This window comes from Salvelinus namaycush, chromosome 38, assembly GCF_016432855.1.
Source record: "Salvelinus namaycush isolate Seneca chromosome 38, SaNama_1.0, whole genome shotgun sequence".
Lineage (NCBI taxonomy): Eukaryota > Metazoa > Chordata > Actinopteri > Salmoniformes > Salmonidae > Salvelinus > Salvelinus namaycush.
The window spans coordinates 9,606,686-9,750,864 of NC_052344.1; the positions used below are offsets into that span (position 1 = coordinate 9,606,686).

Consider the following 144,179-nt stretch of genomic DNA (forward strand, 5'->3'; position numbering starts at 1 on the left):
TACTGCGTAACACGGTGTCTGCCCGTACTCTCGCTCTCCACGGTAAGCCCGGGAAGTTGGCGCAGGTCTCCTACCTGACTTCGCCACACTACCCTTTAGCCCCCCCCCAATACATTTTTGGGTTGTACTTGCGGGCTTCCAGCCTTGCTTCCGTGTTGCCTCCTCATATTGTCGCCTCTCCGCTTTAGATGCCTCCAGCTCCGCCTTGGGACGGCGACACTCCTCTGGCTCTGCCCAGGGTCCTTCTCCGTCCAGAATCTCTTCCCATGTCCAATCCTCCTTGACCCACTGCTGCTGTCGTTGCTGTCCGTTAACCCGCTGCTTGATCTGGGTTTGGTGGGTGATTCTGTAACGACATTCCTCCTCCTCTTCATACGAAGAGGAGGAGTAGTGATTCGACCAAAGTGCAGCGGGGTGTGAATTCATAATGATTTATTAGACAAGACAAAAAACGAACTAACTTGAATAACTAACAAAATAACAAAACGGAGTAGACAGACCTGGACATGCGAACTTACACAAAACGAAGAACTCACGAACAGGAAAATGACTACACAAAAGAACGAACGTACAAACAAACCGAGACAGTCCCGTGTGGCGCGACAAACACAGACACAGGAGACAATCACCCACAAACAAACAGTGTAAAAACACCTACCTTAATATGGCTCTCAATCAGAGGAAATGAAAACCACCTGCCTCTAATTGAGAGCCATATCAGGTCACCCTAAACCAACATAGAAACAGAAAACATAGACTGCCCACCCAAACTCACGTCCTGACCAACTAACACATACAAAAACTAACAGAAAACAGGTCAGGAACGTGACAGTCTGGCTTGCCGTTCCAAATAAAATTGAATATTTTTTGCCCATATAACTTTAAAAACAAGTTGCTATGTGTACAGTAGTCAAGGCCATAAGCAAATAGGTAAACTGGGATATGACTAGAGTTAATGAGGGTGATTTTTCCACAATAGACAGGTATTTTCCTTTCCACAGTATCAAGATCTTATCTATTTTGCTAACTTTCTATTAAAATGCATTGTAATGAGATAATTTCTTTCTTTCGGGATATGAATACCAAGTATGTCCACTTCACCATCAGACCATTTTATTGGTAAATTACACGGTAATGTAAAAGTTTTATTTTTTTGTGATCCAATGCATAATATGGTACACATTATAATTTGGTTGTAATCCAGAGAGGTTAAAAAAAGTATCGAGATCATCTTTGTGGCTGTGGAGGGATCCAAATTGTGGATTTAAAAGAAAACATGAATCATCAGCGTACAATGACACCTTTGTTTTTAAGCCCTGGATTTCTAGGCCATTGATATTATTGTTGGATCTGATTTTAATATCTAACGTTTCGATGGTCATTGTTTTACTCCTCTTGACAGTTTAAAACTTTCTGAGAAGTAGACATTATTTACTATTTTACACCTAGGGTTGAAAATTGAAATATTCCAGGCATTTATATATAAATTCCAGTCGTACTTTATTAAAAGCTTTATTTCAAAGTCAGCTATGAATATCAGGCATGGTTTTCTATTGTTTCCAGTTTCCAGTACTTGTCTTATATTATCTCCAATTTATCGTCCATAAAAAACCTGTTGGATTAGGATGAATAATATCTGACAATACCTTTTTAATTCTAAGCGCTATGCACTTTGCTAGAATCTTTGCATCACAACACTGAAGTAAAATAAAATGCTTCTTAGCAAAATGCAATTTCTCAAGCAAGAATTTAGCTAGGACTGTCTGGGAGTGATCTGAAAGAGGGGCCTAATTGGAGGAGCCTAATGGGAGGGATGTGTAACCTGAAAACTAGCTGTTATAGGCAGAGATGAGTGCAAACTCTCTTCGTTATTGGTCTATTAACTTATATCGCCAGGCAGTCCAAAAACCCCACCCAGAAAAACAAGCTGAAATTTCAGGCAGACTTTTCAAACAGCTCTTTCACTAACAGTACATTATCATAATATTCACAATTTCACAGAATTATTCCAACCTCATAGTGTGGAAATATATATAAAACACAGGATATTCACATTTTTGTCCACACTGCCCCTTTAAAACGCAGTGTATGGCTATGTGTGTGTTATTACGTATAGTGATATGGACAGGTAGAGAAGTATTATACTGTAGCACAGATGTGTATAGAGTTGTTTGTGTGTTGTTATTGTCACCTATGGTGATGTGATCTGGTAGGGGCCTCTCGGCGTGGCTAGGGGGGGCAGGGGTGGTTATCTGGACCCAGGGGGGGATGCTGTGAACCATCTGCACTGGAGTCCTTCCTCCGAGAGCAGCCATACCAGATCCTCCTACACACACACACACACACACACACACACACACACACACACACACACACACACACACACACACACACACACACACACACGCACACACACACACAGCGAGTTTAGGATAGCTTCATTCACTCTCTTGCACTCATGTACATTTACAAGACCCAAAAAGGAGGGACTCAGGTGATTTTGATCAGGCACCTGCACAGCAGCCCTGTTTGGGGTCCTTAGGGGAGTCAGCGAGCAGCCTCTCCTTGGCATCCTCACTCTCCACCAGTAGGGCAGTGAGGGGCGTGACAAACTGGTGCTCCACAGCCAGGGTCAGGATCCTCTGGGTGATCTTCCTCTTCTTACCAGCAGTGGGGGCCAGGGACCTGCAGGGAACAGGGATATAACATTCACAAAATGTTACTCTGTGTGTTTATTCATGCTCTGTATTCTGTATCGAAGGTCTGGCAAATTATAGCACAAGCTTTGTATTCACTCCTTAGATTGAAAATAACGATGTGTTAAACTCTCTCTCTCTTTCTCCCTCTCTCTCACCTCTCGGCCAGTAGCTGGTTGACAGTGATGTAGGCCCACATCTGTCTGGCAAAGCCAGTGAAGGCATGCTGCTGCTGGGCCAGCGCAGCGTCTAGCTCCAGGTAGTCTGCTTCAGTCTGTAGGGACAGGTCCAGACGATCCTGGGAGGAAGAGGGGGACAGAGAGAGGGTAGGACACAGGTGAGTGTGTGTACCTGTGCATGTGTGTGTATACAGTGGTGTAAAGTACTTAAGTAAAACTATTTGAAAGTACTACTTAAGTCGTTTTTGGGGGGTATCTGTACTTTACTTTACTATTTATATTTTTAACAACTTTTACATTTACTTCACTACATTCCTAAATAAAAGTATGTACTTTTTACTCCATACATTTTCCCTGACACCCAAAAGTACTTTTTAAATTTGCAGGACAGGAAAATTGAAAATTCCCCCACTTATCAAGAGAACATCCCTGATCATCCCTACTAAGTCTTATCTGGAGGACTCACTAAACAAAAATGTTTCGTTTGTTAATTATGTCTGATTGTTGGAGTGTGCCCCTGGCTATCTGGTTTGGTTAATATAAGCCATTTCAAATGATTTATACTTTTCCTTTTACTTTTGAAACTTAAGTACATTTTTGCAATTAGATTTACTTTTGATACTTAAGTATATTTAAAACCAAATACTTTTAGACTTTTACTCCAGTAGTATTTTACTGGGTGACTCACTTTTACTCGAGTCATTTTCTATTAAGGTATCTTTACTTTTACTCAAGTATGACTTTTGGGTACTTCTTCCACCACTGTGTGTATGAGTGTGCATGCGTGCATGTGCATGTATGACTCACAGCGAATGCGGTGGTGAAGCTGTTTAGAGTAGTGGACTCAGAGGGCAGCACCTTCCCAGCCACCACCAGCTCTGAGCCACTGAAGTATTTGTCAAAGTGGTTCTGGGTGACGTCAGAGACAGAGTCCTCTGAGAACTGAACCGTGATCTTCCTCAGGAGGGGAGACGAGACCTGGCTGTAGAACCGCTGCAGGGGGAGATCGGAGGAGGGAGGTCAGAGATGGTGGTGAGAGAGGCAGTGAAGATAGAGTGTTTACACAAGAATAGGAGGAGAATTCAGAGGAGAGGTAGTCATACAAAGGGGGATGAGCAGAGGGAGGGGATGGAGGAGGAGTAGGGATGCAACTGGATGCAGGATTAGGGAGAGAAGGATGAATGGAGTTTTAGGGAGAGGGGTCTATTGTACCCGTATCTGATCTGAGGCGTCGTGGCTGGTGTAGATCCTCTGGGCCACGCCCCTATTCTCCATGGCGATGCGTTCCAGGAAGTCGTAGTCGACATCGAAGCCGATGCCCAATGAGAAGAGAGAGAACTCCTCCCTCATGACCTTCTTCACATTCTTCTGGATGGCGCTGAGCTTGATCTCTCCTACACAGAGAGGGAGAGATGGTGGATGATGGTAGCACAACAGTATGAAGGGCAGTACATCACTAGAGGTTATTAGATGCGGCGTGAGGGTGAAAATGAAGGGGGGTAAAGTGGTATTAGGTGGGTGGTGAAAAGTCAGTCAGTGTCAGTTTTGGGATCAGCAGCGGTGTGATGTCTCACCGACAGTAGGGTCTCCATCAGACACCAGCATGATCATGGAGACAGAGCGTGGGTCGATCATGCCCTGATTGGACGCCTTCACCAGCATCTGCACCGCCCTCATCAATGCCTCGTTGATATTGGTGCCTGGATTGGATCAAAGGGCAGTGAGAGCCAATCAGATACACATCCAGACAACCTTTCGTTATCCACCACTCTGTACTCTCTTCCTCTTTCCTCTGTCTCTCCCTCCATCTAACCTTCTACTTCCTTATACTCCTCCACATTGCTCTCTTTCTCTGTCACTCTCTTTCTTTCATCCCTCCCTTCTCTCTCCCTCCTTCTCTCACCTCCGTTGGGTTTGATGTTCTGGATGTATTTCTTGGCCTCAGCCACCTGTATGGTGCTGCCTGGAACCAGCTCCTCACTCCAGCAGCGCACGTTGTGGTTGAAGTCAACAATGCTGAAGTAGTCATCCATGGTCAGGTCATCCAATATGGTCTGCATAGCCTCCACAGTCTGAGAGAGAGTTATAGAGCAAGAGCGAGAGAGATAAAGTCATAAATGAGATTGGACAGTCATTTCAGTGCAGTTTTACAGAATACCCACATGAGGGCAGTGTTGCATTTGTCAGGCAGGCTCTGCCGGTTGTGAGAGAAGAGAGACTGATGGGGCACATATTGACCCCTGTGAGTTTTTCTATGGTTATATCACACACCTGCTTCATCTTGACTCCCCACATAGATCCACTGACGTCAATGACGAACACAATGTTTTTCGGAAGGGGGGAGAGATTGGCCGGGGCGAAGAAATGCACAAAATGCCCGTCAGAAACCTAGGAGAAACAGTGAAATAACAGTGACCAATACTTCCTGTATTACATTTCTGTTACAAAGTAAAGTAACACAAAGAGTGTGTTACTGCGTGTGTTTCTGTCAGTGTGTGTACCCACATGTAGTTCCCCGGCGTTACTGTCTCTCAGGACGTCGTATTTGACGGTAAAGACGCCATCGATAGCGCTGGTGGTGCAGTTCTCACACTTCCTCTGCTGCTGGAGCGAAGGCTTGAACACCACGTGAGCCTTGTCCTTCGAGGAGGTGAGTTTGGACATGCCACTGAAATGCTCTCCCAAGGTGTTCGGTGTCTCCACAGAGGCGATGCCGTTGGGCTCATAGATATACACATCCACCTGCAGAGAGACAGGGAGAAGGCTCAAATATGCTGACACAGAGGCACTGACCTATCAAGTCGTTAAATACCACACACATGCACGCACGCACACACCACACACACACACACACACACACACACACACACACACACACACACACACACACACACACACACACACACACACACACACACACACACACACACACACACACACACACACACACACACACACACACACACAGGTAAGCTCTCTCACCTGGAACTGGGGCACCAGTCGTCCAGGCTGCAGGTATAGTGAGTGTTCATAGAAGCCCAGCTTCCTCTGCATCATTTCCTGGTAGTGCAACTCAAACTCTATCTTACTGCCGGGAGGCACGTGGACCTCCGTCTTAAAGGTCTCCATGTCCTGGGAGTTAGCCCTGTGGTGTAGGATTACCAGCTCTAAAGTCAGTCACAGGACACTAGAAAGGTCTTACGCAACAACAATGTTTGTTACACACAGCATAGACCATTATGAATGGCATAGGATTCATAATGGTCAAAAAATGGATGGGAATCCATTTCCCTGTATTGTCCAAGATGTCGTTCTTCAGTATAGCTACACTAGATACCATAGCCATGGTGCATTGTGGGTTGTACGGTACCTGACGAGGCCTGCGGCCTTCCCTCTGGCTCTAGCCTGAGCGTAGAGGTTCCTAGCCACAGTCTTCTCCTTCACTGAGCCCACAAACATGATCCCATTCACATTCCTAAAAACAGCACACAACATAGTCTCCAGCTCTTTCCATTAAGTCGAGGATTGTATTTCAGTGTGATTGTGATTGAGAATTGAGATTGTGATTTTTATTGTGATTGAGACGGTTGGCTCACATGGTGAAGTTGGTGATGAAGGCTCGTTTGGGGATCTGGACGTTGAAGCCAATGCTCTGGGCATTTGGACCAGAGTTGACCACAGAGCTCTTGACCGTGGTGTGGCAGAACCGCGACGTGATGCGGCTCTCCACCTTGTAGCTCTTAACTGTGATGTCATCACCCCGGATGGCCTACAGAGAGAGGTGGAGTATGTGAGACTGACTTTGGCTGTGATGTCATCGACTAGGGACAAGTGCCGTTGCATAGGAATTGTGAGTCAAGCTCTCTACATCTTTACATCTAAACCACATAAAACAACTGGTTTAGGGACACAGCATTTTTTTTTCATCTACAAATCTGAATATCTGACTGAAAAATGGATAGGAAACATGTTTCTCTGGAGTATCTACTTATACACTGAGTATAAATAACCTTAAGAAAATCTGCTCTTTCCATGACACAGACTGACCAGGTGAATCCAGATGAAATCCTTATTGATGTTACTTGTTAAATACATTTCAATCAGTGTAGATGAAGGGGAGGAGACAGGCTAAAGGATTTTTAAGCCTTGAGACAATTGAGATATGGATTGTGTATGTGTACCATTCAGGGGGTGAACGGACAAAGCAAAATATTTAAGTGCCTTTGAACGGAGTATGGTAGTAGATGCCAGGCGCAGCGGTTTGTGTCAAGAACTGCAACGCTGCTGGGTTATTAACACTCAACAGTTTCCTGTGTGTATCAAGAATGGTCCACAACCCGAAGGACATCCAGGCAAATTGACACACCACCGTGGGAACCATTGGAGTCAACATAGGCCAGCATCCCTGTGGAATGCTTTCGACACCTTGTAGAGTCCATGCCACGATGAATTGAGTCTGTTCTGAGGATAAAAGGGCAACTCAGTATTAGGAAGGTGTTCCTAATGTTTGGTATACTCAGTGTATAACAGGCTGAGAATTCTGAGAAAGAAAGTGACACATTTTACCACAGAAACGTTAAATGGATGTAGCAACTGCAGAGTGAAGTCAATAACCTGTCTGTCAGCGGATTCTCTTCAAACAGGACCATTGATTAGTAGATAAGAGGACTAAACTCTGTCACAGTGGACAGAGGGGTCGAACATCAAGCAGAGACCGGAGAGAGAAACCTACCTCAAAGTCTTCCTGCTCCTCACTGGTCAATATCGCCCTCTGGAAACACACAGAAACAATCAGCTCTGTACCAATCAATCAAGTATTTTATCAATCTCTTTTTACATCAGCAGTTGTCACAAAGTCCTTTACAGATACCCATTCTAAAACCCCAAATAGCAAGCAATGCAGATGCAGAAGTATCTGTACCGTCCCATTCTGCCCTCAGAAAGAAGTTTCATATGTAACAGTAACTATAGGTAGGTGGTAATGGCATAACAATTCTATAGACATTCTAAATAAAAATGCTGAATTGTCAGTAAGCCTATATTGACCTTATAAGACTGTCATTGGGTTCAATCCATTGACCTCTCCATAACCCCTTTATCAATAGTTCAGAGGTCAATGAAGCAGACTGCTTGCTTTTACATGTTGTTGGTATTCTATTTCTGTAACTGGGCAAAACCAAAAACCCACCTCAAGACAGGATAATTTCCCTCATAATATGTTGCATTATTGAATCAATGTCATGTTGAATATAAGAAATGCAGATTATTAACGATTGTGAATAGCAAACTATGACATTATATAACATTAGTTCAGACAAACTGTTTGAAAAAAGAAAAGAAGAGTTTCATCTCACCTTAAATCGTCCATGTTGTTCCTCTAATGACTGGTAGAACAAAAGGGCCGTTTGTAAAATAGAGAATAAAAGTTGTGCATTAATCAGTCACATGGACGTCATATAAAATATAGTTCTGTTAAAGGAACGTTATCAAAGAACACGTTTGATAGAGAGAAGGCTGTATCTACACACATTTGTATTTGTATTTTTAAGGGTCCCCATTAGCTGCAGCTATTCTTCCTGGGGACCATCAGCATTATGGCAATTAAGACACATCTATAAAACAAATCTCGTTATCGTATAACAGTTGATATTGAAAAATATGAACTCACCGTTTCCGTCTCCCACTCTCCCTCGACCACAAACTCAAAGCAGTGGGTTTGGTGTAGGGCCAGCAGGCCTACGAGGAGAGCCAGGCGTCTCATGGTTCCAGGCCTGTATGTGGTGCCTGAGGTTTAGCACTCCCAGATATAGTTCTTCAGCCGGGACCCAAGAGGCAGCAGAGAGATCCCAAAATGAGGGTTAAAAATCCACTGAGTGCTGATAGAAGCTTGGCCCCAGTCAATATTTGTTGTGTTTCACGTAACCCGGAGAGGGAAACTTTGAAACTTGACCTGCCGGGTAGGAGGGTAAATACAGCATATTTGGGATCATACAGGTTCGGTTTACGGCTGGATTTCTCGTTGATTTATGTAGGCCTGAAGCCTGCAACACGCACAGACAATCAGAACTGGGTTTCCAATGCTGGTATGTACAGATTTAAACGCTGGCATGCTGTAGCAGTAGTTTCCTCTCTCTATGTGATCATAATAATACCTGTGGATTGGCCACGTGCAGTGGAGCTAACGTTTGGACTTTAGACAAAGTTCAAACATTCCATTTGGCGCCACTTTTGGCCATTTTGCATGGCAATCACTGTGAGGTCACGTCAATTCCCTTTTTTCTGTGCAATAACAATAGAACAAAAACAGAAATAGAGGGAAAAAATTTACCTTTGGCACCATTAAAGGAATAATCCACAAAAAAATATATTTTGGTTTTTGTAGTCTACTGTTGATGCAGTCCCAAATTGTTTTGCATGTGAGCAATCAGGTTTTCAAGATATGGGTCATTCAAAAAGCACATTGTAACTTGCCACATGATCATGATAATGCAAATCACTTGATTGCTTGACTGCTGACATGCAAAACACTTTGGGACTGTATCAACAGCGGACTAATGCATTTAAAAAAAATCATTTTTGAGTGGATTATTCCTTGAAGGTGGAAACACTGTTCCTGAATGATTAATTGACCAATCATAGGGAGTCTCTCGGAAGCTCTCTGGGGGAATCATGCGACTGGGTTTAGTTTTTGAGGGAGTGTGGTGCTGAGACTACTACATCTGAGAGGACACACCTTACTATCCAGACCTCTGTCTCTGACATGCACCACTGTCACATAGCAATATCAAATGCTACTATATTATATATTTTTATTTTCCCAGTATTATACAGTACACAAATGTTTGAAAATGTACATATACATTAGTATTTTCCATAAAGAAATCTCAATTTAAAAAACACACACCACAATTTTAGAATTATATTTAAATGTGAATTAAAATAGTAATCTGATCTTATCGTTTGGTTTAATTATGAGCAGTATAGGCACCGGTGTTGTGGTCAATTCCTTTTAAATTCAGTCAACTTTCCTTCTGTGAGATAAATTGAAGTCGGAATTGGAATTTCAGTTAACTCCCTGAATCAACTGATTTAAAATGGAATTGACCCCAACCCTGGTAGGCACAGTTCAATCACATTATCAATCAGAAAGACACAGGATGGCCATGGCTGCTGCCAACTGGTCTTCTGAGGTCAAATGTCACCTGCTCCGTGGGGGTGCCTTCACATGCTCCAATTCCTGGCCTCTTCCATGTTTTACGGGGCTCCCTGACCATGGGGGGCTTTTGCTTGTCTGACAGTTTAATGAAAATCAGAGCTCTGGGCCTGACTCCCCTCTGTATACCAGAGTGGACTACTCCTCCCCTGCCTGGTGCTGGCTGACTGTACTGGGAGATGAACCGCTCTATCTGACGTGACCAGTTCTTCAGTCACGACTCCTGTCTTCATTCTCGGAGTGGAATGTTGTTAGCAAAATTCACAACCTGCTACACTTGTGAGAAACAGGTTTTGGTTTCTTTCATAGCTTAGGGATCCCGAGTGGCACAGCGGTCTAAGGCACTACATCTCAGTGCTAGAGGTGTCATTACTGACCCTGGTTTGATTCCAGGCTGTATCACAACCAGCTGTGATTGGGAGTCTCATAGGGCGGTGGACAATTGGCCCAGCATCTTCTGGGTTAGGTCAAAACTGTCATTGTAAATAGGAATTTGTTCTTAACTGACTTGCCTAGTTAAATAAATACAAATAAAAATAACCAACAGAGAATGTTTTTTTACCCAAACTGAACCATTTTAATGTAAACCACCATATCTTGAACAAATGTTCTATAAATCTCTCCTGCAGAGTGTGCTGTCCTTTGGTGTGATATGCGTGTTTGGAAACGATTCAGCACTTGATTAAGAAGGCAGGAATAATTGGTATAATGTAGATCAACATTCAGCTTCCACCCTGTACACAAAACTTGAAAGCATTTAACAGGACAGTACTCATCCCCTTCACTCAAAACTCAGTCACAGCAGCAGCCGGACAAGCGGAAAGAAAATTAAAACAGATAGATATGGGGACTCTTTTATTCCAACAGCCATTAGGTCATATAATAGATAGTCTGTTGGTCCCTCGAGTATACAGTATGTTGCACTTTCACTTTAAATAGCACTTTGAATTAATTCTATTGTGTAGTTTCTGTGTTTTCATGTTTTATGTACCGTCTTTTTAAGCACATGACCAAATGAATTTCCCCCTGGTGGGATAATAAAGTTGATCTGAATCATCTAGGAGTTTTGTCCATTTTTGTTTTTCTGTCCTAATAACATTGAGGGAGTGCGACCTAAGCACACCAACATTCTGAGTTGATACAATGTTGCACTTCACTAGCTCAAGTCAAGACATTTAACTAGGCAAGTTAGTTAAGAACAAATTCTTATTTATGACGACGGCCTAGGAACAGTGGGTTAACTGCCTTTCTCAGGGGCAGAGCAACAGATTTTTTTACCTTGTCAGCTCAGGGATTTGATCTAGCAATCTTTCGGTTACTTGCCCAACGCTCTAACCACTAGGCTACCAGCAGCCCCATAGACTTTAGGCCTATGTATTTTACTTAGTTGATGATGGAAATTAAAGGCCTACTACTGCATTGGCCGATAGTCTATCTCTGAGTTCCATGTGCTAATTTCTGGTGCTCTTGCATAAACGTAATTTATCTTTTAGATTTATATGATTTTAATTAAGATTTTTAAGAGTAACCACATGACAATAATTTTGAAAAACAAAACATTATTATTGAAATGAAACTGGTCCATTCACAAGCTGCCTATGGTCTTTATTATAACACCCATTAGCCAAATTTGTGCAAGCACAAGCGTGTGCACACAGGAGGTCCCGTGAAAAAAATGGGCCCACCTTTAGAAATCAAATGCCTTTCCAACTGATTCGTTCTGGCACCGGTACTGTTGTGCGTAGACTACTAGCCCATATTTTGGAGTAAAATCTGGGGCGGCTCCATATCTATATCTTTCCAGGGTACATTAATTTACCTATGTGCCAACTTTGCTGCTTCTTTCACAAAGTGCCCTATTGAGTCTACATTTTCATCTTAGCCACACCACTAGTATAAAGTCGTGGCCAAAAGTTTTGGAATGACACAAATATTAATTTTCACAAAGTCTGCTGCCTCAGTTTGTATGATGGCAATTTGCATATACTCCAGAATGTTATGAAGAGTGATCAGATGAATTGCAATTAATTGCAAAGTCCCTCTTTGCCATGCAAATGAACTGAATCCCAAAAAAAACATTTCCACTGCATTTTAGCCCTGCCACAAAAGGACCAGCTGACATCATGTCAGTGGTTCTCTCGTTAACACAGGTGTGAGTGTTGACGAGGACAAGGCTGGAGATCACTCTGTCATGTTGATTGAGTTTGAATAACAGACTGGAAGCTTCAAAAGGAAGGTGGTGCTTGGAATCATTGTTCTTCCTCTGTCAACCATGGTTACCTGCAAGGAAACACGTGCCGTCATCATTTCTTTGCACAAAAAGGGCTTCACAGGCAAGGATATTGCTGCCAGTAAGATTGCACCTAAATCAACCATTTATCGGATCATCAAGAACTTCAAGGAGAGCGGTTCAATTGTTGTGAAGAAGGCTTCAGGGCGCCCAAGAAAGTCCAGCAAGCGCCAGGACTGTCTCCTAAAGTTGATTCAGCTGTGGGATCGGGGCACCACCAGTACAGAGCTTGCTCAGGAATGGCAGCAGGCAGGTGTGAGTGCATCTGCACACACAGTGAGGCGAAGACTTTTGGAGGAAGGCCTGGTGTCAAGAAGGGCAGCAAAGAAGCCACTTCTCTCCAGGAAAAACATCAGGGACAGACTGATATTCTGCAAAAGGTACAGGAATTGGACTGCTGAGGACTGGGGTAAAGTCATTTTCTCTGATGAATCCCCTTCCCGATTGTTTGGTGCATCTGGAAAAAAGCTTGTCCGGAGAAGACAAGGTGAGCGCTACCATCAGTCCTGTGTCATGCCAACAGTAAAGCATCCTGAGACCATTCATGTGTGGGGTTGCTTCTCAGCCAAGGGAGTGGGCTCACTCACAATGTTGCCTAAGAACACAGCCATGAATAAAGAATGGTACCAACACATCCTCCGAGAGCAACTTCTCCCAACCATCCAGGAACAGTTTGGTGACGAACAATGCCTTTTCCAGCATGATGGAGCACCTTGCCATAAGGCAAAAGTGATAACTAAGTGGCTCAGGGAACAAAACATTGATATTTTGGGTCCATGGCCAGGAAACTCCCCAGACCTTTATCTTCATATGGCTGCAATCCCGCAGGGCGCCAAATTAAAAAAGCAGAAATCTCATAATTAAAATTCCTCAAACATACATGTGTCTTATATCATTTTAAAGGTAATCTTGTTGTTAATCCCACCAAAGTGTCCGATTTCAAATATGCTTTTCAGCGAAAGCACTACAAACGAGTATGTTAGGTCACCACCAAACCACAATAAGCACAGCCATTTTTCCAGCGAAAGATAGCTTTCACAAAAAGCAGAAATAGAGATAAAATGAATCACTAACCTTTGATGATCTTCATCAGATGACACTCATAGGACTTCATGTTACACAATACATGCATGTTTTGTTTGATAAAGTTCATATTTATATCAAAAAATCTGAGTTTACATTGGCGCGTTACATTCACTAGTTCCAAAAACATCAAGTGATTTTGCATAGCCACATCGTTTCAACAGAAATACTCATTATAAATGTAGATGATAATACAAGTAATACACATGGAATTATAGATATACCTCTCCTTAATGCAACCGCTGTGTCAGATTTCAAAAAAACTTTACGGACAAAGCAAACCATGCAATAATCTGAGATGGCGCTCAGAACAATAGCCAAATTAGCCGCCATGTTGGAGTCAACAGAAACCAGAAAATACATGATAAATGTTTCCTTACCGTTGATGATATTCATCAGAATGCATTTCCAGGAATCCCAGGTCCACAATAAATGCTTGATTTGTTCGATAATGTCCGTTATTTATGTCCAATTAGCTACTTTGGTTAGCGCGTTTGGTAAACAATTCCAAAGTCACAAAGTGCGTCCACTATAACGTGACGAAATGTCCAAAAGTTCCATAACAGTCAGTAGAAACATGTCAAACAATGTACTGAATCAATATTTAGAATGTTGTTATTAACATACATCTTGAATAACGTTCCAACCGGAGAATTACATTGACTTCAGTTGAGAGATGGAACGGAGCTGCCTATCACGTGAATGCGCGTGGTCAAAGCATGGTCAGCTTGTGGCAGTGGTGACTAATTCCTGTCTCCTTCGGCCCCCCTTCACATTAGAGTCATCAGACAAAGTTCTATTGACTGTTGACATCTAGTGGAAGCCGTAGGAAGTGAAAACTCATCCATATCTCGCTGTAATTTCAATGAGAGCTTGGTTGAAAATCTGCCACCCTCAGAAAAAATCCAAACAGGACGTGGAACTTCTCAGGTTTTTGCCTGCCATATGAGTTCTGTTATATTCACAGACATAATTCAAACAGTTTTAGAAACTTCAGAGTGTTTTCTATCCAATACTAATAATAATATGCAAATATTAGCAACTATGACTGAGGAGCAGGCCGTTTACTCTGGTCACCTCTGTGCACCTTTCATCCAAGCTACTCAATACTGCCCCTGCAGCCATAAGAAGTTATCCCATTGAGAACTTGTGGTCAATCCTCAAGAGGCAGGTGGACAAAAAAATAAACAATTCTGACAAACTTCAAGCATTGATTATGCAAGAATGGGCTTCCATCAGTCAGGATGTGGTCCAGAAGTTAATTGACTGCATGCCAGGGTGGATTGCAGAGATTTTGAAAAAAAAAGTAAACACTGCAAATATTGACTCTTTGCATCAACATTCATGTAATTGTCAATAAAAGCCTTTGACACTTATGAAATGCTTGTAATTATACTTCAGTATTCCATAGTAACATCTGACAAAAATATCTAAAGACACTGAAGCAACAAACTTTGTGGAAATTAATATTTGTGTCATTCTCAAAACTTTTGGCCATGACTGTACATTCCTCCATTCTTCCATATTAACACCGAAATCATAGTAAATAGTGTTTTTTTCTGTAAATAGTTGCTTGACAAAGTCATACAATTTCAGAAGGATAACAAAACGGTTTCGAAATTATGAAGTTTTGCTCAATTTACCCCAGTTTGCCCTTTTAAGGTTAAATCATTTTGCCTTTGTGTCATACTGCATAAGTGTACGCAATTTGTGTTTATAAATGCAGTTTATAAGCAAAACTATGAACTGTCTTGAGAGTTCAAACGTGACAGTGACACATGGCTAAATGAACCACATTGCCCTTGAAGTCCAAGTGATTTGTTGGGGTGGAAGTGGAAGTGGGGTCAACTTCAAAACGAGTAGTGAACGAAGACTATAGCGGTAATTGATGGGGTTTGGATTGGCGTACACATTGTAATAGCTGTGTGCCTGTGTGTGTGACCCGGGTCAGGCGCTTTTTCCCTCAGCCCCGGCCCCCGAGCCCCGACGCGACTAATCCAGTCGAGGTCGAAGACTCTGCGGGTGGGCGTGCCGCTGCGAGTCAAGTGTCCTCAGTCATCCATCGTCTCACAATTCGGTCACTCTGATCCGAACGACCCGCAGGCTCTTGTTCGTTAATACTGTAAATGGATTTGGACGTAAACATGCTGTTTTTGACGTTACTGATGTGTTACAATTCGTATGTTTTTGGACTGTTTGAGGATATTAATATTGAGGAGGATCTTTCTCCCGACTTTGATTTGGATATTGTGAGTGTCATTTCAACTCTGAACTATTTAATTTAGCAACATTGATATATATTTTGAGAGCTTCATTGGAGCCCTATTTAACAAATCTATTTTGTTTCCCATTTCAGTCTCCCCGTAGAGTGCCTCGCCAGGTGAAATCCATGCGTACTAAGGTAAAGATTACAAAGTTGAATGTCTTGACATTTCTGCCCGTATGCATCATTTGCGCTCTTGTGTGTCATTATGTGTGTAGCCTAGGCTACTGTAGACTAAATATCATCCACATTAATTCTCAAAGAGATCAGCTAGTTGCATACTGTTGTTCATTGATAACAATTGAAGAATATGTCACAAAAAGTATTTCGTGTAAGCAGAGTAGAGGGATGGGTAGTTCAGCACTGCAGTTTGTCATCCTCGAAAACTCTCCTTGGGTGTGATACGCAGAGACATGCCAAGCGCACCGGGCTGTACTGCAGATACGTGGAAATCGCTGGACATCCTATCCAGAAATACAATCCAAAATATTAAAGATATCCCGCCAACGTGGTGATAAGGAGTTTGGAACGATATACCACTGGAAATTAACGGAATAGAACAGTGGCCACAGCGCGCAGCATGTGTGTGCGTGAACGCAGTGCTGTGCTGTCCCATCGACGAGACATGAAAAACATCCATCACTGACAGATTTAAATTAACCAAATGTATTACAAACCAATCACACCTAAGGTATAAGCATTAAACATGAACCTAACATGTTGATGTCCAACCGTGTAGGAGACCAAACCGCATATCCAGGAGCTGTCGGTGAAGACCACCATTATCTCCCGATACGCCTTCACGGCGGTGTCGTGCACCATGCTCAACCGGCACTCCGCCGCCGCCGAGGGCGTCTTCCAGTTCCTGATTCCCAAGAACGCCTATGTCTCGAACTTTACCATGTAAGCGCCAAAACGCAACAGATGCGTAATTGCGCATTGGTATTTTTATTGTAGCCTAGATAGATGCTTAATAGATCATGTCATTCTGAGTCTAATGTGGTTCAGACTGTGTACACTGGTTGGAAGTTAACTACAATGGATCTTTTCCCTCTCAATTTATTTAAGATTTCTCATTTATTTTCTCACTTTATTGTTGTGTGATTGCTGCTCCTCTTTGCCATATTCTCCCTCTTCCCATGGCATGCCATTGTGGCCAGTCAATCATTGTATGGGTTTATGAGGGCTCTGTTACTATGGGAGAGGTTAGTGTGGGGCCTGTGGCTGTTCAATGGTGCAGAGGTAATTTACTGTGTTGTGGTCACAAGCCTTCATTCATCTACATTTACTGGATTGTTCACTGGACCATGAGAGACATAGTCCAGAAGCCTCGGAAGAAGCCTGTGAAATGCTTGCCTGTTTACTTTTATGTATCACAGTAATATAGGCCCAACACAATGAAATGAGGGTTTCCCCAATGATTCTTGGACGGAGTTTTGCACTGTAAGGTTTACTTACTAGGGTGATCCTTATCATCATCTCCACTCTTAACCCCTGACCTCTACCCTGAACACAGGATCATTGGGGGGCGTGTCTACCCCAGTGAGATCAGGCCCAAGGAGAAGAAGGTCAAACAGGGGAAGGGGGGTGAGGCCAAACCCAAAAACAAGGAGAAAGGTGAACAGAGGTAAAGTGTGTGTGCTTGTGTGTGTGAGTGTGTTCTTGTGTGTGTGTGTGGCCAGTCACCAGTGTCTAACCTTGTCTGCCAGTACAACCTCTAGAGTCCTCTAGAGTCACTAGATACTGCCAGTAGAAACAGGTTCATATCCCATATAAAAGCCTATTTTAAAGACGCACTACGGCTATTTTTGAACTTTTCATGTTGAAATACAAAAATCCACATATAAATACAGTAATCTACACACACTTATGGTAAAAAATAGTTTTTTTTTTGTCACAAGTGAAAACTATATGGAGTAAGGCCATTCAATGAGTTGATCTGATGATGCCCTCTGTTGTCTTTGGCCTCCACCTTGTTTTTGGGAACAATAGAGGAGCAATGGAGAACCAAAGAGGAAAGGCTTCTGTGCCTTTTGTTAAGTAAATCAGGTGTTAAACAAGGTGAAAAGGAGACTGGAGTGCGACTTCAAACACCAGCCTGACCACAGAACATTGGTTTCTGACCTGCCTGGAGTTGAGCAGCAGGGCTGGATCATAGCTCCAGAGACTGGAAATGAAGAACTATTGTCACATAAATCTGTGACCAATCTCTGACAGGAAGAAATTACATCATGCTTCTACTTGCCAGTCCATAAAATGACACTTTTAAAATGAAATCAGATTTACATAGAGGGTATTACATTTTCACAGAGAGGGGAGAGAAGGAGAGTGATAGAAAGCATAAAGGAGAATGGGAGGGAGAAAATAAAGAAGGAGAGAGAGATATAGATAGATAGAGGAATGGAAATGTTTATTGGTTAGTCCAGTGCTGAGTTCAGTGCTGAGTCCAGTGCTGAGTCCTGTGCTAAGTCTCGTGTTGAGTCCAGTGTTGAGTCCCGTACTGAGTCTCGTGTTGAGTCCAGTGTTGAGTCCCGTGCTGAGTCTCGTGCTGAGTCCAGTGCTGAGCCCCGTGCTGAGTCCAGTGCTGAGTCACGTGCTGAGTCCCGTGTTGAGTCCAGTGCTGAGTCCCGTGCTGAGTCCCGTGCTGAGTCCCGTGTTGAGTCCAGTGCTGAGTCCCATGCTGAGTCCCGTGCTGAGTCCCGTGCTGAGTCTCGTGCTGAGTCCCGTGCTGAGTCCCGTGCTGAGTCCCGTGCTGAGTCCAGTGCTGAGTCCCGTGCTGAGTCCCGTGCTGAGTCCCGTGCTGAGCCCAGTGCTGAGTCCAGTGCTGAGTCCCGTGCTGAGTCCCGTGTTGAGTCCAGTGCTGAGTCCAGTGCTGAGTCCCGTGCTGAGTCCCGTGTTGAGTCCCGTGTTGAGTCCCGTGCTGAGTCCCGTGCTGAGTCCCGTGCTGAGTCCCGTGCTGAGTCCCGTGCTGAGTCCCGTGTTGAGTCCCGTGCTGAGTCCAGTGCTGAGCCCAGTGCTGAGTCCCGTGCTGAGTCCCGTGCTGAGTCCCGTGCTGAGTCTCGTGCTGAGTCCCGTGTTGAGTCCCGTGCTGAGTCCAGTGCTGAGTCCCGTGCTGAGTCCAGTGCTGAGTCCCGTGCTGAGTCCAGTGCTGAGTCCCATGAGGAGAGCTCCTGTCAGTCACTGCCCTTCCACACTGATGATGTCACTACTTGGAATGACTCATTCCCTACTCCTCCTCTTTCCCCAACTATTTCTCTCCCTTTTTCTTTCCTCTATATTCTTCTTATTTTCTTCCTCCATTCCTCCTCCTCTCTCTCCTTCGCTCTTCTCCTCTCCTCCACCTCTCTCTCCTTCTCCCCTCTCTCCACCTCTCTCTCCTTCTCCCCTCTCCTCATCTCTCTCTCCTTCTCCCCTCTCTCCTCCTCTCTCTCCTTCTCCCCTCTCTCCTCCTCTCTCTCCTTCTCCCCTCTCTCCTCCTCCTCTCTCTCCTTCTCCCCTCTCTCTCTCCTTCTCCCCTCTCTCCTCCTCTCTTCTCCTTCAGTAGCGAACCAGAGGTGGAGGTGTTCAGGATGGGGGCCAGTATCCCAGGTCGTAACCGGGCCATGTTTATGCTGACCTATGAGGAGCTGCTCCAGCGGAGGCTGGGGAGGTATGAGCATGTTACCAGCCTGAGACCCCTGCAGCTGGTCAGCCGTCTCAGTGTGGACGTCACCATTGTGGATCACTCCACCATCACCCACCTGGAGGTGCTGCCACTGCGCAACGGCAAGAGCAACACGGCAGTAGCCAGTGGTGCCAATGCAGCGAAGACACCTGGTACAGTTTGAGTGTGGGATGTGTTGAGTCTGTGCTTTGTCCATACAAGGTGTGTAATATACAGTGCATTCGGAAAGTATTCAGAACCCTTTATTTTTTCCACATTTTGTTACGTTACAGCTTTATTCTAAAATGTATTAAATACTTATTTTTCCTCCTCAATCTACACACAATACCCCATAATGACAAAGTGAAAACAGTTTTTTTTTTAAATTACAAATACCTTATTTACATATGTATTCAGACCGTTTGCTATGAAGCTGAGCTCAGGTACATCCTGTTTCCATTGATCATCCTTGAGATGTTTCTACAATTTGATTGGAGTCCACATGTGGTGAATTCCATTGATTGGACATGATTTGGAAAGGCACACACCTGTCTATATAAGGTCCCACAGTTGACAGTGCATGTCAGAGCAAAAACCAAGAGGAGCTCAGGAGTTCCTCTGTGGAGATGGGAGAATCTTCCAGAAGGACAACCATCTCTGCAGCACGACAGAAGCCACTCCTCAGTAAAAGGCACATAACATCCCGCTTGGACTTTGCCAAAAGACACCTAAAGGACTCTCAGACCATGAGAAAATAGATAATTCTGGTTTGATGAATCCAAGATTGAACTCTTTGGCCTGAAAGCAAAGCGTCACGTCTGGAGGAAACCTGGCACCATCCCTAAAGTGAAGCATGGTGGTGGAGGCATCATGCTGTGAAATGTTTTTCAGAGGCAGGGATTGGGAGACTAGTCAGGATCGAGGGAAGATGAATGGCGCAAAGTACAGAGAGATTCTTGATGAAAACCTGCTCTAGAGTGCTGAGGACCTCAGACTGGGGCAAATGTTCACCTTCCAACAGGAATATGACCCTAAGCACACAGCCAAGATAAAGCAGGAGTGGCTTTGGGACATGTCTCTGAATGTCCTTGAGTGGCCCAGCCAGAGCCCGGACTTGAACCCGATCAAACATCTCTGGAGAGACCTGAAAATAGCTGTGCAGCGACGCTCCCCATCCAACCTGACAGAGCTTGAGAGGATCTGCAGAGAAGAATGGGAGAAACTCCCTAAATACAGGTGTGCCAAGCTTGTAACGTCATACCCAAGAAGACTCAAGACTACAATTGCTGCCAAAGGTGCTTCAACAAAGTACTGAGTAAAGGGTCTGAATACTAATGTAAATGTGATAATTCAGCTTTTTATTTTTTAGAACTTTACAAACATCTCTAAAAAAACAGTTTTTGCTTTGTCATTATGGGGTATTGTGTGTAGATTGATGAGGGAAAAAACTATTTAATAAATGTTAGAATAAGGCTGTAATGTAACAAAATGTGGAAAAAGTCAAGGGGTCTGAATACTTTCCGAATGCACTGTATCTAACATTAGAAATAGTTCTGCAGCGATATTGGCACCTCTGAAAATGCTTGGCCAATGCTCAAATTTTCAGATTCCAACAGATTCCAATCTATTTAACCTTCCTATGGGCAATGTTGAGCATCTCTAGTTCAGCACACCCTTCCCCCCACACACACACATGTGCACACACACACACACACACTTCCCAGCTTTTTCTCACACACACTTTATGTTTCCCTACCACCAGCCAAGCCTGCTCTTCCCGTTTCCACGGTGATCAAACAAAATAAGACGTTCTGTAGGATCACCTTCAGCCCCAACATCGTTCAGCAGGCTAAGATCACCACCAGCGGCATGCTGGGAGAGTTTGTGGTGCACTATGACGTGGAGAGAGAGCTGGGGATAGGAGACATACAGGTCAGATTTCACACACCAAAAACACACACACACACCCAACGCTCCCGCGATTAGTATAAATGTGTCATGCCGTGACCAGGCCTGTCCAGACATGGTAGATATGAACATGTTAAACTATGTATCTCCGCTTCACAGTGTGCATGAAAACTGCATGCATTAATCAAGGATCAAACAGGACAAATGCACATCTCTCTCATTCTCACGCACACTCTCACACATCCTGGTCCCATAGCCTTCATCCACCGTCAACACATTCATTTCCCAGCACCATATCCACCCCCTCCCGGGTCACTCTACAACCACACCGTCAGTCCAGCAGCCCTGTGGACACTGTGTTGATGGGCTCGGTTTTACTGCTCATGGCTACTGAGAACTGTCTAACTTTTCTCTGGTTCTCTCTCAGGTTCTGAACGGCCATTTTGTGCACTACTTCGCCCCAAAGGATCTGCCGGTGGTGCCCAAGAACGTGGTGTTCGTGATCGACACCAGCGCCTCTATGCTGGGGACCAAGATCAGACAGGTAACCGGTTACGGTCAAACCCTTCTCATCACACCAGTGTCCAATGCTTAGATAGGGTCAAGACATCTTGTTCTCTCGTTCTCCTTTTGCTGTTGTTAAACATTGTTTCCTTCTGAATACAATGATGAAAAATATATACTGTATAGCTTATGGGGAATCTGTGAGTTTGAATAAATTACAGGTGGAGTCAACTTTAGTTTTACTTTAGTCCTTCACATTTCTGTGATCAAGCTGTTAAGATCCTGAGAGATCCTGAGTTAGTGAAGCAGCGGATGATGAATACGACCCCCAGTCCGCCCCCTCTCCGGTCTCTGGCGCAATACTCCCACACTAGTCTGGTAATATCAAAATCAGATCCTTCCTTCTGGGAGATTGCGTTATAATCCCTCTGGTATCATCTGATACTTCATCTGAGCAGCTGCTCCACTGCAGATCCAGAAACCCAAAGACTTAGAGTGGCAAAAACAGAAAAGAGAAACTGATTGATGCATACTCTGAAATGCTGGAAACATGCTCAAAGTTCACTATTGTAGTCGTATTGAATTGAATGCTATGGAGGAGAGATGTCATTGTCTCTGGCGCAATGTAAACACTCCAGATGGCAGCATCATCACCCCTTGATCCCTCCCCTGTTCCCATCCACCCCCAGTGGACCACTCTGTAGTGAACAAGTGGGCTTTGATCTCTCCCTAAAATAGAGCACTCAGTCTGTCTATGGCTCTGACCCTTGCCCCCTACAGTCTATAGGCATCTGGTAACCCCTCTAACTCTATCATACCCACTCGACTCCAGATTTCATATTCACTATTCATTTAGGAGGCTTTTCGTTCTGTGCAACTTCTAAACCCCAGTACAGTCGAGAAACAAGCTGTAGCATGGATACGGTAAATAGCTGTGGTGTGTGTGTTTACGTGCATTTGTGTGTTTGAGGGGGTGAGAGAAACAGAGTTTCTGGACCAAGGAAATGGAATCTTACAGCTGTTCCAAAGGGCTGGGTCTTTGAGTGGCAGCGTCAGGTTAAGTCCAACCATTACAGAGTCAGCATGACAACAATACTGCTCCCAAAAACCATGACTAAAACATTACATCTTGGTGATTACCACAGTATTGGTGCTAACAGAAACCATGACCATGGGTGTTATTATAGCCTTTTGTGTGACAAGGTGTCTCTTCCCGTTGGGGCAAAGTTTTCCAGGCCTGTTTGGTTCGCTCGTCTGAACACAACTGAATAGAATGATTTTGCACGAAGGCAAAGGTATTACAATGATAGCATTTGATTTATTGATGAAAGCAAAACAAAAATGCTCTCTCTCTGTCTCTCGCCCCTCTCCCTCCCTCTCTCTCAGACTAAGGATGCCCTGTTCACTATCCTGAGGGACCTGCGTCCAGGTGACCAGTTTAACTTTGTCAGCTTCTCCAACCGTATCAAGGTGTGGCAGCCCAACCGCCTGGTCCCCGTCACGCCTCTCAACATCCGAGACGCCAAGAAGTTCATCTACATGCTCCAACCCACTGGAGGTGAGAGAGATAGAGACACAGCAGTGCATTCTGGGATAGAGGAAGATGAGTTATTTCACTGATAGGCCTAATCAGAATAATTTAGGGGTGCTTATATTTGTCCTGTTACACACTTCTACAAGGGTGTAATGGAAATGTGTTTCTTCGGTTTCCAACTCCCCCTGTGACAGCCCTAGGGAGTGGGGTCACGGTCAGGGTCACCATTAAATGCCTTGCTCAAAGGCATAGTTACATATATATCTGTTACTAATCACTATTTCCCAAGATCAATCTCACTCTCCATCCCTCCTCTACCAGGCACCGACATCAACGGTGGCATACAGACGGGCTCCTCATTGCTAAGTGGCTACCTGAACGCCGATCCGGACGCCAACCACAACAGTGTGTCTCTCATCATCTTCCTGACAGACGGGCGGCCCACGGTGGGTGAGCTGCAGTCTCCCAGCATCCTCAGCAACGCACGGACGGCGGTAAAGGAGCAGTTCTGCGTGTTCACCATCGGGATGGGGAACGATGTGGACTACAGGCTTCTGGAACGCATGGCCCTGGAAAACTGTGGGATGATGAGGAGGATACATGAGGATTCAGACGCCAGCACCATGCTCAAAGGGTGTGTGTGTGTGTGTGTGTGTGTGTGTGTGTGTGTGTGTGTGTGTGTGTGTGTGTGTGTGTGTGTGTGTGTGTGTGTGTGTGTGTGTGTGTGTGTGTGTGTGTGTGAGAGAAGTGTTCAGTAGACAGCTAGTACAGAGAAGAAGGCAGAAGTGGTTAGAATTGATTCATTATAATCCATTATATTCAAATGGTATAGAGAAGGTCAGGGGGTGAGATAAAGGAATAGGAATGAGTGAAAGAATAACTAATGATACACATACTGAGAAAAGGCTCTTCAGAGTCTTGAACTGCAATCTTTCAAACCAAACCAAACACACACACATTGGGTGACAGTCTTACCGGCCCCTTTTCTGAAGTGTTTGTTTAGGAGTGAGGGGAGGAATGTGTGTGACTGTGTGTTGTGAAAGGGCCGTCTGGGTATGTCTGAGGGGTTAATTGATAGCGTCCTGAGATAATAACAGAGGAGAGACCTAGTGGAGTCAGCACACAGTTAAAGAGGTGAGGAGGTTTACTGTGCTACGGTTCAAGGCCTGGCTGGAAAACCAACACATTACAAACACACACAGGTTGTGTCCAAAATGGCACCCCATTCCCTAATCCCTACATAGTGCACTCCGTTTGACCAGGAACCACAGGGTGACATTTGGGACGAAGGCATACTCTCCTTAATACATCACCGTCCCTAACCGAATCTCTGGGGGGGTGAGTGTGTGTACACAGTCACACAGACACTTGAGGCCCCGAGAGCATATCAGAGAGTAGTACACACAATGTCTTGATTCTTGTGTCCATGATACAGTGAAGTAGCTGAGGTATAGAACTCTACTGGGCGCTAGATTCTCAACATGTTATAACATGGTAACACATATTATAACATTGGATGTTACTTCTATTCCCTCTTTCACTCTTCCATATCTCTCTCTCTCTCCCTCCATGTCCCTCCCTCCCTCTCTCTTCCTCTAGGTTTTATGATGAGATAGGCACTCCACTGCTCTCTGATATCAGGGTGAATTACACAGAGGACTCGGTCCAGTACGTCACCCAGCACCTCTTCACCAACTATTTCAACGGCTCAGAGATTGTAATCGCCGGCAAATTGACCAATCAAAGTGCAGACTCCCTGCACGTCCAGGTCACCGCCAGCAACAGCGACAAGAGCATCGTCCTGGAGACAGACTTGGCGTTACGGCAAAGGGAGGTGGAGACGGAGAGGCACGTGAAGGAGGCGGCGGCCGGGGTGGGGTCAGGAGTCACAGGGGCGGGCACGACAGGGTCAGTGGCGGATGATTTCGTGGAGCGCGTATGGGGTTTCCTGAGTGTGAAGGAGGGGCTGAGGTCCAGGCTGACGAGCCAGACCAGCAGGGAGAGAGAGGGACATACCCAGCAGGCAACTGACCTCTCCCTGACCTATCACTTCCTCACGCCCCTCACCTCCCTGGTGGTGGAAAAACCTCAGGTGCTGGCCGACGGAACCATGGCCGAGGACACACCCACCCCCACCCCTGTAACCACAGAGACAAATAAGAAGGCTGCTTCAGCCAATGAGCTGTCGGATGAGACGGAAGGGGAGGAAGACACGGCCCAGAGCCTGCACTTGAAGAAAGACCAGCCGGGCGGACAGAGTTCCAGAATTACCAAGACAACGGGTTAGCAGGCTTGATTGAGGCTTTTGTTTCTGACTTAATCCGTTTGATCAAATGCTTCCTGTTATCGATGCCAACGCCAACAAATAGAAAATGAGAGGAAGTATTGGACTACTGAAAACCTGTAAAAATCTAAGTCTGTTTTGTCTGTAGGTAAAGTTGTGAAGATGCCAGTCCAAAAATCTATAACCATCTCCAAAACATCAGGTTAGTGGTTCTGAGGCTCTGTTAGAGGGAGGGGGACTGGAGAAAGGTACTGTAGACAAACACACATACACACACACACACACACACACACACACACACACACACACACACACACACACACACACACACACACACACACACACACACACACACACACACACACACACACACACACACACACTGAGACAGAGAGAGAGGTCAGTAGACTAAAGAAGACACGTGAGATGACATCAATGACCCTGTCATTTCTGCTGCTTTCTCATCTCCTGAATCTTTACTTAGCTCAGCTCTCACAGGCCCACTCAAAGCGGGAAACAACTAACTGCCGATAACTAACTCAAATCAAATCAAATTTTATTGGTCACATACACATGGTTAGCAGATGTTAATGTGAGTGTAGTGAAATGCTTGTGCTTCTAGTGCCGACCGTGCAGTAATATCTAACAAGTAATCTAACAATTTCACAACAACTACCTTATACACACAAGTGTAAAGGAATGAATAAGAATATGTACATATAAATATATGGATGAGCGATGGCCGAACGGCATAGGAAAGATGCAGTAGATGGTATAGTGTACAGTATATACATATGAGATGAATAATGTAGGGTACGTAAACATTATATAAAGTGGCATTGTTTAAACTGACTAGTGATACATTTATTACATCCAATTTTTAATTATTAAAGTGGCTAGAGATTTGAGTCAGTATGTTGGCAGCAGCCACTCAATTTTAGTGATGGCTGTTTAACAGTCTGATGGCCTTGAGATAGAAGCTGTTTTTTAATCTCTCTGTCCCAGCTTTGATGCACTTGTACTGACCTCGCCTTCTGGATGATAGCGGGGTGAACAGGCAGTGGCTCGGGTGGTTGTTGTCCTTGATTATCTTTATGGCCTTCCTGTGACATCGGGTGGTGTAGGTGTCCTGGCGGGCAGGTAGTTTGCCCCCGGTGATCCGTTGTGCAGACCTCACTACCCTCTGGAGAGCCTTACGGTTGTGGGCGGAGCAGTTGCCGTACGAGACGGTGATACAGCCCGACAGGATGCTCTTGATTGTGCATCTGTAAAAGTTTAAGTGTTTTTGGTGACAAGCCAAATTTCTTCAGCCTCCTGAGGCTGAAGGAACTTAACTTTCCACCTTCTCCACTACTGTCCCATCGATGTGGATAGGGGGGTGCTCCCTCTGCTGTTTCCTGAAGTCCACGATCATCTCCTTTGTTTTGTTGACGTTGAGTGTGACGTTATTTTCCTGACACCACACTCCGAGGGCCCTCACCTCCTCCCTGTAGGTCGTCTCATCGTTGTTGGTTAACAAGCCTACCACTGTTGTGTCGTCTACAAACTTGATGATTGAGTTGGAGGCGTGCATGGCCACGCAGTTATGGGTGAACAGGGAGTACAGGAGAGGGCTGAGAAAGCACCCTTGTGGGGCCCCAGTGTTGAGGATCAGTGGGGTGGAGATGTTGTTTCCTATCCTCACCACCTGGGGACGGCCCGTCAGAAAGTCCAGGACTCAGTTGCACTGGGCGCGATCGAGACCCAGGGTCTCGAGCTTAATGAGGGTACTATGGTATTAAACGCTGAGCTGTAATCGATGAACTGCATTCTTACATAGGTATTCCTCTTGTCCAGACTGCCGACAGCTAACTGCCGACAGCTAACTGCCGACAACTAACTGCCTACAACAACAAACTGCCGACAGCTAACTGCCGATAACTAACTGCTTACAACTAACTGCCTACACTGGTATCTGGTGATATCTGATTATACATAGTGTAGTCGTTTGTGCTTCACACCCACAGAAATATACAGACACTTGTATTTAACAGACCTGGGTTCAAATACTATTTCATGTATTTCATCTACTTTTCAATACATCTCCACACAAGTATTCAGATACTGAAATACACTGGCTCAAACATATTCCCATGCATTTAACCCAGGTATTTGAAAATAGCATTTAAATAAGTATTTCAAAATACTTTCAAATACAATTTGGTCGACTATTTGGTTTTAATAGCCATTCAGATACTCAAATAAAAGTACTTGTTATGGCTGTGTATTTGAAAATACTCAAATACACAGAAAAAAGTATTTAAATAACAAACACTTCAATACACATGTATTTGAATCCAGGTATGCATAGATGCACTATTTCCTCATACTCAATACAAGTGTCTCTCTAACCCGTCTCTCTCACACCAACCCCCTTGACACAGCGGACGGCGATCCCCACTTTGTGGTGGAGTTCCCCCTCAGTAAACTGACTGTGTGTTTCAACATCAACGGAGAGCCAGGACACATTCTCAGAATGGTATCTGACCACAAGCACTCTGGTAAGACTGTCCTCTCAAGAGATTCTGACTTTATGTTAGATGTTCGGTTATGTGTTTTCATATGATTCATGTGGTCTATTTGTGTGTGCGATCGTGCGTGTGTATGTGAGTCTAGGTGTGACAGTAAACGGTAAGCTGATAGGTGCCCCGGCGCCAGCGGGCAGCCACAAACAGCAGAGGACATACTTCAGCACTATTACCATCGTGGTGAACCAACCCAAACGTTCCTACATCGAGGTCACCCCCAAGAAGGTCATCCTGGACGGACAGGACCGCCTGGTACTGTCCTGCGACACCACAGTCTCCGTGGAGAGTGGCGGGCTTGCGGTGACGATAGTGGGGAAGTCCAACGTGACCGTAACCATTGGAGGAACCATTAGTTTCGTCATACTGGTGCATCAGTACAAGAACCCTGCTCCCTATCAGAGAAACCACCTGGGATTTTATATCTCCAACAGCAAAGGGCTGTCACATGACTGTCATGGACTACTGGGTAGGTATCAGAAACTACTAGTTGGAGGTAGGATTTGGGGGAAGGGGGCTTGAGCCGAAATGGAATTAGGCCCTAGTGAGGATTACCATTGGTTTGCCTATAGCTCTGTGGTTCTGTTCTATTCTGACCCTCTGTGATTCTACTTCCAGGTCAGTTCCTGTATGAGGAAGTGGGACTCGCAGAGCTTTCTGGCAATGCTACAGCAACAGGAGACCACAGCACGTCTTCACCGTCACCCATCCTGAAGGTCAAAGGGCGTTCAGTGCCGGTGGTCCAGAAGACCCGGCGTATCTACAGCGGACGTCAGAGCGTGGACTGCTGGTTCGCCAGGAACAACGCAGCCAAGCTGATCGACGGACACTATGAGGACTATGTGGTGTCACACCTGTTCGACACGGGCGATTGGCCCCACTTAAGTAACGGAGCCTGAGACAGGAGCCAATAAGGAGCCAGCAATGTACATGTCCCGCCCACACTGGAACAATAACCCAGGTACAGCTATAGTAGCCAACAGGCTCTTTTCATACCCTCTGACACTAAACTTCTAAATCAGCTTTCTTTTTGCCCCACATACTCACACTCCAAACACTACTCTACTACCCATAGAGTTAGATAGAGGACTCATCTTTGTAACTGTGCCATATAGCGTCTGTGACATCATGGGCAGTGTCATTGAGGTTATCTCCATTTTAAAGTAGTCAATTTTCTTCTTCACAATTGGCTGATCCCTCCTGCTGACCTAGTAAGACATGACTCCAACTGGGTCACCAGGAGAGATCAGCCAATAAAGTTGGAAGTCCCACCCAGTTGACTACATTAAAATGGTTGAAGCCCTCAATAGCACAGCCCATGCTAATACGGCCTTTTGGCCACTAGAGGCCTCTATCATTCTCTATGCTACTACCCCAGCCACCCATCCCCCTCCAACCATGTCTTTCAACCCACTTCGTGTTGCCTACTTCCTGTTCTTCTTCAGTTTTTTCCTCAGGTGCACCTGCTCTGAATAACCAACCATCAATATTCTTCAATATATTTTTTTACTATTTTTAATATAAATGTAATAAGGACATTGCTTGACTTGCATCATTTTATACTGATATTTTGTACTTGTAAATATAACCTTTATTGAACCGGATGAACTTTTTGTGTGTAAAGGAAGTAAAACATAAAAACAAGATTCATTGGTAAAGATCAACTTTTTTCTGAACAGCTCTAGATTGTGAGAACACTTGAAACATAATAATAACAAAGTAAACAGCTCTATGAAAGTAACTAACAGTTAACACAAACATTTAGTATAAAGTATGTGCTATATGTGGCCGAAGCAGGAATCACACCCAAAACTAGTACTGTGCTCCATCCTACTGAGTCAATCCCATCAAGGGCTTTAAAGACAATGTCCTCATGTTCACAGGGCTCACATTCACAGTAAACGCTGCTCAATCGGAAATTGCGTTTAACGGCCGCATTGTCTACAACTCGTATTAGGACTGAATCCAGGCCTTAGTCATTGCAGGAAGGCAGGCTCTTTACATGCTAGGTTTAGGTGCTAACTGGGAAAGCAAACAGGTGAACCCGGTCAAGCTCATGTGGTGACACTGCTTAGGATCACACCTGGTCACACCAGACACACCCCTAACTAACCCTCTCCTCTACCTGTCCCAATGACTAGCTCCCTCTCTAACCACCCCCCTAACCAACCCCCTCATCCCTCCTATCATCAGTTTGGGGTCACAGAGGTGTACTACTCCACGTCCCGCTCAGGTGTCTGTCATCGAGCTCAGGGGCCACCGGGCTGACCTAAGCTACCAAAGGAATTTAACACCTGTTTTTTAAATTTTTTAATATACAATTTTACTTTAATTTAAATTATGATAATACAAAAACAGTGACAACAGTTAAGACAAAGACATTTTTCGCGTATCATAAATGAATCATGAATATATAGCAACATGGCACTTTCAAGTGGATATCCATTAAACATTCAAACTATTTCAGTCACAATTAAAAATTGTTTCCACAAACACATACATGATGGACTAGAGCAACGCTAAATAAAAAATATAGATCTTCTTTTCTTTTTTTTACAGTGAATAACTAGCATAAATGCAAACAGTGTAGTGGTGCAGGTCCTCACAGTAGCTGTTGTACACATTTGAGGTCACGTGAAATGACAGTCTCACAACCAGAATCTTTCACATCACTAAGACATTAAATGGTTCCAGGAACATAATTCAATTAATACAAAAATGGCAGTAGTGTATTTTCATGTTAGAGTTAACAGCTCAATGATTGAGGAATGTGATCTATAAGAATGAACATACAATTGTAAACTGAACACTATTTTGGTATCTCGGGTAATCTCCGAATTGACCGCGATCATTTCTGGGATACCACTTGGAAATCTCCCATTACATGTCATTACCACAGGTTTAACCCCAAGTATTATGAATACAGTAAAATATGTCAAATAGACTAAAGAAATAAGAAAATACATTAGAATGTTCAAAATCCCAAAGCTCTTTAGTTCATATTAGAAACATTGCAAATATTTGGATAAATCCAGATCAATCCCAAATGGACATCCATGAGGAATATAAAATGATCTGGTCCATTTTCCACATAGAATACCATTTTCCACCTTGTTAAACATCCTCTGGAGATAGTGTGAAGAACTGTTCCAGACCAGACTACTACAGTCCAACTCAGAGATAAAACATTTCCAACTTTAAGGTCCAACCGGCTGAGTTACAATAGTCTGACAACTGATCTGAGTGGACGTGATAGGTGAAATCCATATGATTGAAACTATCCAGCCCTTCCACTTGTTAGTGGCGAAGGAGGAAAGGACACTAGTAGTGGATTCTACAGGTCCAAAACGTATTTAATTACAGACCAGTAGATGCTGTATGTCGAGGTTTGAACAAAGCAGTTATCTGTATGATGAAGGAAAACAGAGGAGATTGTACCGACACCTTACCGCTACTCTTTAGAAGTCGATACGGTATGTCAAGGAGCTCGTTGGAGATCAACAAACACCCTTTTCACAAAATCCCCGTGAGAGAGGACAGATTTACTCTTTCATCATCACTGCGCTCTCTAATTATCTCCATTACGAGACACTTTATAGCCCCCACCAAGCTTGTTGTTTCAGTAATCAGGGACTGCAAGGGTGAAGGGAGGTGACCAAGAACCCAATGGTCACTCTGACATAGCTCCTCTGTGGAGATGGGAGAACCTTCCAGAAGGACAACCATCTCTGCAGCACTCCACCAATCAGGCCTTTATGGTAGAGTGGCCAGATGGAAACCACTCCTCAGTAAAAGGCACATGACAGCCCGCTTGGACTTTGCCAAAAGGCCCCTAAAGGACTCTCAGACCATGAGAAACAAGATTCTCTGGTCTGATGAAACCAAGACTGAACTCTTTGGCCTGAATGCCAAGTGTCACATCTGGAGGAAACCTGGCACCATCTCTACGGTGAAGCATGGTGGTGGCAGCATCATGCTGTGGGGATGTTTTTCAGAGGCAGGGATTGGGAGACTAGTCAGGGTCGAGGGAAAGATGAACGGAGCAAAGTACAGAGAGATCCTTGATGAAAACCAGCTCCAGAGCGTTCAGGACTGGGGCGAAGGTTCACCTTCCAACAGGACAACGACCCTAAGCACACTGCGAAGACAATGCAGGAGTGGCTTCGGGACAAGTCTCTGAATGTCCTTGAATGGCCCAGCCAGAGCCCAGACTTTAACCCAATGGAACATCTCTGGAGAGACCTGAAAATAACTGTGCAGTGATGCGCCCCATCCAACCTGACAGAGCTTGAGAGGATCTGTGGAGAAATGGGAGAAACCTCCTAAATACAGGTGTGCCAAGCTTGTAGCGTCATACCCAAGAAGACTCGACGCTGTAATCACATCAAAAGGTGCTTCAAAAAAAGTACTGAGCAAAGAGTCTGAATATTTCAGTTATTTTATTTTTAATACATTTGCAAAAAATGTAAACTTCTTTGCTTTGTCATTATGGGGTATTGTGTGTAGATTGATTTTAAAAAATTCCGACATCAATTTTAGAATAAGGCTGTAATTTAACAAAATGTGGAAAAAGTCAAGCTATCTGAATACTTTTTGAATGCTGGCTACAGAGACATCTTGGATGAGATTATGGTAGTGTGTGCATGCACGCAATGCAGACATCTTGGATGAGATTATTGTAATGGAAGAAGCAGAGGCAGAAAGGGGGCTTGCCCAGCCTTCCTCTCTCACCGATATGAGGCCAATCCCAAATCAATCATCTTCATTCAGATACTGTACACTCAGACCAAGATGTCAATCGATGTTTGTCTGTGCGTTTCATCCCATAAGGAAACAGGTCGGAGATGTTAGGGCATTTAACTAGTCAGTTTGACAGCATACACCAGAAAGGCCATAACTAACAACAGCTCTAAAATAACTAAATGTTTGGCTGTTTATGATAAAAGTAAACAGCCTTCTCTGAACACCATATGGCCACAGCTGACCATGGATGAAATCATTCCCCAACACTATCCTACAGCCCATGTCGGGAACTGAAATCAAACTCATTGCACACAGACTATTGACCAACCAAACTCCAACAGCTCTCCCTAATCAATGCCCTCCTCTCTCCCATGGACATAGTTCTCTCCCTCTTTCTTCTCCTCCTCCACTCCGCTCTGCTTTCCATAACATCACTGAATGGAAATTAATTCCAAATGTCACTTTTATTCCTGGGATGAAGGGATGATTTGTTGCTGCTTGGCAGAGTACCAGGGACGAGGAGGGAGAGAGAGAGAGCAACACTGCCAGTCTGTCATAATCATTGTGACTCCAGAGAGAGGGTGAGAAAGAGAGAGAGGACAGAGCGAGAGAGAGGAGAGTGTACAGTAACACATTGACTGCTGTGTAGGAGGTCAATTCTCTCTGATTGTCGACAGAGGCTTCCTGTGTTGGGGAGTCTCACTACTCCAATACACACTACATGATTTCCCACTCAAATGGACCAACACTATACACCCACTGGAAACAGTTAACTAATATCATAAAGACATCACTATTCACCACATACTGTTCTCTCACCAAATACAATTCTCACAATGGATCCATTGAAACAAGGTGATCACACCCTTACGGTAAACTACAATCTCAACAGATTAAGAGCAACTCTACAACATGAAACACAGAAGACACTTGACTCAACGACGTGACAACTGGCAGGCCGATCTAGCGCCATACATCCATCACTCGTGTCTTGCCAAACAAGGAATGTCAATAACATTGCTATGATACTCATTTTCCAGAACAACCGGGACAAGTAAGACATTGACTCAATTCCACAGAACAACCGGGACAAAGTAAGACATTGACTCAATTCCACACAGCACAATCCAACTCGGGTAACTGACCCACAGAGAAACAACTCCACAAATTGACGGGCGAAAACGGAGAGAGAAACAAAAATGGAGAGAAAGGGGGAGAGGAGGAGAAAGGACGATTTTCCATGACTTAGTCTTTCCTTGACAGTAACTGTGGGCCAGTTGCCCTTTAGACCGACCCAGAGAGCAGTGTGTGTGTGTGTGTGTGTGGGGGGCACATAAAACAGGTGCAGACAGGCTAAATCACTGTGACAAACCTCTATCATAACTCTCACACACACTCCGTTTCTTTTCTTTCTCAACAAACACACGTCTTTAGCCAGTGTCCCATGGGGATGTGGAGTGTTACGGGGATGTTTGGTGGGAAAGTCTCTCTTACACCCATGGGCTTTAATGTTGTATCATCAAATGGTGTCCCTTCATGATCCCACAGAGCAGTAGCACTCAGAGATCTGCAGTTCCCTCTTATGGTTAACTGTAGGGCTGACCCCAATTATTTGACTGGTTGATTGGTCAACTAAGATATTTTAGTCGAGCAGTAGCAAATATACACTACATGACCAAAAGGATGTGGACACCTGCTAGTCAAACATCTCATTTCAAAATCGCGGCCATTATTATGGAGTTGGTCCCCCCTTTGCTGCTGGGAAGACTTTCCACTAGATGTTGGAACATTGTTGCGGGGACTTGCTTCCATTCAGTCACAAGAACATTAGTGAGGTCGGGCACTGACGTTGGGCGATTAGGCCTGGCTCGCAGTCTGCCTTCCAATTCATCCCAAAGGTGTTCGAAGTAGTTGAGGCAAGGGCTCTGTGCAGGTCAGTCAAGTTCTTCCACACCGATCTCGAAAAACCATTTCTGTATGGACCTCGCTTTGTGCACGGGGGCATTGTCATGGTGAAACAGGAAAGTGCATTCCCCAAACTGTTGGCACAAAGTTGGAAGCACAGAATCATCTAGAATATCATTGTATGCTGTAGCATTAAGATTTCCTTTCACTAGAACTAAGGGGCCCAGCCAGAACCATGAAAAACAGCCCCAGACCATTATTCCTCCTCTACCAAACTTTACATTTGACACTATGCATTGGGGCAGGTAGCTATCTCCTTGCATCCGCCAAACCCAGATTCATCCATCGGACTGCAAGATGGAATCCAATGGCAGCGAGCTTTACACCACTCCAGCCGACGCTTGGCATTGCGCAACGTGATCTCAGGCTTGTGTGCGGCTGCTCTGCCATGGAAACCCATTTCATGAAGCTCCCGACGAACAGTTCTTGTGCTGACATTGCTTCCAAAGGCTGTTTGGAACTTGGTAGTGATTGTTGCAACAGAGGACAGACGACTTTTACGTGCTATGCGCTTCTGCACTCGGCGGTCCCGTTCTGTGAGCTTGGGTGGGCTACCACTTTGCGGCTGAGCTGTTGTGGAAACGTCTAGGAGCAACTTTACAATAACAGCACTTACAGTTGACCGGGGCAGCTCTAGCAGGGCAGAAATTTTACAAATTGACTTGTTGGAAAGTTGGCATCCTATGACGGCGCCACGTTGAAAGTCACTGAGCTTTACGCTATGGGCCATTCTACTGCCAATGTTTGTCTATGGAGATTGCATGGCTGTGTGCTCGATTTTATACAACGGTCAGCAACAGGTGTGGCTGAAATAGCCAAATCCACTAATTTGAAGGGGTGTCCACATACTTTTGTATATGTTTTTTTTAATGGCACACGAGACACCTCTCATTTGCACCCATTTCAGTGAACTAATCCATTGCGGAGGCCGAGACTAATCCATTGTGGAGGCCGCGGGGGTGGCACAGTCAAAGAAGAAGAGGAGTGTGGCTGCACAATGCACATCTCTCTCCAGAATGGGCTCCCTCCCACCAATTTGTGTACATTCATTGTTTCATAACTTCATTGTGTGAATTGTTTGCATTTGACTGTTAGTGTATATCAATTCCCCATTACATATGTTTATCACCAGTAGTACATTTACAGTTAATTCCTATCATTTCTAATCTACAAAGTTTGGTTGGTTACGGTAATGTCTTTTAATGCATTAAATATATTATTTCAGACTTTTACCATTCTCATTGTCGGAGTGGACACGTTGTTTGCAGAGTGCATAACCTATGCTACACTTGAGAGAAACAAGTTTTGGTTTATTTCATTCCATTTATGAGTTTTGTTAATTTAGTCTTTGTCTTTTGCTTGGAGCGCTCCTGTCGATGTTGAGTAAGGACACGCACCTGATTATGCATTGAAGTAGACCTATAGGATACCTGGCCTGCGTGCAAATGTAGGCATATAAATGTGCCCATTTGGGGATCTGATAGTATTTCTGATTGGCTTAATGCACGATCACTAATGAGCTGTAGAGCTTCTCAAAGTAATGTTTTCTTCACCTCAAACAGCCAGCAAACAAAGTCTGTTTTTACATCCATTGAAAATGACAATTCCTCAATGTATTTAAAAAAAATCTTTCCAGCTCTCTCCCTTTCAATAACCACTCAGCATGAAAGAGAAAAATGTCATGCTCTGATCCAGTGGAAACATAAAATAGGCCAAACTGATTACTCGTTATCCCTTACGCAAATAGCCTACAGCTGTGTTTGTCCCGAGCTCACTAGCATGGACAACTTTGAGGGCCCAAGATATTTTATACAATGTTGCAAGGAGTTTCAGGCCAGACCCAAGTAAATAGTTGATACGTTTCAACGTTCGCTGCAGACAGGCAATGCGTAGCCAATGTGGTTTATAGGATATTTATTTTTATCAGGACATTTTCTACCTACAGGCAGCAATGTTTTTATTTGCTGGCTTTATAGGCAATTTTTATATAGTTGGAAATGGCAATCTAAAGTCACTTTTTAGGTTTGTATCATTTTCATTTAGATAGAATTCTGATTAACCACATGACAATGATTTTGAGGTACGAATATGTTTTTATAAATGAAACTGTTCCACAAAAAATGTGCATTTGAAAACTATAACTGACACGAAGATCAGTAGAAAATGGTAAGATAAATGGTCATTCCACATAAGAAATGTTGGCGACTCCTTGTGTAGCCTATTACCAGCAACTTCAGGAGAGTAACGGCAGAATCTGGAAAAACCATTAGGAGCGGGAGGAGGTGAAGTTTTTCTTCTGGTTATCTTGATCTCTGGCTCCCTCTTCAGTCATTTGTGCCTTATTTCATCAAACGGTGAGCTTAAAGCATCAGACAAGCTCAATGCATATAGTTGATTTTATTAAAACACATAGGGTGTTTCTATATATACACTGCTCAAAAAAATAAAGGGAACACTTAAACAACACAATGTAACTCCAAGTCAATCACACTTCTGTGAAATCAAACTGTCCACTTAGGAAGCAACACTGATTGACAATAAATTTCACATGCTGTTGTGCAAATGGAATAGACAAAAGGTGGAAATTATAGGCAATTAGCAAGACACCCCCAATAAAGGAGTGATTCTGCAGGTGGTGACCACAGACCACTTCTCAGTTCCTATGCTTCCTGGCTGATGTTTTGGTCACTTTTGAATGCTGGCGGTGCTCTCACTCTAGTGGTAGCATGAGATGGAGTCTACAACCCACACAAGTGGCTCAGGTAGTGCAGCTCATCCAGGATGGCACATCAATGCGAGCTGTGGCAAGAAGGTTTGCTGTGTCTGTCAGCGTAGTGTCCAGAGCATGGAGGCGCTACCAGGAGACAGGCCAGTACATCAGGAGACGTGGAGGAGGCCGTAGGAGGACAACAACCCAGCAGCAGGACCGCTACCTCCGCCTTTGTGCAAGGAGGAGCACTACCAGAGCCCTGCAAAATGACCTCCAGCAGGCCACAAATGTGCATGTGTCTGCTCAAACGGTCAGAAACAGACTCCATGAGGGTGGTATGAGGGCCCGACGTCCACAGGTGGGGGTTGTGCTTACAGCCCAACACCGTGCAGGACGTTTGGCATTTGCCAGAGAACACCAATATTGGCAAATTCGCCTTTGGCGCCCTGTGCTCTTCACAGATGACAGCAGGTTCACACTGAGCACATGAGCACATGTGACAGACGTGACAGAGTCTGGAGATGCCATGGAGAACGTTCTGCTGCCTGCACCATCCTCCAGCATGACCGGTTTGGTGGTGGGTCAGTCATGGTGTGGGGTGGCATTTCTTTGTGGGGCAGCACAGCCCTCCATGTGCTCGCCAGAGGTAGCCTGACTGCCATTAGGTACCGAGATGAGATCCTCAGAGCCCTTGTGAGACCATATGCTGACACATGCACATTTGTGGCCTGCTGGAGGTCATTTTGCAGGGCTCTGGTAGTGCTCCTCCTTGCACAAAGGCGGAGGTAGCGGTCCTGCTGCTGGGTTGTTGTCCTCCTACGGCCTCCTCCACGTCTCCTGATGTACTGGCCTGTCTCCTGGTAGCGCCTCCATGCTCTGGACACTACGCTGACAGACACAGCAAACCTTCTTGCCACAGCTCGCATTGATGTGCCATCCTGGATGAGCTGCACTACCTGAGCCACTTGTGTGGGTTGTAGACTCCATCTCATGCTACCACTAGAGTGAGAGCACCGCCAGCATTCAAAAGTGACCAAAACATCAGCCAGGAAGCATAGGAACTGAGAAGTGGTCTGTGGTCACCACCTGCAGAATCACTCCTTTATTGGGGGTGTCTTGCTAATTGCCTATAATTTCCACCTTTTGTCTATTCCATTTGCACAACAGCATGTGAAATTTATTGTCAATCAGTGTTGCTTCCTAAGTGGACAGTTTGATTTCACAGAAGTGTGATTGACTTGGAGTTACATTGTGTTGTTTAAGTGTTCCCTTTATTTTTTTGAGCAGTGTATATATGAGAGAAAAACACACATTTTAAAATGTTGACCAATTGATTGGTCGAAAGAACAGACGCCTTTCAGTCGACCAATATATATATATTTTTTTGTCAGGGACATCTCTAGTTAACCTCTCTGGTACAAGTGGGACCCTCGACAACAGCCAGTGAAATTGCAGGGCGCCAAATTCAAAACAGAAATCCCATAATTAAAATTCCTCAAACATACAAGTATTATACACCATTTTAAAGATAAACTTATTGTAAATCCAACCACAGTTCCCGATTTTAATTAGGCTTTACAGCGAAAGCACACCAAACAATTGTCTTAGGTCAGCGCCTAGTCACAGAAAACCATACAGCCATTTTCCAGCCAAGGAGAAGGCTCACAAAAGTCAGAAATAGCGATTAAATGAATCACTAACCTTTGATGATCTTCATCAGATGGCACTCACAGGACTTCATGTTACACAATAAATGTGTGTTTTGTTCGATAAAGTTAATCTTTATGTCCAAAAACCTCATTTTAAATTGGTGTGTTATGTTCAGAAATGCATTGTCTCAAACAAACATCCGGTGAAAGTGCAGAGAGCCACATCAAATTACAGAAATACTCATCATAAACATTGATAAAAGACACGTGTTAAACACGAATAAAGATAAACTTCTCCTTAATGCAACCGCTGTGTCAGATTTCAAAAAGGCTTTACGGCGAAAGCACACTTTGCGATTATGTTAGGTCAGCGCCTAGCCACAGAAAACCATACAGCCATTTTCTAACCAAGGAAAGGTGTCACAAAAGTCAGAAAAAGCATTAAAATTAATCACCTCCCCTTTGATGATCTTCATCTGGTGGCACTCCCAGGTCTCCATGTTAGACAAATGTTTGTTTTGTTCGATAATGTCCCTCTTTATGACCAAAAACCTCCTTTTTGTTTGCGCGTTTAGTCCAGTAATCCAAATACACAAGGCCAAATAAGTCCAAATGAAAACTTTTTAAAAAGTACAATAAAAGTTCGTAGAAACATGTCAAACGATTTTTAAAATCAATCCTCAGGTTGTTTTTGTCATAAATAATAAATAATATTTCAACCGGACAAAAGCTTCGTCAATAGAAAAGGAGAAACAAGAAAGGCACGTTCCCGATCACGCGCAGGACTCATGGCTGGAAATTTCCACTGTCCTCTCATTGAAAGTGCTGTATCTCCCTAATTTTTCAGAGTAAAAGCCTGAAACAATGCTTAAAGACTGGCCACATGTAGAGGAAGCCATAGATATTGTAAACTGGGTCCTAAGTCTTTGTATGGTGGATAGGCTTTCAATAGAAAAACAGCCTTTCAAAATAATAGTACTTCCCTGGTTGGATTTTCCTCAGGTTTTCGCCTGCCATATCAGTTCTGTCATACTCACAGACATTATTTTAACAGTTTTGGAAACTTTAGAGTATTTTCTATCCAAATCTACTAATTATATGCAAATCCTAGCTTCTGGGCCTGAGTAGCAGGCAGTTTAATTTGGGAAAGCTTTTCTTCCAAAATTCCAAATGCTGCCCCCTACCCTAGTGAAGTTAACGGACTCTCACCTGTGACTCGTCGCCAGTAACCCACGGCGCCATGGAGTCGACCTTGGTCGAGGGGTCACAGGAGTCGTCCAGGCTCTTGTACTTGTACTTCCTCATCATCAGACTGTCCACCACCCAGAACATTATGGACTAGAGGGTCACACAGAGAACAAACTCAGTCAGTACAACTGGTGCAGTGGTGGACGCAGAATGGCCATGTAATGTACAATCAGTGTAGCCTAGTAAGCCTACATACTGCAAACTTCATGCACGTTTTCTATCCAAAAATACAAGCTTTATGCACTGTCTGGGATACTAAAAATCCAAATAACTTCACAGATCTTCATTGTAAAGGGTTTAAACACTGTTTCCCATGCTTGTTCAATGAACCATAAACAATTAATGAACATGCACCTGTAGAACGGCTGTTAAGACACTAACAGCTTACAGACGGGAGGCAATTAAGGGCACAGTTATGAAAACTTAGGACACTAGAGGCCTTTCTACTGACTCTGAAAAACACCAAAAGAAAGATGCCCAGGGTCCCTGCTCATCTGCGTGAACATGCCTTAGGCACACTGCAAGGAGGCATGAGGACTGCAGATGTAGCCAGGGCAATAAATTGCAAAGTCCGTATTGTGAAACGCCTAAGACAGCGCTACAGGGAGACAGCTGATCGTCCTCGCAGTGGCAGACCACGTGTAACAACACCTGCACAGGATCAGAACATCCGAACATCACCCCTGCGGGACAGGTACAGAATGGCAACAACAACTGCCCGAGTTACACCAGGAACGCACAATCCTTCCATCAATGCTCAGACTGTCCGCAATAGGCTGAGAGATGCTGGATTGAGGGCTTGTAGGCCTGTTGTAAGGCAGGTCCTCACCAGACATCACCGGCAACAACGTTGCCTATAGGCACAAACCCTCCGCCACTAGACCAGACAGAACTGGCAAAAAGTGCACTTCACTGACGAGTCGCGGTTTTGTCTCACCAGGGGTGATTGTCGGATTCGCGTTTATCGTCGAAGGAATGAGAGTTACACCGAGGCCTGTACTCTGGAGAGGGATCGATTTGGAGGTGGAGGGTCCGTCATGGTCTGGGGCGGTGTGTCACAGCATCATCGGACTGAGCTTGTTGTCATTGCAGGCAATCTCAACACTGTGCATTGTAGGGAAGACATCCTCCTACCTCATGTGGTACCCTTCCTGCAGGCTCATCCTGACATGACCCTCCAGCATGACAATGCAACCAGCCATACTGCTCGTTCTGTGCGGGATTTCCTGCAAGACAGGAATGTCAGTGTTCTGCCATGGCCAGCGAAGTGCCCGGATCTCAATCCCATTGAGCACGTCTGGGACCTGTTGGATCAGAGGGTGAGGGCTAGGGCCATTCCCCCCAGAAATGTCCAGGAACTTGCAGGTGACTTGGTGGAAGAGTGGGGTAACATCTCACAGCAAGAACTGGCAAATCTGGTGCAGTCCATGAGGAGGAGATGCACTGCAGTACTTAATGCAGCTGGTGGCCACACCAGATACTGACTGTTACTTTTGATTTTGACCCCCCCCCTTTGTTCAGGGACACATTATTCCATTTCTGTTAGTCACATGTCTGTGGAACTTGTTCAGTTTATGTCTCAGTTGTTGAATCTTATGTTTGTACAAATATTTACACATGTTAAGTTTGCTGAAAATAAACAGTTGACAGTGAGAGGACATTTCTTTTTTTGCTGAGTTTACATATACCACAGGAGGTTGGTGGTACCTTAATTGGGGAGGACGGCTCATAGTAATGGCTGGAATGGAATGAATAGAACAGTATCAGACTCAAACATATGGTTCCATTTACTCCATTCCAGCCATTATTATGAGCCATCCTCCCCCCAGCAGCCTCCTCTGACATATACACAACATTATGCAGAGTGTTATTGCAGGCTGGTTGAGACTCACGTTGACAATGACGGGCACGATGAGCATGACCAACACAAGGTCCACCTGAGGGTTAGGGATGTAGTCCAGCAACACAGACTGCAGCTGGAACAGCAGCGCGCAGAGAAACACACTTTCAATTAGTGCGTGGCAAAACAACATACATGTTGCACAAAAGACTGTCATCCAATGACATTTAGATCGTCAATATTTTTCACTATAATAGAACAAGCATCTCTTTGGCTCTCTACTGTGGAACATGTGTGAGATTGGAGCTAATGTGATTATTATGTGGTATTCACCATGTCAGAGAGACCCCCCCCCCCCCCCTCCCGCCTTCCTCCCTGAGAAAAAGCTCCAGTGTCCCAAAGAAATATGTGTACTGGAAAAAACTAAAACGACCCTCTTCAAGAGAGGAGCAGTGAGCAGAGCAACAACAACCCTAAAACACAAAGAAGGTTTGAGCAGGAGATCCACAGCCTCAAACAAATAACTAACCAAACAAACTGTCTAAAGACCCTAGTCCCAGGGGCCGGATGATATTCATTTGGTTGAAGGTCAATGTTCCCATTCTGTTCAAAGGACAACTCTTTCTCTTTGTTCTCTCCAAAACCTTTCATCCTCCCTTTGTTTTTCAGCCTTGACTTTCTGTTGACTTTAAATTGTCACCAGAGATTTCAAACACAGAACCGAGAAGAAAGAACATGATTGACACTTCCGCTCTCTCCCTCGAGTGGGTAGAGTCTCTCAGTTCTCTCAGGATCTGGGTTAGCCCATGTCCCTGGAGCAGGTGATTGTGGATACTGTAGGCCTACTCACGTTGGTCCATCCAGGAATGAGCAGGACCAAGCTGACTACACTCTTCTCCAGGACCATGATGAGAAGGTAGACACCACACTGACCGAGCCATGCTGCAGCCTGGGGAGGGTCACCTGGTCAGACAGAACAGACCATTACTTAATGACCACACGGTGATCACACTGAAACCACATACACTGACCAACGGACTCAGATCGTCACCTAGGGAAGATCAGCCATAGAGAGGACGACACCAGACTGCCACAACAACACATTGACACCATAGAGGCATTCATACACACAGACAAGCACCCACAAACTCAGTGTGCTGGTCTAAACACTATTTGCATCTCTCGGTCATCTCCGTGTACACAGACAGGAACATGTCTGTCATTAACAAACACTCTACACCTGGGAACACAGCAGAGAGAAACAGACAAGAGAGAGACAGACGAGAGACACAGACAGCGAGACCGAGAGAGAAGTGAGACAGCGGCGAGAAAGGTATATGAGACAAACTGCATGTTGTTGTTGTTCAGCTCTTTAAGAGGGACAGACTGGATTTACAACTAAATGTTTTACTATTTGTTTAGTTTTCAGGACCAATAGTTATGACAGAGGGACAGTATTTGTAGCAGGCTTTTGGGGAAAAGATCCCCACACAGAGAGAGCGTGATACAGATCGGATGGAATCTAAAGCCCACGAAAACATTTGGCCAGTTGTCATGGCACAGCTGCATTTACAATCTGGTGGATCATAATAATCAATGGATAAAACAACATGAAACAGAACCAAGCGCAGATACAATAGAAAATGACTTTGTGGAATACAGTAGATTAACAGACTGACATTTTAAATCTTATTTTGGTTCTTTCCCCCCCCCCCCCCATTAAGACTTATGGACGGAGCCAGTGCAGCAATTGGCTAGAACTTAATCCCACAAGTCATCATCGCCCATCGGAGGATGTTTTTCATGCAATATTCTCATGAGCCTACAGCGGCCTCCAGTGGTGAAAGGAAGAAGTGTCAACCTTCCTGAAATATTCGGAAAATGAACTGGCACAACCCTCTTGAACGCACAGAACAGTAGTTGTCTGTACTTTGGTCAACCTCCAAACATTTGACACAGCGTAAACAGATGTCTAGGAGACTCACCGTATTCTCCAAAGGTGAGCAGTGTGAACTGCTTGTACTCCACGATCCTGGAGACAACCTTGACCCCCGCCCAGATGACCAGCATGCCTAGCGTGGCATCGAGCAGGAAGTTGATCAGATACCTGTGGAAACCCACCAGGAAGTGAGTCAGTGATTTGACATGGGGCAGCAGGTAGCCTAGCGGTTAGAGTGTTGGGCCAGTAACCGAAAGGTCAGTGGTTGGAATACACGAGCTGACAAGGTGCAAAATCTGTCAATGTGTCCTTGGGCAAGGGACTTATCACCTAATTTGCACTAGGGCTACCATACTACTATGGTTGACCGTGTAAAACAACACATTTCACTGCACCTGTCTGCTGTCTGCTGTATGTCACAATAGAACATCTTATGTATTTATCATAATGATTGGTTGAGGCTTTAGATTGGAAGGTGGTTTCTGCAAACCTGTCCAATCACAGCTATGGACTCACAGGGAACAGGGGTCCATTTCTGTGAGGTTGGAGAGGAACACATTGGCGAAGTGGATGAAGAGAGCGCCAATAGCCTGCTTGGACATGTCGTAAAACCTATAGAGATGGGGTGAAATGTAGGATGGTCATCACCATGGTGACTTGTAATAGCCAAATATAAGTCAAGCAACAAACATTAACATCTCTAAATCTAATAGAATCTATGATCCTCAGCCATGTGATCAACCGATGGTCTCCTGTTCTTCCCTGGGGGTTTGATACAGTCTCTGATAAGAAATAGAAATAAAAAAACACCGGTCTCTTACCAGATCCTCCATGGTCTTCTGATCCCTACGGGCTCACGGAACCTCTTCACTGTAGAGAGAGATGGAGAGACGCAGTGAGTGGGTGAGTGAGAGAGACAGCCATAGAAGAGTGAAAAATGCTATATTTGTGTGTGTGTGTACATGTCCTCTGTGGGTCCAGGAGAGATGGATAAAGAATGGCACAGTCAGAACCACATGCTCCCTCAGACCACCCACCCCCATCAGGACACTGGTAGCTCAGGGCTACGTGTCTAACAGGAACCCACTGTTCCTCTCTCCCCATCTAACACAAGGTCTGAGTGTGTGACTGTTCACATACCAATCATCATGTTGTGGCTGCAGTTTGACTCATTATCACCCAAAAACTCTCTGAAGGTTAGAATGCAAAGCCAGAATTGGTGCCTGGCATAAAATGATAGCAACTGTATCCAAGAACTCTGGCGCGCAAAAGGTGGAGCCAGTGGTCTGTCAATGGGAGGAAGTCACCAAAATAGCAAAGAGGAAGAGGACTCGAAACAAAGATGGACGCATCTTGGCAAGCGGAGGAGAGGCATTGAGATGGACAGGGTAGCTCTGCAGTGCATACCAGTTGTCTGAGTAAACCCTTGATTTTCAGCAGTATATTAACAGACTTGGGTACTCTGGCTGACGCAGTACTTCACACACACACACACACACACACACACACACACACACACACACACACACACACACACACACACACACACACACACACACACACACATCTTCTTACTAATAAGTAACTGTGAGGTCAAAGCTATTTGATCCTCCACTCACCTTTAGAGTCTGACCCCTTTCTGTCATAAATCACTCTGTTGTAAAGTACATGCCTACAAAATGTCATCTCACTGTAGATAGAGATATAGACAGAGCCTATTCTCTGATATTCAAAAAGGCATGGATGTATTCTGTAGGATTTTATGACCACCCTCTAAAAATAGTTTGCTCCATCATAGACCATAAACGTTCACCCCTGTCTTGAAGAGGCATTTCAATAATAAGAATAATACAAATGAAATGGGTTTTTAGATCGCTTACCAGTAGTTTATCGTTTAGGGATAGTTTATTAATATACAATAGTCTAATAGTTATAGGATACATTCGAGATCGTTTACATTTGTGTTGATGGGCCACGGATGACATATGGCTACGCGTGGCGCTGAATATTTAAAACTTAGCACATAAAAGGATATGGGAAACATTCTTATAATAGACTATTTAAATGGAATTATAATATAATGATATATGTATTATCAGCCTTATAAAGTGTAACAGCAGCCTATCGGATAGAAACGTCAAATAGCATAAACAAACAAACTGCCACGTGCTCACAGATGGAGAGTAGCTCTGCAGTGGATACCAGAGCAGTGCTTGGCTGAGTAGACCCTTGATTTTCCCTTTAAAAGTGATGTCTAAGTATTTTATTTTAAACATGATCTGCCATTTCGAAACAATAGGTTATCCTATACAATTATACTGCTCAGCCCTTGAAACATTGTTACGTTCTCTTCTGAAAGATACTCACCCATCAATGTACTGAAGGCAACTATGGCCAGCAACCCTTGAATCAAGACTCCGAATCTGTTTGTAAAAGCCCCGTTATCGCATCCCTGAGGGTTCGCCTTCCTAATGTCTGACATGTTCGAAATCTCAAAAACTGCATTATTAAACAGTCTTTTGACCATAAAAACACCATTGTATCGGTAAATGTCCATGTCGAATACTTTAAAATCACCCGAGGCAGACAAAGGACAGGGGGCACTTCCCCTGTTTGCGAGGAGAAATCTAGGAGCCTTCCAATCTCAAGAAAAACAAGACGAACTTGCCATGCTATCACTGCTCAATGTCTCTCTCGCGAAGTTAATACGAAAGTATTTTGCGGGGGGGAAAAAGTCACCGAAAAACTAAAGTTAGGAACAGGGTTAAATGTTCTACTCCATATCAACCGCAAAATGCGGGATTCTGACGTCACCTCCTGCTGTTGAATTCCTTGGATCTCTCTGCGAGCGCAGGCGGTCTTTGTTCCTTTTGTTAATTGCGGTCACGCGCCCCTGTCTCCGCAGTAAGGGGCCATCCAATGTCCCAAGCGCCATTTGAAATGCTCTTTACCAGTTACCAAGTTCTAATCACATGTATAGAGTTTAGCGTATAATTGAATCTAAATGGACGACCTTTGTTATATGAATTATCTATAATACAGCAGTCAGATGATGTGTCCTACACATTATGAGAGATAACAATAGTGGCTTTAACACTAAGCGTTGAGGCAGTCATTTTGACTTCATATTTATTACATTTAAATGTTTCTGCCATTTTTAAACTAATGCCTAAATAAGTATATTTATCGCATACATTTGTTTTTAGAATTTCGATTTCAGAAACAGAATTTGTGTTATATCCAGTTTTAAAAGGACATGTATTTCTTTCGCCAGTCATTCACCAGCAGGCAGCCGGCTCAGCTGATGATGGCCCATCTAAACTACACCTAAACTATATTGAAAATTATTTCACAAATACAATAACAGATTTAGCCTAAAGACAATATTAAACTGACAATAGTCTGATGGGTAAAAATATTGTCAATTGTCAAATTGAATATGTATAGACAGTGCAGTTTATGCAGTTTAGTTGGAATTGACACAGAGGCAGGGAAACAGAGCACCAGAAAGTGACTTTTTCAAATCCTCTGAGGCTCCTACAGAGTTACATGCAGGTAAGACCTTTTGACGTATATATAGTACCAGAAAGAGTAGATGCTGAGGTTTCCAAAGCACTTACTTTTGCCGAATAACTCTAAAAATTGAAGAGATGAGCTCTATTTCAAAATATCACCTTTTAAAGGAATAACTGTTACATGTGCAACACAGATATCCTACACTAACATAAACCAATGAATATGATCTCTGATTTGTTTTATTGGGTAACATATTCTAATGTTACCCAAGCCTTCATAACACACAACCAAATTATTATTTTTGCAATAGTATATGAAATATATTTATAAGACTGTTATTTTGCATTCAGAATAACTGCTCATTGGCTCAAAGTGGGATCCCTCAAGGCCTTTCTAGTGTTAATAAGCAAAACCGACTTTGAATGACCAGGGCCTAGTCATGAAGCCACTATTGTCCAGTTATGGAATGAGGAGGGAGTTGGAATCTAATTCATTACTGATTAATAAGTAGTCAATCTATATCCATAGCCTATGGGTTTGCAATAGGCCTATGGCATTTTATTAAATCCAATGGTTTATGATAGGTCTACTCCATGGTCATTGTCAAGGCAGGCTAGATGAATTTGGGAGTTATTGAGTTGTAGAGACAAACCATCACTTTTCTTCTGACTGGCACACAGACGAAGGGCAGTGGCCCGTGCAATGCATGCGCCGCACGTGGAGGATAATCGGTTCCCTGTGCACTTGTTAAAACCTATTCTCTGGCAGATCAAACCGCGCGCTTCTAACCAACCATCTGTTACCAGCCCCTCACCACCACGTGCACACGCACACTTCCCTCCGCCGGGAAGGACCGCGAGTGGCGAAGCCGCGGAGAGGCATTCGCTTCACCAAAGGGGTGCGGATGAGGCCCGTGGTGGCTAGGCAACTCAGACAATTCGGTAGGCCTATCTGAGTGACTGCCAGCTTTTTGATTTGAGAGTTGCAAGTGGAAGATGATGCTCATTCATGCTAGCACTGTTATGGGATGATGACAGCAGAAGGAGGTTGCAGGGTTTCCCAAAATCATTATCCAACAAGTAGGCCTGTATTGCGCAATTTAGATTTTGCATTATTGTTCCGCAATTTAAAACAATTGATTTACTCACAGTCTATACCAAATATTATAGCCTGACATTTTACACGCCTAAAACCTCCACAATACACTGTTGTAACTATAGTTTTCAAACAAGCATACATATTTTTAATATACATTTATTTAGTCAAAAGAATATCCTCATAAGATATGATACCCAGTTCAAGACAGTTTAAAATGTGATATTGTATACCCCCATCATGTCTGTCTATTCCCATTCAGTTGGCGAGTGGGCCTACACACGCTCTGCCACTAGAGGATAGCATCGACTTTGGTATGAAATACCTTCACATGTTACAGTAATGCTTGAACGCTATAACAATTATTTTATGAAATGGACAATCTTCCATATGGAGTAGGCATGTTAAATATGTGTCATTTAGTGAGAACAATAAAATGATGACAGCCACTTTAGTACATGAGGCATTCCAAAAATGTAACAGGACAATAGGGCTGCTTCTAAATCAATATCCATTGAATGCGATGCTTTTGTTGCAATGTCATGAAGATACCCTGATCATATTATGGTTGATAATACAATTACATTTATGGAAACTTAAAACGTTCATGCCTTGCTGAGTCGCCTTCAGTTTGGGACTTTGGAGACATGGGCCGAACTGGGACCACATGAAGCCCGCATACCCCCATTTGCTTCTGGACCCCATGAATACAAGGGCTTGGTTGACGGACAGAATGATCACGAGCATACTCGCTTTTATCAATGCATTGCTTATCAATGAATGTCAATGGTTTTATCTCATGTAGGCTGCTCTAAGTGTTTTAATAAAGTGCATAAACGTTTTCAGTTTTCAGTCAAGTGGAAACAGTTTTGACATTATGCACTAACATTACAAGAACACCACAAATTGAGCTGTTAAAAACCTATACCATTTTAACTTATCTTTTAAATTAATACGACTTCTGTGGGGTATGTTACACTGAATTCCCTTGTAATCAGTAAGACTGTCTCTCGTGCACACTGAACATTGAGTTACGTTTCATTATATGTTGAATAGCATAATTCTTAAGAAAAAGACACAATTAACCGAAAGAAAAGGTTAGTATGTCAAGACACGACTGTAACAGTCAAAAACAGTGCCAATGTAATTTTCATAGAAGGGGTTAGCACATGCATAGGCCTATACGTTAATTTATTTGAAAGTCAAATAGTTGTCAGACAAGCATTTTTGGCTCCAGGCTTAAACAGGTTTTTATCTTTGACTATACAGTATGCATATTGGCTTCTGTTGGGATTTGTGTTATGGACACTTATACTTCACATGTAAAAACACCCTTAATAGAAGATAGCCTATATTCCCATTTTTAAAACAATGGGTTGCCGAGTGGCGCAGTGGTCTAAGGCACTGCATCTCAGTGCTAGAGGCGGCACTACAGACCCTGGTTCGATTCCAGGCTGTATCACAACCGGCCGTGATTGGGGGTCCCATAGGGCCGGACACAATCTGCCCAGCGTCGTCCGTGTTAGGGTTTGACCGGGGTAGGCCGTCATTGTAAATAAGAATGTGTTCTTAACTGACTTGCCTAGTTAAATATAGATCAAATCAAATGAAACACTTGGTTCAGAAGTGTACAAATGTTGGCTTCATCATTGTGTAAACACACTGGTAACAATAACTATGTGTTGTGTATTTCAGCTATGAAAGACCGAGGGGTTAAAATATGGGGGTGGGTAGCCTACTTCGACATTCTATTTATAATTGGCTGAACAAATTTCGTAACTGCACTAAAGGTCATTGAAGGAGTTGGTTTGAAAATAATCAGAAGATTTTTGGACATGCGCAGATGTGAGATGCCATATTGGAACGAGCTCTGTGCTGTGCAGTTGGAAGACGTCGCTCGCTGGCTTCCACCGAACGAAAAAGGCTCGCAAATTTGACGCGAAAAAAACATAATTAAGGTAAGACAGGTGACAGGTTGACGCTTCTTTAAATATTTATGTAGGTTACTAATCCAGAGCCGTCGTTTTCTCGACGAAATATCTACCGTGAATGGTTTTTCCTGGCTAAAACCTTTAACCATTCCTACCCGAGGCTGTTTCTCTAGAAACAGAAATACTGGCGCATTCAGGAGCCAAGTTGTTCAAAGTGTTTTTACGTGCGTAATTATAGCTTTCACATGCGGTGAGAACGTCGCTTCGTGGCACTTTAAATTTAGTTAGTATGATTGTTTTTCTCTATTTAATGTAAACCTTGATGCAAAATAAATTGGTTACATAAACATTTATTTTAATGCTTGCCGTGCATAGGAAAAACACATTTCAATAAGCCTGATAAATGAATTTCCATCTAACGGTCTGCTTTCTACTGAAAACGATAAAATAGTGAAATGCTCATAAGTTCACACCTCTGACTTCGTTTTAAATGTTCATATTTACAGTTTAAACGTGTAGGTGTGTCATGCTTTTTCCACACATAGGTGCGCAAAGGCATCGGAAAATACCGGACATTGCCAATATGTCAAACCACTTTCAACATGGCGGGTTTTGGTGTGTAAAAAACTGCATGTCAAATCTTTGAATGAGGAAAAAAATTAATTACTGCAGTTAACCGTCCAGTTTCAGTTTCTTTTGATGCGCATTAACAAGCTCTAATGAATTAAATTAGAAGTGGACGTTTAGCAATACCGTTAGAGTTTTTTTCCGCTGCAATACTTTGTGTGCAAAGTACATTAGCGAAGTGCGAAATACAAATGACTGACTGTGTAACGCACGGAGAGGACGTCGGCGACACCCGTATCCCACAAATGCACAGTACGCCTAGCTACATTTCCTCTTTCACTTTATCAGCATTAGCAGTTACAATCTATTTTTTTATCGTTATTTAGTAGACATAGAATAATGGTCTGATGAACGGTTCCATTTGTCTTTTTAATCATCCATCAAGGTTTTAACATCCAATCTTGATGATTGTACAATTGCACGAGGTAATTCCCCCAATCCGACGTTATGCCAAATTTCTATGATGAAGTTTCTAACTTGGGTTAAACCGCGCATATATCCATTTAATTATTATTTTTTTTATTGCGGACGGTCAGCAAATCCGGAGTTTAGCTGCACATTATTCTGATGATCCCTCTTCGGAATTACATTCGGCTCCATAATGAATATAAAAATAAGCCACGCTTCCGAATGAACAGTGATGTGCATGTGCGCACTCATGCGTATTCAGGCTGCGTATTGCCATAATACCCTAAAACATACGGTAGGTCCGTGGCTGTCATGTGAGATCGTTTTACCTTGGTACTGGTGTAGCATAGATGGAATGGAAGCAAGCAACATCACGGAGAAGATCTCGCCTCTTTACAGTAAACCCCTAGGAAGTGTCCAGGGATCTGGTATAGGGGTAGAGATGATCAAGGATGCATGGTTATTGATGGTTGTATTCATGTACTCCTCAGCGCCGTTCATAATCGATCTTTTGAAAGCACATGCCATTGTATGTAAATGTTCCTGATAAGGTTCTAAAGGAAGGACAGATGAAACATTGATGGATTGGCACTGCTCTGTGAGTGAAGACAGAGAATTGTATTAGCCAAGAACAATTTACATTACTAACACATCTTTCGCAGTGATTTACATAACACAATGATATGGAAAACGGATGTATTAAGTCATTAGGTCAAGGCTGTGACTTGACATCGTCAGTTCAGAGGTGTCTGCTGTAGTTTTAGGTGAAATAATGGCAAAAGGTAATTGCTCATGGGAAATGTCTGGTTGACTAGATTAATTGCAATGTAAAGAAAGCCAAATTTAGTTTTCTCCACTAATAAATAGTCTTCAGTGAGGTGTATGGTTGAATGAATCACAGGAGTTAAAAAATATATATATTTTCTTCTTTTGACCCGATCATGAGCAACTCAATGTCTGGGGGAGAGATAATGAGAATCACGTGGCATAAGAGTCAGCATAACAGACACAACGTGCTCTGCACAGAAAGGCTGTCCAATGATTGGCCTACATCGGATGTTTTTTCTTCAAAGAAGATAAAGACATCTTATTAAACAACACGAAAGTTGGAATAAGATCAAACAACATCCATTTCCATATATTTTCGATTATTTTTGAGTTTAAAAAAGTAATCATATAGACCTTCTGGTGTGATGTTACTCAAACAATGGCTTGATGCTGGAGAAGTTTCCTGAAGACTGCTGTTGTAGGCAGTAGGCTGCCCATTGGTATGTTTTCTCATTGCCTCTGTGCATTGTGGTCTGTCTGTCTGTCTGCCCGGAGCAGTTGTTTGCACTTCAGTCTTTTAAATATCTCAGTCAGCTGATCTCACACAGCATCACAGGCTGTTTAAGGAACACACCAGGCTAGATGAGCCATAGAGACAAGACACGATATTCTACTGATAAATTATACTAATACATCATAGATACTGATAAATCATAAAATCTCTCATTGGATGTAATATTGTAGATTACATAGTGAGTGATAAAACAGAAGTGTAGAAATCGTTGAGAGATCATTACTCTTAACAGGATAAATTGTGTCAAATTTTGATACCTACAAACAAAAACATGACGGGAGATAAGGAAGGACACACCCAGCCCAAATAGTGTTAGTTAATCTGTTAATTCCCCATGTAATCTTTCTATTGTCCTGGTTGGGGTTTTAGAGAAAGGCAGCTAAGGGACGGCGTGTGGTGTCTACTGGACTCATCAGGGCTAACCCACAACACCGCCCCCCTCCATCTCAATCTGACGAGGTTTTAACCAGGAAAGACCTGCGTCTCAGATTAACACACAGATCAATCTAATCCCCAGGATCCAATCTGGGCTGCTCACTGGGATACTGGGGACAAGTATGGACCAATATGTTTCAATTTAGTGGTTTAGTTAGGCTGCTTTTGTTTTAGTTTTTTTCAACTATTAGTGAAAACATAAATCAGAATTGGACTGCCTGTGTAAACGCAGCCTTAGATCCTCCTGACTGAATGCTATAATAGTGAACCTTTTCGATTTAAATCAGTGAGAACATTTCTGGGATAAGTGACCTTCTGTCTGTGAGATACATCGCCCGGTTCTCTTTATCCTGTAAACCTACATGTACATCTGTGATTTTCTCTGATTGTGTCCGAGACATTGTGGTTTATACTACATTTTAGTTATTTAATGGACCCTGTGGACTGTGATCTCTGATAGTTTCTGGACTGAAGTCAGTAGATGGATCATATGTTTGCGTTCCGGAGAATGTGGACTGTCAGGCTGAGTGGAGAGGGACAGGGGGCAGCGTCATGTGAGTCCAATTAGACCAGCTTGTTGTTTACGCTATGGATATATGTGTGTTTGGATCCCTGCGTGACAGAGGACACATTCAGAAGGAATACATGTCGTGAAAGGACACAGCTATGCAATTAAGCATCTAGGTGATTTAAATTCATTTCCAATGATGTTCCTCATGCTTTAAAAACGCATGATGACAAGCACATAACATTGCCTATTGCTCGTTTGAATGGGGATTTGAATGCTTAGGCAAATTTGCGAAGTCTGCAGAGAGTTGTTTTTGTGTATTAGTTTGATTGAAGGGCATTGGTATGAATCTGCTCTATGAATCCGTGTTAATTGAACATTTGATGGAAGTGCGTGCAGTTCGAGTGAGTCATTGCGGAGGCTGAGCGAAATGGCAGTTATCCCAAAATATCACAATTGTAACCATGTGATCTGGCAAAGAGACAGGGTGGAAAAACAATAGGAAAATATTTTGTTTGTTTTTCTCTAAGATCTTTTAGATAAAACACAATTATGAGTAAATTATGACTAAGCGTTATGATTCCTATATGAGCGATTTAAGTCATTTGAAACACCGCTTCTTTCGTAATGGTTTATTTAACGCTGATCTTTGAGGAGTGTGTCGGTCCTGTTCTTCTACCTTATTTCAACTGTGATTGGTTATCTCTTGTGGCTGAAGAGCTGTGCTGAGGTATGCAAATCCACAACAGCAGAAACTGCACATTGCTCTCGCAGACTGTACCAAGCAGAGACATAGAAATACACTGTGCTGAGCAGGTATTCTATGCTGTACAAATATAATTAGTAGAACAGAGGCTATCCCTTCTGTGTAGTGGGCTGTTATGTAGGTAAAACCTCTCGTTCTCTCATACAGAGTATTCGTGACCATTAAAGTTCAATCAGGAGAAACGACATTTCTACCTTTAGATTTTGTGGCATAGAGAAAGTTAAGATATCAGACAGGGGAGGTGATAAAAATAATACTCTGAGCAAAAGAGAATGTTTTGGGATTTTCACCCCCCAGACATTATTTCCTAAAGGTCTTAATGAGGAAATGCCTAATGTATGTTATGTTGTAAATGTGAACATGAATTAATGCCCCCATTTCAGATTACTCTGATGTTTTTCTTGCTGTACCCAATGATTTATGAAAACTTGCTTGGTGAGTCAATGTCCTCATTGTGGTTTGTGGTACACACTTTATTCTAATATTTATGAAATGCATTGTTATATTTGGTAACACTTACTTATTTTCACTCCAACCCCATTCGATGCATGGAACGGATGTGGGTGGAGCTATGTCTACATAAGGGTGCTAATGCATTTTCAAAAGCTCTGACGAAGGCCTTGAGGCAGACACGTAAAGCTTATTAAAGAGCAGTGACGCTATCAAGAGCAGTGTGCGGGTTTCTTCTTGTTTCTCATCTGTATGGTCTGAAATAATTGCCCATATTGTCTTTCGTTACAACTTAGATGGACATGGTATGGTTTTTAATGCTCCATTCCTACTTAACTCCTCCTTTGTGTGACACAGTGGAGGAATGAGGGAGATGCAGTGAAGACTGGGGAGTCTGAAGACAGACGGACAAAGGGTAAAGGTTACCAGGAAGAGAGCAGGATGCAGTCCCGCCCACAGGACAGGCCGTTGGCCCTCTCCGCGGGGAAATCCCACAGCCCGACCAATGGGAGAGAAGAACGGGTGTACTCAGGTGAGGGATTTTACCTACGCTTTTTAATCTTCGATCCCTTCCTCATTTTTTTTGTCTGCCATTGTTTGATGACACGTGAAGCGCACAACCGGTTATCTCCATTGTATCACAATCACAACAGGGGGTTGTGCTTTCAAAAGGCTGGGATTGCAGTGAAAAGCAGCCATTTCCCATTCCTTTTGACATGCCACACCATTATTGACCTTCATCGAGGTCTCAGAATGCGTGTAGTGCAGGGTTATTTTTCTGTTTTTTTTTATTATTCAGCAGGAATCTGCAGCAGCCACTGTCAAACTGTGAGAGAATCTGGTCCAGTTTACCTGGTCAGTGGTGTGGGGATGTATGAGCTGACTGTGGAGTCATAGTTAGTCTCTCTGTCAGGGTTTTCCTGTCTTCACTTCCTTGTTCTGTAATGTTCAGTCCGACAAGGTGCTTCTTATCAGATGAACAGACTGGAAAAGTGGAACTCGAATTAAAATAAATAGAAAACAGGAAAGTTTTGTCGGGCGGACAGGAAAGAGGAACTGCAACTCACCTAGGAGCATTTTCTCAACACTACGGTTGATCTAGCATCTTTTTAATTATAAACATATTTTTAAGGATTTTTAAAGTGCTTTTCTGAATCCCAAATACAAGATTACTTTTTGTTAAAAGCAGCGTTCGTAACGTGACCCCTTTGAATCAGATGGAGATGGATAGTGGAAGGTATGATGTCATAGCCTTTGTAAAGGTCTGGGGATGTGGAGTGTGAACACACAAACACACACACACACACTACTATGTGTAAAGGAGAAGTGCAAGCCTAGCAGATTCTTTTCAGAAAACCCCCGACTGCAACAACTGGTAGTTTCTTCTCTCTCATTAGTGCAGGTTAAGTCCCACACACAAAGTCCCATGAGACACAGCCTAGAGGGGAGAAACCACACACACAGATGCTCTCTCTCTCTCTCTCTCTCTCTCACACACACACACACACACACACACACACACACACACACACACACACACACACACACACACACACACACACACACACACACACACACACACACACACACACACACACACACACACACTTTGAAGACACATTATACCTTGTCCAAGTAACAGTCTCCCACGGGCAAATTAAACAGTTCTCACCTTGAGGAGAAACATTAGTGGAACTATGTAAGACCTGGAACACACACACACAAATGCACACACATAAAACTCACTAAAGGTCAGATACATTTTCAAGTGACCTAATTTTGGATGGTTGAAAAGAGACTGAACTGCATTTCAGCTGGTTCCTGCTGTGTGCTTTATAAGGTTCCTTCCCCGTAGATTTAGAGAAATGACATTGGTGTGTGTGATCAGATCTCACCCTGCTTGTCTCATTAAATCTGTATGTTATGCTTATTATGACGTATCTGTTTACACAGTGACTTTGATCGTTGCAGAATGAAGGCGTACACATTTTTTTCCCACTCCACGCAAACTGTATTCCACTCGACTCTTTCGCTAGGGACTGAGGAAATATTCTGTTTTGCTTACAACATTATTCTTGTTTCTTTGCTTTTTCTCCACTGCATTGTATTTTATTTTCATTTGATTGAACCTTTATTTTGACAGGGAGTCGATGCTAAGACCAAGGTCTCTTTTCCAGATGAGCCCTGTTTAGCACAAGAATACACATAAAAATACACTATACACATTAAACTACACATCCAAGAAATTGGAGTTAAAAAATCACAATAATGGATTTATTTTAACTGCAGATAATACTGTTATAAAGGGCATTTCCTTAGTAGGTGACGTCAGAGGTCACCATGTCGGAGAAGTGGGTGCTCAGGATGATAGACGAGTTTCCCCACTAGTAATTAACAGTTGGAGGGCTGTTCAAGTGGATTGTTTCCAGTCATATGTGGTATATTCCCACTTCCCACTTGGTTACGAACGCACCATGACACTGCCTCTTTAAGTGCCAGATGCACAGTTGTGACTCTCAGAAAGAGAGCTTGACTGTAGCATGGGACATCAACCATTCCGGTTTAATGTAATGGGCTGTACCTGTTAAGTGCCTTCACAGTGTGCATTGGCCAATTCATTGACAGCTTTGGCTTGCATATATAGAGCGGGTACTACCTGTTTGCTGAAATGAATGCAAGAGGGAAGTTTGTAACGTGGCTCGAGCACATTCACAAGGTGCTGAAACCCTCTGCTCTCAACCACTGAGAATGGGTGCATACCTGTGGCTATAAACCAAAGACTAAACAAATATAAACATAGTCTACCTATCACTCCTGTAATTTCTTTGGCCCAGTCAGAATCAGCTGCCAAGGAATGCTTGAATGCAGAGGTGAGACGATGTTATGTTTCTTTGCGTTTCCGTCTTGCGCCGGTATACTGGGGTGACATATTTGAGGTGTTGGCAGATGCATAGGACATTCTCGTTGAGCAGTGGCGACATTCTGTTAACGTTTTATCCACAACTCTCTGTCCATCTGTGTTGTAATCTATTCCCAAACTGGAGATTTAAACGATGATGGAAGATCCCCCAATTCTGTTTTATCAACCCCCACCACCGTACAGAACTAGCTCCCAGCTGCGCCTCACCAAAGGACAGTTTGAAATGAGCCAATTAAGATTTTAATTTTGATTACAACATGCGCATAGGCTCGAGTTGTTTGAACGGAATAGACTGAGAAGAAGATTCCAGCTCAGATTTAATGAAGAGGCGTAGGCCTACACATTTGACATGTATTGATTTAGCACATGCTCTTATCCAGGGCGACTTACAGTAGTGAGTGCATACATTTTCATATTTTTTTCACTCGTACTGGTCCACTGCAGGAATCGAACCCACAACCCTGGTGTTGCAAGGCCCATGCTCTATCAACTGAGCTACACAGGACATGTGTTCATTCGGGTTCACAGTGTGAACCGAACTTTGATACAGAATGCAGTGATGTGTATTGAACCTATCGCCTGCAAGAAATAATAACTGCGTCCAATGGCTTCAATACAGTGGCAGCTGCATTCATATAGACAATATCACCCTAGTCTATAACCGGCATGAATGTCGACTGAATAATTTTGCTTCTGCTATTTAATGAAATAAAACATGTCATTATTGAGTGTGATGCTGTGATGGTTGTTTTTTTTCTTTAATGTTTTGTGACTGGGTTGGTGGCAGTCAAAATGATTGACAGCACTTTCTTCCTATCAGACGCAGACTCCATGGAGGAAGAGGCAGACTTTAATTGGGAGGAGTACCTAGAGGAGACGGGGGCGACCGCTGCACCCCACACCGCTTTCAAACATGTGAGTGAGAAACACACGTTTACATTTCCATAACCCCCACAACATCTTGTAAATACTGTTGTTGAATGAGTGGCAATCACTCAAATCCCTTTAAACATGTGTTTGAGTGAGAATGTACTTCAGCTAATGATGTTAAACACAGTGTAGTTAGGCTCATAGGCTCAGTCATGACTTACTTGCTGAAGACCACATTCAAATACAGTCACATATTCAGAGTCACTGCTGTTGACTGAGACTCACATACCAGAGATGACATACCCTGCATCGTCATTGTTGCGTCTGTGCATTCGGAAAGTATTCAGACCCCTTGACTTGTTCCACATTTTGTTACGTTACAGCCTTATTCTAAAATGGATTAAATTGTTATTTTCTCTCATCAATCTACACACAATACCCCATAATGACAAAGAAAAAACGGAAATACCACATTTACATTAGTATTCAGACCCTTTACTCAGTACTTTGGTAAAGCACCTTTGGCAGCGATTACAGCCTCGAGTCTTCTTGGGTATGATGCTACAAGCTTGGCACACCTGTATTTGGGGAGTTTCTCCCATTCTTCTCCACAGATCCTCTCAAGCTCTGTCAGGTTGGATGGGGAGCGTCACTGCACAGCTATTTTCCGGTCTCTCCAGAGATGTTCGATTGGGTTCAAGTGCAGGCTCTGGCTGGGCCACTCAAGGACTTTCAGAGACGTGTCCCGAAGCCACTCCTGCATTGTTTTGGCTGTGTGCTTAGGGTCGTTGTCCTGTTGGAAGGTGAACCTTCACCCCAGTCTGATGTCCTCAGCACTCTGCAGCAAGTTTAAATCAAGGAGCTCTCTGTACTTTGCTCCATTCATCTTTCCCTCCATCCTGACTAGTCTCCCAGTCCCTGCCGCTGAAAAACATCCCCACAGCATGATGCTGCCACCACTATGCTTCACCGTAGGGATGGTGCCAGGTTTCCTCCAGACATGACGCTTGGCCTTCAGGCCAAAGAGTTCAATCTTGGTTTCATCAGACCAGAGAATCTTGTTTCTCATGGTCTGAAAGTCCTCTAGGAGCCTTTTGGCAAACTCCAAGTGGGCTGTGGTGCCTTTTACTGAGGAGTGGCTTCCTTCCGGCCACTCTACCATAAAGGCCTGATTGGTGGAGTGCTGCTGAGATGATTGTCCTTCTGGAAGGTTCTCCCATCTCCACAGAGGAACTCTGGTGCTCTGTCAGAGTGACCATCGGGTTCTTGGTCACCTCCCTGACCAAGGCCCTTCTCACCCGATTGCTCAGTTTGGCCAGCTCTAGGAAGAGTCTTGGTGGTTCCAAACTTCTTTCATTTCAGAAGGATGGAGGCCACTGTGTTCTTGGGGACCTTCAATGCTGCAGACATTTTTTGGTACCCTTCCCCAGATCTGTGCCTTGACACAATGCTATCTCGGGGCTCTACGGAAAATTCCTTCTACCTCATTGCTTGTTTTTTTGCTCTGATGCTCTGACATGCACTGTCAACTGTGGACAGTCGTGTGCCTTTCCAAATTATGTCCACTCAATTGAATTTAACACAGGTGGCCTCCAATCAAGTTGTAGAAACATCTCAAGGATGATCAATGGAAACAGGATGCACCTGAGCTCAATTTCGAGTCTCATAGCAAAGGGTTTGAATACTTATGCAAATAAGGTATTTGTGTATTTATTTTTTATATATTTGCAACAATTTCTAAAAATATGTTTTTGCTCTGTTATTATGGGGTATTGTGTGTAGATTGATGAGGATTTTTATTTATTTTATCCATTTTAGAATGAGGCTGTAACCTAACAGAATGTGGAAAAAGGGAAGGGGTCTGAATACTTTCGCCAATGTGCTGTGCACAGTGTATGTCTATTTTGGCGTCATACACGCGTAAATTCCTGTGTGACATTTAGCATTGATTCCATTTAATCCAACCCACACCAAACCACACCAACCAGCCGGCCTGAACACAACCCACACAATTACTCAGAGATTATGACTCAGGCTCCATGGAAGTTGGAAAAAGATGGAAAAAGGCATGTATACCTTATATCCGTCAAACTCAACTCTGGACCTCGAAGCCAGTGCCACTGCCGTTTTTCATTGTTCCCCTCTAAGGGACTGATTTAGACCTGGGACACCAGGTGGGTGCAATTAATTATCAGGTAGAACAGAAAACCAGCAGGCTCTGGTTCTCGTAGGGTAAGAGTTGAATACCCCTCCCTGCCTTATATGTTAGAGTACTCCCCAGTCTTGCCTGGTGTAGTGTCAGACTGCCAGTAGTAGTAGTGAGAACAGATGTCTATCAGGCTTATCTTCAGGAGGCCCGCCACACAGCTGCCGGGGACTATGGGAAAAGGGAATGCATAAGTAGTCCTACATAATGTAGCAGAAAGAAAGGAGCGTACAGTATGGAAGTAGACTTTCAGTGGGTTTAATGACATTGACTGATTTCATAGATGCCAGTTTAAGCGGGCTCAATCTCTGTGTGTGAAGTCCGTGAGGGGTGCGCTGATGTGATTGCTTGTTTTTTTTTTTGTGATTCCCCGGATTGCCTATATTTGAATGGGAGTGTTGTTGGTAAGTGGACTGAGTCACAGGAAAAAGAGCATGATTTCCCCTGAGAATGTGAAATGGTGAAATATCTCTCATGCTCTCAACAGACCTAGTGCCAATTGAAAAAGTGATTCATTGTGGGGTCTCTCTCTCTCTCTCTGTCTCTCTCTTTGTCTCTCTGTCTTCTGTCTTTGTCTCTCTCTCTCTCTCTCTGCCTCTGCCTCTCTTACATAAGCCATCCAGTGTGATACAGCATATTTGCTTTGTTTTTATCAGGAAGTCATGAGGCCATTTGCATGGTTTTTAGTTCTAAGATGTTGGCTTTCTTCCAGTAACACAGGCAGTGTGTGCGCGTGCGTGCGTTTGTGTGTTGTGTTTTATATAATTGGTTTTAGATATGTGTGAGTGCAGCCTGTGGCTATGGTTGAAACACATTACATTATCCATTTCCTGGTACTAGCCCTTTAGATATGTTCTCTCTCTCGTCCTCATGTTCTCTCTCTCTCGTCCTCATGTTCTCTCTCTCTCTCGTCCTCATGTTCTCTCTGTGAGCCACTGTCCGTAAGTGGTTGAAAGATCAGTGGAACTTTAAAGAACCCTTGACCCTTGTGAACAAACAGATACATAAACAGATAGTGTGGGTGGGGAGATTTTAGAAATGACCTGTTCATTACCTGTGGCCCACCTGTGTTTTACTCTGTCAGTCATGGCTCAGCGAGCCAGTAAGACGTCCCTCATTTTGCATGTAGACCTGTGATGTCATCCACTTTAGAACGTCAATGTATAGATGTGCTTTATCTCGCCCAATGCACTTGATTTACCTCTTAAGTGCAAGCCCATTAGAATCAAGCTCACCTATCAGTGTCAGTGAGGGCTGGCTCTTGTGTGACAGGGTGCTCTCTGATTGGTCCTCGCAGGTGGACATCAGCCTACAGACCAGCTTCCAGCCGGGGATGAAGCTGGAGGTGGCCAATAAGAGCAGGCCAGACACTTACTGGGTGGCCACCATCGTCACCACCTGCAGCCAGCTGCTGCTGCTGCGCTTCAGTGGCTACGGAGATGACCGCAAGGCCGACTTCTGGTGTGATGTCATGACCGCCGAACTCCACCCAGTAGGCTGGTGCACCCAGAACAACAAGACACTACAACCCCCTGAAGGTAGGGGCACCACCTGGGAACACGCACGCACACACACACACGGGGCTGTGAGTTGATATTTGATCACACAGACTTTTATATTTGCGTTTTACACTTGAAAACACATCTTAGCCTATAGTGAAAAAACACCCTCTTCATCTGCTGCTTTATAGCTCATATACTGAACACACGCCTGTAGCTGGACTTTACCTTACCTCCTAGTATAATACAACACCTGTAGCTGGACTTTACCTTACCTCCTAGTATAATACAACACCCGTAGCTGGACTTTACCTGACCTCCTAGTATAATACAACACCTGTAGCTGGACTTTACCTGACCTCCTAGTATAATACAACACCTGTATCTGGACTTTACCTGACCTCCTAGTATAATACAACACCTGTAGCTGGACATTACCTGCCCTCCTAGTATAATACAACAAATGTAGCTGGACATTACCTGACCTCCTAGTATAATATAACAACTGTAGCTGGACTTTACCTGACCTCCTAGTATAATACAACACCTGTAGCTTGACTTTACCTGTCCTCCTAGTATAATACAACACCTGTAGCTGGACTTTACCTGACCTCCTAGTATAATACAACACCTGTAGCTGGACTTTACCTGACCTCCGAGTATAATACAACACCTGTAGCTGGATTTTACCTGACCTCCTAGTATAATACAACACCCGTAGCTGGACTTTACTTGACCTCCAGTGTAATACAACACCCGTAGCTGGACACCTGTAGCTGACCTCCGCGTATAATACAACACCCGTAGCTGGACTTTACCTGGCTTCCTAGTATAATACAACACCTGTAGCTGGACTTTACCTGACCTCCGAGTATAATATAACACCTGTAGCTGGACTTTACCCGACCTCCTAGTATAATACAACACATGTAGCTGGACATTACCTGCCCTCCTAGTATAATACAACAAATGTAGCTGGACTTTACCTGACCTCCTAGTATAATATAACACCTGTAGCTGGACTTTACCTGACCTCCTAGTATAATACAACACCTGTAGCTGGACTTTACCCGACCTCCTAGTATAATACAACACATGTAGCTGGACTTTACCTGACCTCCTAGTATAATACAACACCTGTAGCTGGACATTACCTGCCCTCCTAGTATAATACAACACCTGTAGCTGGACTTTACCTGACCTCCTAATATAATACAACACCCGTAGCTGGACTTTATTTGACCTCCTAGTATAATACAACACCTGTAGCTGGACTTTACCTGTCCTCCTAGTATAATACAACACCTGTAGCTGGACTTTACCTGACCTCCGAGTATAATATAACACCTGTAGCTGGACTTTACCCGACCTCCTAGTATAATACAACACATGTAGCTGGACATTACCTGCCCTCCTAGTATAATACAACAAATGTAGCTGGACTTTACCTGACCTCCTAGTATAATATAACACATGTAGCTGGACTTTACCTGACCTCCTAGTATAATACAACACCTGTAGCTTGACTTTACATGACCGCCTAGTATAATACAACACCTGTAGCTGGACTTTACCTGCCCTCCTATTATAATACAACACCCGTAGCTGGACTTTACCTGACCTCCTAGTATAATACAACACCCGTAGCTGGAATTTACCTGAACTCCTAATATAATGCAACACATGTAGCTGGACTTTACCTGACCTCCTAGTATAATACAACACCTGTAGCTGGACTTTACCCGACCTCCTAGTATAATACAACACATGTAGCTGGACTTTACCTGACCTCCTAGTATAATACTACACCTGTAGCTGGACTTTACCTGACCTCCTTGTATAATTCAACACCCGTAGCTGGAATTACCAGACCTCCTAGTATAATGCAACACCTGTAGCTGGACTTTACCTGACCTCCTAGTATAATACAACACCTGTAGCTGGACTTTACCTGACCTCCTAATATAATACAACACCCGTAGCTGGACTTTATTTGACCTCCTAGTATAATACACTGCTCAAAAAAATAAAGGGAACACTTAAACAACACAATGTAACTCCAAGTCAATCACACTTCTGTGAAATCAAAATGTCCACTTAGGAAGCAACACTGATTGACAATAAATTTCACATGCTGTTGTGCAAATGGAATAGACAAAAGGTGGAAATTATAGGCAATTAGCAAGACACCCCCAAAAAAGGAGTGATTCTGCAGGTGGTGACCACAGACCACTTCTCAGTTCCTATGCTTCCTGGCTGATGTTTTGGTCACTTTTGAATGCTGGCGGTGCTCTCACACTAGTGGTAGCATGAGACGGAGTCTACAACCCACACAAGTGGCTCAGGTAGTGCAGTTCATCCAGGATGGCACATCAATGCGAGCTGTGGCAAAAAGGTTTGCTGTGTCTGTCAGCGTAGTGTCCAGAGCATGGAGGCGCTACCAGGAGACAGGCCAGTACATCAGGAGATGTGGAGGAGGCCGTAGGAGGGCAACAACCCAGCAGCAGGACCGCTACCTCCGCCTTTGTGCAAGGATGTGCATTGCCAGAGCCCTGCAAAATGACCTCCAGCAGGCCACAAATGTGCCTGTGTCAGCATATGGTCTCACAAGGGGTCTGAGGATCTCATCTCGGTACCTAATGGCAGTCAGGCTACCTCTGGCGAGCACATGGAGGGCTGTGCGGCCCCACAAAGAAATGCCACCCCACACCATGACTGACCCATCGCCAAACCGGTCATGCTGGAGGATGTTGCAGGCAGCAGAACGTTCTCCACGGTGTCTCCAGACTCTGTCACGTCTGTCACATGTGCTCATGTGCTCAGTGTGAACCTGCTTTCATCTGTGAAGAGCACAGGGCGCCAGTGGCGAATTTGCCAATCTTGGTGTTCTCTGGCAAATGCCAAACGTCCTGCACGGTGTTGGGCTGTAAGCACAACCCCCACCTGTGGACGTCGGGCCCTCATACCACCCTCATGGAGTCTGTTTCTGACCGTTTGAGCAGACATATGCACATTTGTGGCCTGCTGGAGGTCATTTTGCAGGGCTCTGGCAGTGCACCTCCTTGCACAAAGGCGGAGGTAGCGGTCCTGCTGCTGGGTTGTTGCCCTCCTACGGCCTCCTCCACATCTCCTGATGTACTGGCCTGTCTCCTGGTAGCGCCTCCATGCTCTGGACACTACGCTGACAGACACAGCAAACCTTTTTGCCACAGCTCGCATTGATGTGCCATCCTGGATGAACTGCACTACCTGAGCCACTTGTGTGGGTTGTAGACTCCGTCTCATGCTACCACTAGTGTGAGAGCACCGCCAGCATTCAAAAGTGACCAAAACATCAGCCAGGAAGCATAGGAACTGAGAAGTGGTCTGTGGTCACCACCTGCAGAATCACTCCTTTTTTGGGGGTGTCTTGCTAATTGCCTATAATTTCCACCTTTTGTCTATTCCATTTGCACAACAGCATGTGAAATTTATTGTCAATCAGTGTTGCTTCCTAAGTGGACAGTTTGATTTCACAGAAGTGTGATTGACTTGGAGTTACATTGTGTTGTTTAAGTGTTCCCTTTATTTTTTTGAGCAGTGTACAACACCTGTAGCTGGACTTTACCTGTCCTCCTAGTATAATACAACACCTGTAGCTGGACTTTACCTGACCTCCGAGTATAATACAACACCTGTAGCTGGACTTTACCTGACCTCCTAATATAATACAACACCCGTAGCTGGACTTTATTTGACCTCCTAGTATAATACAACACCTGTAGCTGGACTTTACCTGTCCTCCTAGTATAATACAACACCTGTAGCTGGACTTTACCTGACCTCCGAGTATAATATAACACCTGTAGCTGGACTTTACCCGACCTCCTAGTATAATACAACACATGTAGCTGGACATTACCTGCCCTCCTAGTATAATACAACACATGTAGCTGGACTTTACCTGCCCTCCTAGTATAATACAACACATGTAGCTGGACTTTACCTGACCTCCTAGTATAATAAAACACCTGTAGCTGGACTTTACCCGACCTCCTAGTATAATACAACACATGTAGCTGGACTTTACCTGACCTCCTAGTATAATACAACACCTGTAGCTGGACATTACCTGCCCTCCTAGTATAATACAACAACTGTAGCTGGACTTTACCTGACCTCCTAGTATAATATAACAACTGTAGCTGGACTTTACCTGACCTCCTAGTATAATACAACACCTGTAGCTTGACTTTACATGACCGCCTAGTATAATACAACACCTGTAGCTGGACTTTACCTGCCCTCCTATTATAATACAACACCCGTAGCTGGACTTTACCTGACCTCCTAGTATAATACAACACCCGTAGCTGGAATTTACCTGAACTCCTAATATAATGCAACACATGTAGCTGGACTTTACCTGACCTCCTAGTATAATACAACACCTGTAGCTGGACTTTACCCGACCTCCTAGTATAATACAACACATGTAGCTGGACTTTACCTGACCTCCTAGTATAATACAACACCTGTAGCTGGACATTACCTGCCCCTTTAGTATAATACAACAAATGTAGCTGGACTTTACCTGACATCCTAGTATAATATAACACCTGTAGCTGGACTTTACCTGACCTCCTAATTTAATGCAACACATATAGCTGGACTTTACCTGACCTCCTAGTATAATACAACACCTCTAGCTGGACTTTACCCGACCTCCTAGTATAATACAACAACTGTAGCTGGACTTTACCTGACCTCCTAGTTTAATACAACACCTGTAGCTGGACTTTACCTGACCTCCTAGTATAATACAACACCTGTAGCTGGACTTTACGTGACCTCCGAGTATAATACAACACCTGTTGCTGGACTTTACCTGACCTCCTAGTATAATACAACACCTGTAGCTTGACTTTACCTGACCTCCTAGTATAATACAACACCCGTAGCTGGACTTTACCTGACCTCATAGTATAATACAACACCCGTAGCTGGACTTTACTTGACCTCCAGTATAATACAACACCCGTAGCTGGACACCTGTAGCTGACCTCCGCGTATAATGCAACACCTGTAGCTGGACTTTACCTGACCTCCTAGTATAATACAACACCTGTAGCTGGACTTTACCTGCCCTCCTAGTATAATACAACACATGTAGCTGGACTTTACCTGACCTCCTAGTATAATAAAACACCTGTAGCTGGACTTTACCCGACCTCCTAGTATAATACAACACATGTAGCTGGACTTTACCTGACCTCCTAGTATAATACAACACCTGTAGCTGGACATTACCTGCCCTCCTAGTATAATACAACAAATGTAGCTGGACTTTACCTGACCTCCTAGTATAATATAACAACTGTAGCTGGACTTTACCTGACCTCCTAGTATAATACAACACCTGTAGCTTGACTTTACATGACCGCCTAGTATAATACAACACCTGTAGCTGGACTTTACCTGCCCTCCTATTATAATACAACACCCGTAGCTGGACTTTACCTGACCTCCTAGTATAATACAACACCCGTAGCTGGAATTTACCTGAACTCCTAATATAATGCAACACATGTAGCTGGACTTTACCTGACCTCCTAGTATAATACAACACCTGTAGCTGGACTTTACCCGACCTCCTAGTATAATACAACACATGTAGCTGGACTTTACCTGACCTCCTAGTATAATACAACACCTGTAGCTGGACATTACCTGCCCCTTTAGTATAATACAACAAATGTAGCTGGACTTTACCTGACATCCTAGTATAATATAACACCTGTAGCTGGACTTTACCTGACCTCCTAATTTAATGCAACACATATAGCTGGACTTTACCTGACCTCCTAGTATAATACAACACCTCTAGCTGGACTTTACCCGACCTCCTAGTATAATACAACAACTGTAGCTGGACTTTACCTGACCTCCTAGTTTAATACAACACCTGTAGCTGGACTTTACCTGACCTCCTAGTATAATACAACACCTGTAGCTGGACTTTACGTGACCTCCGAGTATAATACAACACCTGTTGCTGGACTTTACCTGACCTCCTAGTATAATACAACACCTGTAGCTTGACTTTACCTGACCTCCTAGTATAATACAACACCCGTAGCTGGACTTTACCTGACCTCATAGTATAATACAACACCCGTAGCTGGACTTTACTTGACCTCCAGTATAATACAACACCCGTAGCTGGACACCTGTAGCTGACCTCCGCGTATAATGCAACACCTGTAGCTGGACTTACCTGACCTCCTAGTATAATACAACACCTGTAGCTGGACATTAACTGCCCTCCTAGTATAATACAACAAATGTAGCTGGACATTACCTGACCTCCTAGTAAAATACAACACCTGTAGCTTGACTTTACATGACCTCCTAGTATAATACAACACCTGTAGCTGGACTTTACCTGACCTCCGAGTATAATACAACACCTGTAGCTGGATTTTACCTGACCTCCTAGTATAATACAACACCCGTAGCTGGACTTTACTTGACCTCCAGTGTAATACAACACCCGTAGCTGGACACCTGTAGCTGACCTCCGCGTATAATACAACACCCGTAGCTGGACTTTACCTGGCTTCCTAGTATAATACAACACCCGTAGCTGGACTTTACCTGACCTCCTAGTATAATGCAACACCTGTAGCTGGATTTTACCTGACCTCCTAGTATAATACTACACCTGTAGCTGGACTTTACCTGACCTCCTTCTATAATTCAACACCCGTAGCTGGAATTACCAGACCTCCTAGTATAATGCAACACCTGTAGCTGGACTTTACCTGACCTCCTAGTATAATACAACACCTGTAGCTGGACTTTACCTGACCTCCTAATATAATACAACACCCGTAGCTGGACTTTATTTGACCTCCTAGTATAATACAACACCTGTAGCTGGACTTTACCTGTCCTCCTAGTATAATACAACACCTGTAGCTGGACTTTACCTGACCTCCGAGTATAATACAACACCTGTAGCTGGACATTACCTGCCCTCCTAGTATAATACAACAACTGTAGCTGGACTTTACCTGACCTCCTAGTATAATATAACAACTGTAGCTGGACTTTACCTGACCTCCTAGTATAATACAACACCTGTAGCTTGACTTTACATGACCGCCTAGTATAATACAACACCTGTAGCTGGACTTTACCTGCCCTCCTATTATAATACAACACCCGTAGCTGGACTTTACCTGACCTCCTAGTATAATACAACACCCGTAGCTGGAATTTACCTGAACTCCTAATATAATGCAACACATGTAGCTGGACTTTACCTGACCTCCTAGTATAATACAACACCTGTAGCTGGACTTTACCCGACCTCCTAGTATAATACAACACATGTAGCTGGACTTTACCTGACCTCCTAGTATAATACAACACCTGTAGCTGGACATTACCTGCCCCTTTAGTATAATACAACAAATGTAGCTGGACTTTACCTGACATCCTAGTATAATATAACACCTGTAGCTGGACTTTACCTGACCTCCTAATTTAATGCAACACATATAGCTGGACTTTACCTGACCTCCTAGTATAATACAACACCTCTAGCTGGACTTTACCCGACCTCCTAGTATAATACAACAACTGTAGCTGGACTTTACCTGACCTCCTAGTTTAATACAACACCTGTAGCTGGACTTTACCTGACCTCCTAGTATAATACAACACCTGTAGCTGGACTTTACTTGACCTCCGAGTATAATACAACACCTGTTGCTGGACTTTACCTGACCTCCTAGTATAATACAACACCTGTAGCTTGACTTTACCTGACCTCCTAGTATAATACAACACCCGTAGCTGGACTTTACCTGACCTCATAGTATAATACAACACCCGTAGCTGGACTTTACTTGACCTCCAGTATAATACAACACCCGTAGCTGGACACCTGTAGCTGACCTCCGCGTATAATGCAACACCTGTAGCTGGACTTACCTGACCTCCTAGTATAATACAACACCTGTAGCTGGACATTAACTGCCCTCCTAGTATAATACAACAAATGTAGCTGGACATTACCTGACCTCCTAGTAAAATACAACACCTGTAGCTTGACTTTACATGACCTCCTAGTATAATACAACACCTGTAGCTGGACTTTACCTGACCTCCGAGTATAATACAACACCTGTAGCTGGATTTTACCTGACCTCCTAGTATAATACAACACCCGTAGCTGGACTTTACTTGACCTCCAGTGTAATACAACACCCGTAGCTGGACACCTGTAGCTGACCTCCGCGTATAATACAACACCCGTAGCTGGACTTTACCTGGCTTCCTAGTATAATACAACACCCGTAGCTGGACTTTACCTGACCTCCTAGTATAATGCAACACCTGTAGCTGGATTTTACCTGACCTCCTAGTATAATACTACACCTGTAGCTGGACTTTACCTGACCTCCTTCTATAATTCAACCACCCGTAGCTGGAATTACCAGACCTCCTAGTATAATGCAACACCTGTAGCTGGACTTTACCTGTACCTCCTAGTATAGAAAATACAACACCTGTATCCGCTGGACTTTACCTGACTCTCCTAATATAATCACAACACCCGTAGGCTGGACTTATTTGACCTCCTAGTATAATACAACACCTGTAGCTGACTTTACCTGACCTCCTAATATAACAACACCTGTAGCTGGACTTACCTGACCTCCTATTATAATACAACCACCTGTTCTGGACTTTACCTGACCTCCTAGTATAATACAACCTGTAGCTGGACTTACCTGACCTCCTAGTATAATACAACACCTGTAGTGGACTTTACCTGGCTTCCTAGTATAATACAACACCTGTACTGGCCTTCACCTGACCTCCTATTAATTCAACACCCAGCTGGAATTACCTGACGTCCGTATAATACCACCTGTGCTGGATTTTTCTTACCTGCTAGTATAATACAACACCTGTAGCTGGCTTTACCTGACTTCCTATATATATACAACCCCTGTTGCTGGACTTTACCTGACCTCCTAGTATAATACAACACCCGTAGCTGACTTTACCTGCTTCCTAATATATACAACACCCTGTGCTGGAATTTACCTACTGCTAGTATAATACAACACCTGTAGCTGGACTTTACCTGACCTCCTAGTATAATACAACACCTGTATGGACTTTACCTCCCTCCTAGTATAATAACCACCTGTAATGGACTTTACCTGCTTCCTAGTATAATACAACACCCTGTAGCTGGACTTCACCTGACTTCCTAATATAATGCACACCCGCAGCTGGAATTACCTGACCTCCGAGTATAATACAACACCTGTATCTGGACTTTACCTGACCTCCTAGTATAATACAACACCTGTATCTGGACTTTACCTGACCTCCTATTATAATACAACACCTTTAGCTGGACTTTACCTGACCTCCTAGTATAATACAACACCTGTAGATGGACTTTACCTGGCTTCCTAGTATAATACAACACCTGTAGCTGGACTTCACCTGACCTCCTAATATAATGCAACACCTGTAGCTGGATTTTACATGACCTCCTAGTATAATACAACACCTGTAGATGGATTTTACCTGTCCTCCTAGTATAATACAACGCCTGTAGCTGGACTTTACTTAACCTCCACTATAATACAACACCTGTAGCTGGACTTTACCTGACCTCCTAGTATAATACAACACCTGTATCTGGACTTTACCTGACCTCCTAGTATAATACAACACCTGTATCTGGACTTTACCTGACCTCCTATTATAATACAACACCTTTAGCTGGACTTTACCTGACCTCCTAGTATAATACAACACCTGTTGCTGGACTTTACCTGACCTCCTAGTATAATACAACACCTGTAGCTGGACTTTACCTGACCTCCTAGTATAATACAACACCTGTAGATGGACTTTACCTGGCTTCCTAGTATAATACAACACCTGTAGCTGGACTTCACCTGACCTCCTAATATAATTCAACACCCGCAGCTGGAATTACCTGACGTCCGAGTATAATGCAACACCTGTAGCTGGATTATACCTGACCTCCTAGTGTAATACAACACCTGATGCTGGACTTTACCTGCCCTCCTAGTATAATACAACACCCGTAGCTGGACTTTACCTGACCTCCTAGTATAATACAACACCTGTAGCTGGACTTTACCTGACCTCCTAGTATAATACAACACCTGTATCTGGACTTTACCTGACCTCCTTGTATAATTCAACACCCGTAGCTGGACTTTACCTGACCTCCTAGTATAATGCAACACCTGTAGCTGGATTTTACCTGTCCTCCTAGTATAATACAACACCTGTTGCTGGACTTTACCTGACCTCCTAGTATAATACAACTCCTGTAGCTGGACTTTACCTGACCTCCTAGTATAATACAACACCTGTATCTGGACTTTACCTGACCTCCTAGTATAATACAACACCTGTAGCTGGACTTTACCTGACCTCCTAATATAATTCAACACCCGCAGCTGGAATTACCTGACGTCCGAGTATAATGCAACACCTGTAGCTGGATTTTACCTGACCTCCTAGTGTAATACAACACCTGTAGCTGGACTTTACCTGCCCTCCTAGTATAATACAACACCCGTAGCTGGACTTTACCTGACCTCCTAGTATAATACAACACCTGTAGCTGGACTTTACCTGACCTCCTAGTATAATACAACACCTGTTGCTGGACTTTACCTGACCTCCTAGTATAATACAACACCCGTAGCTGGACTTTACCTGGCTTCCTAATATAATACAACACCTGTCGCTGGAATTTACCTTACCTGCTAGTATAATACAACACCTGTAGCTGGACTTTACCTGACCTCCTAGTATAATACAACACCTGTAGATGGACTTTACCTGACCTCCTAGTATAATACAACACCTGTAGATGGACTTTACCTGGCTTCCTAGTATAATACAACACCTGTAGCTGGACTTCACCTGACCTCCTAATATAATGCAACACCCGCAGCTGGAATTACCTGACCTCCTAGTATAATACAACACCTGTAGCTGGACTTTACCTGACCTCCTAGTATAATACAACACCTGTATCTAGACTTTACCTGACCTCCTTGTATAATTCAACACCCGTAGCTGGACTTTACCTGACCTCCGAGTATAATGCAACACCTGTAGCTGGACTTTACCTGACCTCCTAGTATAATACAACACCTGTAGATGGACTTTACCTGACCTCCTAGTATAATACAACACCTGTAGCTGGACTTCACCTGACCTCCTAATATAATTCAACACCCGCAGCTGGAATTACCTGACGTCCGAGTATAATGCAACACCTGTAGCTGGATTTTACCTGACCTCCTAGTGTAATACAACACCTATAGCTGGACTTTACCTGCCCTCTTAGTATAATACAACACCCGTAGCTGGACTTTACCTGACCTCCTAGTATAATACAACACCTGTAGCTGGACTTTACCTGACCTCCTAGTATAATACAACACCTGTATCTGGACTTCACCTGACCTCCTTGTATAATTCAACACCCGTAGCTGGACTTTACCTGACCTCCTAGTATAATGCAACACCTGTAGCTGGATTTTACCTGTCCTCCTAGTATAATACAACACCTGTTGCTGGCATTTACCTGACCTCCTAGTATAATACAACTCCTGTAGCTGGACTTTACTTGACCTCCGCTTATAATACAACACCTGTAGCTGGACTTTACCTGACCTCCTAGTATAATACAACACCTGTAGCTGGACTTTACCTGACCTCCTAGTATAATACAACACCTGTATCTGGACTTTACCTGACCTCCTAGTATAATACAACACCTGTAGCTGGACTTTACCTGACCTCCTAGTATAATACAACACCTGTAGATGGACTTTACCTGGCTTCCTAGTATAATACAACACCTGTAGCTGGACTTCACCTGACCTCCTAATATAATTCAACACCCGCAGCTGGAATTACCTGACGTCCGAGTATAATACAACACCTGTCGCTGGAATTTTTCTTACCTGCTAGTATAATACAACACCTGTAGCTGGGCTTTACCTGACTTCCTAATATAATACAACACCTGTTGCTGGACTTTACCTGACCTCCTAGTATAATACAACACCCGTAGCTAGACTTTACCTGGCTTCCTAATATAATACAACACCTGTCGCTGGAATTTACCTTACCTGCTAGTATAATACAACACCTGTAGCTGGACTTTACCTGACCTCCTAGTATAATACAACACCTGTAGATGGACTTTACCTGACCTCCTAGTATAATACAACACCTGTAGATGGACTTTACCTGGCTTCCTAGTATAATACAACACCTGTAGCTGGACTTCACCTGACCTCCTAATATAATGCAACACCCGCAGCTGGAATTACCTGACCTCCGAGTATAATACAACACCTGTAGATGGATTTTACCTGTCCTCATAGTATAATACAACGCCTGTAGCTGGACTTTACTTAACCTCCACTATAATACAACACCTGTATCTGGACTTTACCTGACCTCCTAGTATAATACAACACCTGTATCTGGACTTTACCTGACCTCCTATTATAATACAACACCTTTAGCTGGACTTTACCTGACCTCCTAGTATAATACAACACCTGTTGCTGGACTTTACCTGACCTCCTAGTATAATACAACACCTGTAGCTGGACTTTACCTGACCTCCTAGTATAATACAACACCTGTAGATGGACTTTACCTGGCTTCCTAGTATAATACAACACCTGTAGCTGGACTTCACCTGACCTCCTAATATAATTCAACACCCGCAGCTGGAATTACCTGACGTCCGAGTATAATGCAACACCTGTAGCTGGATTTTACCTGACCTCCTAGTGTAATACAACACCTGATGCTGGACTTTACCTGCCCTCCTAGTATAATACAACACCCGTAGCTGGACTTTACCTGACCTCCTAGTATAATACAACACCTGTAGCTGGACTTTACCTGACCTCCTAGTATAATACAACACCTGTATCTGGACTTTACCTGACCTCCTTGTATAATTCAACACCCGTAGCTGGACTTTACCTGACCTCCTAGTATAATGCAACACCTGTAGCTGGATTTTACCTGTCCTCCTAGTATAATACAACACCTGTTGCTGGACTTTACCTGACCTCCTAGTATAATAAAACTCCTGTAGCTGGACTTTACCTGACCTCCTAGTATAATACAACACCTGTATCTGGACTTTACCTGACCTCCTAGTATAATACAACACCTGTAGCTGGACTTTACCTGACCTCCTAATATAATTCAACACCCGCAGCTGGAATTACCTGACGTCCGAGTATAATGCAACACCTGTTGCTGGATTTTACCTGACCTCCTAGTGTAATACAACACCTGTAGCTGGACTTTACCTGCCCTCCTAGTATAATACAACACCCGTAGCTGGACTTTACCTGACCTCCTAGTATAATACAACACCTGTAGCTGGACTTTACCTGACCTCCTAGTATAATACAACACCCGTAGCTGGACTTTACCTGGCTTCCTAATATAATACAACACCTGTCGCTGGAATTTACCTTACCTGCTAGTATAATACAACACCTGTAGCTGGACTTTACCTGACCTCCTAGTATAATACAACACCTGTAGATGGACTTTACCTGACCTCCTAGTATAATACAACACCTGTAGATGGACTTTACCTGGCTTCCTAGTATAATACAACACCTGTAGCTGGACTTCACCTGACCTCCTAATATAATGCAACACCCGCAGCTGGAATTACCTGACCTCCGAGTATAATACAACACCTGTAGCTGGATTTTACCTGTCCTCCTAGTATAATACAACGCCTGTAGCTGGACTTTACTTAACCTCCAGTATAATACAACACCTGTAGCTGGACTTTACCTGACCTCCTAGTATAATACAACACCTGTATCTGGACTTTACCTGACCTCCTAGTATAATACAACACCTGTATCTGGACTTTACCTGACCTCCTATTATAATACAACACCTTTAGCTGGACTTTACCTGACCTCCTAGTATAATACAACACCTGTTGCTGGACTTTACCTGACCTCCTAGTATAATACAACACCTGTAGCTGGACTTTACCTGACCTCCTAGTATAATACAACACCTGTAGATGGACTTTACCTGGCTTCCTAGTATAATACAACACCTGTAGCTGGACTTCACCTGACCTCCTAATATAATTCAACACCCGCAGCTGGAATTACCTGACGTCCGAGTATAATGCAACACCTGTAGCTGGATTTTACCTGACCTCCTAGTGTAATACAACACCTGTTGCTGGACTTTACCTGCCCTCTTAGTATAATACAACACCCGTAGCTGGACTTTACCTGACCTCCTAGTATAATACAACACCTGTATCTGGACTTTACCTGACCTCCTTGTATAATTCAACACCCGTAGCTGGACTTTACCTGACCTCCTAGTATAATGCAACACCTGTAGCTGGATTTTACCTGTCCTCCTAGTATAATACAACACCTGTTGCTGGACTTTACCTGACCTCCTAGTATAATACAACTCCTGTAGCTGGACTTTATCTGACCTCCTAGTATAATACAACACCTGTATCTGGACTTTACCTGACCTCCTAGTATAATACAACACCTGTAGCTGAACTTTACCTGACCTCCTAATATAATTCAACACCCGCAGCTGGAATTACCTGACGTCCGAGTATAATGCAACACCTGTAGCTGGATTTTACCTGACCTCCTAGTGTAATACAACACCTGTAGCTGGACTTTACCTGCCCTCCTAGTATAATACAACACCCGTAGCTGGACTTTACCTGACCTCCTAGTATAATACAACACCTGTAGATGGACTTTACCTGACCTCCTAGTATAATACAACACCTGTAGATGGACTTTACCTGGCTTCCTAGTATAATACAACACCTGTAGCTGGACTTCACCTGACCTCCTAATATAATGCAACACCCGCAGCTGGAATTACCTGACCTCCGAGTATAATACAACACCTGTAGCTGGATTTTACCTGTCCTCCTAGTATAATACAACGCCTGTAGCTGGACTTTACTTAACCTCCAGTATAATACAACACCTGTATCTGGACTTTACCTGACCTCCTAGTATAATACAACACCTGTATCTGGACTTTACCTGACCTCCTATTATAATACAACACCTTTAGCTGGACTTCACCTGACCTCCTAGTATAATACAACACCTGTAGCTGGACTTTACCTGGCTTCCTAGTATAATACAACACCTGTAGCTGGACTTCACCTGACCTCCTAATATAATGCAACACCTGTAGCTGGATTTTACCTGACCTCCTAGTATAATACAACACCTGTAGATGGATTTTACCTGTCCTCCTAGTATAATACAACACATGTAGCTGGACTTTACTTAACTTCCAGTATAATACAACACCTGTAGCTGGACTTTACCTGACCTCCTAGTATAATACAACACCTGTATCTGGACTTTACCTGACCTCCTAGTATAATACAACACCTGTATCTGGACTTTACCTGACCTCCTATTATAATACAACACCTTTAGCTGGACTTTACCTGACCTCCTAGTATAATACAACACCTGTAGCTGGACTTTACCTGGCTTCCTAGTATAATACAACACCTGTAGCTGGACTTCACCTGCCCTCCTAATATAATGGAACACCTGTAGCTGGATTTTACCTGACCTCCTAGTATAATACAACACCTGTAGATGGATTTTACCTGTCCTCCTAGTATAATACAACACATGTAGCTGGATTTTACCTGACCTCCTAGTATAATACAACACCTGTTGCTGGACTTTACCTGACCTCCTAGTATAATACAACACCTGTAGCTGGACTTTACCTGACCTCCTAGTATAATTCAACACCCGCAGCTGGAATTACCTGACCTCCGAGTATAATGCAACACCTGTAGCTGGATTTTACCTGACCTCCTAGTATAATACAACACCTGTAGCTGGACTTTACCTGCCCTCCTAGTATAATACAACACCCGTAGCTGGACTTTACCTGACCTCCTAGTATAATACAACACCTGTAGCTGGACTTTACCTGACCTCCTAGTATAATACAACACCTGTATCTAGACTTTACCTGACCTCCTTGTATAATTCAACACCCGTAGCTGGACTTTACCTGACCTCCTAGTATAATACAACACCTGTTGCTGGACTTTACCTGACCTCCTAGTATAATACAACACCTGTAGCTGGACTTTACCTGACCTCCTAGTATAATTCAACACCCGCAGCTGGAATTACCTGACGTCCGAGTATAATGCAACACCTGTAGCTGGATTTTACCTGACCTCCTAGTGTAATACAACACCTGTAGCTGGACTTTACCTGCCCTCCTAGTATAATACAACACCCGTAGCTGGACTTTACCTGACCTCCTAGTATAATACAACACCTGTAGCTGGACTTTACCTGACCTCCTAGTATAATACAACACCTGTATCTAGACTTTACCTGACCTCCTTGTATAATTCAACACCCGTAGCTGGACTTTACCTGACCTCCGAGTATAATGCAACACCTGTAGCTGGATTTTACCTGTCCTCCTAGTATAATACAACACCTGTTGCTGGACTTTACCTGACCTCCTAGTATAATACAACTCCTGTAGCTGGACTTTACCTGACCTCCTAGTATAATACAACACCTGTATCTGGACTTTACCTGACCTCCTAGTATAATACAACACCTGTAGCTGGACTTTACCTGACCTCCTAATATAATGCAACACCCGCAGCTGGAATTACCTGACCTCCGAGTATAATGCAACACCTGTAGCTGGATTTTACCTGACCTCCTAGTATAATACAACACATGTAGCTGGATTTTACCTGTCCTCCTAGTATAATACAACGCCTGTAGCTGGACTTTACCTGACCTCCTAATGTAATGCAACACCCGCAGCTGGAATTACCTGACCTCCGAGTATAATACAACACCTGTAGCTGGATTTTACCTGCCCTCCTAGTATAATACAACACCTGTAGCTGGACTTTACTTAACCTCCAGTATAATACAACACCTGTAGCTGGACTTTACCTGACCTCCTAGTATAATACAACACCTGTATCTGGACTTTACCTGACCTCCTAGTATAATACAACACCTGTATCTGGACTTTACCTGACCTCCTATTATAATACAACACCTTTAGCTGGACTTTACCTGACCTCCTAGTATAATACAACACCCGTAGCTGGACTTTACCTGACCTCCTAGTATAATACAACACCTTTGGCTGGACTTTACCTGCCCTCCTAGTATAATACAACACCCGTAGCTGGACTTTACCTGACCTCATAGTATAATGCAACACCTGTAGCTGGATTTTACCTGACCTCCTAGTATAATACAACACCTGTTGCTGGACTTTACCTGACCTCCTAGTATAATACAACACCTGTAGCTGGACTTTACCTGACCTCCTAGTATAATACAACACCTGTAGCTGGACTTTACCTGACCTCCTAGTATAATACAACACCTGTATCTGGACTTTACCTGACCTCCTAGTATAATACAACACCTGTATCTGGACTTTACCTGACCTCCTTGTATAATTCAACACCCGTAGCTGGACTTTACCTGACCTCCTAGTATAATACAACTCCTGTAGCTGGACTTTACTTGACCTCCGCGTATAATACAACACCTGTAGCTGGACTTTACCTGACCTCCTAGTATAATACAACACCTGTAGCTGGACTTTACCTGACCTCCTAGTATAATACAACACCTGTAGCTGGACTTTACCTGACCTCCTAGTATAATACAACACCCGTAGCTGGACTTTACCTGACCTCCTAGTATAATACAACACCCGTAGCTGGACTTTACCTGACCTCCTAGTATAATACAACACCTGTAGCTGGACTTTACCTGACCTCCTAGTATAATACAACACCTGTAGCTGGACTTTACCTGACCTCCTAGTATAATACAACACCTGTAGCTGGACTTTACCTGACCTCCTAGTATAATACAACACCTGTAGCTGGACTTTGCCTGACCTCCTAGTATAATACAACACCTGTATCTGGACTTTACCTGACCTCCTAGTATAATACAACACCTGTGGCTGGACTTTACCCGACCTCCTAGTATAATACAATACCTGTAGCTGGACTTTACCTGACCTCATAGTATAATACAATACCTGTAGCTGGACTTTACCTGACCTCCTAGTATAATACAACACCTGTAGCTGGACTTTACCTGACCTCCTAGTATAATACAACACCTGTAGCTGGACTTTATCCGACCTCCTAGTATAATACAACACCTGTAGCTGGACTTTACCTGACCTCATAGTATAATACAATACCTGTAGCTGGACTTTACCTGACCTCATAGTATAATACAATACCTGTAGCTGGACTTTACCTGACCTCATAGTATAATACAACACCTGTTGCTGGACTTTACGTGACCTCCTAGTATAATACAACACCTGTAGCTGGACTTTACCTGAACTCCTAGTATAATACAACACCTGTAGCTTGTAGAGACCCCAATTAAACCTGTTCACACAGACACAGTGCACCCTATCCCAAGACACACACACACACAGTCTCAGCCTGTTTTGACACTACCCTGCCCTGGCCCAGCCCATGTGAGTCAATAAGAGTGTGAGCTCATTCTGCCTAGTCAGCCAACACACAACAGCTGACTGCTCTGTTTAGTCAAACCTGCCCAGAAACACACAACTGACACCCAAATACATTTAGCAACTTGAATTCAAGGTGGACTCGGATGAACACGATGTTTGCTCATAAAGTGATTGTTTATTTATCTTGTTTAGTTTGTTGAACACACACAAACACACACACACACTCAATTTAACATCATGTAATATTAGCCACGGTAAATATAGCAAGTCACCCTTTCTCCACCTCTAATGCTCTAGCTAACCTGATGTTCTCCCTTTCCACCCCCTGATCCTTCTGTTTCACCCCTTCCAAAGCTTGTCAAAAATAAATCCCATCTATAATTTAGCATCCGATCCTCCTTTCATAGGCCGTTCTAGAAAAGGCATTTTCACACCGGATCATCTCATCCACATGACTCCCTCTCCATAACAGAGTTTTGATTTATTTATGCTGAATTTGCTTCTACCTGACTTTTTTTCACACCACAATCTTTACCTGGTGGCAAATCTCACTGTGGGGTAAAAATAGGACAGTGTAAAAATATATATAATAGACCTATAGAAACTGCAGCAGTGGGGGATAAAATGTGCTAGATTTTTATGTAGTTTTAATTGACCTTTTAACACATACACTGGAGCATGAGTGGCCACAAGAGACACATAGAGGATCTCTGTGTTGGCTGAGAGCTGATGGGTTGAAGGGACTGAATGGCAATGAAATGGACTGTAATAACCATGCGTGTTTAGTGGGTTAGAGGACACCCAAGGGACTGGGTAGTTGACACACACCATGGCACGCACACACTCTCGTTTCGATTTGACTCAAGAGATTTTGCGTTTATGGGTTTGTCTATAATAAGGGTTTGCATGAGAGGTGGACACAGACTGTTGGTGTGAGTGTATGTGTGTTTGCTATCTACTGTATGCGGCTCAGTGAATAGGGCTGGTAGACCTCATGTATTTGCAGAACAGGATCAGGTGGGGAGTGGAAGGCTGTAGTGTCTTTCACTAAGCGGAGAAGGTAATATTAGGTTACATTTAGGCAACCTTTCCTCTTCATGTTTTCTCCTTGATACGATAATTGATCAAATAACAGTGATTTCTCCCCTTCATTGTTTTTTGTCATCAAGCCTCTTGCATCACGCCAAGCAAAGTGTGTGCGTGTGTGTGTGTGTGTTTCTATGTTACAGTTATCTTTATTTCTTTTTGTTTCTCAGATAACGTTTACCTAAGAAAAGGTAAGCAGCCCTATCAGTCTTCCTGACTAACTCGCCTGCCTGCCTGCTGGCTCTTCTCAGCAAGGAAAAGTCTAAATGGGATCCTTGGGGCATCCAACTCTGACCTCACACCCCATTGAAGTTGACGTTTAAAACAGTTGTTAGGGTTAAGGTTAGGGTTAGCTAGGGTTTTGGTTATGGTTAGGTTAAGGGTAGGTTAGGGTAGGGGTTAGGTTTAGGATTTAGGGTTGGGACGTCTCAAGAATTCTGCATATCACTAACCTTCCCATCATTGCATGTGTGCTTCCTTTTCCTCCGCCTTGTCAGCTTACAGGATGTTGCCTCAGAGTTTGTTTGATTCTTATACCCCCCACCCCCCGTCTTTCTGCGTCTTTCTGCATGCCCCTCTGTATTTCCCCATTTCTGCACCTCTCCCCCACCTATTATTTTGGAGGGATAGATGATAGAAGTGAGGCCAGCACACTTCTATCTGCATTAGGGGGGTTCTTGAATTACAGTGGCATTTGGGCATGGCATTTTGGAAACATCAAATATACCTTTTAGGTAAATTAGGAAATGGAGTCCACAAATTCTCAAATCTAAGGTCGCTAATACTTAAAAAATACTTTACCGTGATATGATTAATCATTTTACTCAGGTTATTTCCTTTCATATCAATTGACTAACACCAAGTGACACTGTATTTAGACACACCAAATTATTAATGGAATCCTCAAATGTATGACATTCTAACAGGGTGTGATATGCTAATACTTTAAAAAATATATATAGACCCGTCCCCCGATAACAGTTTGCCACTGGTGAGAATGCTCAAGGTCCTTGTAATCAATGATTTTCAAGGTGGTAACACCAATGACATAAAACTGATGGATACACATTATAATAGTTTTTTAAAAAGAATGTATTTTAATGGCCTTCCTTGTTTTTGTTGATCTATGCAATATATTTAATACTTTTGTTCATTGTTCAAAATAATAGGCGTATCTATCTCTAAATCTCCAAACCATGTCACTACACCTCTACACATCACCAGTGGGACAAGCCAATTTGCTAGCCCCCAGTAGTATCTACAATGCATACAAATAGATGGGTTGCAGTATAAAGGACCTATGTATACACATTCTGTGGTAGTCAGTCTCGCTGTTGTTTATAGGCTCTGTTTTAACTGGGGAGGGGGGCAGAGTTCAGAATATAACTTTGGAACGTGTGTATGTGTGTCAGTGGTGTAAAGTACTTAAGTAAAAATACTTTAAAGTACTACTTACTACTTTTTTAGTATCTGTACTTTACTTTATTTATATTTTTACTTTTACATCACTACATTTCTAAAGAAAAGGATGTACATTTTACTCAATACATTTTCCCTAACACCCAAAAGTACTTTTGACTGCTTAGCAGGACAGGAAAAATGGTCTAATTCAAGAGCACATCCTTGGTCATCCCTACTGCCTCTTATCTGGTGGACTCACTAAACATGCTTCATTTGTAAATGATGTCTGAGTGTTAGCTGTAAAAAAAAAAAATGAAGAAAATGGTGCTGTCTGGTTTGCTTAATACAAGGAATTTGAAATAATGTATACTTTTACTTAGTATATATTTTTCAATTACATTTACTTTTGATACATAAGTATAATTAAAACCAAATACTTAGACTTTTACTCAAGTAGGATTTTACTGGGTGACTTTCACTTTTACTTGAGTCATTTTCTATGAAGGTATCTTTACTTTTCCTCATGCTGCTTACGCCAAATCCTGACTCTGCCATCAGCATGACGCAACAGGGACCGGGATTCCATGCCCACTGGAGCTGCTTCTTCTTGTTTTTAGCTGATAGGAGTGGAACCCGGTGTGGTTTGCTGCTATAGCCCATCCGTGACGAGGACTGACGAGTTGTGCATTCCATTCTGCACACCACTGTTGTACTACGCCGTTATTTGCCTGTTTGTGGCCCACCTGTTAGCTTGCACCATTCTTGCCGTTCTCCATCGACCTCTCTCATCAGCTAGCTGATGCCCACAGGACTGGCCCTGACTGGATGTTTTTGGTTTGTCGCACCATTCTCCTTAGACAAAGTCGTGCGTGAAAAGCCCAGGAGGCCGGCTGTTTCTGAGAACCTAGAACCGGTGCTCCTGGCACAGATGATCATACCACGCTCAGTCGCTTAGGTCACTAGTTATTCCCATTCTAACGTTCAATCGAACAGTAAATGGATGCCTGTCTGCCTGCTTTATATAGCAAGCCACATCCACGTGACTCACTGTCTGTAGGAACGAACCATTTTTGTGAATGAGGTGGCCACTGAGTGTGTTTTCTTAATAAATAACAGTTAAATAAAACATGTATTTGTCATGTTAAATCAATTTTAAATGGTGCCAAAGTCAAGCAACCGCATTTACCACCACAATTCAAGAATGACCCATTCTTTTTTTTTATCCTAGCACCGGTATTCTCAAGTTCAGAATGTGCATATCCCCTTCCAGTTCCACAAGTGTGTATTACCAGAATGAAACTCTCTGACAGTCTTCCACTAGACAGCAGGTGTCTCAGCCTAGGATCTTAGCTTGTCTAGACACGGCTGACTGCCTGCTCGGCACATTCTATAACACATTCTCAGAATTCACCAGGATTCCTACTCCAGAATTACCAGTGTGTGTGTGTGTGTGTGTGTGTGTGTGTGCGGGGCTCTACATTTATATATTTAATTGGTAGCACTGGTGCGCCTAACTTAAAGTTAGAAGCACCACTCTTAAATGTGCACACAACACAATGCCAAAGATGTCTCAAGTTGAGGGAGTGTGCAATTGGCATGGTGATTGAAAGAATTTCCACCAGAGCTGTTGCCAGAGAATCTAATGTTCATTTCTCTACTATAAGCCGACTCCAACGTTGTTTTCCAGAAATTGGCAGCGCGTCCAACCGGTCTCACAACCGCAGACCACGTGTAACCATGCCAGCCCAGGACCTCCCCATCCGGCTTCTTCACCTGTCGGATTGTCTGAGACCAGCCACCCAGACAGCTGATGAAACTGTGGGTTTGCACAACCAAAGAATTTCTGCACAAACTGTCAGAAACTGTCTTGGGAAGCTAATCTGCGTGCTCGTCGTCCTCACCAGGGTCTTGACCTGACTGCAGTTTGGTGTCGTAACCTACTTCAGTCGGCAAATGCTCAGCTTCGATGGCCACTGGTTTCAACTGGGCGAGCGGTTTGCTGATGTCAACGTTGTGAACACAGTGCAACATGGTGGCGGTAGGGTTATGGTATATAGTATTATGGTATTATGGTATAGGAAGGCATAAGCTGCGGACATTTTATCGATGGCGTTATGGCAATTTGAATGCACAGAGATACCGTGACGAGATCCTGAGTCTTGTTGTCGTGCTATTCATCCTCCTCCTTCACCTCATGTTTCAGCATGTGTTTGCTTTGCCCTAGCTAGTGCATTTCAAGTAAAGGTAGCATTAGTGATGAGTTTCCTTCAGACTAACTGGCGTTTTGCAAAGAGCAAGATTCACAAACTATTACGATATAGAGAAAATAGAGAAAACGACATGGGGATTCATATTTAGAAGCAATATGGAAATCGGCATTGTTGTTGTTTTGGAACAATCTGTTGAGTGACATGCTGAGGGAAACAGTCACAGCGTGGAGAAACTGTCCGTGTGCTGCCTCCCTGTTGAGTGACGGGGTGGGGCTTCAGCCTGTCTTGTTTCAAATCAAATCAAATTTGATTTGTCACATGCTCCGAATACAACAGGTGTAGACCTTACAGTGAAATACTTACTTACAAGCCCTTAACCAACAATGCAGTTTTAAGAAAAATAACTGTTAAGTAAAACATAGATAAGTAAAAAATAAAAGTAACAAATAGTTAAAGAGCAGCAGTAAAATAACAATAGTGAGGCTATATACAGGGGGTAACGGTACAGAGTCAATGTGCGGGGGCACTGGTTAGTCGAGCTAATTGAAGTAATCTGTACATGTAGGTAGAGTTAAAGTAACTATGCATAGATTATAAACAGAGAGTAGTGGTTCCAGCGAAATATTATTACACTTTACATTTTTTCAGATTTCGCACAGCAACGTGTGTGTGTGTGTGTGTGTGTGTGTGTGTGTGTGTGTGTGTGTGTGTGTGTGTGTGTGTGTGTGTGTGTGTGTGTGTGTGTGTGTGTGTGTGTGTGTGTGTGTGTGTGTGTGTGTGTGTGTGTCAAGAGCTTTGAAGGTATCATAAGTTTAGTCATGTGATAACAGCGCTGCTCTCAGAACCCCATAGAGGTCATTTGCATAATGCATTCACCACACTCACTCCTTCCTGCCAGGACCTGCTAGAGAGGAGGCGCTGAGATGAGGCTCAGGCCTACTTCACAGCTCTGTGTGTGTGTGAACACTCTCTTGACCTGCCTCTGTCCTTAATAGTGCAGGAATGAATCCTTAGTTGGCAGGAAGGACTACACACACATCAACCTGGTCAAAGACAAGCCAACTAACTAACACAAGGCAGTCAGAAAAAGCAGGCCAGGACTGATTTGATACCCAAATGACCCATCCTCCCCATCTCCACCACCTGATTTGCAACAGCTTTGTATTTACTTGCTGTGTAGTATAGTGTGGACGGGTGTAGTCCCATCTCCAATCTCATTTGCTTGTGTCCATTTTCATAATGATTATGTAACTAGTGCTGGATGTATTTAGTGTGGGGCAGTCTTGTTCTCTACCTAGCCCAGGTGATATTAGGTTTAGCCATGCATGTCATTATAGCAGCCATTTACAAACGCCCCACCCCACCTACACACACTTCTCACACACACTCTTAACCCCTTACGTCCCGGGGAAGTAAATTCACCGCACTTACTGTAAACACACCTGAGTTAATTCATATTTCATGGCTGTCTCTTCTTCACTCCTGACTTCTCATCAACATGGCTTTACGTTAACTAGCTAGGGCGCCTGCCTTGTCGTAAAACGCCTACACGTGATTTAGCCTATCACAACAGAGAGGTGTCTGTCTATCCTGTTGGCTGTCATTCAGTGACTATTGAGCTAAATTTCTGACTATAAATTACATTCGCCTGTATCTCTGCTGTTGATTTTGTCATTCTACTTTGTGTATTTTGGCATTTTTCTAAAAGGTGTTTTTTTGATGCCAACCCACCTGGTTAAACAATGGGGTATTTACTTGCAGTAGATTACTAGATTGTTACTGGTATATATTAAACCCTGATATAGGGTCTGTGGTTATACTATTAATTCAGTCTTACAAGACCCCCAGAAGACTTGGTAGATAGGTATTGTATCTGTGTGGTTTACTATGCCACTGTAATAATAATGACTAGATAAGCACTGTGTGAGACTGAGAATAAATCGTCTAATTTGGTCCCATTAGCCCTGATTTAGAATCTGCTGTACTGCTGTGATCACAGATGAAAACATCCCTCCCTGCCATGATACAGGCCAGACTTGTTCTTTTAGTAATCGCTTTGATTATCTTAAATACGCTTTTGAATTAGCCTTCACTGTCTGTTTACACAATGGCTTGTTGTTAGATATGCAAATCAGATATTTTTTTTCGATGTTGGATATTTGTTTGGATGTCTCCCAGTGTAGCAAAAGCTAGGAGAGGAGAGGAGAGGAGAGGAGAGGAGAGGAGAGGAGAGGAGAGGAGAGGAGAGGAGAGGAGAGGAGAGGAGAGGAGAGGAGAGGTTGAAGAGAACCCCTTTTCTAAGTAAATTATGCAGTTATTGTTATGTGGAAGTCAGGATTTGCCTCAGTGTCTATCGCCTGGAGGATGGGCAAGACAAAGGAAAAAATATATAATTTACATGCAAACTAGTACTGTAACTACATTCTGGACCGGAGGGAGCCGAGGAGGTAGAAAAGAGAGAGAGGGAGGGAGGGAGAGGGGGATGGGCAGAAGTTCAGATGCCGAAGCAGCAGCCTGCATTCTGCTCTGTGGCCTATTCTAAATGGCTTGATGACTAATCTAGGAGGATCTATAAAAATAGTTGATCTATTTCTGCACACCGGAGATCAACAGAAGCACTGTGTGTGTGTGTGTGTGTGTGTGTGTGTGTGTGTGTGTGTGTGTGTGTGTGTGTGTGTGTGTGTGTGTGTGTGTGTGTGTGTGTGTGTGTGTGTGTGTGTGTGTGTGTGTGTGTGTGTGTGTGTGTGTGTGTGTGGAAAAAACACTATTATTAACCAGGGGTGGTGTGGAGAGATGCACTGGGGCAGAGAGACATTATTTGCACCATGTATGGAAAAAAGGATCGGCTATGTCCCGAGACAGTGATTTGTTTGTAGGAAAATGAATTCACTGTTTCTCTAAATCTGGCTTCAGAAGAATATACTAATGAGAGAATATAAAATTAGGGGAAAATACCTCTGTTCTCTCCCATAGGAATGAATTATTCTATTTGTTTTCTAAGTGTGGCTTGCCTTAATAACAGGTAGCGGTGTAATCCTCCATGATCTAGGCTACTGGCCACTAGTCGTTCTACAGTGACTCATCTCATCTTGCCCCATTGAGTCAGATATTCTCAGAATCTTTGCGTCCAATTAGTTACTGTAAACCTAGAGCATTAGATGTCTTTGGAGAGGGGTGGATAACTCATCACTTAAAAATAGATTACTCTAGTTTTGTTTGTGTGTGTGTGTGTGTGTGTGTGTGTGTGTGTGTGTGTGTGTGTGTGTGTGTGTGTGTGTGTGTGTGTGTGTGTGTGTGTGTGTGTGTGTGTGTGTGTGTGTGTGTGTGTGTGTGTGTGTGTGTGTGTGACTTACTAGAACCACAGAGTTTCTAAACCACAGAGCTTCTGAACATCGCGAGACTTCCGGAAACAATTGCGAAACCGACCAAGCAGACCAGGCCGGTTTTGGGGGTTTGAGAAGTAAATGAGAGAAGTGAAAATGTTTGTGTCAAACACCTGCATAATGACTTGGGTTGTCAATTCATTTTGGCCCGCTTCCATACCGACTGTATACTTGCACTACAAGTCAAGCAGTTTTTTTCCAATATGGCCCTTTTGCCCTGTTTGAGTTTGACACCCCTGCCTTAGTTGTTCATTTTCTTGAAATCTAAAGGCACAACCTCGATTCGAGACAATTTCTTAAGTAGTTGAACATATTACTCCAACCGTGTGAAAGTGACAAACTGAAACATTTAACATTTTAGTCAAAAACAACTTTATATCAAAGGAGTGCCTTTTGATTTGACGGCCTGCACATGCTCAGTTTGGTGCGAGATGACCGTTAAACCTGATGAAGTGTTTCTACGCATGAGCTTAGTTAGCCAGTGTCGCCATGACATCGCCTACAAGTGTGTTCGGGGATTTCTATTGGAGAAGCAGTTTCTTTGGGAAGTCACTAGTCAGCGTGGAGTCAAAAGTAAAATCAAGACCCACAATGCACCATGAATTAAACATCACTACTGTTGCACTGTGGGAAACAGAAAGTGGAGTAAACAAACATGTCCTATGCAAATGAGCAGGAACCAACCATTTAAATGGCTCTGGAAAGGGTGATACGTGTGTGTGTGTTCATTCATGCCTGCTTTTTCTACCATGCTCCCATTGTATCTCGTTAAACACCTGCGTATGTGGACTGCTCTATAATGTAGTGCTCTGTATCTAACTGTTTTCCACTGTTGTTCACTGCTTAGCCTGGTGCAAATATATGTAAATGCATTGTCATGTATGGTTTCGCTTGCACAGTATATTTGACCGTCTATCTCTCCCTCTGTTCTGTCTTGTAGCCATCAAGGATAAGTACAGTGACTGGACAGATTTTCTCATCCAGGACTTGACTGGCTCACGGACCGCACCAGCAAACCTACTGGAAGGGGTGAGTACTGTCTCGGTGGGAGTGTGACGGAGAACGAGATGGAGAGAAGGAGGAAGAGAGATAATGAGACTGTGTATACGTAGGTGACACCCGTGTATTAACCATCAACACATTTAGAGCTTTAGCTAATCTGTTGAGCTCTGTATGTTAAGCAGAAGTTTCACCCCATATAATACCAGTTCCCTCTCAAAGAGGAAATCACACATGCAGTGCCATCAAAGAGGTATCAAAATACCTCTTGACTTATTCCGTATTGTGTTGTCTTACAGCCTGAATTCAAAAATGGATTACATTTATATTTGTTCTCAACCATCTACACACAATACCCCCACAATGACTAAGGGAAAATAGGATTTCAGAAATGTTAGCAAATGTATTGAAAATGAAATACAGAAATATCTCATTCACATAAGTATTCACACGAGTCAATACATGTTAGAATCACCTTTGGCAGCGATTACAGCTGTGAGTCTTTCTGGGTAAGTCTCTAAGAGCTTTGCACACCTGGATTTGACAAATTTTGCACATTATTCTTTTTAAAATTCTTCAAGCTCTGTCAAGTTGGTTGTTGATCATTGCTAGACAGCCACTTTCAAGTCTTGCCATAGATTTTCAAGCAGATTTAAGACAAAACTGTAACTAGGCAACTCAGGAACATTCAATGCCGCCTTGGTAAGAAACTCCAATGTATATTTGGCCTTGTGTTTTAGGTTATTGTCCTGTTGAAAGGTGAATTTGTCTCCCAGTGTCTGTGGGAAAGCAGACTGAACTAGGTTTTCCTCTAGGATTTGGCCTGTGCTTAGCTCTATTCCGTTTCTTTTTATCATAAAAGGATGGGGATTTTTTAAATCAAACCAAACTTTATTTGCCACATGCGCCGAATACAACAAGTGTAGACTTTACCGTGAAATGCTTACTTACAAGCCCTTAACCAACAGTGCAGTTCAAGAAGAGTTAAGAAAATATTAACTGAGTAGACTAAAGTAAAAAATAAGAATAAAAAGTAACACAATAAGAATAACAATAACGAGGCTATATACAGGGAGCACCGGTACTGAGTCAGTGTGCGGGGGTACAGGTTAGTTGAGGTAATCTGTACATGTAGGTTGGGGTGAAGTGACTATGTATAGGTAATAAACAGCGAGTAGCAGCAATGTACAAAAGGGAGGGGGGGGTCGTCAATGTAAATTGTCCAGTGGCGATTTTATGAATTGTTCAGCAGTCTTATGGCTTGGGGGTAGAAGCTGTTGAGAAACCTTTTGGTCCTAGACTTGGCGCTCCGGTACCGCTTGCCATGCGGTAGCAGAGAAAACAGTCTATGACTTGGGTGACTGGAGTCTCTGACAATTTTATGGGCTTTCCTCTGACACCGCCTATTAAATAGGTCCTGGATGGCAGGAAGCTTGGCCCCGGTGATGTACTGGGCCATTCGCACTACCCTCTGTAGCGCCTTACGGTCAGATGCCGAGCAGTTGCCATACCAGGCGGTGATGCAACCGGTCAGGATGCTCTCAATGGTGCAGCTGTAGAACCTTTTGAGGATCTGGAAAAGGTTTTGTCGTGCTCTCTTTACGACTGTCTTGGTATATTTGGACCATGATAGTTCGTTGGTGATGTGGACACCAAGGAACTTAACTCTCGACCCGCTCCACTACAGCCTCGTCGATGTTAATGGCGGCCTGTTCGGACCACCTTTTCCTGTAGTCCACGATCAGCTCATTAGTCTTGCTCACATTCAGGGAGAGGTTGTTGTCCTGGCACCACCTTGCCAGCTCTCTGAGCTCCTTCCTATAGGCCGTCTCGTTGTTGTCGGTGATCAGGCCTACCATTGTTGTGTCATCAGCAAACTTAATGATGGTGTTGGAGTCGTGCCTGGCCGTGCAGTCATGAGTGAACAAGGAGTACAGGAGGCGACTGAGCACGCACCCCTAAGAGGCCCCCGTGTTGAGGATCAGCGTGGCGGATGTGTCGTTACCTACCCTTACCACCTGGGGGCGGCCCATCAGGAAATCCAGGATCCAGTTGCAGAGGGAGGTGTTTAGTCCCAGAGTCCGTAGCTTAGTGATGAGCTTTGTGGGCACTATGGTGTTGAACGCTGTGCTGGTGTCAATGAACAGCATTCTCACATTGGTGTTCCCTTTGTCCAGGTGAGATAGTGGAGTGCGATTGAGATTGCGTCATCTGTGGATCTGCGAATTGGAGTGGGTCTAGGGTGTCCGGGAGGATGCTGTTGATGATTTCAAAGCACTTCATGGCTACCGATGTGAGTGCCACGGGACGGTAGGTTAGGCAGGTTACCTTAGCTTCCTTGGGCACAGGGACTATGGTGGTCTGCTTGAATTACAGAATCGGTCAGGGAGAGGTTGAAAATGTCAGTGAAGACACTTGACAGTTGGTCCGCGCATGCTTTGAGTACTGGTCCTGGTAATCCGTCTGGCCCAGCGGCTTTGTGAATGTTGACCTGTTTTAAGGTTTTGTTCACATCGGCTACTGAGAGCGTTATCAAACAGTCATCCAGAACAGCTGGTGCTCTCGTGCATGCTTCAGTGTTGCTTGCCTCCAAGTGAGCACAAAAGGCATTTAGCTCATCTGGCAGGCTAGCGTCACTGGGCAGCTCGCGTCTGGGTTTCCCTTTGTAGTCCGTAATAGTTTTCAAGCCCTGCCACATCCAACAAGCGTCAGAGCCGGTGTAGTAGGATCTTAATCCTTTATTGACGCTTTGCTTGTTTGATGGTTCATCTGAGGGCATAGGAGGGATTTCTTGTAAGCAGATTAGTCTCCCGCTCCTTGAAAGCGGCAGCTCTAGCCTTTAGCTCGATGCGGATGTTGCCTGTAATCCATGGTTTCTGGTTGGGATATGTACGTACAGTCACTGTGGGGGGGACGTCGTCAATGCACTTATTGATGAAGCCGATTAACATGCTCTTTGAAGAAGTAGGCTTTCAGGTGCTTTTGGAGATGGGCAGGGACTCTGCTGTCCTAACTTTAGGGGGATGCTGGCTCTGGAAGAGCTTGTACTGGGCTGAGTGGGAGCTGCCCTCCCGTAGGGGTGGGACTGCCAAGAGACCAGAGGTGGCAGAACGGAGTGCTCGGGTTGGGGTGTAGGATTTGAGCATAGCCTGAAGGTAGGGATGGGTAGTTCCTCTTGCTGCTCCGTAGGAAACCACCATGGTCTTGTAGTCGACGCTAGCTTCGACCTGAAGCCTGTGGAGTGTGTGAAGGAACGGGATGACATGGGAGAGCTTGGGAAGTTGCAGTTATCCAGACGGAAGATCACAAGTGCCTGGATTAGGACCTGCGCAGCTCCCTGCGTGTGGTAGGGTCATACTCTACGGATGTTGTAGAGCATGAACCTGCAGGAGCGAGTCATTGCTTTGATGTTTGCAGAGAACGACAGGGTTTTGTCCAGGGTCACGGCAAGGTTCTTTGCACTCTGGGAGGGCGACACTGGAGTTGTGAACCGTGATGGAGAGGTCTTTCAGCTGGCAGGCCTTCCCCGGTAGGAAGAGCAGCTCCGTCTTGTTGAGCTTGAGGTGGTGGGCCGACATCCAAGCTAAGATATCTGCCAGGCACGCAGAGATGCGTGTTGCCATCTGAGTGTCAGAAGAGGGGAAGGAGAAAAGTAGCTGAGTGTCATCCGCATAGCAGTGATAAGAGAGACCATGTGAGGATATTTCAGAACCCAGTGACTTGGTGTATAGAGAGAAGAGGGAGGGCCTAGAACTGAGCCCTGGGGGACACCAACCATTTTACATTCAGGCTACAACACAACAAAATGTAGAAGAAGTCAAGGGGTGTGAATACTTTCTGAAGGATCTGTACATACTTTCCATCAATTCCATTTTTCCCTCCCTCTCCATCTCTCTCCTCTCCTCTTCCTCTCCCTCTTTCCCATCCTTTTCTTCAGCCTCTGAGGGGGAAGAACACAGTGGATCTGATTGTGGAGGGTTCGGTGATGGAGGTACGGGACCTCACTGACCCCTACCTCTACTGGGCTGCCCGCGTCGCCCAGAACATTGGTGGGAGGCTCCGCCTGCGCCATGTAGGTCTCCAAGACGACGCCCACGACACCTGGCTGTTCTACCTCGACGTGAGGCTCCGCCCACTGGGCTGGGCTCAGGAGAACCGCCTGTCACTGGAGCCCCCAGCAGGTAAGGGGTCATAGCTGCATGGAGGGAGGGGCTCTGGGTCACATTCAGCTGTGGTAGTGGTAGTTTTAGTGGTGGGGTGAAACAAAAACCTGCAACTTTCCAGGACTCTCCAACTCTATTGGATTTACGGATTATTATGGGTTACTTATGAATCATATCACATGAGAGCCATAGATTAGGATCAAATGGTAACCTTGATGTCGTGAGGATCAATGTTACACCGACACATAATCATCTATTGTGTGTCAACGTTTTTATGACTGTTTTAGACCATTCAGAGCGCTGGGAGTTTCCCTTCTCTCTGTTCAATATCATAAACCACCTTATCAAGTCTCTGTCTGTCTCTCTGTCTCTCTGTCTGTCTCTGTCTATCTCTGTTTCTCTCTGTCTCTCTGTCTGTTTATCTAGCTGTCTGTCCGTCTCTCTGTCTCTCTGTCTGTCTCTATCTTTCACTGTCTCTGTCTGTCTCTGTCTTTCACTGTCTCTGTCTCTGTCTCTCTCTGTCTGTCTTTCTCTGTCTCTCTCTCTGTCTCTGTCTGTCTCTGTCTCTCTGTCTGTCTGTCTCTCTGTCTGTCTGTCTGTCTGTCTGTCTGTCTGTCTGTCTGTCTGTCTGTCTGTCTGTCTGTCTGTCTGTCTGTCTGTCTGTCTGTCTGTCTGTCTGTCTGTCTGTCTGTCTGTCTGTGTGTCTGTCTGTCTCTCCCTCTCTCTGTGTCTGACTCTGTGTCTGTCTCTCTGTGTCTGTCTCTCTGTGTCTGTCTCTCTTTCTCTCGCTCTCTGTCTCTCTCTCTATCTCTGTGTCTCTCTGTCTCTCTCTGTGTCTCTCTGTGTCTCTTTGTCTTTCTCTGTGTCTCTGTGTCTCTCTCTGTCTCTGTGTCTCTCTCTGTCTCTGTGTCTCTCTCTGTCTCTGTCTTTGTCTGTCTCTCTGACTGTCTGTCTCTCCCTCTCTCTGTCTGTCTCTCTGTTTCTGTCTCTGTCTGTCTGCCGTCTGTCTGTGTCTCTGTCTGTCTGTGTCTTTGTCTGTCTGTGTCTTTCTCTCTCTGTTTCTGTCTCTCTCTTTCTGTCTCTCTGTCTCTGTCTCCCTGTCTCTCTCTGTGTCTCTCTCTGTCTCTCTGTCTCCTTGTCTCTCTCTCTCTCCCTGTCTCTCTCTTTGTCTCCCGTGTCTCTCTCTGTCTCCCTGTGTCTCTGTCTCCCTGTGTCTCTCTCTGTCTCCCTGTGTCTCTCTCTGTCTCCCTGTGTCTCTCTCTGTCTCCCTGTATCTCTCTCTGTCTCCTTGTGTCTCTCTCTGTCTCCCTGTGTCTCTCTCTGTGTCTCTCTCTGTGTCTCTCTCTGTCTGTGTCTGTCTGTCTGTCTGTCTGTCTGTCTGTCTGTCTGTCTGTCTGTCTGTCTGTCTGTCTGTCTGTCTGTCTGTCTGTGTTTCTCTCTGTGTCTGTGTCTGTGTCTGTGTCTGAGTTTCTCTCTGTCTCTCTGTGTCTCTCTGTGTCTCTCTCTGTGTCTCTCTGTGTCTCTGTCTCTCTCTCTCTGTCTCGCTGTCTCTTTCTCTCTGTCTCGCTGTCTCTTTCTCTCTTTATCTCTGTGTCTGTGTCTCTCTCTTTGTCTCTCTGTCTGTCTGTGTGTCTGTCTGTCTCTCCCTCTCTCTGTGTCTGTTTCTCTGTGTCTGTCTGTCTGTCTGTCTGTCTGTCTGTCTGTCTGTCTGTCTGTCTGTCTGTCTGTCTGTCTGTCCCTCTGTTTCTGTCTCTCTGTTTCTGTCTCTCTGTTTCTGTCTCTCTGTTTCTGTCTCTCTGTTTCTGTCTCTCCCTCTGTTTCTGTCTCTCTGTATGTCCCTGTCTGTCTCAATCTGTCTCTCTCTGTCTGTGTTTGTCTCTGTGTCTCTCTCTCTGTGTCTCTCTCTGTCTGTGTTTCTCTCTGTGTCTCTCTCTCTGTGTCTCTCTCTGAATGACTCAGCACGCTGGCTTCAGTTCAAGATTTAGATCTTTCAGTTTCAACTTCTACAGAACTGATGACTTTGTCAAAAACGCCTTTCCACAGAACATAACACACACAATGTCACAGTCATAGCAACACACTCACACTTGCAATGACACATAGAAGCATGTTCCTTCAGACATACATACACTGGTCCACTGTTATAACATAACATGGAAAATGTACAACTCCACAAAAGTTTACAAATCTCCTCTCCAAATGATCGATAGAAGTCCTTATGATTGTCTCCAGTCTCAGCTGTAGTTCCAGGTAAGCCAGTTTGTAGAGAGTGAGAAGGGGAGGGTCATGTGGTTGTAAGATGTATTCATTTAAATGACATCTGATATAAAAACTAAAAAACATTTGGGAAACACTGGGAGAGGTTTTCTTAAAGGGATAGTGTGAGATGTTGGGGATGAAGCCCTCTCTACTAACCCAGTCAGATGAACCCATGGACACCACTTTTATGTCTGCATGCAGTTTGAAGGAAGTTAAAGCTAGTTTTGTGAGACATTGCTGAATATTTCCCTTTAAATAAACAGTTGAGAGAGATTTGTAAGGTCTTTCATTTGATGCTGAGTTTCAGTCATATTCTGACTGTCGTCTCTCTCTCTCTCTCGTCTCAGAGTTGCGCGGCCTGAAGAGCGCCCTCGAGTGGCAGGAGGCCCTGGAGGCGGCGCGGAGCGAGGCCCAGCAGAACCCACTGCCCCTGGAGGTGTTTAAGGTGAGGGTCAGCCACACAGGAAGTAGCCCTGTGACACAGGAAGTGCTTCGACACGCAACCAACTTAATGTGTACTCTTGTGCAGGTTCGTCAGTTCCCGTGACCATTCTTGCTGCGTGTGCTATCAGGCCATGTGGGGCGGATGGTTTAACAGTTACACAAATCAAATACTCACTTAATCAATGTAGTCAAACCCCTGAGTTTCGATCAGTCATTTAACAGACGATATCATGTCAGTCAGATTCCACTCAACCCAGTTAAAACTCTTCTCTGTCCTGGCTCCCCAATGGTCGAACAAGCTTCCCACTAATGTCAAGACTTCGCCAATCTTCTCTAAAAAAATCAACAACAAAAAAATGGTATGATACTTGAAAGAGTATCATATATAGAATCCCACGGTAAACAAAAGCACTGACTTTGTGAATAACTACTTTGTCGAGGGGAAATGTACTTACTACTATTGCGATATAGTTGTCTCACCTAGCTATCTGAAGATGGATGCACCAACGGTAAGTCACTCTGGATAAGAGTGTCTGCTAAATGACTCAAATGTCAACGTAAAATGATTACGTTACATAGCTCCGACACCTCCGATCCTGTCTGTGTGTGGGTGTGTGTATTGTGTGTGGGTTGATGGTGTGTGTGTGTGTGTGGTGATAAGCTGCTGTCTTTCCCACGCCCCTAAGTCTGGGTGTGTACCTGTCGTACAGGCGACAGTGATATGACTGGACCCGTCTGATGGCCTCGGTGGCAGTGGGTTTCAAAGGGCCACACTACCTAGCTCTATTTGTCTCTATAGGTCAAACACACCTGTCACAGACAATTAGTTAGACTCACATAGGCATTATTTGATCTAACTCAGAGCATATTTGGGCGGTTGAGCAAACTAGTCATAAATATCAAAGTAATAACATTTTAATTATATAGCCTAGCCCCACTGCTTAGTGTTTGTTAACAAAGCCTGTTTGCAGTGACCATTAAAAGACGTGTGTGTTTTCCATGGTGACCCGGTTGTTTCAGGACCATGCAGACTTGACCAAACACTCCTTCAGGACGGGGATGAAGCTGGAGATGGTGTCGCCGTCGGAACCGTTCCACATCTGCCCTGTATCTGTCACACAGGTGGGCCTACCTGGCCATTTCAAACGTTAGCCAACTCTATCAAACCCCACCAAACAGTATCACACCTAGTCATACCCTTAAAAGTGTCTCTATGTGTTAATGCAGCCATGGTAATATCGCTCCCATCATTCTGTCTCTCTGTAGGTCTACAATGAGCACTACTTCCAGGTCACAGTGGATGACCTCACTCCAGAGGCCACACCCCTGTCCCTGGTGTGCCATTCTGAGTCGCCGGGCATCCTCCCTGTCCAGTGGTGTCTGAAGAACGGGATTGGTCTAGAGCGGCCCATGGGCTACCAGAGCCAGGACTTTGATTGGGCGGACTACCTGAAACAGAGTGGGACTGAGGCCGTCCCCGACGCATGCTTCCCGGACGTAAGATACTTTCTCTTCCTAGTGGGTCTGTTCTATGTGCACTGGTGTACAAAATGTTTGTTTTTTTACACCAGCTTCAAACAGCTAAAAATACAATATTTTTGGTGATGGAAAATATATTTCACAGCAGTTAACATGGTACAATGATTCTCTACACTATGACTGCTTGTTTTGTCACAAAATGAAATTAGGTGAACTATTAGAATTTTAGCAACCAGGAAATGGTGGAGCGATTTCTGCATATTGCACCTTTAAATGAGCGATTATTCATTAACAACAGACATTCCCTCTCAATCAAACAAGACCAAGGAGAATGTGTGTGGCTTAAGTCTTTTGTGCAGAATGATCCATTGTTATGTCTACTGTTTATCCCATTTTTTGTGTGTGTGTGTGTGTGTGTGTGTGTGTGTGTGTGTGTGTGTGTGTGTGTGTGTGTGTGTGTGTGTGTGTGTGTGTGTGTGTGTGTGTGTGTGTGTAGGCGTGGCAGAGCCGAGGCTTCGCTAAAGACATGTGGCTGGAGGCCGTTAACCCTGTCAGGCCCACCGAGGTGTGTGTGGCTCAGATCACACAGGTCAGGGGTCGCCTGCTGTGGCTCAGACTGGAAGGTGAGACCTGTGTGTGTGTGTGCGCGTGTGTGTGTGTGTGGACAGCTGTCTTAACCCATGCTCTTTTGTCCCTCTCCAGGCCTGCCTAAGTCCGTCCCTGAATGTATTGTGGATGTGGAGTCCATGGACATCTTTCCTGTAGGATGGTGTGAGACCAATGCTTACCTCTTGACTCCTCCACTGAAGCCTGTCTGTAAGTATCCCCGCATCTTTCTCTCTCACACACACACACACACACACACACACACACACACACACACACACACACACACACACACACACACACACACACACACACACACACACCTACACAGTGCAAACCCTATTATTTTGTGTTGATTGCAGGCCAGCAGCAGAAGAAGATAGCCGTTGTCCAGCCAGAGAAGCAGTAAGTTCGCTGATGCTCCAAAACTACAGAGAACCACCCTCACTGTTCCATTCCTTTTTTTAAAAGCCCCATCCAGCACTTTAACAGTTCCATCACACAGATTGCTATTCCACTCTAAAAACAAATCAATGCATTGCCAAGCCATGTCAGCAGCCACAGAAATGTATGGCCTATACTTTACAGTACAACCTCCTAGATGGAGAACACACTCAAGTAGATAGCCTTAAAAAGCCTCGAGGCCCCTCTCTCTCAAACCATAGCCTTCCCCCCCGGAACAGTAGCTAGCTGTTCACTCGGAAATTGCCGGGGTTTTTTTCAGCGGACAGATTTATTATATTGACAAATGACATGTTTCAGTCGCGGCTGGGAAACGCAGCTCTGAAGGATCAGGGTAGTGGTCGTTCAGAGACGACATATGAGGCTTTCAGTAACACTTTGTCAACCTCTCTCGTCTAACCTCTTTTGCTATATCTCTCACCCAAGGGACTCATTCATCAATAGCCCTCATTCTTTTCCGTTGTTGTTCAGTTGTGTTAGGGGAAGGACATGTATCACACTCAGCTAAATCTGACAGGGTCTTAAATAGCTGTGTCTTTGATTGGACGACTTTGCTGTTCACTCGATTGATTGATTGGCTCATGGGTTGATTGATATTCCGTCTGTAGGTTGGCTCCGCCGCAACCCGTGGAGACAATCCCTCTCGACCTCTGCGAACCCGTTGCCATGGACACAGGTAAACAAGATTCATAATTTAAATATGAGATTGTTTATTTATAGCTATTAATGAAAATGAGAGTTAATGATGATCATGATTAGCATGGAAAAGCCCTGGAGAGAGAGAGTGTGTGTGTGTGTGTGTGTGTGTGTGTGTGTGTGTGCGCGTGCATGCGTGCGTGCGTTAGCCACACCTGTTTCAAAGCAGATTCATATTGATGAGCAAACAACATTCGTCTGTCTAACAGTTGCTCTTCACAATCACGGTTGGTACCTCACAGCTTGTCTCAGAAAAGTGTTGCTTTCGAACAAGCTTCTACATATCAATCAATATTACACTTCTGTTAGCACTCCTCTCAACATTTTACACAGCCAATGTTCTGTTTATTTAGTGTGTGTGTGTGGGCAGGGGGGGGGGGGGGGGGGGTGCATCAGTATTGTGTCCATAAGAGACTCATGCCCTTCTAAGTTCTGTAAAATCACTTGCTCATGCATATTTATAATTTGTCTTATTACTATTCAACCGGAGCTGTGCAATTCCAGGTGTATGAGTAACAAAGTGTAAACTGAGGTGTGGCGTCACATTATGTACAGCACACCTCTAATACAAGCCTCATTAACAAGCCAGTGGAGTTTTAGAACAAGTCATACATAATGGAAGTGTTGGGCTGCTTTTACACAGGCAGCCCAATTCTGATGTTTTTTCCACTCATTTGTCTGGTCTTTTTCAGAGCTGATCTGATCGGTCAAAAGACAAATTAGTAAGAAAAAATATCACAATTGGTCTGCCTGTCTAAACTAATTGGACTTCTATATAGTCTATCAAGAGATTGAACTTGATAGGCTGCCTGACATTCTTATACCTGTCTGTCATTGGATGCTTGTCTGATGTCCCATGATGCTTCTCTCTCTCCTCCCCAGGCTCAGCCAATGGGAGATACTGTTGTTCCAAGATCTATGTGAACCAACGCTGTTTCTCTGGCCCTTACCTGAACAAGGGGCGCATCGCTGAGCTGCCCCAGGCTGTAGGACCGGGGAAATGCACTCTGGTCCTCAAAGAGGTAAGTAGAGAAACATCAACATACTGGTTGCATCCAAATCTATTCCCACGACTGTTGACCAGAGTCCTATGGGATCCCAAAAACTAACAACAGACTCCGGAGGAGGTGGAGAGGCATATGCCTAATTAAAGGAACGGAGAGGGGAGGGGGGAGGAGGGAAGGAGAGAGAGAAGGAAATGTCTTGTTAACCACCTGCGGTCTCTCAGCATCAGCTTCAGTTTAATTTGAACTGTCAGTCATTTCTGTTTACACACACACACACACACACACACACACACACACACACACACACACACACACACACACACACACACACACACACACACACACACACACACACACACACACACACACACACACAGTAACTCAGCAAAAACAGCCTTTAATTTCCCTAGATACCCCCTAGTGTGAGTGTGTGAAAGTGTGTTCATTTGAGTGTGTTTGTGTCCTACTGGTTTTAGTAGTTCTCTGGTTTTTGTGTCACGCTCACTTCACAACTAGGGAGAAAAAAATGACAATGTCTTGAAGAAAGTGTGTTCTCCTGTGTGTCCCCGTGCAGGTGCTGAGCATGCTAATCAATGCGGCCTACAAGCCTGGGCGTGTCCTGAGGGAACTACAGGATGTAGAAGAGCAGCACTGGGACTGCCACGAGGAGACCCTCAAAGCCAAGTGAGTCCCACCTGGAGGAGCTCGACCAGGATTGGAGCGACCATTAGGCTCCTGGTGACCATCCTGAGTGTAAGGTCATGTATGAACAATCCCGTTGGCCTGAGCTGACACTGTTTCTCTCCGCTCCTTAGATACAAAGGGAAGACGTATCGATCGTCCATCCGGATCGTGCGTCTGGCAGAGCAGATCCCAGACTTCTGTCGTAAAGTGTGTGTGAAGCTGCAGTGCTGTCCCAACCTCTTCAGCCCCGTCCAAGTCACAGACCAGTGTCCTGAGAACTGCTCTATGCAGACCAAGACCAAATATAGTGAGTGTGTGTGTAGGTGTGGTTACTCTACTTGTGTGTTCATGTGTGGGTTTCTGTTGATGGGAACTAAGATCAACTTCATATATGTTTGTAGGTTGGTGTGTGCGTGCGCGAACAAATACAGTAATTTTCTACAAGTGTGAGTTTGTGTGTCTGTCACAAAAAACACACACACACACACACGAAAATACACACAGCCATTTGTTTGATTAAACCCCCTTTTAAATGAATAGCTAACCTGCGTCAGAATTGAGCCCATATGAACTGTGTTGAGTGTTGTGTCCCCAGCGTATTACTACGGTAAGAAGAAGAAACTGTCTAAGCCGTTTGGAGGAGAGGAGAGTCTGGAGGCCAAACCCACACGACGCAGGAAGAAGAGGAAGGCCATCTTTGTCCAGAAGAAACGGCGCTCGTCTGCAGTGGACTACACTCCTGCAGGGTCACCACAGGTCTGACAGAGCACTCCCTCTATTTCGGTCTGTCTGTCGCTCTCTCCATGTCTCTCTTTCTCTTGTGTATAAGAGTGAAGGCTGTGTTCCCCTCCCCCTCTCTTTTTCCTTTTCTTTCTTTCTCGCTCTCTCTGTGGGTCTCTCTTTCTCTCCCTTCATGTCTCTTTCTCTCCGTGTCTCTCTTTCTATCAATGTCTCTCTCTATCCGCGTCTCTCTCTCTTTCTCTCCGTGTCTCTCTTTCTATCCGTGTCTCTCTCTATCCGCGTCTCTCTCTCTTTCTCTCCGTGTCTCTCTCTCTTTCTCTCCGTGTCTCTCTCTTTCTCTCCGTGTCTCTTTCTTTCTCTCCGTGTCTCTCTCTTTCTCTCCGTGTCTCTCTCTCTCTGTGTGTCTCTCTCTCTTTCTCTCTGTGTCTCTCTTTCTGTCTGTGTGTCTCTCTCGCTTTCTCTCTGTGTCTCTCTCTTTTTCTCTGTCTCTCGCTCTGTGTGTCTCTCTTTCTCTCTTTGTCTCTCTCTGTGTGTCTCTCTTTCTCTCTGTGTCTCTGTGTCTCTCTCTCTTTGTCTGTGTCTCTCTTTCTCTCTTTGTCTCTCTCTTTCTCTCTGTGTCTCTTTCTCTGTCTCTCTCTTTCTCTCTTTGTCTCTCTCTGTGTGTGTCTCTGTGTCTCTCTCTCTTTGTCTGTGTCTCTCTTTCTCTCTGTGTCTCTCTTTCTCTCTGTGTCTCTCTTTCTCTGTGTCTCTCTTTCTCTCTTTGTCTCTCTCTGTGTGTGTCTCTGTGTCTCTCTCTCTTTGTCTGTATCTCCCTTTCTCTGTGTCTCTCTTTCTCTCTGTCTCTGTGTGTCTCTCTTTCTCTCTCTCTCTTCGTGTGTCTCTTCTCTCTCTTGTCTCCTTCTCTCTCTTCTTGTGTGTATTTCTTTCTATTACATAATGGACTTGATTGTCACTGCTCTAAGATTGACCCTATAACTCCCAACAGGACAGTGATGAAGACGAGGATGAAGATGATCTTATGTTGCAGTCGGGCAGTGAAGAAGGCACCAGCTCTGAGCCGCGCGAGGACCACATAGACACGTCCTCTGTGGAGGTGGCTAACAGCCGGCCGCGGCGCACCGTGACGCTACGCAGGGCCACCCATACCGGCATAGCTTCGGGCAGCCGTGAGGGTCCTGAAAGCAGGAGGCGGAGCACTCGGTCCCTGTCATATAACCAGGGGAACAAGTACCACCCACCCAAGAGACAGGAGATGCAGGTGAGAGCAAATGCTACACGCAGAGACACACACATACACAGACCCACAATAATGAAGATGTGATTTAGTATTTGATGGGTTCTTTGCCTCCCTGGTGGCCGGGTGGCCCAGATATGGTCAGTGAATGGCATTCTGATGTCATATCCAGTCGATAAAGGTCCTGTATGTAGATTAATCTTTGTGGCCATGTGTCCTGTGGTCCTGCAGGTGGAGTGTAGTGAGGCGGAGTGCCGGCTGGTGCTGGAGAGGAACCCTCTGGAGTGGTCCGTAGAAGACGTGGTCACGTTCATCACCTCCACCGACTGTGCTGCTCTCGCCAACATCTTCCAGGAGCAGGTACACACACACACTGTGCACACACTCTGAAATACATGCAGACACACACATCCCCAATTCAACACACTTTCTCGTTTGATGTACAGACTCTCTCTTCACATTATCATTGACATCGTCATCCTTTCCTCTGTCTCTCTGTCCTTATTCTCTGTCTCTGACTCTCTGTCTCTCTGTCCTTATTCTCTGTCTCTGTCCTTATTCTCTATCTCTGTCTCTCTGTCTCTGTCTCTCTGTCCTTATTCTCTGTCTCTGACTCTCTGTCTCTCTGTCCTTATTCTCTGTCTCTGTCCTTATTCTCTATCTCTGTCTCTCTGTCTCTGTCTCTCTGTCCTTATTCTCTGTCTCTCTGTCCTTATTCTCTGTCTCTCTGTCCTTATTCTCTGTCTCTCTGTCCTTATTGTCTCTGCAGGACATAGATGGCCAGGCGTTGTTGTTGCTGACCCTGCCCACAGTCCAGGAGTGTATGGAGTTGAAGCTGGGTCCAGCCATCAAGCTGTGTCACCAGATAGAGAGGGTCAAGGTGGCCTTCTATGCCCAGTACGCCAACTGATCCTGGGCATCTCACCTGGCACCTTTTACCCTGTAGAGCACAGGCTGTCTGGAGACACCCCGCCCAGTACACCTTCATCTGAGGAAGAGGAGGAGAGATGATTTCGCTTAATGCCAAGTCTGGGATTACCTGGTCTGGAAAGCTGGGAGGAAAGTGGGAAAACTGGTAATGCTGTCGCTTAGGAATTCCTCAATTCTGGACAAGGATTACCTGGCCACTTTTCCGTGGATTACTGATGTCACATAGAGAAGGAAGTGACGTCAGAGGAAGTAGAGGAGGAGCTACCCACATACAGAGCTCAGGACGTCATCTGCGACAACAGGCAGAGATGGATTGGAAGGTTCAGATTTCCATAGTATTGTGTGGAAGGATCAGTCAACTGTGAATGGTTGAGTACGATACATATGAGTCAATCCATATGGAATACAGATCTGTGAAGAAACTGATCGAAATTGAGGATTATTTTCTTGGAAAATCTTATTTTTTTACATGCTGTTTCAGACTAATGGCCCTGGCAGTGTTTAAGTTATGAACAAATGTTATTAAATATTTGTTCAATGTTTTCCCTCTTTGTTATATTTAAGTAAATTAGCTTACTATATTTCATTAACGAAAATCGGTTAGTAACCTACAATATATTTGCAATATTTATTGTATTCCTTATTGAATAGATATCATATCTTATTTGGATATAAGAAAAATATATTTAGAGAGAGTTGATAGGCTATTGAAATGTCCAAGTCTTTGGGTTCAAATATGTATTTAAGGTTGTTCATGAGTTATTCCAGTCAATAGTAATTTAGTCCTGTTAATAAATTATCCGTTTTTTCTTGTGTGCATAGGGACATAGTAGGTCCGCTGCATTTTCTCATTAAGTTTGTAAAAAATCCTGGTAACACTTTATTTGAATGGTCCATCTGCAGATGCTCTACAGGCTATCAGTAACATTTCAACTAACTGTCTACTAGCCCTAACCTAACCCTTATTCTAAACCTTACCCTAACCGTAACCTTAGCAAGCAGTTGCTTATCAACAGATGGTCAGTTGCTTATCAACAGATGGTCAGTTGCTTATCAACAGATAGTCAGTTGCTTATCAACAGATAGTCTGTTGCTAGTATCTACAATGTGGCCAAAGTCCTGAAATAGCTTTTTACCCTTTTCACTTTTTAAGAAGTTGTTTTCACAATCATGTAAACAGTCATGTCAAATACATTGTATCCATCTATGCAAAATGCGGTGCAGATATTTTTGATAAGTGTTGATAAGAAAATACATTTCTACTGATTTTGTAATGACGTTTTGTTTTCTAGTTTTTATAGAGATGAATAATTCATCAAAGTGTTTTTTTAAACCATGTATGAACTCACAGGAGGGTAGGCCTGAATGAACTACATAGGTAGTCATAACCATTCCATTACTGATTTGGATTTCATTGTGTTTCTTCATGCAGGCAGTGACTAATAGCCTGTTGTATTTCCAAGACTGTAACATGTTCTTAATGTAATATACATTTAATTTAATACAAACAGTACATATTCAGATGAGAGTATTTCACAGCAGCAAGGCGAGTCGTGCTTCACCAATTTTCTGTTACTGCACAGTTGAATTAATTTAATAGCACATACACCAACTCTGACACTTTCGATTGAGCCAGTCTGAAAAGTGTTTTAATCAACTGCTACCTAAAATGGTTGCCTGGCAACACAATTTCTAACGTCTGTTTTGCATGATTTTCTTCCCTTTTCCCAGCTGTGTCTGAAAACAAACTGGATACATTTTGATTGCAGAGAAGTAAACAACCATTTAACTGTTTGGTTTTTTTAAAGCCATTTTTAAAATATTTTTTATCTCATGTACAAGTGGCAATTTCAGACAATCTTCTGAAGTCAGTCGATGATTTTAATGTATTCAAACAGTGAATGTAATAGTAAATCTTTTGTTAACACAATAGCCCAATATTATGAGTAAGAGCTGGCAACCGCAGACGACTACAATATTTTGTCATATCTTTTAAAAGAGTTCGATCCTTACCGTGTCTTGTAGTCCCTTAATTTTTTGGGGCAAGTGTTGAGAGGCCTGTCACTTAAGATGGAGGGTTGTGATTGGATATGGTCCCAGGTTAGTGGATCCTGTTAAGACCTACATAACTCCATTCATATAGAGCAGTAGTACTGTGTGTCAGGACAGTTGTGATAGACTGTACAGACCCAGGAAACAGCACGTAGAGGAAGAAGAGTTAACCATGTGTGTTTGTGGTTAACCACCTCTCTGTGCTCTCGCACTACAGCACTCCCGTTGCAGCAGGCCTGGGTCACGACAGCGCTGGTCTGGTCGTTCAGAGAGAAAGATAAAGACAGAAAGACAACAATCAAGTTAGAAAATGATTAGGCTATACCGTTTTCAGTAATTGTCTTGGTTAATATACACACTCACTCACACACACCACGTTGACACTCGCACACAAAACCCAAACACATTCACATGAACGACAAACGCCCACACACGCGCGTGTGCAGACCGACACAACACAAACACACATACATACAGTTGAAGTCGAAAGTTTACATACACTTAGGTTGGAGTCATTAAAACTCGTTTTTCAACCACTCCACAAATGTCTTGTTAACAAACTATAGTTTTGACAAGTCGGTTAGGACATCTACTTTGTGCATGACACAAGTCATTTTTCCAACAATTGTTTACAGACAGATTATTTCACTTATAATTCACAGTATCACAATTCCAGTGGGTCAGAAGTTTACATGCACTAAGTTGACTGCCTTTAAACAGGTTGGAAAATTCAGAAAAGTTATGTAATTGCATTAGATGCTTCTGATAGGCTAATTGACATCATTTGATTTAATTGCAGGTGTACCAGTTGATGTATGTCAAGGCCTACCTTCAAACGCAGTGCCTCTTTGCTTGACATCATGGAAAAATCAAAAGAAATCAGCCAAGACCTCAGATTTTTTTTTGTTGACCTCCACAAGTCTGCCTCATCCTTGGGAACAATTTCCAAACGCCTGAAGGTACCACGTTCATCTGTACAAACAATAGTACGCAAGTATAAACACCATGGGACCACACAGCTATCATACCGCTCAGGAAGGAGAGGCGTTCTGTCTCCTAGAGATGAACGTACTTTGGTGCGAAAAGTGCAAATCAATCCCAGAACAACAGCAAAGGACCTTATGAAGATGCTGGAGGAAACAGGTACAAAAGTATCTATATCCACAGTAAAACGAGTCCTATATCGACATAACCTGAAAGGCCGCTCAGCAAGGAAGAAGCCACTGCTCCAAAACCGCCATCAAAAAGCCAGACTACGATTTGCAACTGTACATGGAGACAAAGATCGTACTTTTTGGAGAAATGTCCTCTGGTCTGATGAAACAAAAATAAAACTGTTTGGCCATAATGACCATCGTTATGTTTGGAGGAAAAAGGGGGAGGCTTGCAAACCGAAGAACACCATCCTAACCGTGAAGCACGGGGTGGCAGCATCATGTTGTGGGGGCGCTTTTCTGCAGGAGGGACTGGTGCACTTCACAAATAAATGACATCATGAGGAATGAAAATTATGTGGATATATTGAAGCAACATCTCAAGACATCAGTCAGGAAGTTAAAGCTTGGTCGCAAATGGGTCTTCCAAATGGACAATGACCCCAAGCATACTTCCAAAGTTGTGGGAAAATGGCTTAAGGACAACAAAGTCAAGGTATTAGAATGGCCATCACAAAGCCCTGACCTCAATCCTATAGAAAATGTGTGGGCAGAACTGAAAAAGCGTGTCCGAGCAAGGAGGCCTACAAACCTGACTCAGTTACACCAGCTCTGTCAGGAGGAATGGGCCAAAATTCACCCAACTTATTGTGGGAAGTTTGTGGAAGGCTACGCGAAACGTTTGATCCAAGTTAAACAATTTAAAGGCAATGCTACCAAATACTAATTGAGTGTATGTACATTTCTGACCCACTGGGAATGTGATGAAAGAAATAAAAGCTGAAAGAAATCATTCTCTCTACTATTATTCTGACATTTCACATTCTTAAAATAAAGTGTTGATCCTAACTGACCTAAGACAGGGAATTCTTACTAGGATTAAATGTCAGGAATTATGAAAAACTGAGTTTAAATGTATTTGGCTAAGGTGTATGTAAACTTCCGACTTCAACTGTACATACATACACATTACACACTCGCACACACACACAGTTTTACACATCATTTGCTGCTGCTGCTCTGTTCTTTATTTGTCTCTTATCATCTATCCTGATGCCTAGTCACTTTACCCTGCCTTTATGTATATGCACTATATAAACCAAAGTATCTGGATACCCCTTTAAATTAGTGGATTCAGATATTTGAGTCACACTAGTTGTTGACAGGTGTATAAGATCGAGAACAGTCATACAATCTCCATAGACAAACAGTGATGGTCAACGTGGCACCGTCATAGATGCCATCTTTCCAACAAGTCAATTTGTAGAATTTCTGCCCTGCTAGAGATGCCCCAGTCAACTGTAAGTGCTGTTATTGTGAAGTGGAAACGTCTAGGATCTAGGCTCAGCCACAAAGTGGTAGGCCAGACAAGCACACAGAACAGGACCACCGAGTGCTGAAGCGCGTAGCGTTTATAAATCATCTGTCCTTGGTTGCAACACTCACTACAGAGTTCCAAACTGCCTGTTGAAGCAACGTCAGCACAATAACTGTTAGTCGAGAGCTTCATGAAATGGGTTTCCATGGCCGAGCAGCCGCACACAAGCCTAAGCTCACCATGCGCAATGCCAAGCATCAGCTGGAGTGGTGTAAAGCTCGCCGCCATTGAACTCTGGAGCAGTGGAAACGCGTTCTCTGGAGGGATGAATCGCGCTTTACCGTCTGGCAATCCGACGGACGAATCTGGGATTGCCGGATGCCAAGAGAACGCTACCTGCCCCAATGCATAGTGCCAACTGTAAAGTTTGGTGGGGGAGGAATAATGATCTGTGGCTGTTTTCATGGTTCAGGCTAGGCCCCTTTGTTCCAGTGAAGGGAAATCTTAACACTACAGCATACAATAACATTCTAGACGATTCTGTGCTTCCAACTTTGTGGCAACAGTTTGGGGAAGGCCCTTTCCTGTTTCAGCATGACAATGCCCCCATGAACAAAGCGAGGTCCGTACAAAAATGGTTTGTCGAGATCGGTGTGGAAGAACTTGACTGGCCTGTACAGTGCCCTGACGTCAACCCCATCTAACACCTTTGGGATGAATTGGAATGCCGACTGCGAGCCAGGCGTAATTGTCCAACATCAGTGCCCGACCTCATTAATGCTCTTGTGGCTGAATGGAAGCAAGTGCTGGAAGCAATGTTCCAACATCTAAACTCTGCGTCATTGGGAAGGGCTTGTATGCAAGCATTTCACAGTAAAGTCTACACCAGTTGTATTCTGCGCATGTGCCAAATACAATTTGATTTGTTTTGATTGAATAAACTTAAGTATTTAGTAAAATACACACTTCAATAAAGGAGCTGAAGTAAAGTATGTTTCCAGAGGGAATATACTTTGTACATTACAGTAGTTGATAAAAAACATCATCATTCAAATGAACCTTGTCTTCCGTTAATTGTCTGTCACGAAGCCATTTGATAAACAAGTAGTTTAAGCAGACAGATATGAAGTGGCGCTGTGGGTGCGTCCTCATTCGGAAAGGATTCACTATTGATTAAGGTTTATCTGTGTGGAATGACTGTGTATCTATAGCATCACAACTCTGTGTAACCAGCCAAACAATTTCCTCTCTATTCTTCATTATTCATAAGTCATCTGTACTGCCCAAATCACCATCTGCTCCTCTCCCATTTCCATATGCCTTTACAAAGTGAAGGATAAATCTGAAATGGGAAAAACAGACAGAGAAAGAGAGAGATGGAGAGATAGAATATGAATCTTTTTCTGGACCCCCTCATCTCTCTCTCAAAGATAATGAATTCACTGATGTTATCTTTGGGGGAATGGATGAAATGATAAACATTGAAATAAATTGCTCCTTTGAAAAATAATTAGCAGTGACACACAACAGGAGTGTGTTAGAGGGGGAGGGAGGTGTGGGGGGGTGGGGGTAAAAAATAGAAAAAGCCATCCGTGGATTTGAATTTCACTGCTTGTTTTTAGGCTTTCATACCAAATAGAATGCATTAAATGCATTAAAATGGTAGGAAATTATTTTTAAAAGAATTATATTCTCAAATGATATGCACTGTCTACATGTACTGTTTCTTCAAGATGTTGTATCCAATCATGCTGTCGGTAAGCCTTTGATTTCCTTTATCATTTATTAATGCGCCGCTGACTGCCAACCAGCCAAGCAAAGCTAGCAGAGAAAAAAAAGAGACGAGTCGTGAGCCTCTTGAGGCAAAAAATACATCACTCCATTATGAGAAATATCAAGCACATCTTTCCTCAGCTCTAACAATAAGACTGAAGGTGAGTTCGAACCAAATCATACACGGAGAAGGCCAAGGAGGCTTCAAACTCAATACAATGGAACCCAGTGGAGAAGGACAGTGGAGGGCAAACTCTTCATACAGGCACAACCAGACAGAGTGAGTAGATCTTATATCTGCACGACATATAGGACAGCTAGCTAAAGCTACAAGTAATGAACACAACTAAACTACAGCTCCACTAGGAGGTCAACTTCAGCTATTGGGGACTCTCTTTAACTACCCGTCACAGAGATCCAATTCAAGACTATGGGTGACACCCAAATGGCACCCTATTCCCCAAATGGCACCCTATTCCCCACTTTTTACCGGAGCCATGGGTAGTGCATTATAAAGTAGTGCACTACATTGGGAAAAAGGGTGCCATTTCAGACCTATGAGTGGGATTTATTCCCTGTTGTTCTGATAAAGGGATGTTGTTGTGTGGGCTGTTAAAACCTCCCTAAGAGGACTATCTGTCAGTAGCAGGCCTAATGTGAGATGGAGGGGGTCTGTTGGAGGTTTTTGTCCGTCCCTCTAAGGTCAAAGTGTTCATGGTGATCACTAAGGCTTCACGCTGCGTCAGTGAAATTCAAAGCCTGCAAGACTGAGAGCTGACAGGACATTACAGAGCGTCTACTCTTCTTTTCTCCTCTCTTCCTCTACTCTATCTCATCCCCCTCTCCCACGTTCCATTTTGAACCCATTTCCCTCTCATGCTGCTCAGTATTGTATCCTATTGGAGTGATCAGCCCAGACACAAGACATGTTCTAATTATCATGCTCCATTTCTGTGTGTGCCGGTGCGTACGTACAGTACATACAGTACCAGTCAAAAGTTTGGACACACCTACTCATTCCAGGGTTCTTCTTTATTTGTACTATTTTGTACATTGTAGAATAATAGTGATGACATCAAAACTATGAAATAACACACGGAATCATGTAGCAACCAGTGTTAAACAAATCAAAATATATTTTATATTTGAGATTCTTCAAAGTAACCACCCTTTGCCTTGATGACAGCATTGCACAATTTTGGCATTCTATAAACTAGCTTCAGGAGGTAGTCACCTGGAAAGCGTTTCAATTAACAGGTGTGCCTTGTTAAAAGTTAATTTGTGGAATTTCTTTCCTTCTTTAATGCGTTTGAGCCAATCAGTTGTGTTATGACAAGGTAGGGGGGTTTACAGAAGATAGCCCTATTTGGTAAAAGACCAAATCTATTTTATGGCAAGAACAGCTCAAATAAGCAAAGAGAAATGACAGCCCATCATTACTTTAAGACATGAAGGTCAGTCAATGCGGAAAATTCCAAGAACTTTGTTTCTTCAAGTGCAGTGGCAAAAACCAGTTCATTAGAGTTACCTGCACCTCAGATTGCAGCCCAAATAAATGCTTCACAGAGGTAACAGACACATCTCAACATCAACTATTCAGAGGAGACTGCGTGAATCAGGCCTTGGTTGAATTGCTGCAAAAAACACTACTAAAGGACACCAATAATAAGAAGAGACTTGCTTGGGCCAAGAAACACGAGCAATGGACATTAGACGGTGGAAATCTGTCCTTTGGTCTGATGAGTCCAAATTTGAGATTTTTGGTTCCAACGGCCGTGTCTACGTGAGACACAGAGTAGGTGAACGGATGATCTCCACATGTGTGGTTCCCACCGTGAAGGATGGAGGAGGAGGTGTTATGGTGACACTGTCTGTGATTTATTTAGAATTCAAGGCACACTTAACCAGCATGGCTACCACAGCATTCTGCAGCGATATGCCATCCCATCTGGTTTGCACTTAGTGGGACTATCATTTGTTTTTCAACAGTACAATGACCCAAAACACACCTCCAGGCTGTGTAAGGGCTATTTCACCAAGGAGAGTGATGGAGTGCAGCATCAGATGACCTCGCCTCCACAAACACCCAACCTCAACCCAATTGAGATGGTTTGGGAAGAGTTGGACCGCAGAGTGAAGGAAAAGCAGCCAACAAGTGCTCAGCATATGTGGGAACTACTTCAAGACTGTTGGATAAAGCATTCCTCATGAAGCTGGTTGAGAGAATGTCAAGAGGGTGCAAAGCTGTCATCAAGGCAAAGGGTGGCAAAATATATATTGATTACACTTTTTTGGTTACTTTGTGATTTCATATGGGTTATTTCATAGTTTGATGTCTTCACTATTATTCTACAATGTAGAAAATAGTACAAATAAAGAAAAACCCTTGAATGAGTAGGTGTGTCCAAACTTTTGACTTTTACTGAAAGTAAGTGTGTAACTTCTCATTCCATGTGGAAAATGACAGTAGTGAAAGTACTTCATTGGTATGTCTTTGCTCATAGGCAACACAGTTAGATGATAGATGTTTCCCTGAAGTCGAAGGTCGCGGTTTGTTTTCTCTGTAGTTGCTGAATCATTTCCTTGCTTGTCTATCTCTCTCTGTTCTCGCTGTGCATCTCTTTGTAGGTCTGTGGGTCGCAGCTTTCAGTTTTATTTTTTGTATTTTTGGGGGAACTCAGTCGAGGGCTCATCTTACTGTTGAGAGTTAGAATAGTAGAATACACAAGGTGCACTTTCAAAACTTGGTTGTGCATCAACAGTTTCTCTCTTGTTAAATGCCACTCACTGACAGTCTCTCAATTAGCCCCATGTTGGTTAAAACTCTTTAGATTGGATTCATTAGTGTAGTTAGTCTAACCAGCTAACTAAACGTAGTAATCATGACCAAATTACTGACCGGGAACACAGCGCATGTGCCAAGGGGCATTGACCTCCAGGGGTCCCCCATTGATTTTGTTAGTCACTCTCACTCAGATATCATACTAACATGGTGTAAGTCATGACAAAATGTGTAGAATTACAGGAAATTAGCTTTTAAAACTGCTAATTTCTGCTAACAGATTCCGCTGTACGTATTGAATTATAGATTTTAATCCCGTTGTTGATTAAATGTGTAGCGGCTAATTGTATAGCTAATAGGCTGTGTGTCTGTAGATGGACTGACGTAAATGAAGCTACAGCAGCCAAGGCAATAATGGCTGGGGTCATTTATGCTTGTTTTTGTTCTTCTCCAAATAGCACTTTAGTGTTTTAAAATTGTATTAGAGGAGTGTCCCTGGTTAATAGAGGAGTGCCCCTGGTTACTAGAGGAGAGTCCCTGGTTACTAGATGAGAGTCCCTGGTTACTAGAGGAGTGCCCCTGGATACTAGAGGAGTGCCCCTGGATACTAGAGGAGAGTCCCTGGTTACTAGAGGAGTGCCCCTGGATACTAGAGGAGTGCCCCTGGATACTAGAGGAGAGTCCCTGGTTACTAGAGGAGTGCCCCTGGTTACTAGAGGAGTGTCCCTGGTTACTAGAGGAGTGCCCCTGGTTACTAGAGGAGTGTCCCTGGTTACTAGAGGAGTGCCCCTGGTTACTAGAGGAGTGTCCCTGGTTACTAGAGGAGTGCCCCTGGTTACTAGAGGAGAGTCCCTGGTTACTAGATGAGAGTCCCTGGTTACTAGAGGAGTGCCCCTGGATACTAGAGGAGTGCCCCTGGATACTAGAGGAGAGTCCCTGGTTACTAGAGGAGTGCCCCTGGATACTAGAGGAGTGCCCCTGGTTACTAGAGGAGTGTCCCTGGTTACTAGAGGAGTGCCCCTGGTTACTAGAGGAGAGTCCCTGGTTACTAGAGGAGTGCCCCTGGATACTAAAGGAGTGCCCCTGGATACTAGAGGAGTGCCCCTGGTTACTAGAGGAGAGCCCCTGGTTGCTAGAGGAGTGCCCCTGGATACTAGAGGAGTGCCCCTGGTTACTGGAGGAGAGCCCCTGAATACTAGAGGAGAGCCCTTGGTTACTAGAGGAACTCCCCTGGTTACTAGAGGAACTCCCCTAGTTACTAGAGGAACTCCCCTGGTTACTAGAGGAACTCCCCTGGTTACGAGAGGAACTCCCCTGGTTACTAGAGGAATGCCCCTGTTTACCAGAGGAGTGCACCTGGTTACTAGAGGAACTCCCCTGGATACTAGAAGAACTCCCCTGGTTACTAGAGGAATGCCCCTGTTTACTAGAGGAGTGCACCTAGTTACTAGAGGAACTCCCCTGGATACTAGAGGAACTCCCCTGGTTACTAGAGGAACTCCCCTGGTTACTAGAGGAATGCCCCTGTTTACTAGAGGAGTGCCCCTGGTTACTAGAGGCTTTACAGGGGTTCTGCTATAGAGGGCTTATTATTATATCAGGTCATTTCATGCATGCTTTGTTTCCCAATATTCCCAGGTTTTCCATAAACCTACTTGGAGGATTCTGGATTTCCTGCTTATTCCCTCCATATTCCGGAATTTTTCCAACCAAGTTTTCTGGAAAACCAGTGAATTTGGGGATATTTACCTGATTTTGGGATAGTTACCTGATTTTGGGATATTTACCTGATTTTGGGATATTTACTAGATTTTGGGATATTTACTTGATTTTGGGATATTTACCTGATTTTGGGATATTTACCTGATTTTGGGATATTTACTTGATTTTGGGATAGTTACCTGATTTTGGGATTGTTACCTGATTTTGGGATATTTACCTGATTTTGGGATATTTACCTGATTTTGGGATTGTTACCTGATTTTGGGATTGTTACCTGATTTTGGGATATTTACCAGATTTGTGAAACCCTAATTGTGGATGGGGGAGATGTTTATGTGTGTACTATATGTGTGTATGTGGTGGGGAATGTGTGTGTGTGTGTGAGGGTATGTATGTATGTGTGCTTGCGTGCGTGTGCATGTGTGTGTGTAGTATGTGTGTATGGGGGTGGGGAAGTATGGGGGAGAATGTGTGTCGGAATTTCTTGGGATTCATACAGCTGCTGGGTGGCTGCTGGGCTGGTTTCCATGGCAACGTGTGTAAAAGAGGTACAGGCTAGCTCCCTCTGTACCATATCTGTGAGCCGTACAAAGGAACAACACTTTGAAATCACACACATTCCCCTCTCCTCTCTCTCTCTATCTCTCTCTCTCTTGCTCTCTCTCCCCTCTCTATCTATATATCTCTCCCTCTTGCTCTCTCTCCTCTCTCCTCTTTCTTTCTTGCTCTCTCTCCTCTCTCCTCTTTCTTTCTTTCTTTCTCTCTCTCTCTCTCTCTCTCTCTCTCTCTCTCTCTCTCTCTCTCTCTCTCTCTCTCTCTCTCTCTCTCTCTCTCTCTCTCTCTCTCTGTCCTCCACCATCTTCCCATCTTTACTCTCCTCATGTCGATAATATAGCTTTATCGTACATCATCTCTTTGGCCATTCGTTCACATACTCAGAGAGATTTGCACAGATGAAAGAGTTGCCCCATTATAGGTTCATGTTAATAAGTGCAGTTTGGTGTGAGGCTTTGGTTGAGAGATTCTGAAGATACCATTTATTCATTCATGGAAATTCAATGTATCATTAAACAGGAAAAGGATTGAGGAGTTTTATGCTATCTTGTCAACTAAATCCATATGTAACGTAACTCTGGCTGCTTAATTTAGCTGGAAACTAAGACGTTGATGGTGTAGGGGTTTAACACACCTGGGTCACTAGCAAACAGGATTCCTGGCAATGCAAAATAGATTCCCCCAGATATAGGCTACTGCAGAAGAGCAGAGAAAGACAGAGAGAGGTGGGGGGGACAGATGGGGGGGAGACAGATAAAAACTTAAAACATGCTTTCCTCTTTCAGTGGAACAGAATCTACTGAATCTCTTGGATTTTATTAGATTAATTTAATAATGAATCGATTTTTTTTCCCAAGAGGTTACATCATAGTAAATAAAAAAGAAAAGAGAAATTAAAAATAAATGATGACGTTGTAAAATGGCATAGGTCTACACTCTTAGAAAAAGAGGCTCCAAAAGGGTTATTCGGCAGTCCCCTAGGAAAACTATTTTTGGTTCCAGGTAGAACCCTTTTTGGTTCTCGGTAGAACCATTTTGCATTCCATGTAGAACTATCTGTAGAAAGGGTTGTACAAGAAACCCGAAAGGGTTCTACCTGGAACCCAAAAATAGTTATTCAAATAGTTTTATGTTCTAGATACAGTAGCACCTTTTTTTCTAAGAGTGTACTGTTAATATCACGTCTAACAGTAAGGGGCATTGACTACCAGTGTAGAGCAGAATTATTATTTTTTCTCCAAAGAATCTATCTTGTTTACCACAGAAAAATGGAACGAGAGAGAGAAATTTCCCATAGAGTACGTCATAGGAAATTAAAATGAAAAGGGATATGACATTGTGAAGAGTTTTCATAACAATAGCATGACTAACGAACAACAGAAGAAATGAATATGAAACTGCCCGCGCAGTACTGTGTTTAAGCATGGCACTGGCTGTAGTAGGGGAATTACAGCCCAGCCTGGCTATCTCTCCTATCTCCGGACTCAGAGACTGACTGGGCTGAACACGTAGGCTGGAGATAGTGGGTGAGGGTGCGTCTGGAGAGAGTGGAGAGAGTGGGTGCGCATTAGACCCACATTGCACAAGCGCTGGGATTCCAGACTAACAGGCACCTACTGGGTGGAAGACAACTAACAGTCATTTGTACCAGTGATAGAATAGCCTTCTTTCAAGTGTTTTTGTAAAGTAAAAGACAACATTGAAATATATCTAAAACCTCATATTTACACCCCCCCATAACTCCCACTCCACACCCACATGGCTAAGTATCTGCATCCAGATATTAGGCATTGTGGATAACGTGTTGTGCTTTCGCCAGACACACCATTTACTCCATAGTCAAGTATCGCCATCTAGTGGATGCAGCTGACATGCTCGATATGAGTAGAATTAACACAATTGCAGCTGGGATGGGAATTTGAGCAGCTCAACAGCTGCGGGACAGCTGGATCATCGTCCATCTTCCAATGACCCTTTACTGCTGACCCTTTTCTGGCGTGATAGCCTACCCCTGGTTTTCGGGAATGTTACTATCCAATTATAAACTGATCAACGGGGTATAGTTTCTACAAACACTGGTAGTAAATAGGACGAGCCAGAGTTGGGAGCGTTCAAAATCTGAAAAGACTCAGACTATTTGGGATATTCAACCATAGATAGCTGTCAGAGAAGCTCATAGATCACTGCACCTGTACATAGCCCACCTGTAATTAGCCCATCCAACTACCTCATCCCCATACTGTTATCTATTTTATTTATTTTGTTCCTTTGCACCCCAGTATCTCTACTTGTACATTCATCTTCTGCACATCTATCACTCCAGTGTTTAATTGCTATATTGTAATTATTTCGCCACTATGGCCTATTTATTGCCTTACCTCCGTTATCCTACCTCATTTGCACACACTGTATATATACTTTTTCTATTGTGTTATTGACTGTACACTTGTTTATTCCATGTGTAACTCTGTGTTGTTGTTTGTGTCACACTGCTTTGCTTTATCTTGGCCAGGTCGCAGTTGTAAATGAGAACTTGTTCTCAACTAGCCTACCTGGTTAAATAAAGGTGAAATATATATTTAAAAAATAAATGCATTGCAGAGATACATTCCAGCCTACCTGTGCTTTGCACACCAGTAATACCACTTCACTCCACAGGAGGGCAGCATTGAATCCTTCATTAATTGATCCGATTTATAGTAAAGGGGCGTTACCTTGATGTCTGCGGTGGTGCTGCTGGTGCTAAAATAGAAGTGCACTTATTCTGTTAGGTTATCATTTGTGCCTCCGCAAGGCCACTTCGACACAGTTATTACAAAACTCTGAAGCAGCAAGATGGACATTAGCTTTAAATGAACCGCAACACCAAAGAAGTTGTGTTTTGGAGTTTGTAGTTTGACCTTTAAAGGTAGGCATGCATTTATTCCGTTATGCCTATTCATAATTTGCATATTGACACATTTCCAGTCTGTAATAGAAGAACATTGTATATTTATTTAGATTTATTTGGGTATTTTGATCATTCCACTAGTCTGAAATATAGGCTACTGCATAAATGAAAAGACCATTTCAAGTTCAAATCCTGATTGGCATGCAGTTATAACCTTCCCACCCATGCACCAACTTGTCAGAGATACAATTTTTTATTTTGAAAATACACCAAAGACTTCAAAAGGAGGTAGGCCAACGGTAGAGAACGATGAATGAAATATGAAGGACATGCTGCAACGTAGCCTAATATGCATACGTGTGGAGTAGAATTAGTTAAGATTAGTAGCCTACCATGAACACTTATTTGCTGACATCATTGTCGTGTTTCATGTATTCTGTGCTGCAAGACTTACCGTGTTTCTAAATGTCAGCCAGTAATGAGTTAAGTAGTTGTACTTATGGACAAAGCTCTAGTTGTTTTTACTTGTACCCCATTGATGTGATCACTCAATGTTATTATGATGCACACCTCAAGGGTTGACGCTACACTCTTAGAAAAAAGGGTTCCAAAAGGTTATTTGGCCGTCCCCATTGCAAAACCTTTTTTGGTTCCAGTTAGAACTATTTTGGTTCCAGGTAGAACTCTTTTTCGGGTCCATGTAGAACCCTCTCTGTAAAGGGTTCTACATGAAACTCAAAAGGGATCTATCTGGAACTAAAAAGGGTTCTTCAAATGCTTTTCCTATGGGGACAGCCGCAGAACCCTTTTAGGTTCTAGATAGCACCTTGTTTTAATTCCTTTCAAAGGGATTTTGTGGAAACAGAGGCAAATCACTTTACTCTTATTTTCCCCTTTGGTCTCATAACACTCTACCCACCAGCCACTAGTTAAGTGCCTTGTCGAACCGTCACATGTTCGAGGACCTCTACAGATGTCACACACATGAGTACTTGTCAATTACAACAAAGGGAAGTTCTTCAAAGACTACACACACACACACACACACACACACAAACACACACACACACACGCACATGCACACGCACACACACACACACACTCCTCTCTGATGGTGTAGTCTACAGAAGAAGGTTTGATGGGAGGCTCTTTGACCCTCATGAAAGGTCCACTAAAGGTCAAACTGAGGAAAAAGTTGTTCATATGGCGATGGTCATTGTGTTTGATCTCCAGTGTGTGTGTGTGTGTGTGTGTGTGTGTGTGTGTGTGTGTGTGTGTGTGTGTGTGTGTGTGTGTGTGTGTGTGTGTGTGTTTGAAGTGGGGACGTCAGGATGAAAGAGATCGCTAGCCTTTCATGAGGGTTTGTGGGGAGACATGCATACACACACTACAGTAAGTTGAGTAGTTGAGGGAAACAGTATTGAAAGAGTTCATCTTGGGTCAAACGTCTATGACCCTTAAGGTGTCCACAGAGCATCATAACCAACACATAACTATACAGGACATGAAGTGATTGTGTTTATAACAGAAATACTGGGGTTGCTAATCTGATGTAAGAACCTCTGGGTGTAACAAGGACCATTGTTGTTGTTCCAGCATAAATACATGGGAATTAGGGCCACTTATAACACAGTAGAGAGAGAGAGAGAGAGGGAGAGATTATTTTGGAACTTGTGAGTGTAACATTTACTGTTCACTTTTTATTGTTTATTTCACTTTTTTTTATCCATTTCAGTTGCTTTGGCAATGTAAACATATGTTTCCGATGCCAATAAAGACCCTTGAATTGAATTGCGAGAGAGAGAGAGAGAGAGAGAGAAAGAGAGAGAGAGAGAATGAGAGGGGCTCTGTTCACATACACAAACAAACCCCACAGAGCCCCAGGACAGCAACACAATTAGACCCAAACAAATCATGATAAAACAAAAAGATAATTAGTTGACACATTGGAAAGAATTAACAAAAAAACAGAGCAAACTAGAATGCTATTTGGCCCTAAACAGAGAGTACACAGTGGCAGAATACCTGACCACTGTGACTGACCCAAACTTAAGGAAAGCTTTGACTATGTACAGACTCAGTGAGCATAACCTTGCTATTGAGAAAGGCCGCCGTAGGCAGACATGGCTCTCAACAGAAGACAGGCTATGTGCACACTCCCCATAAAATGAGGTGGAAACTGAGCTGCGCTTCCTAACCTCCTGCCAAATGTATGACCATATTAGAGACACATATTTCCCTCAGATTACACAGATCCACAAAAAATTTGAAAACAACCCCCATTTTGATAAACTCCCATATCTACTGGGTGAAATACCACAGTGTGCCTCACAGCAGCAAGATGTGTGACCTGTTGCCACAAGAAAAGGGCAACCAGTGAAGAACGAACACCATTTTAAATACAACCCATATTTATGTTGATTGATTTTCCCTTTTGTACTTTAACCATTTGCACATTGTTACAACACTGTATATATACATAATATGACATTTGTAATGTCTTTATTCTTTTTAAACTTCTGTGATTGTAATGTTTACTGTTCATTTTTATTGTTTATTTCACTTTTGTATATTATCTACTTCACTTGCTTTGGCAATGTTAACATATGTTTCCCATGCAATAAAGCCCCTTGAATTTAATTTAATTTAATTGAGAGAGAGAGAGAGAGAGAGAGAGAGAGAGAGAGCGACAGAGAGAGAGACAGAGTGGGAGAGAGAGAGACCCACATGTGTAATTTCACAGAACCAAGCTCAGAGACAGGAAGTGTGGCTAACGAGTTAGATTACAGGAAGTCCCATCATGTTAACAAGAGCTTTATGTAACATGCAGAGAGGTGGTGGGTGCTAAAGAGAGCTGCAAGGAGCTTGGTGCTGCAGAAGTACATTTTGGGAGGTTTGGATATGTGTGTGTGTGTCAATGTGTTATGAATTTTATGAATAATGACTAAATGATGTATACATTTAACATAGAACTATAACTAACAGAATTCTACCCTGTCTCTGTATAATGATAAATAATGTTTGTCCATAAGAAAGAGGGACTGTTAGCAGGCAAGGAACTGTGGCAGACAACTTGTGACCACTGTGAAACTGATAACAGAGAAGGAAGTCTCCCCACCCAGGGAGGGGAGAAACCTTGGGCTTGTAGTAGATTGTATAACAGGTGGCAGGCAATGTATGAGTAGGAGAAGACTTGTGAACTATATTGTCATTGTCTGAGAGGAGGAGGGACATTTATGACGAAATGAGAGGTAACCAATGTACAGGAAATTATAAGCAGAGCTCTCGTAAATAAACATTCTGACTACTGGCTGTTTCATTTCAACAAGAACCTTACAAAATCTTTATTTATTTTAAATTGAATTTTACCCCCTTTTTATGGTATCCAATTGTTAGTCGTTACTATCTCGTCTCATCGCTACAACTCCCGTACGGGCTCGGGAGAGACAAAGGTCGAAAGCCATGCGTCCTCCGAAACACAACCCAACCAAGCTGCACTGCTTCTTAACACAGCCGCACCAATGTGTCGGAGGAAACACTGTGCACCTGGCGACCTGGTTAGCGTGCACTGCACCCGTCCCACCACAGGAGTTGTTAGTGCGCAATGAGACAACCCAGACGACGCTGGGCCAATTGTGCATCACCCCACGGACCTCCCGGTTGTGGCCAGCTGCGACAGAGCCTGGGCGTGAACCCAGAGTGTCTGGTGGCACAGGTGGTGCCCTAGACCACTGCGCCACCCGGGAGGCCCACCTTACAAATTCTTGGTAACAGACCGAGTAGTTTAATTGAAGTTCAGTTTATGAACATTGAGAACAAAATTCTCTTAACACAATGCTTGTTAATTATAGAGACTGAGCACTTTATATTGTTGTATGCTATTATAGAATAGTTCCCGAGAACAGAAGAGGTTTGTATCTATCCTGTAGCACAACTGAACTTTGTGTGTATATCAATAGTTGAGTTTTTGCTTATGTACAGTAGCATATGGGGATGTGTGGCACTTACTCCTCAGCCGGAAGTGTCGCCACTTGCGCCGACTGGTTAGTCAGGAGGGCAGTCACGTGTGCTAGCAAGGCAGAGGTCCTAGGTTCGAGACTCGGTGTGAGACGAATCAGGAGGAAGCAGGCAGCGTGACGTCCGTTACATTTAGTTGTTGCTCTGTTGGTCCTTCTGCACAAATCACACCTGTCAACAGAAGTAATGGTGACATCACACACAGCATTTGGCAGTGTGTGTGTGTGTGTGTGTGTGTGCACGCGTGCGTGGGTATGGGGGGTTTACGGGAGGTATGTTTGTGGGTGACCCAGGCCCGGGTTGGGCTGAAACTGCTGGAAGTTCTTCCCTGCGTATTCCCGATCAGAGTTTAGCATTACACATCTATTAATAGGGCCTTCCCAGTCTCCTCTCTGACACTGAGGCTGACACACAGCTCTCTGACAACCTGGCCTCAAATATCACTCTGACGCTCAGTCTCTTTCTCCTCCATCAGCACTGCCACCTAGCTAACCACAGACAGCTCACTGGTGTTGGGAGCACCGCAGCTTAGAGCTAGCTGGTAGCACCTGAGTTGTGCAGTGACTGATACTCAGGGATTATACTGGACTCCAAGGTGCCTGGGGAAATAGGCTAGCTGAGGTTTACTAGCCCCTGGAGGTATGAGCTGTTTTGGATACCCAGAGAGTGCTGGTTTGTTCGGTCTTTAGTGCTAAATATATGGTGTTTTGCTTTAGGTACTAAGAGGGCTGATTAGTTTGTTTGTAATGTAAACAAGGGGTACTGGTTTGTATTTGTTTGGTGTACTATGTACTGGTCTGGTGGAATTTATTCTAGAGAATTGGTAACTAATGCTGACTTGTGACTTGTCTCTCATCCTCTCTCTGTCTCTCTCTCTTTCTCTCTCTCCCTCTCTCTCTCTTCATCTCTCTCCCTCTCTCTCTCACTCTCTCTCTCCCCCATTTCTGTCTCTCTCTCTCTCTCTCCTGCGCTCTCTCTCTCTCTCTTTCTCTCTCGCGCTCTCTCCCTTTCTCTCTCTTGCTCTCTCCCTCTCCCTTTCTCTCTCCCCCCCCCCCCCCCTCTCTCTCTCCCTCTCCCTTTCTCTCTCTTCCTTTCTCTCCCTCTCCCTCTCTCTCTCTCTCTCTCTCTCTCCCTCTCTCTTCCTTTCTCAGGGTGACGGACAGCTCTTATCAGTACCAGAGGAGCGAGGCGTCAAGGGCGGAACTGTCACTGCGAGCCAAAGAGCCCTCCTCTCCTCTCTCTCCCTCTCTCTTTCTCCCTCCCACCCTCGCCAACCCATCTCTCATCTGGAGGAAAAGGCCAGTCAGCGCGTGGGGCCTGTGCCAGAGAGGGGGGTAACATCCACACAGACTACTCTCCTCAAAACAACACTAACACTATCTGCGAAGAGAAGGACTAACTGAAACACAACTCTCCACTGTGAGGATCACCGTTTCCGTGGCGAGGGAGGTTCTCTGAAGGTTTTTTGGAGGTTGTGTGACCATTGAGTTGAGGTTTTTGTCTGGAGGTCAGTGAGTGAGTGGTACCTGCAGCCATGTCTCCGTTCCTGCGTATCGGCTTCTCCAGCTTCGAGATGGACCCAGGTCTGGCCTACCATGAAGAGGTGATCAACCCGTACTGTGCTGTCTACATGAAGGAGGCTATAGACACAGGTCAGTTGGAGCGTGTGTGTGTCTGTCTCCGAGAGATGTGATGGGGAAACATGGGAACCTCTATCATTTTCTGTAGGACTGTTGTCTCGCATGGGCTGCAAGTGAGGGAAGAAGTTGTGCCCAGTGAGTATGTCCCTGTTTACTTCATCTACAGTGTCTATGCATTAAAGAGGGCAGCTATATTTATAGACAGACATTTAATAGAACAGACCTTTCTTCTCCAGGGGTTCCATTAGTGTAAATGGGCTTATGATTCATGTCAGTATTACCTCTAAATACTTCAGAGTGCTAATGGACAGTTCTGTTTCCTTGCTGACTATATTTAACCGTTGGTAAAGATGACAGTTACAGGGCTAAAAACAGAGAGAGACGTGGGGAGGAAAGAGGAATCTACGTTGTTTTCTCCCATTTCTTTCTCACTTCAACCACAGAGCTGTTCTGGTAGCTGGACAGAGATAGAGTGGTAGAGAAACGCTGTGTGTGTGTGTGTGTGTGTGTGTGTGTGTGTGTGTGTGTGTGTGTGTGTGTGTGTGTGTGTGTGTGTGTGTGTGTGTGTGTGTGTGTGTGTGTGTGTGTGTGTGTGTGTGCGGGATGTGCGGGATGTGCGTGGGTGTCTTAGCTCACAGGAAGACCTGTGTTATTCAGTTTCATTTTAGGTCAGTTTGTACTGCTTTTGGTCAGTTTGTACTGCAGTTTGTACTGCTTTTTGGTCAGTTTATACTGCAGTTTATACTGCTTTTTGGTCAGTTTGTACTGCAGTTTGTACTGCTTTTGGTCAGTTTGTACTGCAGTTTGTACTGCTTTTGGTCAGTTTGTACTGCAGTTTGTACTGCTTTTTGGTCAGTTTATACTGCAGTTTATACTGCTTTTTGGTCAGTTTGTACTGCAGTTTGTACTGCTTTTGGTCAGTTTGTACTGCAGTTTGTACTGCTTTTGGTCAGTTTGTACTGCAGTTTGTACTGCTTTTGGTCAGTTTGTACTGCAGTTTGTACTGCTTTTTGGTCAGTTTATACTGCAGTTTGTACTGCTTTTTGGTCAGTTTGTACTGCAGTTTGTACAGCTTTTTGCAATGACATCAAAAGGCCCAGATGATAGTAAATAGCAGTACAGTATGAGGTTAGGCACCAATATTCCACTGTTAGTGTAGCCTACAAGCAGCTGCAAACTGATTGCATTCAGTTGTGCCAATAGAGCGCTTGGAAATTGAATGGAACACCTTACTGAGGAGGAGTGTTTCGGGTCTGGAGTCAGAGTAGTTTAAGGGAGTCCTTACTACCGAGCTGTGACTGGCTCAGACTCGTTTCTTAACTCCACTGTGGCTGAAGCACCTAACAGAAAAATGAAAGCAACACCTCAGTCAAATGTCACTTAACCACTACAGAGAGAAAAACAAAGGAACTGATCGTGACTTGGGCTGACAAAAGCCCACTCAGAGCTGTGTGGGACTTCTAAAGCAAAACGTATCGCCCTCTCATGCCAAAGGCGGGTTGGAAACATGATGAAAAATATGAGACAGTCTGTCTGGGGAGAATAGGACAGTTTTTCCCTGTCAGAGGGAAATTATTTTCAGTATAGACAACAGCTGGTAGCCTTGTCTCTGTCCAGAGCAGACAGTCTATGGACCACTGATAAAGATATACGGATCATTCTATGGCAGGAACTTGTCAAATGGCGGAAGGGAAATACTGTGAAGTGGAAGTTATGCTGTAGGTATACATCACAGGAGGCTGCTGAGGGGAGGACGGATCATAATAATGTCCGGAACGGAGCAAATGGAATGACATCAAACACCTGGAAACCAGCCGTTACCACCAGCCTGTCCTCCCAAATGAAGATTCCACCAACCTCCTGTGGTAGAGACAGACCACTCTTTGCTCCTGGTCAGGTCACATGTCAGGAAGAATGTAGGACCAGTGACAGATGGACTAATGTTAAGATTCTTGACTGTTTCTACCTGTCTTTCTCCCCCCTTTACACACACACCCTTACCCCTCCAGAGAAGGGCCAGGTGTACAAGCAGAAGAAGCCCACCATGTACCCCCCCTGGAGCAGCACGTTTGACGCCCATGTCCACCGGGGCCGTGTCATGCATGTGGTGGTGAAGGACAAAACCGCTGAGCTAAAGTCTGAAGCCGTGGTGCAGCTGGACACCCTGGCCTCACGCTGCAAAAAGGAGAACGGCAAGCTGGAGATCTGGGTAAGACAACAGGGAGGGGGGAGGGGGAGGAAAGCAGGGAGAGGGAAGAAAGGGAGGGAGGGGTTCCACTGGCTTAGGGTTGGAGCGAGGGGAATGTGTCGTGTCCACATAATTTGATATGGGGATATATCTGTCTCATTCTCTCTCTCTCTCTCTCTCTCTCTCTCTCTCTCTCTCTCTCTCTCTCTCTCTCTCTCGCTCTGTCTCTCTATCTCTGTCTCTATCTCTCTCTCTATCTCTGTCTCTATCTCTCTCTATCTCTATCGCTCTCTCTCTCTCTCTGTCTCAGGTGGAGCTGAAGCCTCAGGGTCGTCTACTCATGGAGGCCAGATACTACTTGGAGAAGAGTGGTGAGAGTTCAGAATCATTGTGGACTTCGTAAGGTCTGTGTATGTCTGTTCCTGTGTGGTTATAATCATTCCAAAAGCCCATCTATTCCCAATAGTTTCTGTCAGTGCCCTCTCTTGTTGGGGTCTTATTAACACACTCTGAAGGGTTATAAAGTCATATTGTAACAGGCGTGAGGAAACCTCTCATATGTCTATCTATATATAAAGTCTCACCACTACTCATAATCAGCACTCACAACAGGTGGTCCAATGATTGTCCAGTACTAATCATCTGATCATTTAGCCATTCAATTACATTACTCACAAATAGAAAGATATTCACCTTTACCCTTTCTCTCTTTCTGTCTCTATCTCTCTGTCGTTGCAAATACACACACACACACACACACACACACACACACACACACACACACACACACACACACACACACACACACACACACACACACACACACACACACACACACACACACACACACACACACACACACACACACATTTGACAGACTGTCGTTGATCATGGAGGGCGTGTTAAATTTGCAGCTGTCAGTGTCTAGTGAATACATGCTTGTGGGGCTGTAGGACAGGAAGTCAGCCAAAGGCCTTCTTCCTCTCTCCCAAACACACACACACAGTCACTCACTTGCATGCACACAGACTGGCAGAAGGACATTCCTATCATGCGTTTATGGAGGAGCAAATATGACTAGCATGTCTCTCTCTTTCTCTTCCTCTGTCTTTTAACTGTGACAAGACTATGCAGTGTACATAACTTTCATGTGTCTGCGCCTGTTTCCCAGAAGCCGCAGGTTCAGGTGAGGGAGATGGATTTGGAGAGAGAGACAGGGATCCGGGAGTCTTTGCCCTCCACGCACGACGCGGAGCCATCAAACAGGCCAAGATCCACGAGGTCAAATGTCATGAGTTCAGCGCCACTTTCTTCCCCCAGCCCACCTTCTGCTCCGTCTGTAAAGAGTTTGTCTGGTACGTCCACTGAGCCAAAACACTATACACTGACTATACCAAACATTAGGAACACCTTCCTAATATTGAGTTGCCCTCAGAACAGCCTCAGTTTTGTCCGGGCATGGACTCTACAAGGTGTTTAAAGTGTTCCACAAGGATACTGGCCCATGTTAACGCCAATGCTTCCCACAGTTGTGTCAAGTTGACTGGATGTCCTTTGGGTGGTGGACCATTCTTGATACACACGGGAAACTGTTGAGCGTGAAAAACCCAGCAGCGTCGCAGTTCTTGACACAAACCGGTGTGCCTGGCACCTACTACCACACCCCATTTTTGTCTTGCCCATTCACCCTCTGAATAAACAAAACCTGTCTCAATTGTCTCAAGGCTTAAAAGTGCTTCTTTAGCCTGTCTCCTCCCCTTCATCTAGGCAGATTTAACAGTTGACATCAATAAGGGATCTTAGCGTTCACCTGGATTCATCTGGTCAGTCTATACACTAGATGACCAAAAGCTGCTCGTCGAACATCTCATTCCAAAACCATGGGCATTAATATGGATTTGGTCCCCCCTTTGATGCTATAACAGCCTCCCATCTTCTGCGAAGGCTTTCCACTAGATGTTGGAACATTTCTGCAGGGACTTGCTTCCATTCAGCCACAAGAGCATTAGTGAGGTCGGACACTGATGTTGGGCGATTAGGCCTGGCTCGCGGTCGCCGTTCGAATTCATCCCAAAGGTGTTCGATGGGGTTGAGATCAGGGCTCTGTGTAGGCCAGTCAAGTTCTTCCACACCGATCTCGACAAACCATTTCTGTATGGACCTCGCTTTGTGCACGGGGCATTGTCATGCTAAAACAGGAAAGGGCCTTCCCCAAACTGTTACCACAACGTTGGAAGCACAGAATCATCTAGAATGTAATTGTCTTCTGTAGTGTTAAGATTTCCCTTCACTGGAACTAAGGGGCCTAGCACGAACCATGAAAAACAGCTCCCGACCATTATTCCTCCTCCACCAAACTTTACAGTTGCCACTATGCAGTGGGGCAGGTATCGTTCTGGCATCCGTCTAACCCAGATTTGTCTGTCGGACTGCCAGATGGTGAAGCGTGATTCAGCATTCCAGAGAACGCGTTTCCACTGCTCCAGAGTTCAATGGCGACGAGCTTTACACCACTCCAACCAACACTTGGCATTGCACATGGTGATCTTAAGCTTGTGTTAGGCTGCTCGGCCATGGAAACCCATTTCATGAAGCTCCCGACAAACAGTTTGACGCCCATGTCCACCGGGGCCGTGTCATGCACGTGGTGGTGAAGGATAAAACCGCTGAGCTAAAGTCTAAGGCCGTGGTGCAGCTGGACACCCTGGCCTCACGCTGCAAAAAGGAGAACGGCAAACTGGAGATCTGGGAAAGCTGGAGATCCGGGTTTCCATGTGCTGACGTTGCTTCCAGAGGCAGTTTGGAACTCGGTAGTCAGTGTTGCAACCCAAGGACAGACAATTTGTATATGCTACGCGCTTCTGCACTCGGCGGTCCCGTTCTGTGAGCTTGTGTGGCATACCACTTCGCGGCTGAGCCATTGTTGCTTCTAGACGTTTCCACTTCACAATAACAGCACTTACAGTTGACCGGGGCAGCTCTAGCAGGGCAGACATTGGACGAACTGACTTGTTGGAAAGGTGGCATCCTATGACGGTGCCAAATTGAAAGTCACTGAGCTCTTCAGTAAGGCCATTCTACTGCCAATGTTTGTCTATAGAGATTGCATGGCTGTGTGCTCGATTTTATACACCGGTCAGCAAAGGGTGTGGCTGAAATTGGCGAATCCACTCATTTGAAGGGGTGTCCACATACTTTTGTATATATAGTGTATCATGGAAAGAGCAGGTGTTCTTAATATTTTGTATGCTCAGTGTACGTGCTCTATAAGTGCCCCTTCTTTCTGTACAGTATGTATATCACAACCTAACTTTATTTAAAACCTAGTCAATTGGAGTGCAAATACTGTATGACATCGTTCACATAGATTTTTTTCATGGTCCCTCTGAAACAAACACTACAGTATTTCTATTTAAACATCATCCACATCATCCAGTGTTTGGTTCCTGTTCATGTTGTGTTTCTTTTCCCCACAGGGGTCTGAATAAGCAGGGTTATCAGTGTCGACGTGAGTATCTCTGCTCTCTCTTTCCCCTCATCTTCTACCTATTCCATATTCTATCCCTACACTCCTCCGTCCTCTCTCCTGTCTACACACTCATCCCCTCATCCTTGGTCTTTCAGAGTGCAACGCAGCCATCCACAAGAAATGCATTGACAAAATCATCGCCAAGTGCACTGGGTCGGCCATCAACAGCAAAGAGACCATGGTAGGCCTGTACATTGTAGTCCATTTCTATACAACGATGACATTAAGTGATTTTGAGCATTTTAGAGCATCTTGGATTTGTCATTATATTTAGTTGCGTGGTTTCCAATAATAGTGGCAGTAAACGGTGTCCACTTTGTCTTGGTGTTTGTGACATGAGGAACCTCAATTAAGACAACTGGAGGTCCCCTTAGATTGCATGCAGACAGACTGACATACAGTGTATCTGGGTTTTGGTGACTGTGGTTTAGCTCAGAGGTAACACACTTGTTAATTGTCGGTTAAAGTCAACCACATACACACTGACTGTAACTTATTCTCTCTCACAGTACACACTGACTGTAACTTATTCTCTCTCACAGTACACACTGACTGTAACTTATTCTCTCTCACAGTACACACTGACTGTAACTCATTCTCTCTCACAGTACACACTGACTAACTCACTCTCTCTCACAGTACACACTGACTAACTCACTCTCTCTCACAGTACACACTGACTAACTCACTCTCTCTCACAGTACACACTGACTAACTCACTCTCTCTCACAGTACACACTGACTAACTCATTCTCTCTCACAGTACACACTGACTAACTCACTCTCTCTCACAGTACACACTGACTAACTCACTCTCTCTCACAGTACACACTGACTAACTCACTCTCTCTCACAGTACACACTGACTAACTCACTCTCTCTCACAGTACACACTGACTAACTCACTCTCTCTCACAGTACACACTGACTAACTCACTCTCTCTCACAGTACACACTGAGACAGTGGGTTGGTTCTTCGAAGCAGACAGCTCTGTGGTTACCAGTACTCACCGATCCTAGACAGAGAAAAAATTACAGTTTTATCCCAGGGATTTTACTTCCCTAAAACGTCCAAAGCAGTTGTTGCCTACTTCCTGTGTCATATTTCCATGGCAACAAAGGGTTGTAGTGCGGCGTGTTCAGGTGACAGAGTGTGTTTGCTGTGTGTTGCAGATCCACAAGGAGCGCTTTAAGATCGACATGCCCCACAGGTTTAAGGTGTACAACTACAAGAGCCCCACGTTCTGTGAACACTGTGGCACGCTGCTGTGGGGGCTGGCCAAGCAGGGACTCAAGTGTGAGGGTGAGAGGACAGTCCACAGGAGGCTGCTGAGGGGAGGATGGCTCATAATAATGGCTGGAGCGGAGCAAATTGAATGGCATCAACCACATGGAATCTATGTGTTTGATGTATTTGATACCATTCCACCTATTCCTCTCCAGCCATTACCACGAGCCCGTCCTCCCCAATTAAGGTGCCACCAACCTCCTGTGTAAGAGACCCTGATCACATCATAACATCACATCACTGTCATTTCATAATCACATCATACCATTACCATCTCAAATCATAACAGTACCCTATCAAACCATTATGTTGTACCATACCTTTTCACATGATTCCCTATTTACCGTTACAGGATCCCAAATATCCAAATGTATTGATTTCCTCGTCCCATTCCATCTGTGTCTGTATACTGTGTAACCATGTGTGTTGTCCATGCAGAGTGTGGTATGAACGTTCATCACAAGTGCCAGAAAAAGGTGGCCAACCTGTGTGGAGTCAACCAGAAACTGATGGCTGAAGCCCTGGCCACGATCGAGACTAAACAGCAGGTCAGAGTTCAGGGGTCGAGGGGTTAGGAAGTCAATGCTGTCTGACAGATCCACAAAAGCTCCAAAGTGCTTTTCATTCAAAAAATATTACAAAAATGTATGTTGATTGTAAGGAATCTATCCCTGCCCGTTATACAGATACTGTAGCATTGTGTTATGTTATTAAATGTTATGTGTCTATGCATTTTCCTATAGGCCAGGGGCTCCAGAGAGAGTGAGATCTATAGTCGAGGCGGGCCGGTGGGTGTGGGCCAGGCAGGGGTGGTGCGGGAACCTTCAGGTTTAGTGGCAGGTCTCCCCCCGACAGCAGCCACCGCTGGGCGAAAAGGTAAGGAGACCACACATGGTCAACCTGGTCATTCATGCAACTGTGAGGTCTTTGTAGTCAACTTGAGACTTAATAGGACTAAATTACTATCTCCCCTTCTCCACCCCCTCTCCAGAGCAGCAGGGTATATCGTGGGACACCCCAGCGGAGGGGGACATGCCTGCCCCTGTGATGGAGGAGCCTGAGACGCTGTATGCCGTCCCCAGAAAAGAACACCACAAGTTCACCCTCGACAACTTCATCCTGCATAAGATGCTTGGCAAAGGCAGCTTCGGCAAGGTACCAGAGAGAGAGAGAAACCACTGCACCTAGTGAGCCCCTAGATTCACTAGGGATATGCGTTTTCTATCTGGGCTTAAGACATTTCACCATAAACTGGGTCTAGTGCTTCTATAACATACAGGGAGTTTACATTGACATTTAGATTTTAGTCATTTAGCAGATGCTCTTATCCAGAGCGAGTGCATACATTTTCATACTTTTTTTACATACTGGTCCCTCGTGGGAATTGAACTCACAACCAGTTTCTCAGTCCATTGATAACTAGAACATTTATCAAGCCCAAGCCTTGTCTCAGTTTATGGTGACATTGTCATGGCCGTTGAAAAAAGAGGACCAAGGTGCAGCGTGGTCAGCGTACATGTTCCTTTATTAAACAAGACGCCGAACAAAACAATAAACACGACAAATAAACCGTGAAGCTCAAAGGCTATGTGCCCTAAACAAAGTCAACTTCCCACAAACACAGGTGGAAAAAAGAGCTGCCTAAGTATGGTTCCCAATCAGAGACAACGATAGACAGCTGTCCCTGATTGAGAACCATACCCGGCCAAAACATAGAAATAGAAAATCATAGAAACACAAAACATAGAATGCCCACCCCAACTCACACCCGGACCAAACCAAAATAGAGACATAAAAAGGATCTCTAAGGTCAAGGCGTGACAGATATGTCTTGCTCTAGCTGATGGAAACCGTGCAGATGAAAGTGTACTTCGTTATTTATAGAGATTGCATTGTTAACAAACATATACTGAGTGTACAAAACATTAGGAGCAGACAGGTTCAATCAGGATTTTTAAGCCTTGATACAATTGAGACATAGATTGTGTCTGTGTGCCATTCAGAGGGTGAATGGGCAAGAAAAACGATTGAAGTGCCTTTGAACGGGGTATGGTAGTAGGTGCCATGCGCACTGATTTGAGTGTGTCAAGAACTGCAATGCTGCTGGGTTTTTCACTCTCAACATTTTCCTATGTGTATCAAGAATGGTCCACCACCCAAAGGACATCCAGTCAACTTGACACAACTGTGGAAAGCATTGGAGTCAACACTCACCAGCATCCCTGTGGAACGCTTTCGACACGTTCTAGAGTTCAGGCCCTGACGAATTGTGGCTGTTCTTAGGGCAAAAAGTGGTGCAACTCAATATTAGGAAGGTGTTCTTAATGTTTGTTATACTCAGTGTATATTCTGTTATTATACTCAAGCCTGTGAGCCTGTGTCAGCATGACCTAAGCAGAAGTTTCTAGCAGGGGGAGAGGGCATGCTTGCCATCTGTGTATTGTAATATAAGGAAGAGAGCCTACCCATGAGGAGTAAGATAATCTTAATTGAAATATAATGTTGGTGATGTGATGATTATGTTTGGACCTGTAAACATGTTGGTCAGAATGTTCCAGAACCAGAATGTACTAGAACTTCGCTAGAATGGACGTCAATGGGGGAGTGTCTCGGACACTGATTGGCCTCTACCTGAGTGTTACCAATAACGTTACCGGTAGCTTTCTAAGTTTACCAGTAAACTACCAGAATTTTGGAAACTTTCAGGATTTTATGAAATGTTCATAACATGTAAAGTGTATCAAATAATATATTAAGATGATTTGAATTAACAAACTTGAATGACAAAGCTTTAAAACGTTATCCTAAATATAACCCATCAAGTTAGTGAATACCATTGGTGTTGAATATCAAATCAAATCAAATGTATTTATAAAGCCCTTCTTACATCAGCTGATATCTCAAAGTGCTGTACAGAAACCCAGGCTAAAACCCCAAACAGCAAGCAATGCAGGTGTAGAAGCATAATATATCCTTTACATTTTTACACACTTTTATTTATTTTACTCTGTCAATATGTTTTTATTGCAAATGTTTTTATTACACCAAACTGGTGGCAGTTGAGAAAAAAGTCAATAGTTGGAAGAGTTACAGATTTAATTGGAAATTATGTCATTGTTGATTAGATGCTTTTTTTCATGAATCAGGCTGTTTTCTCATGAATCATACTGTCTATCCACTAGAAACTCACGGATAATATGGACACAGATATAAAGATAAAGAAAAAATAAATATTGTGAGTGAAAACATTTAATAAAAATTATTCTGGTATAAATTATTGAAGTTACCATAGATTGCCATAGATTACCTGTTAATTACCAGGAAATGTACTTCGATAAATTACCGGTCGTTTTTCAACGCTAGTAATAATGATGTTATGAAACCAAAAAATATCAAAGTGTGACTTGTGTTGCCTAGTCTTTGAACATGTTCTAGCCATGCTCTATGTTCCTGGATCCAGTGTACTAAAGAGAGTTCTTGACTGTACTTAGACGTTGCCTGACTGATCCTTCACCTCCATTTCACAAGCCCTGAATAGCTGAACGCAGTGATTTCCTACATGTACGTATCATCTGTGTGTGTTGCTAGGTGTTTTTGGCCGAGCTGAAGAGCAGTAGAGAGTTCTTTGCGGTGAAGGCTCTGAAGAAGGACGTGGTTCTGATGGATGACGATGTGGAGTGTACCATGGTGGAGAGGAGAGTACTCTCCCTGGCCTGGGAACATCCCTTCCTCACACACCTCCACTGCACCTTCCAGACCACGGTAACACACACACATGCACTCAACACACACACACACACTCAAACCACAGGTTTTGTTGATATGACTGTGTTGTGTGTGTGACAGGAGAACCTGTTCTTTGTAATGGAGTATCTGAACGGAGGTGACCTCATGTTCCACATCCAGAACTGTCACAAGTTTGACGTGCAGAGATCGACGTAAGTTAAACCACACACACACACACACACACACACACACACACACACACACACACACACACACACACACACACACACACACACACACACACACACACACACACACACACACACACACACACACACACACACACACACACAAACATCCTGCATTCTCTCCAACCATCCCTCTCTCCTCACATCCCCTCTCTCCTCCCTCTGGCTGTAGGTTCTATGCTGCTGAGATTATCTGTGGGCTCCAGTTCCTCCACTCCAAAGGTATTGTCTATAGGGATCTGAAGCTGGACAACGTGTTGTTAGACTCAGAAGGCCATATAAAGATAGCAGACTTTGGGATGTGTAAGGAGAACATGGAGGGAGAAACGCGGACCTGCACCTTCTGTGGAACACCTGATTACATCGCCCCAGAGGTGACTGCATGTTCACCATCACTATATGAATCTACACTCTTACTATCAGCATTGCAACCCTTAAAAGATGTACAACCAATGGAAACGTTCCCTTAGGGAACTAATGTTTCTCACACTCAATTCTGATCTCATTGATTTGTATCATTAATCAATTACATACCATCTCCGTCTAATGTACTGGTTTTAGATAAACATCATGAAGTGATGATGATGAAGAGATGTCATGTTGAACTGAACGGTCATGGTTTTATAGATTCTGCTGGGGCAGAAGTACGGCAGCTCAGTGGACTGGTGGTCGTTCGGGGTCTTGCTGTACGAGATGCTGATTGGCCAGTCTCCATTCCATGGTCGCGATGAGGAGGAACTGTTCCAGTCCATCAGGACAGATGACCCCTGTTACCCCCGCTGGCTGACCAAGGACGCACGAGACATCCTCATCAAGGTCTCACTCAATGCAACAACTTGGTCCACTCACTGCAATGCCACTACGAATGAACTACGGCAACATTGTCCTCTATGCACCAGATTACATACATCAACATGAATGATTGACGGTTGGGATGGATGTGACCTGTACTGTGTGTGTCTGCGTATGATTGGTTACCTTTCATGAGGGTGTTCTTGTGTCTTTTTCCCATTGGAGTGGAGGTTATGAACTTGGTGTCCTCTGTCCTGATGTGTGTGTGTGTGTGTGTGTGTGTGTGTGTGTGTGTGTGTGTGTGTGTGTGTGTGTGTGTGTGTGTGTGTGTGTGTGTGTGTGTGTGTGTGTGTGTGTGTGTGTGTGTGTGGTATGTTTGTTTTACAGCTGTTTGTGAGGGAGCCGGAGAGGAGGCTGGGTGTGAAGGGGAACATCCGTCAACACTCCTTCTTCAAAGACACAGACTGGAACGCTCTGGAGAAACGAGAGGTGGCGCCGCCCTTCAGGCCAACTGTGGTACGTACATCCTCAGGCTGCAAGTCTGTGTGTTTGTTTACGTCTGCATTTCTATGCATGTGTGTGTGTGCTCGCTGCGTGTGTGTGTGTGTGTGTGTGTGTGTTGTAACCTCTCCCCTCTCTCCTGTCCATGCAGAAATCCCCCAGTGACGTCAGTAACTTTGACAAGGAGTTTATCAATGAGAAACCCAGGTTGTCGTGTGCAGATCGTACCCTCATGAACAGTGTGGACCAAACCATGTTTAACAACTTCTCCTTCGTCAACCCAGCTATGGGCCACATCAAAGGCCCCTGACCTGCGATAACCTTACAACAACCTACCAGCAACATATTCACAATCCATCAACAACCCACTGTACCAGCAACATATTCACAACCTATCTGTAACCTTCGGACAACCTATTCGCAACGCATCAATTACTCATTACGACAACACATCACAGACAGGAGTCAAGGACACTTACCTAACAGATCAATAACGTATCCACAACCAGTCAATAACATCTCACCTCAGCTCTTTTATACAGCCAAGGTGTACAGCAGTGGAGGCTGCTGAGGGGAGGACGGCTCATAATAATGGCCGGAACGTAGAAAATGGAATGGCATCAAACATGTCATGTGTTTGATGTGTTTGATGTATATGATACCATTCCACTGATTCCGCTCCAGTCATTACCACGAGCCAGTCCTCCCCAATTAAGGTGCCACCAACCACCTGTGGTGTACAGACTACTGTAGGAGTCACTACCTGATTGCCCAGATTGTGTGGAATACTGAGAATGTTGTATTGTACTCATAACCTGTTATTCAATAGTGTCTGTTCAATCAACTTTAACCATTTCCTGGGACATTTTATATTTAATTCTGAAATTGTATCAGTAGTTTTATTAAATAGAGCCACGGTTATGCAGTTAGTATATTAAAATGTGTTGTTTTGCCAATGTTATTGCTCAGATCCAGGTAGATTGTCACACTATCGGACAGTGGAGTGGTTGGTTTCAATGTACATGGATAAATGAATGGTTTATGTTTACATGATACTGTGTTTTATAATGGCCCTTCAGAGGCTTGTGATCGCTGTGATTAAGTTATTATAGAATCTAATGACATAGATGATGCCTAGATTCAGCAGTAATTGTTTGTTTTTATTCTGTACATTAAAATAAGATTTTTGTAAATACATGTCCCATTACATATTTGCATTCAAGTATGAGTTTGTGTCACAGAGTGCGAGAATGAGAATTTAGTTGAAATACTAAAACCGCTATCTTCCTGCCTCTCTCTATCTACCACTCTTTCCTTCCTGTGCCTCGCCCTCTCAGAGACTAGACTGACAAACTGGTCAAAGTTACCATTGCTCTTTCTGTCTGCAGTTGGGACCCTGGTGTTACGTTGTGATATAATGTACTATCATCTCACCAGCTATAAAGGTCATTTATGATTAATCTGTGATTAGATACTGTACTTCCTTGATAGATACAACAGTTCTGTGCATTCACAGGGCAGATCAATAGCAGTGCCTTTTCTCTCCAGTGGGGGGCAGCATGGGGGTAGACTGACTCATTCACTCACCCACCTGTAGCCTACTGTCTATGCATCTATGGCTCTATCCTCCCTCCCTAATGTTTGTTCCTTTTCCCGACAAATCTCTCTCTGCCTCACCCTGCCGCCCCACCCTCCCTCTCCTCCTAGCGCTGTGGTACCCTGGGACAGACAGACTAATCTGAGAGCGAGCGATCCGTCACTGACCCATAATCCACTTATACACAGCAGCAAACTACTTCCTGCCACTGGCCCAGGTACAGTCGCCACTTGACAACCATGTCACACCAACAAGGGTAGAGATGGGGATGGCAAGCGTTTTAATGTAGAACTCCAAGGTACTATCACCTTTCAGGTAAGACCCAAATGCAGACTGTGTTGAAGTACTAAGTTTATTACAGCAACAGGGGCAGGCAAACGACAGGTCAAGGCAGGCTGGGGTCGATAATCCAGAGTAGTGGTGCAATGGAACAGAATGTCAGCAGGCTCAGGGTCAGGTCAGGCAGAGGTCAGTAATCCAGAGTAGTGGTGCAATGGTACAGGACGTCAGCAGGCTCAGGGTCAGGTCAGGCAGAGGTCAGTAATCCAGAGTAGTGGTGCAATGGTACAGGACGTCAGCAGGCTCAGGGTCAGGTCAGGCAGAGGTCAGTAATCCAGAGTAGTGGTGCAATGGTACAGGACGTCAGCAGGCTCAGGCAAAAAAGGTCAAAACTGGGGAAAAACAGGAAGAATCGATAGACAGGAACAGAGGGGAAACCGCTGGTAGGCTTGACGAAACAAAACAAAATGGCAACAGACAAACAGAGAACACAGGTATACGTACCCAGGGGATAATGGGGAAAATGGGTGACACCTGGAGGGGGGTGGAGACAAGCACAAGGACAGGTGAAACAGATCAGGGCGTGACAGGTACAGAGTGGTGAACAGAAGCTGGACTATACATTTAGATTAGAAATGTTTAGAAAGGTCTGCACTTTGAAATAGTTTGATAAGATATTGTTTGTATAAGGTGATCAAACTGTTTGTATCTTCTTGAGCAGTGTTTCACAAACCTCTCCTGGAGTACCCACAGCCTGTCCACGTATTTGACGAATCCCAGAACTAACACAGCTGATTTAACTAATGAGGGGTCTGATGATTAGGTGACCATTTGAATCAGGTGTGTTAGTTCTGGAATACATTAATGAAGTGGACTGGCTGGGGCTACTCGAGGAGAGGTTTGGGCTAGAGGAGACCATTTGACTACGTTCCCTGATAATTAAATCAACAAAGACGCATTTACACCCAGTGACCACATGACAGCAGTGTACTACCACATATCCCCTCAGTTCCTCACAGGAGACCCACAAGTCATGCGGCTAGCTGAGCTCACATTATGGATGCTGTGACTCAGTAAGAGTGACTCATAGCTGGAATGTTTTGAATGTTTGATGTTATCAGTGGACAGGACTACACGCGTTCACAGTCAAAGGTCATGCATGTAATCTCTGAATATAGAGTTATGTAAATGAACCCGGTTGACATTCGATGGCATTATGAATTATGTATTATTTTGAAGGCATTATGGATTGAGTCCTATATCTATAATGTGACCGCCAGTCAGACAGTACGTTTACTGTCTCATCACCACACAGGTCAATGCTCATCTCTATACATCTGTGCACACACACGCACACACACACACGTACAGGTGGACTCTCACCTCTAAACAGGTGACACTGTCTGTCTGTTTGTCTGTCTGACAGTCTGTCTGTCTGTCTGTCTGACCGAGTGACACTCTCTTATCTTATCTAAGTCATCCTCATGTGCACGTGCATTATGCCAACAGAATGGTCACATGCAACAGTCTTGTTGTGGCAATATAATCTGACCTACCTGAGATGGTCTGCCTACCTGCCTATATAAGGCTGGGAATGTCTATATCGGCAGTGAATCAGACTGTGTTACCCCATCAGAAGATATGTGTTAAGTAGTTGTGGACCATGCCTATCTGACTGAATGTGTGAGTTCTGACTCATTCATAGACTTACTGTAAACACAGACAGGTCTGCTGACTGGACATTTACAGCTAACGGAAATGAATAATTCCACATACACACCCCAACCAAACACATACACACACACATGCATGAATATATGCACATACACACGTGCTAAACATTGAGCCATTTAAAAATGGATTCCCCTGGTTTACCATTGAAGCTCATTGAGTGTGTGTGTGTTCATGTTGTAAACAATGATTGTGCTCTGTCGGTTTTTAACTAGGCAAGTTAGTTAAGAACACATTTTTATTTACAATGACGGCCTATCGGGGAACAGTGGGTTAACTGCCTTGTTCAGAACACAGAGTTTTACCTTGTCAGCTCGGGGATTCAATCTAGCAACCTTCCAGTTAATGGCCCAACGCTCTAACCACTAGGCTACCTAGCTTTACCCTTTTTTACCACGCATCCTGTGACACAGGTGTTCTGAAACGCACCCTGTCAACCTAAGGAGTTGTGTCAGAGATCAAGGCCAGTTTCCTGGGGCAGTAAGGGAGCTAATGGGTTAGGGCAGGTATAAGGCAGTCGTGATATCTCCATAGGCCTTCTCTTAAACTCACACAGATGGGATTCATGCTTAGCTTAGAACTGAGGAAGACGTATTGTGTAGTTAGGAGTTACATGAGTCAGGGTTATTTGGTGGGAGAGACATTTATAGTCAAGATAAAACGACAGAAGAGAGAGGTGGCACGATCACAGACCCCAGGGGCCGAACAAGAGAGAGAGAGACAGAGAGACAGAGAGACAGAAAGAAAGACAGAGAGAAAGAGAGAGATCAAAAGAGAGAGAGTGAGAGACAGAGATAGACAGAAAGAGAGACAGAGAGAGAGTGAGAGACAGAGAGAGACAGAAAGAGAGACAGAAAGAGATACAGAGACAGAGAGAGAGACAGAGACAGAAAGAAAGACAGAGAGAAAGAAAGAGAGATACAGAGAGAGAGCGAGAGACAGAGAGAGAGAGAGAGAGAGATGTCCTAACATTTCACTACACTGTCATGTGATGTGTAGTGAAACACACACACACACACACACACACATACACACACAGGACTACAGGCAGAGGACCTGATATTCTGGGATGATGTAACTTCAGTCCATACGATAGTAATCAGGCTGTTTGAGAATGTGATGAAACTTCAGGACATCAGTGTTGTCTAAATTCCCTCTACTCTACCGAATACAGCCCCATGGGAACATGGTGAAACAACACTGAGGGAACAGTCAGAAATTCGCAAGACCTCAGAAAACACACACATCAGCGTGCACACGCAAACACACTGGCGTCAAATCATATCAAATCAATCAAATTAAATTGTATTTGTCTCATGGAAACCGGCCACTGGGGGCAACAGTGAGTGCTTTTAGCATCAAGTAGGTTTTAGTTTTGCTAGGGTGTTGTGGACGGGATGGTGGATGGGGTAAGCATCTGGTGGAAAAGGTTGCCTGTTTGAATCCAGTGATAGAAAGTTGTTTTTGAGATTTTAGTTCTAAGTCTATCCCAAAACTGAACCCTTACCTTAACCAGTCAAAGTTAATGCCTAACCTTAAGATTGTGGAGTAAATGCATAACCTTAATCCTAACCTGAAAAATTCTGAGTTAATGCCTGAACTTAACCTTAAACACTTCGACATTTGATGTGATGTTTGGAACAACTTTTGGAAATTTGTTTGGAAACGTTATGTTTGGAACAACTTCAAAATGTGATGTTTGAGAAACATGGATGAACGTTTAATTCTGACGTGAGACTGTGAGAGCTAGTTGAATACAACGGGTGTAGACTTTACCATGAAATGCTTGCTTAGAGCCCTTCCCAACGATGCAGAGTTAAAAAAATAATAATACAAATACAAATATGAACAGAAGAGGAATAAAATACACACTGTGAAGCTATATACAGGACGTACCAGTACCAGATCAATGTGCAGAGGTTCAAGGTATTTGATGTAGATATTGTACTGTATGTACATGAAGGCAGGGTAAAGTGACTAACCAACAGGATAGATAAACTATAATAGTAAAATAAAGAACAGAGTAGCAGCAGCAAATGATGAGAGTGAAGTATGCGTGTGTGTGTGTGTGTGTGTGTGTGTGTGTGTGTGTGTGTGTGTGTGTGTGTGTGTGTGTGTGTGTGTGTGTGTGTGTGTGTGTGTGTGTGTGTGTGTGTGTGTGTATGTGTGTGTGTATGTGTGTGTGTGTGTGTGTGTGTGTGTGTGTGTGTGTGTGTGTGTGCCAGTGGAGGCTGGTGGGAGGAGCTATAGGAGGACGGAGTCAAACATGGAATCAGTGGCTGGAATGGAGTCAAACATGTGGTTCCATATGTTTGATCTGTTTTTTGTTTTTTAAATGTATTTTTTGTTGTCATTGGTCATTAAAAAAAGGTGTATATTCAGTACATATATAACAATACAGACCAAACTAACAGAATTACCTATGAGACATGTCTTATGAGTCATACTAGACAGAGAAAATGAATTAATAATAATAAATAATAAATAATAATGGAGAAGAGGACAAGGCAGTAATGTCAGCAATAGTTACAATTGAGTAGTAAGTAATAATAATCCTCATGATAAAAATGTCATTATGCTGGGTGGCTGGGTGGTTCGAGCCCTGAATGCTGATTGGCTGACAGCTGTGGAATATCAGAACGTATACCACAGGTATGACAAAACCTTTATTTTTAATGCTCTAATTACGTTGGTAACCAGTTTATAATAGCAATAAGGCACCTCGGGGGTTCGTGATATATGGCCAATATATATGGCCACTCCGCATGGCGTCGTGCATAAGAATAGCCCATAGCCGTGGTATATGGGCCATATACCACACTTCTTCGGGCCTTAAATAAAACAGAGACGCAGGACAGTAATATAAAAAGGAAGAAGAAAAAAACGAGATGGGGGGTATCAGAAAAAAGGGGGGTTTCTATAGGTGACCATTTATAAATAAATGTTTCACCGTGAAGTCTTAAAGCATGAGTTATTCTCTCCATTTCACACATCTCTTTGATTTTAGACAACCACTGTTTGTGGGATGGAGGGCTGGATTGAAGACACTTTATTGTGATGATTTTCACAGCTGCGGTTAGCAGAATTTGTAACAAATAAATACTTTCCTGCCTATGATACCA

At 43.9% G+C, this 144,179-nt stretch overlaps 4 protein-coding genes across 5 annotated transcripts in view; 3 read left to right on the forward strand and 1 right to left on the reverse strand.

The window, feature by feature from the left end:
- The window catches only part of LOC120032006 (inter-alpha-trypsin inhibitor heavy chain H2-like), a 13,353-nt gene extending 4,575 nt beyond the window's left edge, over positions 1-8,778 (reverse strand). Inside the window, exons 1-15 of the mRNA XM_038977912.1 lie at positions 8,544-8,778; positions 8,230-8,259; positions 7,608-7,646; positions 6,472-6,644; positions 6,246-6,350; positions 5,858-6,020; positions 5,381-5,617; positions 5,147-5,263; positions 4,779-4,947; positions 4,450-4,575; positions 4,088-4,269; positions 3,683-3,868; positions 2,855-2,994; positions 2,513-2,685; positions 2,192-2,326 (exon numbers count right to left, since the gene is read on the reverse strand). Of these exons, the coding sequence (XP_038833840.1) occupies positions 2,192-2,326; positions 2,513-2,685; positions 2,855-2,994; positions 3,683-3,868; positions 4,088-4,269; positions 4,450-4,575; positions 4,779-4,947; positions 5,147-5,263; positions 5,381-5,617; positions 5,858-6,020; positions 6,246-6,350; positions 6,472-6,644; positions 7,608-7,646; positions 8,230-8,259; positions 8,544-8,636 (2,068 nt within the window). The 5' untranslated portion in view covers positions 8,637-8,778. The remainder of the gene's footprint in view (positions 1-2,191; positions 2,327-2,512; positions 2,686-2,854; positions 2,995-3,682; positions 3,869-4,087; positions 4,270-4,449; positions 4,576-4,778; positions 4,948-5,146; positions 5,264-5,380; positions 5,618-5,857; positions 6,021-6,245; positions 6,351-6,471; positions 6,645-7,607; positions 7,647-8,229; positions 8,260-8,543) is intronic.
- A 7,294-nt stretch (positions 8,779-16,072) lies between these two features.
- Positions 16,073-29,750, forward strand: LOC120031815 (inter-alpha-trypsin inhibitor heavy chain H5-like). The gene is made up of 15 exons (XM_038977636.1): positions 16,073-16,120; positions 16,464-16,627; positions 17,241-17,351; positions 18,211-18,900; positions 19,266-19,503; positions 20,579-20,605; positions 21,135-21,299; positions 21,703-21,819; positions 23,166-23,337; positions 23,635-23,947; positions 24,913-25,595; positions 25,746-25,799; positions 28,021-28,137; positions 28,253-28,630; positions 28,780-29,750. The coding sequence occupies exons 1-15, from the start codon at positions 16,073-16,075 to the stop codon at positions 29,058-29,060; spliced, it is 3,558 nt and encodes a 1,185-aa protein (XP_038833564.1). The 3' UTR covers positions 29,061-29,750.
- Positions 29,751-50,723: 20,973 nt separating this feature from the next.
- Positions 50,724-107,287, forward strand: LOC120032019 (scm-like with four MBT domains protein 2). 2 transcript variants are annotated; one of them, XM_038977928.1, is made up of 21 exons: positions 50,724-50,824; positions 55,691-55,865; positions 59,074-59,168; positions 62,627-62,867; positions 82,748-82,768; positions 90,512-90,600; positions 94,508-94,751; positions 97,340-97,437; positions 98,457-98,558; positions 98,703-98,933; positions 99,412-99,538; positions 99,618-99,731; positions 99,884-99,926; positions 100,592-100,659; positions 101,562-101,701; positions 102,261-102,370; positions 102,502-102,677; positions 102,966-103,126; positions 104,097-104,369; positions 104,577-104,705; positions 105,115-107,287. In XM_038977928.1, the coding sequence occupies exons 2-21, from the start codon at positions 55,775-55,777 to the stop codon at positions 105,253-105,255; spliced, it is 2,694 nt and encodes an 897-aa protein (XP_038833856.1). In that variant the 5' UTR covers positions 50,724-50,824; positions 55,691-55,774; the 3' UTR covers positions 105,256-107,287. The 2 variants fall into 2 exon arrangements, with proteins under 2 accessions (XP_038833856.1, XP_038833857.1); XM_038977929.1 differs by lacking the exon at positions 82,748-82,768.
- A 17,597-nt stretch (positions 107,288-124,884) lies between these two features.
- LOC120032132 (protein kinase C theta type-like) lies at positions 124,885-138,096 on the forward strand. Its single transcript, XM_038978086.1, has 16 exons — positions 124,885-125,190; positions 127,188-127,387; positions 127,677-127,737; positions 128,538-128,721; positions 130,843-130,874; positions 130,991-131,076; positions 132,069-132,198; positions 132,622-132,731; positions 132,927-133,059; positions 133,175-133,338; positions 135,772-135,945; positions 136,030-136,121; positions 136,330-136,531; positions 136,785-136,973; positions 137,337-137,465; positions 137,602-138,096. The coding sequence occupies exons 1-16, from the start codon at positions 125,073-125,075 to the stop codon at positions 137,758-137,760; spliced, it is 2,163 nt and encodes a 720-aa protein (XP_038834014.1). The 5' UTR covers positions 124,885-125,072; the 3' UTR covers positions 137,761-138,096.
- Positions 138,097-144,179: the final 6,083 nt, after the last annotated feature.

What these genes read in the sequence shown, in the direction of transcription:
- LOC120032019 (XM_038977928.1), top strand. Translation starts at nt 55,775, where the DNA reads ATGCAGTCCCGCCCACAGGACAGGCCGTTGGCCCTCTCCGCGGGGAAA. An exon ending in TAACGTTTACCTAAGAAAAG is followed by an intron (nt 82,769 to 90,511) that starts GTAAGCAGCCCT and finishes TCTGTCTTGTAG; the next exon opens with CCATCAAGGATAAGTACAGT. An exon ending in CAGCAAACCTACTGGAAGGG is followed by an intron (nt 90,601 to 94,507) that starts GTGAGTACTGTC and finishes CCTTTTCTTCAG; the next exon opens with CCTCTGAGGGGGAAGAACAC.
- LOC120031815 (XM_038977636.1), top strand. Translation starts at nt 16,073, where the DNA reads ATGGGTAGTTCAGCACTGCAGTTTGTCATCCTCGAAAACTCTCCTTGG. An exon ending in GCCAGCACCATGCTCAAAGG is followed by an intron (nt 23,948 to 24,912) that starts GTGTGTGTGTGT and finishes CTCTTCCTCTAG; the next exon opens with GTTTTATGATGAGATAGGCA. An exon ending in AACCATCTCCAAAACATCAG is followed by an intron (nt 25,800 to 28,020) that starts GTTAGTGGTTCT and finishes CCCTTGACACAG; the next exon opens with CGGACGGCGATCCCCACTTT.
- LOC120032132 (XM_038978086.1), top strand. Translation starts at nt 125,073, where the DNA reads ATGTCTCCGTTCCTGCGTATCGGCTTCTCCAGCTTCGAGATGGACCCA. An exon ending in GCAGGGACTCAAGTGTGAGG is followed by an intron (nt 132,199 to 132,621) that starts GTGAGAGGACAG and finishes TTGTCCATGCAG; the next exon opens with AGTGTGGTATGAACGTTCAT. An exon ending in CGATCGAGACTAAACAGCAG is followed by an intron (nt 132,732 to 132,926) that starts GTCAGAGTTCAG and finishes ATTTTCCTATAG; the next exon opens with GCCAGGGGCTCCAGAGAGAG.